The 144,179-nt window shown below is 43.7% G+C and overlaps 3 protein-coding genes across 9 annotated transcripts; all 3 read left to right on the forward strand.

The window, feature by feature from the left end:
* Positions 1-716: 716 nt before the first annotated feature.
* Positions 717-10,055, forward strand: LOC124035758 (alpha-parvin). Its single transcript, XM_046349416.1, has 13 exons — positions 717-996; positions 3,468-3,557; positions 3,793-3,863; positions 3,985-4,087; positions 4,237-4,377; positions 5,332-5,447; positions 5,547-5,605; positions 6,587-6,606; positions 6,754-6,815; positions 6,903-6,971; positions 7,055-7,156; positions 7,262-7,334; positions 8,226-10,055. The coding sequence occupies exons 1-13, from the start codon at positions 861-863 to the stop codon at positions 8,300-8,302; spliced, it is 1,119 nt and encodes a 372-aa protein (XP_046205372.1). The 5' UTR covers positions 717-860; the 3' UTR covers positions 8,303-10,055.
* An 8,384-nt stretch (positions 10,056-18,439) lies between these two features.
* Positions 18,440-84,352, forward strand: LOC124035759 (transcriptional enhancer factor TEF-1). Of its 7 annotated transcripts, XM_046349417.1 has the most exons (16): positions 18,440-18,612; positions 19,031-19,157; positions 41,583-41,674; positions 42,127-42,379; positions 65,598-65,662; positions 67,411-67,473; positions 67,564-67,626; positions 71,883-71,894; positions 74,761-74,895; positions 75,167-75,213; positions 75,539-75,600; positions 75,774-75,898; positions 77,154-77,327; positions 78,499-78,639; positions 80,438-80,590; positions 81,228-84,352. In XM_046349417.1, exons 4-16 carry the CDS (start codon positions 42,178-42,180, stop codon positions 81,339-81,341), a joined length of 1,356 nt encoding a protein of 451 aa, XP_046205373.1. In that variant the 5' UTR covers positions 18,440-18,612; positions 19,031-19,157; positions 41,583-41,674; positions 42,127-42,177; the 3' UTR covers positions 81,342-84,352. The 7 variants fall into 7 exon arrangements, with proteins under 7 accessions (XP_046205373.1, XP_046205375.1, XP_046205376.1 ...); XM_046349419.1 differs by lacking the exon at positions 71,883-71,894; XM_046349420.1 differs by lacking the exon at positions 67,564-67,626.
* A 1,822-nt stretch (positions 84,353-86,174) lies between these two features.
* LOC124035058 (ras association domain-containing protein 10-like) lies at positions 86,175-88,495 on the forward strand. The gene has a single exon (XM_046348476.1). It carries the CDS (start codon positions 86,630-86,632, stop codon positions 88,022-88,024), a length of 1,395 nt encoding a protein of 464 aa, XP_046204432.1. The 5' UTR covers positions 86,175-86,629; the 3' UTR covers positions 88,025-88,495.
* The last annotated feature ends 55,684 nt before the right edge of the window (positions 88,496-144,179 follow it).

The raw sequence follows: 144,179 nt of genomic DNA on the forward strand, positions 1-144,179 counted from the left end.
GCACTGACAAATAATCACACAAGCCCTATCACAGATCTCTCTCATTAATTGTGTCTAGTCTCAAGTTACATTTGACACCTCTGCATGTGATCAACACAACAGAAGCTGCAGGGACATGTTGAATGAGATTTCAGAAATGTATCTCTAACAGCAGAGCAAAGACCGATATGAGGTTTCAGTCACACAAAACATATGTGAAGTGGCCCTGCTCTTACCCCTCGCTGTCTTTCACAGAACTGAGTATGGCAGAGCAAGTGGCATTGGTAGAATGCTGGTGTAAAATGGAATCCACTGCAGAGGTCATTGTTCATTGTTGTATCTGCCTGTCTGCTCTGCTCATCCCCATCAAGTATGTTACACTCCTTGTTAGGACTGCAGAACAAGTATGCTGTATATCATTGGTGTTATGTTCTATATTGGCCTTGTTTTAGCCCCATGAAAACGCATGTTTAGCATAAGTAAAAGAAAACGGATGGATAATTATATTGCTGGAAGTAAATACATCTGGGTAGCAGAAAAACAAAGGAAAAATACGTTTGATAATTTCGCTGTACTTAATTTTCCTATGACTAGAATCGAAACCCCTCTGATTATTTTACATTATCGGCTCTTGCTTTACTATACTTATTCCCAATAGCTGGACATTGGCTACCTTATTTTTCCCATATCCCATGAAAAGTGGGTGGGAAAGGGATGGGTACGGGAATCAAATAACAGGGAGACGTCAGATGGCTGCGCAAATACTTGGAATTCCGGTTCCGTCGTTGGCTAATTCCGTAAACTTTGACAAGCAGAAAGTTGTATTTATATGATAGGCTACAACAGTTTCAATAGCTTGAATACCCAGTAATAAACTGGAAATGGCTTCTTCGCCACAGAAATCACCTTCTTCTCCCAAATCCCCGACTCCAAAATCACCACCTTCAAGAAAAAAAGATGATTCTTTCCTCGGAAAACTTGGGGGAACTTTGGCCAGAAGAAAAAAGGCAAAAGAAGGTTCGTGCATTGGGCTATATTTCGATTATTATTAAGGCATCTATATAAAACGATTGACATAACGAAAGCTAAAAAAAAAGGATTAGAACTAAAATACGATTCCTGTTGAACAGTAGGCTACATTATGCTATAAATAGTCACATTCCAACGTTTTTTTCCTCAGAATTAAACAATTTGTTGAATAGATTAATGACAGTTTTTGCTTGAAAACAAGCTAAGAAACTTTGCTATATGCTGCTTTCAAGATAAATGGGAACTCGGAGAAAAAAATCATGACGTCTGTGATCTTCATGTCGGAAAGTCGGGGCTCTAGAAAGATGCACGAGTTCCCGACTTTAAATTCGAGTTGGATGACCGTTCAAAAAACATTCTCAGTTGGAGCTCGTTTTTTCCGGAGTTCGCAGTTGTCTTGAAAGCACTGAAGAGTGAAATCAGAGATGTCCGAGTTCCCAGTTGTTTTGAATGCGGTAATTAGTATAGGCCCGCTAGTAATTGCTAGGTGTGTCTATTTCCATGACGTCATTTAGTTATACGTCAACGGGAATGGTAATATAATAATAATAATATATGCCATTTAGCAGACGCTTTTATCCAAAGCGACTTACAGTCATGTGTGCATACATTCTACGTATGGGTGGTCCCGGGGATCGAACCCACTACCCTGGCGTTACAAGCGCCATGCTCTACCAACTGAGCTACAGAAGGACCGGTGACTGAAAGACCCTCTTCATGTTTGATGTCTGCATCTATCATCAAATAACTGTGATAACAATTTGGATGATTTTATTTTTGGTGAGGGGGGACAGCATCTGTTTGAGTTGTATTACGGTGTGTCTGTCCAAGCCATAGCGGGAGAAGGCTGTGTGTCTGTGTTTACAGTACACATGGCTGAGCTACTGCCATGTAAGGATAAGAGACTGCTGATATTCCATTACAGATGTGTTCACCAAGGAATGAGGAAAAAATCCCATTCTCTCTCCAGCACAACCACTGCCTGAGTTCAGACCAGAGGCTGCTAGGGCTTTCATAGTTTCACATTTGATTTAAATCATAATTAAGTATTAATTAGACAAGCACTTGAGTTTTCGTTGCATCTTTTTGGTAAATGAGCAAGCATCAAGTATGATTAAAAGTCTGAAGCACTATTATTGTTTATATTGTTTCTTGGAGACATTTTGACCCATTTTCATTCATTACATTTGAAGCGTATCTTTTGATACAGACATGCCTTAAATATATTCCTGAAGGGCATGTAAAAGTGAGTCTGCAGCTGAACCCCATTCACCAAATTCCTGAATAAATACCATCCAACCTGGTCCTGTAGGGGTCTGTTCCATGGAGGGCCTCTCCACTGCCATAGCAGCAACATACAGTATTTCAATCATAAGAGCGTTATTGTAAACCATGTTGTGTCTCTGCCTGTGAACTGAGGAGCAGTCCTTTCAGACCAGAGAGACAGAGACAGACAGAGAGGTTTACATTATCCAGATGATGCTGTTGCGTTGGTTCAACAATCTGTTGAAGAACCAAATGGATGCAGCTCTTTTAGTGTGAGGAAGGAGGAAGGTGATCTCTGTCTCTGTGGGTTAGGCTGAACAGCAGAGGGAGATATTGGTGTTGATTACTAACAGGATGTTGACATCTCCAGGGGGCGCCTTCTCTGTTTGGGAGGAAACTGAAAAAAAACCTAGCGTAGTTTGTTCTGCAGGCCTTTATCACGTTATGTTATGCAGCTCTGCATCAGTGCTATAGTGATCTTACTGAAATATCAACTGGTCCGGACAGGAACCAGACAGTGTGGTCAGGTTGTCACATCACCTGTGTGAATTCCCCACATGTGCCAATTTGCACGATGCCAGGCGAGGTAAGTGAAATGATCAGGGAAGGAGGCGGATGCTCAGGACAGCAGCGTGAGACCGAGCCTAGATCTATGAATGCCTAGCAACTGGATGGAGAGGATGGCCTTGTCCTGTGTGGGGCGATGTGTCTCAGAGAGAAAGGTTTTTTTCAAAGAGGGCATGGTCTGAGCTATCAGAGGAACTGACCTTGACTGCTTAGTGAATAGACAATCACTCTCTCACATCTCCTCCAATTTACGGTACTAGTGTGATTTGCTCGTTCTGGGAGTCTCCCATGTAGTATTATCACTGGCTACAATGAGGCACTTCATCTTATTAATCAAAGCTAGACTGAGCTCTCTCTCTCCTGGCTAACCCGAACGTGACCAAAGACTAGGTTATAATTAGAGACATGCGTTGTGAGCCAACTCTTTCTGGTAAGATCAACGTGCCATGATACTAACAACCTGGCATGAAGAGCAGAGCGTAACCTGAAGAAAGGAGCCCTAAATTGGGTGGACATGTTTTTTCATGACTATTAACTCAATGGAGGTGTCAGTACAGTTGTATAATAATTAGCCTGTCACACATTGAGTCAGGCCACTAAAGGTCTCCGCTTCCCTGCTTCTGCAGTGTCTGAGCTCCAGGAGGAGGGGATGAATGCCATCAACCTGCCACTCAGCCCCATCCCCTTTGAGCTGGACCCAGAGGACACCATGCTGGGTAAGGCCTCCATCTCCACTCCTGTAGTGTATCGCATGCACACACACACACACACACACACACACACACACACACACACACACACACACACACACACACACACACACACACACACACACACACACACACACACACACACACACACACACACACACACACACACACACACACTCACTTTCTCACTCTCTTGTACTCTCTCTCATTGTCTATATTCTAAACGTGTGTGTGGTTCTAGAGGAGAATGAGGTCCGCACCATGGTTGACCCTAACTCCAGGAATGACCCCAAACTGCAAGAACTGATGAAGGTGTGAGATATAAAATGACTGCCGTATGTCACAATCAAAGCAATGGAAAGCGATATTATGGGCCTTATGAACGTACAGTTTGTATGTGCCTGTCAAATTCCATATAATGTTTTGTATGCAGGTACTCATAGACTGGATCAATGATGTGCTGGTGGGGGAGAGAATCATTGTCAAAGACCTGGCTGAAGACCTCTACGATGGGCAGGTTCTGCAGAAACTATTTGGTACAAATCCCTCCAAAACATCCCTTCTATGCTTGCAATGCAGCTCATTATTCTCTGGAATGTGTCTGATTCCAATTGGATTTGATGGTCCTCCCTGTGCTCTCGTTGTATTTGACAATAAAACATGTTTATTTATCTTTGTATTACAGAGAAGCTGGAGGGTGAGCGGCTGAATGTGGCTGAGGTGACCCAGTCTGAGATAGCCCAGAAGCAGAAGCTGCAGACAGTTCTGGAGAAGATCAACGACACTCTGAAGGTCTCAATCAGAAACATCAAATGGACCATTGACTGTAGGTGACATGTTTCACAGAGCGCTGTTTCATTTGAATTCCTGCTATTCTATGAATGTGTTCATGTTTTTTTGGAATGTGTTGATCACAATTATTATTATGCCATCGGTGTGCATAAAGGTGATGTAATAAGATGTTATTTTTTTACCGTGCTTGTTTGGTCATTTTGTTGGGTGACAGAGAGGCACAGAGAATGTTCACATTGGACTAATCTGCACCCTGCTGACCCTCTGACATTATGACCATAGAAGTAATCCCTGTCTCAAGTGGTGGGAGGTCACGGTACTCAGTCTTGTTTCCTTTTTCAATTAGATTTTTTCCAATATTTTTAAGGGTATGCTGAAGCCATGTTTCTTTTCACATTGGTTTATTATTCTTTGGTGAATTGTATCCATCTAATTCTCTTAAATTACAGTTGAATTTTCTTTTTATCCTTTGTAGATGATCTAAAAGCCCTTGAGGAAATCAATAGGATTGTTTTTGACTGTGATCAAAGGACAGCTAGTCCCTTTGTTTTTCACTCATATCCTCCCATACAGGTTCTCTAAATAGTAAATGTAATGTTTTTTTGTGGTAAATTATCATATTTCACATTTATTTTGGAATTCTATCTTTCAAGAAGTTGTCATTTGCAGCTCGTTGTATCAGTCACTTGAATCGCTTTGACATTACAGACAACAAGATTGGAATTGGTTGTAACAGTTTTCTAACAGTCACATTACTTCTACCCCAAAGACACAAGTTCAGTTTGTACAGGACACTGAATTCATCGTTTTGTTTTTGACCTTTGTTTAACCTATCTTGATAATTGTGAAAATAAATGGCATTTCTTCTTATCTTAAGCCTGCTCCAGTGCACCAGTGTGTGCATCATCTGTTAAATGACAATGCCGGTGGATGTACTAAAACATTCCTCTCATTCCTTCCCTCTTTCCCTTCCTATGTTCTCCCCTAGCTGTCCATGCTAAAAGCATCGTGGCCATTCTCCATTTACTGGTGGCGCTGTCTCAGCACTGCCGCGCCCCCATCCGCCTACCTGATCATGTGTCCATTCAAGTTGTGGTTGTACAGGTATAGTCCTTTCCTGATACATTTTGTACTATGAAAAGGGAAATCCTGAAAAAACTAAAATTTCTGTCAAATGTCATAATTGTCTGTTTTTCCCCACAGAAACGGGAGGGAATCTTGCAGTCTCGCCAGGTTCAGGAAGAGATCACAGGGAACACGGAGTATGTCTTCACTGTCATCCCTTTTTAGCCAACTATGTACAGATGTCTGGATGAAACTACCCAACTTGTCCTGTCTTCCACAAGGCCTTTATCAGACCCTCTAGGGTATGAAGAAAACATTTCTGAAACTGAATGCCAATGTTTAAGGAAAGAAGGCCTTAGAAACTTGGCCGTGAAGATTTCTGTTAATTAATGGAGGTATAAGTATGAGGGACGAAAACCTAACACAATCATGTACTCTGCCTTGGAAAGGTCATTCAAAACATGGTGATTATAGGGCAAATCACATGTCTGTAAATATCTGTTCACAAATCGGTCAGCAAATAAGTCCACTGGGCATTGAAGCTGTTGGAACAATTGAGGGACTGATTAGGGGAATGGAACGGCCTCTCTTGGTCTCGCGTTAAAGCAGAAAGACAATGCGGACACGCCAACCCCTTGGGGGGCTGATATGGACAGTTGGAGCCCCATGCTGATGGGAACATTTAGTGTGTGTGTGTGTGGGGGGGGGGGGGATTTGGGGGTTCTGCTCCTGCCAGCCACACCACTACTTTATGGAGCTGCAGCTGATTAATAGTGGTCCAACGGGTGCAAATCAGCTCTGGAGATAAGAGGGAGGGGGCCCTGGGCTGTTGTCCTGCGAGGGGCAGCAGCTGCTGAAGCAGGTCTCTGCCGGGGAAAATTGGACCGTGAAGACAAGCCACTGCCTCCCGGGCACATGTCCACCAGGAAGGCCCACCACACAGCGTTTGATCGGACCGCTCCTGGGATAGAACCACAACGCAAATATTTTTGTCTTCCTGCCTGGCCGTCTTGATTAGACCATCTGCATTCAGTTAATATTTTTTCCAGTTCAAACAAAGTCCTAGTTTATTTTTTCTTCTCATTTGAACTTGTCTGTTTCGTCTAATGTCTTTCTACAGGGCTGTGATTACACAGTACGATACCAGTGCTGAAATACTTTGTTCTCTTCTCTTGCAGGGCTCTATCAGGAAGGCATGGTCAGCATTTTCACTTTGTTCTAATAAAATAAAACGGGTCATATTACCATACAGTCATTTTAGTTTGTTTGCCATTACATTACTACTATTTTATTACTAAAATGAACATTCTGTTATTGTAATCATTTAACATCTATTCAATTTCAGAACGAGATGCGTTTGACACCTTGTTTGACCATGCACCAGACAAGCTGAATGTGGTGAAAAAGGCAAGTCTCCATCCTAATTTTGAAAAATAGAAGTTATTTGTTGTTTGTGTAACATTTAAATTGACTGAATACCTGCCATTTTTGCAGACTCTGATCACCTTTGTGAACAAGCACTTGAACAAGTTGAACCTGGAGGTGTCTGAATTGGACACACAGGTTTGTTTCCCTTTTAATATACCTGCTTATGATTTGATGATGAACATGGTCATTATTAGTATGTCGTTCTACCTGTCATGCAGTTTGCTGATGGTGTGTACCTGGTGTTGCTGATGGGACTGCTTGAGGGCTACTTTGTTCCTCTCTTCAACTTCTTCCTAACGCCAGAGCATTTTGACCAAAAGGTAGGCTACAATGTAAATAGGACTCATTTTAATCTCTTACAAATAGTTTACAGTGAGCTGCTTACTGGACTGGCATGGCTGATGCTGGTCTCTTTTCCCATATAGGTGCACAATGTGGCGTTCTCCTTTGAGCTGATGCAAGATGGAGGCCTGGAGAAACCCAAGCCACGGGCAGAGGGTGAGTGCCTTCATTTTGTACACATACATTGTTTCTGAAAGAAAGATAGGTGACAGCGGAATTTCAACATTTTGTCTTTCGGGATTAAACCAAAACAAAATGTGTCAATGTTTTTCCCTTGGAGCAGTATTCCCTCAACACTATATATAGTCAGAGCATGCCTTCTAATAATAACAACAGAGAGAGATTGCATATATTTCCATTTTAGTCATTCAGCAGACACTCTTATCCAAAGCGAATTACAAGCACTGCTTTGCTCAATTGCAAATCAAAAGATTTTTCACCTAATCAGCTTAGGGATTCGAACCAGCAACCTTTCAGTTACTGCCCCAACGCTTTTAACTGCTAGGCTACCTGCCATCCTATTTGACGTGGGATGACTTTTATCCCCCTGGGTATAAGCATGTGACCGTTATGTTAATTGAACTGAGGCCTGTAATATTTATAATGGTACGGTCAAGCACCAGTGAGTGGCCCATGATGACTGCATTGGGCTGTAACATTTAAGTGTTCCCCTTTAGTGATTTAAAGGTGGTTGCATGCCAAATTATAGCAATAGGCCTACTTAAAGCTCACTGCAATCATAACAGCTTCATTGAGGCATGGGGCTCAGGCAACATCTGTTTTTATAATGCATCATTCCTCATAGCATAGATGAATGAGGCCCGTTTTGCCTCACTGGATGTAATGGGCTAATGTAGATCTTATAGGTGGTGTGTCTTAAGTATGCAGTAGCTAGCAACAGGAGCTGGTTCCAATTACAGGAGATGTTTGAAGAAGGTTTCATACAGCGTGCACATCGCAGCTCTAAATCTGGGTCATTTAGATGTTTTTCTTGTAAATGTTTCTCAGACTAAAGTCTGCCTTTTGGTTTTTCTGATCTTTTGGCAGATATTGTGAACTGTGACCTGAAGTCTACTCTGAGGGTACTCTACAACCTCTTCACCAAATACAGAAATGTGGAATAACGACTGGTACTTCACCGTTCATTCAGTTATATTGACGTATCTATCAAGCAAATGCCCTGTTTAGATGTATATTTCAGGGCAAACACGATGCATCTAATAGGGAGAGCCCACCTGTGTTAGCTTTGTCCTGCTGAAGGCTCACTAAAACACAAGTACAGCACAGTATGTTGTAAAGTACTTGGATATGAAAAGACAGATATATTTCAGTATTATTGAAGGTTAACTTAATGAGTTATTGATTATGCCGTCCTATTGTTGAGTCATTGCCATGTTGAATTGTTCTTGCCCAAGTCATTCCGGCCCGAAACCGTTTGAAGTCTACTTGGATTCACTTCCGACTACATGAAGGATCAGAATATAGATGTATTGAATGTATGACAGCTGGGTTTGTGCTCATCAAAGTATTGACTTCCATCTTTTGAAAGAAATCAGAAGTTTTGAATTGGCTCAGAAGGTTTTTGGTTGTTGTGCTTAAAGCAGTGGGACCACATACAGTGCACACTATTCATTTATATACTGCCACCCTGCATATGTTTACCTTTGTTTTCTTTGTCTAATTGTATATATTTTAATACTGGTCATTGTACTTTAAATATAGTCTACCTGTAGTGGCATTTTGGCTTATCATTTACCAAAGATAGTATTTGAAATACATTATTTGAAGCTGTTAGATTCTTTAAAATATTTTCTACTTATGCAAAGCATGATTTGTGGCTAATTTTGACTATTTGTTTATAATCTATTCATAAAAAAATGTTTGCAAAGTAATATTCCAGTGCAGTGTTTACTACAACTACAGAAAAGCAAGTCCCCAGTACAGTGCCAGTTTCAAGAGTGGAGTATGAATTCAAACGATAAAACACTATATTCAACATAACTCGCTAGTAGTGCTGAGAATGTAGTGTGGGAGTTTGACCAAAATTGATTCCGTTGTGTACTTTAATTTGAAGGTCGTAATCATTTCTGGCACAGCGGTCTAAGGCACTGCATCTCAGGGCTAGAAGCGTCACTACAGACACCCTGGTTTGAATCCCGGCTGTATCACAACCAGCCGTGATTGGCAGTCCCGTAGGGCGGTGCACAATTGGCCCAGCGGCGTCCAGGTTTGGCCAGTGTTAATAAGAATTTGTTGACTTGACTTGCCTAGTTAAATAAAGGTTCAATAAAACATGTTTACATGAAAATACTATCAGGATTTGGTGGTTTTAACATAGATTGATTTTAGTCAACTTTTGTTACACCTGGCATTGTACCATTTCATAAACAAATAATACTGTATGGGACTGTGGATGTTGGTGGAAGTGGCTGCTTTACAACGAGAACTTAGCTTACAGTGTTCCAAAGAAGTAGAGGTACTCTACATGCAATTCATGAATGAATTTGCTAACCACACACAGACTGAATGGCTTTGCTAAGTGCTTAGCTGCAAATAGGAAGGTCACATTTTCCCTTTGAGTAACAGCACTACTGTACAGTGAAGCACAGCACATAATGCATGACAAGGTTACAATAGAAGTTTCAGGGGAATTTCTTTGTGCCTGATTTGAACTATATAGCATGTTTCTTTTATTTAATTGCTTCTTTTTAGGAGTTGGAATTCATTTCTTTCAATTTACAGACACTTAAGATTAGTTAAGATGCTTTTAGTGTGTCATGTCAACTGACTTAATTGAGCACAGAAATGAGTGAGAGGAGAAATGAGTGAGTTATCTTGTTTGAGTCTTTGAATAAAGTGGAAAATACTCATAGCTCAGTTCTTTGTTTTCTTGATATTTCTGTTTTTACTCTTGGTCATATCTCTTGTGAACTGAGTTGCTATCTTTCTATACATCATACTGTATAACCTCTGACCCTCTGTTGTCTTCATCTTGCTTTTTGTGGTGCGTTTAACAAGTACCGCTATTTCCATGAATTGAAGCCCAGAACTGAAGGCTTGGATCTTCAGGGGAGGATGTGACAATGTATTTCAGTACTTCATTGTTCTGACACATTTCTGGTCATGCTATTATCAGTCAAGCCCAGGGACTAAGAGCTCTGCGTGTTCATCAGAAAGCTGAAATGACCATCCATAATCAACCATCTGTCACGTTCTGACCTTTATTTCCTTTGTTTTGTCATTATTTAGTATGGTTAGGGCGTGAGTTGGGTGGGCAGTCTATGTTTGTTTTTCTATGTTTTGGGGTATTTCTATGTTTCGGCCTAGTATGGTTCTCAATCAGAGGCAGGTGTCATTAGTAGTCTCTGATTGAGAATCATACTTAGGTAGCCTGGGTTTCACTGTGTGTTTGTGGGTGATTGTTCCTGTCTCTGTCTTTGCACCAGATAGGACTGTTTAGGTTTTCCATGTTTATTGTTTTGTAGTGTTCATGTGCACATTTACGTATTAAAAGAACCATGGACACTTACCACGCCGCATATTGGTCCTCTGATCCTTTTCAGCTCTCCTCTTCGGAAGAAGAGGAGGAAATCCCTGATAGAATCACCCACCAACCAAGGACCAAGCGGCGTGGTAAAAGACAGCGACGACAGCAGCAGCAGCAGCATCAACAACAGCGGCCAGCATCACAGGACTCCTGGACATGGGAGGAGATACTGAACGGAGAGGGACCCTGGGCACAGGCTGGCGAATATCGCCGCCCCAAAGCAGAGCTGGAGGCAGCAAAAGCTGAGCGGCGGCGATATGAGGAGGCAGTGCGACAGGTACGAGAGGCAGCCCCCAAAAAAAATTTGGGGGCAGACGAGGTGTGGTACTAAGCCAGGTAGCAGACCTGAGCTCACTCCTCGTGCTTATTATAAGCAGCGCATTACTGGTCAGGCACCGTGTTATGCGGTTAAGCACACGGTGTCGCCAGTACGTGCCCATAGCCCGGTGCGCTATAGGGCAGCCCCCCGAAAGTGCCATGCAAGTGTGGGCATCGAGCCAGGGCGTATGTATCCTGCGCCGGCTCTGCGTGCTGTGTCTCCGGGGCGTTGGGAGGGTGCAGTGTGTCCTCTGCCTGCGCTCCGCTCGTGCCGGGCAAATGTGGGAGTGGAGCCTAAGGGAGAGGTGCGTGTAGTAAGCACTAGATCTCCCGTGCTTACCCACAGCCCTGTTCAACCTGTGCCTGCACTCTGGAGGGTCCGGGCTAGAGTAGTTGTCCAGCCTGGGGAAGTGGTGCCAAGGTTGCGCTCCAGTGCTCCCCCACAGCCCGGACCTTCAGGTGCCTCCTAACACCAAGCCTCCTGATGGTCTCCCCAGCCTGGTGGTTCCTGTGGCAGCCCCACGCACCAGGCTGTCTCTGTCTCCTCCCTGCAGGTGGTTCCGCCTGTCCGGCGCTGCTGCTGGAGTCTCCCGCCTGTCCGGCGCTGCTGCCGGAGTCTCCCGCCTGTCCGGCGCTGCTGCCGGAGTCTCCCGCCTGTCCGGCGCTGCTGCCGGAGTCTCCCGCCTGCCGGCGCTGCTGCCGTCCGTCCGCGCTGCTGCCGGAGTCTCCCGCCTGTCCGGCGCTGCTGCCGGAGTCTCCCGCCTGGTCCGGCGCTGCTGCCGGAGTCTCCCGCCTGGTCCGGCGCTGCTGCCGGAGTCTGAGGCGCCAGAGCCCCTGCAACTCTGTCCCGAGCTTCTGCCCCTCTGTCCCGAGCTGCCCCTCTGTCCAGTGGGGTCATTGAGAGGGGTGGCCATGGACAATAAAGCGGACTAAGACAATGGTGAAGTGGGGTCCGCGTCCCGCGCCAGAGCCTCCACCGAGGACAGACGCCCACCCAGACCCTCCCCTATAGGTTAAGATTTTGCAGCCGGAGTCCGCACCTTTGGGGGGGGGGCGTACTGTCACGTTCTGACCTTTATTTCCTTTGTTTTGTCATTATTTAGTATGGGCAAATGTGGGAGTTGGGTGGGCAGTCTGTTTGTTTTTCTATGTTTTGGGATATTTCTATGTTTCGGCCTAGTATGGTTCTCAATCAGAGGCAGGTGTCATAAGTTGTCTGATTGAGAATCATACTTAGGTAGCCTGGGTTTCACTGTGTTTGGGGGTGATTGTTCCGGTCTCTGTGTTTTGCACCAGATAGGGCTGTTTTTGGTTTTCCACGTTTATTGTTTTGTAGTGTTCATGTTTATCTGTTTTTATTAAACATGAATCAATATAACCACGCTGCGTTTTGGTCCTCCTCTACTTCACCACAGGAAAACCCTTACACCATCGTGCGCGAAAGTGTTTTGAACAGGAGCTTTTGCAACCATTAAAGTAATTACCCTCCCATCGCATCTTCTACATCCCTCCCTCCATTCATTATATCAAATAAGCCTCTACGCATGACTAACAGACATGATACTCTCTTGCCTCCGTAGTGTACGATGCTAAGAAGTCACACACACACACAAGGTGAGGCAAGAAGTGAGTAATACGATTGATAAGTGGTTCATAGTTATTACAGGGTTGGCACTTTATGTTGGCATCTATTGATTGGCACCAAGGATTATGATCTGAAAGAGTGAATTGGTCCTTCATTGAAGTTCCTTTTTTCTATGTAGTATATGGTTGTAAAGGCTTAACCTTGTACTCTTTTTGTATAGATGGTTTGTTACATTTCTTGCTGAAGATTGCTTACGCCATTTTCCCTGTGTGCAATCAGTTTTTTCCTTATAGATTGTAAATATTGATTTGTGTGGTAAGAGTTTTGGGGTTTTCTGTAATTAAATCAGGTCAAGGGATTGGCAGATATGCAGCAATACATATCTCGTTTAGAGACATATCATTCCTGTTTGTTGCTAAAGAGATGTGCAGCACTAAAGTTCTATCTTTTTTTAAATGGTAGGACATTAAACAGCTTTAAAAACATACATTTGTGTGATACAGTAAAACCCTCTGCCTCATACAATCTGCACTCCCATCTGGTTTTAATCACATTTTAGAAATCGGTTATGCCATAATCTTTCTCTCTAATGGTTGTGGTTTACTGGCAGATACCTTTTGCTGAATAGACAGTGAAGTTTGTTGATGGAATGTCCTGCTCGGTTTAGATTAATCTATCTGTGTCATGTTTTGTCATTGATTATCATGTCTTGTCTCTGTGCTTCCCTTCTATTCGTTTCCCTCTGCTGGTCTTATTAGGTTCTTTCCCTCTTTCTATCCCTCTCTCTCCCCCTCCCTCTCTCCCTCTCTCGCTCTCTCTCTCTATCGTTCCGTTCCTGCTCCCAGCTGTTCCTCATTCTCCTAACTACCTCATTTACTCTTTTCACACCTGTCCCCTATTTTGCCCTCTGATTAGAGTCCCTATTTCTCCCTCTGTTTTCCGCTTCTGTCCTTGTCGGATCCTTGTTTGATGTTCGCTGTTCTGTGTCCTTGTTCCGCCCTGTCGTGTTTTACCTTCTTCAGATGCTGCGTGTGAGCAGGTGTCAATGTCAGCTACGGCCGGTGCCTTCCCGAAGCGACCTGCAGTCTGTGGTCGCGTCTCCAGTCATTCCTCTCTACTGATGAGTGGATTTCAGTTTTCCTGTTTTTGCTTTTACCTAGATAATATCCAGGAGTATCGCTTTTGTTTAAGACTGGAATAAAGACTCTGTTTCCGTTAAGTCGCTTTTGGGTCCTCATTCACCTGCATAACAATCTGTTTTACATGCGATGCTGTGAAAGAAAAACACTATTTCAATGAACAATGTTTTGACCAGGATGTAGGTGTCTTATTTAATGATTACCTGTTACCTCTTCAAGAACTTACCTCTTCAAGAAGTTCCTATCCTTTGTGGGGGGGTAATCAAATTCAAAGACAACCCTATAGCTGTAGCTGTTCTTCATTCTATTTACATTGTGTCAGGTTACTACAAAACAGACAATTGATTAACTCATCCATCATCCTCATCCTCTCCCTTGCTATTTGTATTGATCTGGCAGAAAACTATTTTATTTTACTAGGCAAGTCAGTTAAGAACAAATTCTTATTTTCAATGACAGCCTAGGAACAGTGAGTTAACTGCCTGTTCAGGGGCAGAACAACAGATTTGTACCTTGTCAGCCTAGGGATTTGAACTTGCAACCTTTCGGTTACTAGTCCAACGCTCTAACCACTAGGCTACCTTGCCGCCCCAGGGCAGCCTAGTAAATATGTAATTATGAAGAGATAAAATCTGTGAATAAAGATAGGGCCTTATCTATTATTCTCTTAATGCAGGCTGTGCAGGGTAGGGTTGATAGGATTCATGCTTACTGTATAATGGTCTTCCAGTACCTTAGGAGTTGTACTCAAAGAAGAAAATGTTCTCCACATGGTTGCACACTTATCCTTCATGTGATGTGATTCAGAAATAGCACATAGTCCTCTATGATGAGACAACAATGAAAGGATCTGCATGGCCACGTTGGCTGCATCATGTGATGGGGTCCTTGTTGTTCTCTGTAGTGCAGGATTGGTACAATGACATGCCTCTGAGTACCAGGATGACCATCAAAGGCAGCAGGCATTGATCCGTATCTTCAAACACTGCATTACAGAATTGAATTAAAGAGACATTTAGTGCACAAACATTTAGACATCAAAACCTCAGCTGTTGCCTGGAGACTAGCGAAACCGGCTAAGTGTCTGCACAGAGAGAGAGAGAGAGAGAGAGAGAGAGAGAGAGAGAGAGAACGGATGGATGGGCAGACTGAACTGACATACATACATACAGACAGAGGGTAAGAATGCACAAGGACTGAAATTGCCCCTCCTTGTAAGAGGCCCAGGTGTACCCTGTTATCCACTGTCTGTAATTCAATCTGCCTGCTGAATTCACTGGTGGAGTATGCCGTAATTCATATTTGGCCTTTTGTCAAGGCACTTTTTGAGGTCAATTACTATTGAAAGTTCATTTATATACACAGATAAATATATTTTCCAACTTTAAAAAATGACATCCTCACACTTCATTGTTTTCAATTGTCTTCAATTGAAATATAGCTCAATATAGCACAATGATTGGTCATGGAAAGTTAATTTGAAGTGGGGGCTGTGTACAGTGTTTTACGTTTTAAGGTCATATGCAGTTAGACCATAGAGTGAAAACATTTTGCAATGATGTGTAAGTCATTGACTGAGCTCTGGCTCTACTATGGCATGTTCATACTGTAGTAGTCGATATACACAGCTTGCTCAATGTTCCTTAGTATGTTCACAAAGCACTGTTTCTAAGTGACCACAAGATGGCATCTGCTAACACATTTGGTTTGTTTGCGTGATACACTTGAATGTCTATACTTCCCAAACAAACTCTAACCATGTTCAATTTTGGCCAATGTCAACACCAAAATGGCCACACACTATGATATACAGTTTTGTTATAATAATTTAACCTTCAGGTGTTAAGGAATTGTTCTGGTATTTCATTTTCAGAAAAACATTTTACTTTATGCAAGATAAATTGATTTCAAATGAAGTGTAAGTGACCATATTAATCGAATTAACCCAGAGCCACCTTGGGTAATAGCAATTTCTCTAAACAGTTTGATTGAAATGATGTGGGCTTTTTCCACCAGAGAGAATGGTCCTCAGCTCCTTGCTTATCCCTCTCCTATCTTCTAATAAAGCCAATCAGTGCACCGTCAGAGCAGAAAGCCAGTGACGATCTGCACCTGGCCTCCCAGGGTCGTCTGATTATTAGAGGTCGGAGGGCAGGGCAGCCGGTTCACCTCTCCCCCCAACATCTCCCCATCCTCCTCAACCAGCAGCACCCCAGGCCTCCCCTGGAGCAGAGGCTCCAGAAGGCTCCAGTTCAAAGCCCTGCCACACCAGACCTTTAGGGCCTTATCTGCCCAGGTGTCAGGCAGCAGGCAGCTATCCCTGGATGCTTCTGTAGTGACAAATGGTACTGTAGAACGCAAATCCATATCTGGGGTAAAACCTATGTAATTAACACTGAATGAGAAACGTGTAATTTAAAAAAGTGTCCTGTTAAAGTTTATATTTTAAGATGTCATTGTTAAAAACAATGATCTGTGAACAAATACATATTTATTACAAATTAGGGCTAAATAGAATCTAACAGGATAATGATGTCCACTGCTCAAATACCAATAGATTTCTGTTGATACAATTACAATTATATTAGGCATATCTGTTTGGTTCCATCAATTGTCCCTGAATTATGGGATTGCCCTCCCCACTAAAATCATCGCTGTGAGGTTTCTGTCCTCCCTTATTCTACCCCACTCCTATTGCTCTGTGGCCACACCCAGTCATAAAAGAGTTTGAAGGACGTGTGTGGATAGAGGGGTGGGGACAGAAACCTGCAATGTCTGTTTTGGGGTAAACAGTTCAGCCGTGTTGAGCACTGTCTTCTCCCCTCACCACATGCAGTGATCCTTTGCAAAGATCCACACAGATTCAATGATTAGTCTTGGTATAATTTGCCAGCGGAGAGGCACAAGAATTTCAGATGTTACGTTTTCACACGCGCACATGGGTTCCCATGCTGTCAGATAACACTTTTATGGCTTCATTATGACATGTAATATCTATTAAAATGCATACTATTAACTCAGTTTAACTTGTTCATCTACACATAGGAGGAATAACAACACATTCTACACTGAAATGAGTGTTGGTTCAATATTGTACCTTGTCAAATACATTCCCAACTGGGTACACACACATACACACACATTTTCTTATGGCCACATTTCCTGGATGCAATCTGCCTGGAGACTCATGTGCCCGATAAGGCAATGAGAACTGGCTCTGATGTAAGGCTATGAACCATTTTACAGTTTGCCATTATGCTGGGATCCATCGGTGGGCTTCCTGGATATGCAGGGCTAATATTTAACAAGGAGCTTGTGAAACACTGTCGACAGATGACCCCACGGCTGTGAATGAATCACCGCTGTGACTGTACTCAGGTGTTGGTGTGGTGTCACATGTGCTGTGCTAGCAGAGTTTGTTCCTCCAGGGCTTGCTGCATTTGCATAGATAAAACTCCCTTTTGATGGTTAATAGGTTGGTATTGAGGGAACAGACACCACCCTGGAGAAGAGAGAAGCTGATAAGATAAGGAAGGGGCCCTTGGAAAGCAGGCATGCAGCCGGTGGTTAAGAATCACAGCTTAAAGTAGAGCTCCGCCAAGATGATGCAATTGAGACTGCCTGATATAAGGAATATGAAAGTGAACCACAATTTAAATGGAACTGCAATAGAGGATGTTGTTGACTGGCAATCCATGTGTGTGTGATACTATGTATAGTTCAAGAACAAAACCCCACCTCTCTCCATCTTCAACCCCACCCCCTCCTCTCGCTCGCTCTCTTCCTCTGTCTCTCTTTTCTAAACATGCACAGACATGTGTTACAAATGTTGATGGATGTCTTCAACAGGCCAGCCGTTCATCTTCATAGATCCCTCTTTATAAGAATTGGTGTCAAAACATAGCCTCCTAATGGATGGCTTGCACAGACACGATCAGACATATGAGCCCAAACCTGCTCTATGGTGTTTGACATGTCTTATGATTGTCTGCTCTCCCATATGACCAGGTTGTACTTCATAAGTACCGCTGATTGTACCGCTCATTGTGGTCTAGCCCACAGTTTTATCCTGCTTGTGTCTCAGATGATACTGTATTGAATATATAGTTCTGAAGATATAAATAATATAAATAAATAAATAATATGCTTTAGAAGATATACCCTGGCGTTACAAGCGCCATGTGAGCTACAGAAGGCAGACGTACAAAGTCATCATGTGTGCTACTGATGTTACATTTACAACACATGCAGCTTCCGAAGTCTGAGAGGCGGGTGACAGATGTTCAACCTGATAAATGTTTCTAAATGTGCTCCATTTCATGTCCCAGCTGTGGAAGTGTCAAATAAAAATGCCAGTGTTGTATTCACATGTGATATTTATCAAGCAACAACATTTCAAATGACTGATATGGTTGTGATGAAGGTATCATACCATGTACTTTTATTCAGCTTGGTTGAGGTAGATGATTACAATATAATGAACTTACTCCACAAAGAAATTCCCTCTTCTTTCTCCCACCAATTTGAATTCGACGTGTCCTGTGAGATCATTCTGCTTGTTTTTTTCCGCCTTGTCCCTCCTATCTAGGCCTGTTAGGATCGGGATGACGCCACCTTTGCTCCGCCCCAAAGCAAACTCGCTCTTCGCGTTCATTTCATTCCTGTTCTCATTCCGAGCATTCTTCGCATCTCTGTCCGTGCGCTGTCGATTCACGTACACATATCCGGCTGGCCCAGAAACACAACAATAACTTTACACAGTTTACAAAAAAATGTAATATCCCACATTAGACAAACAAAGGGGGACGAATTGTATTACAAATAACAATAACGGAGGTGTTTGAGGTAAGTTTCAATGTAGTTAATGATATGCAAAATGGTTGCAGACTAACACTGTTATGATGAAGTTGCGCCTTTCATTAGAAATAAGAAGTAATGTATGGTATTAGAATGAGTGGGCATATTTTTATATTACAATAAAAGTGTGTCGGTGAGATTTTAGGTTGCCGTTTCTTGTCGCTGTTGCAACAGGGTGCTTTCACTTTGTCCACTCAGTGTTGTATTGACTGACACGAAAATCTTTGACATTTTTCAAATTTTTGTAAAGAAGCTCGACCATACGCCCTATTATATCGCAGTAAGTCCAGTGCATGAGCCTCAAACTCCTAACAGGATTCCGGATACGATTGGACGTACATTATTTTATGAATGACAATTTTGGACAAGATGACGGATCAAAATGTTGCTGTTTTCTTCTCCTTAGTTGGCTCACCCGGGAGTTGGAGATTTCAGTGGAACATTTTCGGAGCAGTGCAAAAACATTCTGCTGAAAGACTTGTTGCTCCAACACCTTTGGTCGTGTATTTTATCCATCGTCCCTTGAAGTCACTGTAAGTATATTTTTTTGTTATTTTATCAGGTTTAGGCTACAAAAATTCCATCAAATTCTTCGCATTCCATTTTCCATATGCGGGATTGATTCAACCGATCATAGGCAAGATCCATCAATGTTGCCGAATTGATTAGATGTGTTTTTTAAGACAGTTTTTGATCATCTTTGACAGTAGAATATTGTGGCCTACATTTAAACACATATTAGCCTACATTTAAACACATATTAGCCTACATTTAAACACATATTGCCCATGTGCCATCACAGTGTAGGATAGTGGGCCGGGCAACATACTTTTAGAGAATATAATTGATAAAGCACAATCTGTTACATTTACAAAATAATCTGAAAATATTCTTACATAATTTTGGTGTTCTAGAGATAGTAGATGAAAACATTTGATATCTGTTTGGATTCAAAGCTAGGTTTTACTTGGCTTTCGGGCACTGTTGAAACGTTGCAAAAACGAAAAAGACCATTGCTACCCAGTTCTTATTTGCAACTCCCTTTGTCTGTTTAGTTTTTAAACAATTGGTAATTCAATATAGATTTGAACTATTTCAAAAATACATTCTTACAAGTAGGTTATTGTGGGCTTTGAGCTATGTTTGTTTATGTCTGCTTCATTTCTCTGTTCGATCCTTGTTTTCCATATCCGCCTTTTTTCGGCATACATTGTTTCCTGCTCAGCTAAAATCTGAATAAGTCCCAGGGACTGGGGTTGCATTATGTAGCCAAGGCCACTGCTATGTGTTACAAAGTTTCATCGCATCCGAAGAAACCGTGTGATCCGATGCCTATTAAATATAGACCTACAACGTTAGTCCCTTAATCCCAGGAAAGTCTTGATCAAGGTTAAAGGAGATTATGGAGCTTTCTATTCCTTTAGAATTTCGTAATATACATGAATTACCTATAGGTTACACAGATGCGCAGCTGTTGCTATTTTAAGGATGAATTTGTTGCGGGAAACTTTGCACTGCCTTTTATTGTAGGCCATGCGGATGTAGGGGTTTGCTCTGATGCTATTGCAGAGCTATGAAACATATGAATATTAATAGGTTATGTAGCCTGACTGCCCTCACTTGCACCAAATTCTAAACGTCATCAAGGTCACCACATCAGATACAATTCCAATATAGTTTGTCTGATATTTAAGCAAATATATTTTATAGAGTAGGCCTATGTAATCATTGTGTAATTAACTTATAGTGTTGTTTATAGTATCTCAAAGAATGTAAACCTTTCAATTATAACTGTATATGCTTGTTGGTGTATATAGAAGGTGAAATGTCTTGGTTATTTCTATGCATGGTGATATACACTTCATTCGTGACTAAACAAACCTAACTGCATGAGGGTATTCTTTGGCTGTGCAAGTTCTCTGCTATGGAGTGGAATTCAGCTCTTAATACAAGTTAGGGTTAACCCTAACCCTATTGTGTGATTGGGGGAAAACATTTTTCTTGCAGTTAATTACCATCTTATATTTCAGTTTGTCTCCCTTGAAAATAGGGGCCAGCAAGATACAATGTGTTATTGGTTGATTCCTGCAACTATACTATTATAATTTACTACATTAAATAGGTTGACTTCTATCAGACTTAACCCCTGACATGTCATGATGTTGAGAAGTAAAGCTGCTTGCTGTAGGGGGGAAATCGGGAACAGCAATAGATGCTTTGTTTTCTGCTTATGCAACAAGTTTACCTGTTGGACATTAGCCCGCATGGCATTTTCAAGTGCAAGAATTGTACATTGTCTTTGCTTGACTCCATGTGTTTTTGCTTTTGAAATTGGGCTGATGAATTCCCATGTTACCAGATGATATCAGTTGAACCCCAAGTGTGTGTGTGAAGATAAGAATTATTATATTTATCTGGAAATTCTCTTTTTCAAAAGTAATACCATATGTATGTTGAAACCCAATCACATAAACATATAAGATTAATAAATAATAACAAGTCAATGTACATTATGGAAATATGCTACAGAGGCATTCAATAATGTATATCAGATGTATTGCAGGTATTTTGAACTTGGCATTTAACACAGATAGACTGTAGCCTACTAAGTCCGTCCTCCCCCATTTCTGAACATAAGCGTTGCATAGTTCTTTGTTATAACGTTCATTTAGCCCCAATGACTCATCGGACAGGTACAGTTGAAGTCGGAGGTTTACATATACTTTAGCCAAATACATTTAAATTCAGTTTTTCACAATTCCTGACATTTAATTCCCTGTCTTGGGTCAGTTAGGATAACCACTTTATTTTAAGAATGTGAAATGTCAGAATAATAGTAGAGATATGATATATTTCAGCTTTTATTTATTTCATCGCATTCCCAGTGGGTCAGAAGTTTACATTCACTGAATTAGTATTTGGTATCATTGCTTTTAAATTGTTTAACTTGGGTCAAACGTTTTGGGTAGCCTTCCACAAGCTTCCCACAATAACTTGGGTGAATTTTGGCCCATTCCTCCTGACAGAGTTGGTGTAACTGAGTCAGGTTTGTTGGCCTCCTTGCTCGCACACGCTATTTCAGTTCTGCCCACACATTTTCTATAGGATTGATGTCAGGGCTTTGTGATGGCCATTCCAATACCTTGACTTTGTTGTCCTTGAGCCATTTTGCCACAACTTTGGAAGTATGCTTGGGGTCATTGTCCACTTGACATGTTGCTTCAATATATCCACGTCATTTTCCTGCCTCACGATGCCATCTATTTTTGTGAAGTGAACCAGTCCCTCCTGCAGCTAAGCATCCCCACAACATGATGCTGCCACCCCCGTGCTTCACGGTTGGGATGGTGTTCTTCGGCTTGCATGCCGTCCCCTTTTTCCTCCAAACACAACGATGGTCATTATGGCCAAAAAGTTCCATTTTTGTTTCATCAGACCAGAGGACATTTCTCCAAAAAGTACGATCTCTGTCCCCATGTGCAGTTGCAAACTGGAGTCTGGCTTTTTTTATGGTGGTTTTGGAGCAGTGGCTTCTTCTTTGTTTAGGGGCCTTTCAGGTTATGTCGATATAGGACTCGTTTTACTGTGGATATAGATACTTTTGTGCCGGTTTCCTCCAGCATCTTCACGAGGTCCTTTGCTGTTGTTCTGGGATTGATTTTCACTTTTCGCACCAAAGTACGTTCATCTCTAGGAGACTAAATGCCTCTCATTCCTGAGCGGTATGGCGGCTGCGTGGTCCCATGGTGATTATACTTGCGTACCATTGTTTGTTACAGATGAGCGTGGTACCTTCAGTTTGTTAACAAGAAATTTGTGGCGTGGTTTAAAAATGAGTTTTAATGACTCCAATGTAAGTGTATGTAAACTTCCGACTTCAACTGTATTTGTTAGCACTCAATTTGACATGTGCAGTTGCTATGTGGTGGAAGTGAGCTTCACAAATGAACTACATCATACAAAAACACATTTAAGCTTAAAGCTAGAATCCTTATTAAAACAATATTAAAGCCTTTTCCCCATCCCTGTTTGGGGCTGGATAAATGTAACCACTCTCAAATTCATAGACAGAGCTATGGATGTAAGGACTGACCACCAATGGTATGAAATGTGTAGTTTAACCATGTTTTGAGGCTATAGAATGTTTGTTTACATTTGCATCGTCTACAAACATTGGAGTAAATCAAGCTTATATTCTGGGTTCTGATGGGGTACGACAGTTTAACTAATCTCATGACATATAGTTGATGTCGGAAGTTTGCATACACTTAGGTTGGAGTCATTAAAACACGTTTTTCAACCACTCCACAAATTTCTTGTCAACAAACCACAGTTTTGGCAAGTCAGTTAGGACATCTACTTTGTGCATGACACAAGTAATTTTTTCAACTATTCTTTACAGACAGATAATTTCACTTAGAATTCACTGTATCACAATTCCAGTGGGTCAGAAAATTATGTCATAGCTTTAGAAGCTTCTGATAGGCTAATTGACATCATTTGAGTCAATTGAAGGTGTACCTGTGGGTGTATTACAAGGCCTCCCTTCAAACCTCAGAAAATAAATTGTAGGCCTCCACAAGTCTGGTTCATCTTTGGGAGCAATTTCCAATCGACTGAAGGTACCACGTTCATCTGTACAAACAATAGTATGCAAGTATAAACACCATGGGACCACGCAGCCGTCATACCGCTCAGGAAGGAGACTCATTCTATCTCCAAGAGATGAACGTACTTTGGTGCGAAAAGTGCAAATCAGTCTCAGAAAAACAGCAAAGACCCTTGTGTAGACGCTGGAGGAAACAGGCACAAAAGTATCTATATCCACAGTAAAATGAGTCCTATATTGGCATAACCTGAAAGGACACTCAGCAAGGCAGAGGCCACTGATCCAAAACCTCTATAAAAAAGCCAGATTATGGTTAGTAACTGCACATGGGGACAAAGAGCGTACTTTTTGGAGAAATGCCCTCTGGTCTGATGAAACAAAAACGCCCTGGATTTGCAGCATCATGTTGTGGGGGTGCTTTGCTGCAGGAGGGACTGGTGCACTTCACAAAATAGATAACATCATGAGGAGGAAAATTATGTAGATATATTGAAGCAACATCTCAAGACATCAGTCAGGAAGTTAAAGCTTGGTCGCAAATGGGTCTTCCAAATGGACAATGAGCCCAAGCATACTTCCAAAGTTGTGGCAAAATGGCTTAAGGACAACAAAGTCAAGGTATTGGAGTGGCCATCACAAAGCCCTGACCTCGATCCCATAGAACATTTGTGGGCAGAACTGAAAAAGTGTGTGCGAGCAAGGAGGCCTACAGTTACACCAGCTCTGTCAGGAGGAATGTGCCCAAAATTCACCCAATTTATTGTGGGAAGCTTTTGGAAGGCTACCCGAAACAGTTTGACCCAAGTTAAACAATTTAAAGGCAATGGTACCAAATACTAATTGAATGTATGTAATCTTCTGACCCACTGGGAATGTGATGAAATAAATAAAAGCTGAAATAAATCATTCTATCGACTATTATTCTGACATTTCATATTCTTAAAATGAAGTGGTGATCCTAAGTGACCTAAGACAGGGAATTTTACGAGAATTAAATGTCAGGAATTGTGAAAAACTGAGTTTAAATGTATTTGGCTAAGGTGTATGTAAACTTCCGACTTCAACTGTGAGTTATATTCTTCAAGAATCAATGGGTATACAGCGCCTTCGGGAAGTTTTCTGACCCCTTGACTTTTTCCACATTTTGTTAGATTACAGCCTTGTTCTAAATTTGATTAATTTTTTTTTCTCAGCAATCTACACACAATACCCAATAATGACAAAGTATTCCGACCCTTTGCAATGAGACTAGAAATTGAGCTCCGGTGCATCCTCTTTCCATTGATCATTCTTGAGATGTTTCTACAACTTGATTTGAGTCCACCTGTGGAAAATTCAATTGATTGAACATGATTTGGAAAAGCGCACACCTGTGTATATAAGGTCCCACAGTTGACAGTGTATGTCAGATCAAAAACCAAGGGTACCAAAACATTTCTGCTGTATTGAAGGTCCCCAAGAACACAGTGGCCTCCATCATTCTTAAATGGAACATGTTTGGATCAACCAAGTCTCTTCCTAGAGCTGGCCGCCCGGCCGAACTGAGCAATCGGGGGAGAAGGGCCTTGGTCAGGGAGGTAACCAAGAAACTGTTGGTCACTCTGACAGAGCTCTAGAGTTCCTCAGTGGAGATGGGAGAACCTTCCAGAAGAACAACCATCTCTGTAGCACTCCACCGATCAGGCCTTTATGGTAGTGTGACCAGGCGGAAGCCACTCCTCAGTAAAAGGCACGTGACAGCCTTCTTGGAGTTTGCCGAAAGACACCCAAAGACTCTCAGACCATGAGAAACAAGATTTTTTAGTCTGATGAAACCAAAATGAAACTCTTTGGCCTGAATGCCAAATGTCACGTCTGGAGGAAACCTGACACCATCCCTACGGTGAAGCATGGTGGTGGCAGCATAATATTGTGGGGATGTTTATCAGCGGCAGGGACTGGGAGACTAGTCAGGATCGAGGCAAAGATTAACGGAGCAAAGTACAGAGAGATCCTTGATGAAAACCTGCTCCAGAGCGCTCAGGACCTCAGACCGGGTGGAAGGTTCACCTTCAAACAGGACAATGACCCTAAGCACACAGCCAAGACAATGCAGGAGTGGCTTCATTTGCACACACTGTATACAGATTTTCTATTGTGTTATTGACTTTACGTTTGTTTATCCCATGTGTAACTCTGTGTTGTAGTTTTTTTTTGTCGCACTGCTTTGCTTTATCTTGACCAGGTCGCAGTTGTAAATGAGAACTTGTTCTCAGTTGGCCTACCTGGTTAAATAAAGGTGAAATACATGTTTAAATTTTTTTATTCTCTGAATGTCCTTGAGTGGCCCAGACAGAACTCGGACATGAACCTGATCGAACATCTCTGGAGAGATCTGAAAATAGCAATGCTCCCTGTCCAACCTGACAGAGCTTGAGAGGATCTGCAGAGAATGGGAGAAACTCCCCAAATACAGGTATGCCAAGCTTGTAGCATCATACGTAAGAAGACTCGAGGCTGTAATCGCTGCCAAAGGTGCTTCAACAAAGTACAGAGTAAATGGTCTGAATACTTATGTAAATTTGATATTTCAGTTTTTTGTTTCAATAAATAAAACCTGTTTTTGCTTTGTCATTATGGGGTATTGTGTGTAGATTGATGAGGGGGAAAACAATTTAATACATTTTAGAATAAGGCTGTAATGTAACAAAATGTGGAAGTCGTCAAGAGATCTGAATACTATCCGAATGCATGGTATATCATGAATTTATCATTTAAAAAAATGAATGTAGCAACTACTGATTCTAGCTTTAAGACATGCTCCAAAATGTGCGTTTTTGAACCTCAACATGCAGTAGTTGTACGCAGACCACCTCTCTCTGAATACACATGCCTTTTTATAGATCCCACCACTGTACTGTTTTGGCTAAGAATGTGGAAGTCTCAGGGCCGGGAAAAGAAGAATATAGTCTTTCACTTGTGAAATGTGGGGAGAATATGTGCCTTGCTGAGGCATTGAGTGGATTGGATTTCTTCTGGGAGCAGAGAGAGACCCATTGTCTTTCCTGTTGTCAAGACTGAATGTGTGCGAGGCTGTTGAGCTGCTGAGTGCAAACAAGCCCGTTCTCATTGACATCTGCTTGGGTCATTTTCTGCACCTGTATGAAAAAAAATGCAAATATCAACATTTGCTCTAGCTTGTACTGCTCTGAGATTTCATGCCAACGACCATTAGTCAACTTGTGGTTCTATGTCCTGGCCAGGCCATTGTTATGTCAAAAACAGGCTGTACTGGCTTTGGCACCATATGGCTCTTGTATGCTTCTGATAAGCTATCTGTTCCCTTGCTATATCATTTAATATGCTTCATATTTTATTCACCAGCTGTTGTAGGACAGTGTGTGTGTGAGTTATTGTAGGTGATGTGCACATACGTGACTTCGTCTTACCATGAAATTCCTGGCCTAGAATTGTACTTCAATGTTTACTAAGCATAAATGTTGAAGCGAACCACAAATACATTCATAGTTATTGTAAACAAGTTCACCTAGTCAAGGCATCAGTAGGTATGACTGAACCACACATGGGCATTACCACATCATTTACAATTAGCAAGCTTCTTTTTCCCTCTGTGGTCATGGGCCATTGTGAAGATGTAAACTGTAGTGGGATTACAGCCCAAAGCAAACAGGCACGTCCTGTCGTTTTAATGTTCCACTAAGTCATAATTTCCTATTAAAATCCATCTGCGGTCAAAACTAATTCAGAGTTATCACAGGCAAAAGAATGCCATGGAAACTGTTGGATCTTTGAGTGTGTTGGTTTTGTGCAGGGGGATTGTACTTGAGCTGGTGCCACATGTCAAGTTTTCCTTCACAATGCCATTTTATGTATTTATTTATTAGTAAAGGTTGGCATGGAAGAAATGTTATTTTCTTCAGAAAATCTATTCTTGTTCGATCCTCTTACATTTGCGGCATTCTTTAAGAAATTAAACAGCTGTATAGGAATAAATGCCTGAACATATCAAAAGCACAATTAGGAATACTCAACAAATATTTTATATTCCTGTATGATAACAGTCTGAGAAATGCCTTGAGGGAATCTGAATGGCACAAAGCATTCCTTTATCTAATCAAGGGAAGAATTGATGAAATGAAAGGATGCTGCTTTTGTTATAGCTACACAAAACAGGAGGAGTAGGGCGAGCAAAAGAGATGTGATCTGTAATTTAATCTGGACACAGGGTCGTTAATTGTGTAATTACATCCAGACATTTAGCAGGGGAGGGACTCCTCGCCACATCATTGTGTCTGTGTTCGGATAGCATGCTTCACTAAAACACACTACCGTACTGCTGGGTTCCAGTCACTCAGTCCCCTGAGGTAAACTCTGTTGTAGAAAGAGAATTTTGCAGTATGGTCTGCTGCTCAACAGTTTCAGTAAGGCCTCAGAGACGCCGGTGTAGAGTGCCACCAAAAAGGAAAAGCTGGCTCAAAGCCACAGACGTCATCTAAGTAAATCTGCTTCAGGACTCCAGTCATAAAATGACTGCCAGCTAGAGTGCACTTTGGTCTTGTCAACCACCTTTGCGAGTGTAATTCACTTTTTCTCCATATGTATAATTATGGCAAACAGCTTTTGTATTAATTTGTTTGTCCCACTTTGTCTGTTGGTATATTGACCTTTACCTCATCGTATGTTAATTTTCAAAAGGTCCAAAGCACTTTCTCTCTAGATAAGTCAAAGAGTCAATGAAACCTTGAAAAACAAAGTTGTAGAGCATTATACTGCCATACAGTTGCAGGAAATCTGGTGGAAATAAGAAGGAAAGAGAAACATAAAATGTAAGAGCTTTCCTCATCTTTAGAAGTCATACAGTAAAGAAACCACTGTTTCAGCACTGTACAATTATAGTCTCATAATTCGTACCATATGTCAGCCTCAGTCAGTTTCTCAGGAAAGCAAATAATGTTGATACAAATTCTGTCTTAATCACGTCTTATTAAACTAATGATTTGGAAGTTGGGATTGGGAAATTGTTATAAGTACCTTCCTTGCTTTCACATTCTCCTAACTCTTCTTTTTTGCATGGGGGAAAAAGTCATTTAAACGAGCTACCACATGACCAGACAGACATGAGAAGCAATATCTAATCCATGAATCATTAGATGAGTCAGTTCCTGAAACCACTATAAACCTTCAAGCTGTTGGCCACAGCCGAAATCAGGAAATCCAGGCTTCAATAACTTCCTTTCCCAGTGCAGGCTATGCTAGTGGTTTAGTGCCCACTAGCAATAGGAAGATGTACGCCCGTAGAACAAAGGCCCTCAGTCACTTCATTTACTGAAACTGTTTATAATTTGTGGTCTGTATTCAAATGTGGGCTGTCCAGGCTCTCTGGCACCGTATTCCCCAGTCCTCTCCTGTAATAAATCCCTACAAGGCCTTTCATTAATGGCTGCTGTATTGTTATCATGGCCGACAGAGATCAGGCAGGCTCGCTCTGCCCTGAAGCTGTCCTGGATTCAGCCGAGGCACAGATAGACTTTGGGTGAGCTCCCAACATTAGTATGCACTCTGTGCCCAGTGAATGAGTTTGAACTCTAGCCCGAAGCACAGCTTTCGTAGGTTTCTTTACGGCTTAGATCAATGTGTATGTAAATACTTCTGTAAGCATGTTTGGCTGGGATTCATTGGCCTAATATGATTGCACCTCATAAACAGTTGAATTGCTCTGTCTGAGGACCATACAGTACATATTGCTTTGATCCATTTTTGCGTTGATGCTGGATGTGGCTATGGACTACAGCATGTTGAGACATTCCTTGCATTTATTGAAGATGTTGTCTCAAAATGTTCTGACAAAGTTGTGTTTTGGTGTTGTTTTGCCCTGACAAATAAATTATTTTACAAGGTAAGCACTTCAATAGAGTTCTCCGTCTTACATTTTGGGCTTCAAAATACGGAAATGATCATTGTCAATGTGAAACTTAGTTTCTTTCAATAGTTCAATGGTTTTTTGTTTGTGTACACTGCTTGCTTAATTGGAAAAGCTCATGAAATGAATTAAAGCTTTGTGCTGAAGTTGGATAAAAAAATCAGTTGAGTAAATCAGAGTTTGAGAAAACCTTGAGTGAGGTTTGAGCTTTTGTTTGACACTGGCAGATTTATATGGTATTTGTTTCGTACAGTGACTCAACATGTACTTAACTAAGTCGGGTCAACAAGGAATTCTCTCCATCAAATTACCTTGGAGCTTCATGGGGACAATGTGGCACATCTGGCCAAGCCTTCCTTTAAGTACCAATAAACTGGACACAATGAACAGCAAACAAAATAGTTTCTAGAAAATTCCATTTGACCTTTCTGCCGGTAGCACCTTGGTAGTAGGGGCTGGTTTATGGCAGATGGAGGCCCAAACAGATATCCTTTCTGAGATGGAGGGCTCTGTGATGGTGAGTGTGGTGTGGAAGAGCTGGATGCAGATGGTGGTCTTCATGCTCATCACTGATTTGGTTTTTCATGCCAATCCACAGTGTCCTGACTGAGCCCACGCCCAGCCTGAAGCCCCCAGACTGCTCTGCTCTCATAACTGTCAGGGGATCCTTTATCTGCTGGACGTTTATTTACAGCTTTCATTTCCTGCGCTTTATGCGCTCCCCCTTCTCTCCTCACTAGTGTGACGCGACCATGTGCAGACGTTGGAATGCCCTGCATATTTTAGACAAACAGAAGTTTATTGCGTCAAATGCATTGATTTCCAACATCATTGTTGCGGTTGGATGGCATGGATTTGTAGTTCATCATTTCTGACGTGAAGAATATATCATGGGCACATTTTTTAGCAGATTTTTGCTAAGAGTTTTGCTAATTTTCTGAATAGACATCTACAGTAAAAGACTGGTCTCCTGCACTCCCACTGTATCTGATGTGATGCCCAGGTCTAGAAAGTGCTACTTGATTCTGATGCGTCGTGAGGCAGGTGGGGACTGGGAGAGCTTCTTTGACAGCGCCTGTAAATCAATCCCATTCTCTACCGAGTAGAGATTGATCCCCGAGTGGCTGGCCCGTTGGTCGGGCGCTGGGCGGCGGGCTCCAGACCTCACATTTGAGTGGGATATTATCAGACAGATTCACTGCACCCAAGCCTGCTGGTTTAAAGAGGCATGAAATAAACGCTTGGCCGTTGCCAATAACAGAGGGAGCATTACCGAGCTACTCTACTGAACCTTTTGCTCTCTGCATTGGGAGATTGGTATTGAAAACCTTGTTCATTCATTTATCAGCACTCCATACCCAGCAGATTTATTCATGAAACCTGGAGGAAAATCCAATACTACGTAGATCAATCGGTTTGTCCCTGTGTACGGCAAGACATTCTTGTGTTCCCCTGCCCACCTTGTCATTTTCCTCTCCTTAAAGAGGCTACAACAGAACAAATATTGTGCCTGTTTCAGAAAGAATTACATGTCTAACAGAAGAAGCCTCTTATTTCTATGTTGCTGGGTGTGTTCATCTAAGAAATGTAAAGACAAGCTTTCTGAATGTTTGAATTATTTCATGAATGTTCTATTACTTTATATCTCAAGGTCCATACCGTACTACAGAAAGGGTTTCTGCTCGTCATTCTTGATACATGCCATTCCAGTTACAATGAACATGTTTTGATGAAGCAAACTGTAAATGGAATCTCAGTAATGTCCCATCATGGTAATAATATGCATAATTGGATATGTTTTGTTCCAAACATGAGGGCTTTGGCATACATTCAACATTACTGAAATAATTATCCAAAGCCCATGGTACGCCTTTAAAACTCACAGCGACCATTGAGTTTTGTAATCACATGGTAATTATAGTTCTCCACGGTGCAGGCTTAACTACTAGGGGTCATTATGGGGTGCGCAAAAGCCATTCACAGGATCATTATTGCACCCTCTGAGATAACAGCACAAAAGGACTCCACATGGAAAATTACATTTGAGACCTCTCATCTGCTATTTCATTACCCAGGTCTGTATGATCGGTGAAATGGGTTCTTTTAATTTAAGGAGCTGGATTCCAACTTAGCGTGAACGAGAGTGGTTTATGTAATCTGCCGATAAGTGTCATCTCCCATAATGCCATGTCACAACTATGGCCCAACCCTTGCCAATGCATTCACTTGTTGCCCGCTTTTGTCCTTATCTCGCTAATAAGACCATTTCCATGGTTCCCACCTTGGTGTGATAGGAGTATGCAATTATCTGTTAAGACCCCAAGTGTTTCTACAGGTGACATTCCTACCTCTCTCTTTGGCCGGGATAATTAGTGTTCAGATTCTCAGACACTAGGAGACCAGCTCAATAGGAAACCTCACAGTCCCCATGGACCTCTCACATCTCAGGACAGTAATGGCTCTAGAGTACCTCTGTGGAGATGGGAGAACCTTCAACCATCTGATTGATGCCACATGGTGTTGAAGACCAGGCATCTGGGGACAGAGATGGAGAGATGGAATCTGGGCATATGTATGGATTCTGTGGTGTAGTCACTCAGTCCATGTTTCAGAAGTATTTAAAACGGAAATAATGTATTTACTTATTCCTAACATCTTTTAGTTCTCTATTTATCACATTATTACCTTCAAATCAAATTTGAATGGTCACATGTGCCAAATACAACAGGTGTAGTAGACTTTACAGTGAAAAGCTTACTTACGAGCCCATTCCCAACGACAGCATCAGTAATGACTGTTCTAACTTGTGGGCCTGGTGGCTACTGGAGGTTTTGTGATAAACAAGGTGTAACATGGTGTCCTGGGGATATGTGGAGTCTATGAACACCAGTAACAGGAATACACAAGGAGATGGGTCTGTTCCATGACAGCCTATGTGATGAGGTGATAACGATTCACACTACCACAGAGTCTTCTGCAGGAATAAAAGATCCCGGACCCACTCAGCAGAGAGTGATCAGACGCAACAAAATATGCACACTCTCACACAGATGTATAAATGATAGATATATAAATGTGAAGGGTCGGTGGAGGTTGAAAAGGGGCTCTTTTTTAGGTTAGCTTAATTGAATAGACATTTTATGATTGTAGTTTGTAGAAATCCTTTTTGAATTGATACAAGAACCTTAATCATATTCCTTGGCAATAACCTTATTCACAAGAAGCTTGTTTTAAAACATATGGGTTGGAATGTACTCAACATAGTTGTATCGTAAATGAAATGTCAAACCAAGCCATATAGGGTTTGGATTGGGAGTTTACAAGGGTTACAAAGACATTGGAATCAGAGTGTATAAAATATTAGGAACACCTTTTTCCATGACATAAACTGACCAGGTGAATCCAGGTGAAAGCTATGATCCCTTATTGATGTCACTTGTTAAATCCACTTGAATCAGTGTAGATGAAGGGGAGGAGACAGGTTAAATCATTATTTTAAAGTCTTGAGACAATTGAGACATGGATTGTGTATGTGTGCCAATCAGAGGGTGAATGGGCAGACAAAATAATTAAGTTCCTTTGTATGTGGTATGGTAGAAGTGCCAGGCGCATCGGTTTGTGTCAAGAACTGCAACGCTGCTGGGTTTTTCACGCTCAACAGTTTCCCGTGTGTATCAAGAATGGTCCACCACCCAAAGGACATCCAATCGACTTTACACAACTGTGGGAAGCATTGGAGTCAACATGCCCTGACATGTTTTGTATACTCAGTGTAGATGTTTATTATCTGTCTAAAAGTAATAGTGTTGTAGTTCTATTGTCATTCCTAAGGGAAAGCAGGACACATGAAAACTTTCAATTATGCGAAGAATGTCTCCCTCTTCTGAATGTTGTACATTTGACAATCTCAAACTTTGTTCTGTAGTGGTTTCCTTTGTTTAGGGAAATCTCTTTCCTCCATCTTTTCCAATGACCTTGAGAGAGCGTGACACGTAAAAAGTGAAATTCAATGATTGTCAACATCTTTTGAGTTGTCCATCCTATATTAATAGTGCAGTGAGCCGAGTCTTTGTATCTTTGGATAGCACTATCGCCTCTGGAGTTCCAGTAAGTTCATTTTTGGTAAGCACTCAAATTAGACAGTTCACTTCTCTAGGGACTAAACATATCAATCATGATATAGTTTGTGTCATGTTTTATTACAGAATAGGGTTTACAAAACCCGGTATTTCCCATCAAAACCAGAAGTGTCATTCAAAAGCATTATAAAGCATGTCTGGATTTGATTGGAGCTTTGGTCAGCATGAAAATTCAAACCTGATACTACCTGAGCCTGATGAGACATATATTAACCACATTTAATGAGCCCAAGCCCCCCAAAAAAACAAATGCCGTTATCTAAGCACACAGTGCCTTCGGAAAGTATTCAGACTCCTTGACTTTTACCACATTTTGTTACCTTACAGCCTTATTCTAAAATTGATATTTTTTAAAATCCTCATCAATCTTCACACAATACCCTATAATGACAAAGCAAAAACAGGTTTTTAGAAATGTTTGCACATCTATTACAAATAAAAAACAGAAATGCCTTATTTACTTAAGTATTCAGACTCTTTGCTATGAGACTCGAAATCGAGCTTTGGTGCATCCTGTTTCAATGGATCACTCTTGAGATGTTTCTACAACTTGATTATAGTCCACCTGTGGTAAATTCAATTGATTGGACATGATTTGGAAAGGCACACATCTGTCTATATAAGGTCCCACATTTGACAGTGCAAAAACCAAGCCATGAGATCAAAGGAATTGTCCGCAGAGCGCCAAGACAGGATTGTATAGAGGCACAGGTCTGGGGAAGGGTACCAAAACATTTCTGCAGCATTGAAGGTCCCCAAGAACACAGTGGCCTCCATCATTCTTAAATGGAAGACATTTGGAACCACCAAGACTCTTCCTAGAGCTGGCCGCTCGCCCAAACTGAGCAATCGGGAGAGAAGGGTCTTGTTCAGGGAGGTGACCAAGAACCCGATGGTCACTCTGACAGAGCTCTAGAGTACCTCTGTGGAGATGGGAGAATCTTCCAGAATCTCTGCAGCACTCCACCAATCAGGCCTTTATGGTAGAGTGGCCAGACGGAAGCCACTCCTCAGTAAAAGGCACATGACAGCCCGCTTGGAGTTTGCCAAAAGGCACTTAAAGACTTTCATACCATGAGAAACAAGATTCTCTGGTTTGATGAAACCCAGATCGAACTCCTTTGGTCTGAATGCCAAACATCACGTCTGTTGGAAACCTGGCACGGTCCCTACGGTGAAGCATGCTGGTGGCAGAATCATGCTGTGGGGATGTTTTTCAGCGGCAGGGACTGGGAGACTAGTTAGGATCGAGGCAAAGATGAACGGAGCTAAGTACAGAGAGCTCTTTGATGAAAACCAGCTCCAGAGCTCTCAGGACCTCAGACTGAGGCGAAGGTTCACCTTCCAACAGGACAACGACCCTAAGCACACAGCCAAGCCAACGCAGGAGTTGAATGTCTCTGAATGTCCTTGAGTGTTACAACCAGAGCCGGAATTAAACTTGATCGAACCTGACCGATCACTGGAGAGACCTGAAAATAGCTGTGCACCAACGGTCCCCATCCAACCTGACAGAGCTTGAGAGGATCTGCAGAGAAGAATGGGAGAAACTCCCCAAATATTGGCGTGCCAAGCTTGTAGTGCCATACCCAAGAGGACTCGATGCTGTAATCGCTGCCAAAGGTGCTTCAACAAAGTACTGACTAAAGGGTCTGAAAACTTATGTACATTTATATTTCAGTTTTCTATTTTTTTATAAATCAGCAACATTTCTAAAAACCTGTTTTTGCTTTGTCATTATGAGGTATTGTGTGTAGATTGATGAGGGGAAAACGATTTTATCAATTTTAGAATAAGGCTGTAACCTAACAAAATGGGGGAAAACGTCAAGTGATCTGAATACTTTCCGAAGGCACTTTATATGACATAAGCTACTGCACATTACTCAAGACAGAAAATCATAAAAGCCCATAGATATAGCTAGCTATATGCTCTCTTGGGTAAATAAATTAAACTAGCTCCAGTAGGCTAATATTTTTTATTGTGAACTGTATTACTGTACTGTATTGTTCTATACTGTTTTATATGGATTGGAATTAGGCACATCGTTCAAACTATGATAAAGCAGGGGAGAACATATGATTCTGGTGCAGCACATGCGGTCTACAAAGTTACAAGTATAGGCTACCGAATTTGATTTGAATTTTGAAAGATAATAGGGTCTATTTTTCAAATTAGTAGGCTGACGCATATATACAGTGGGGCAAAAAAGTATTTAGTCAGCCACCAATTGTGCAAGTTCTCCCACTTAAAAAGATGAGAGAGGCCTGTGATTTTCATTATAGGTACACTTCAACTATGACAGACAAAATGAGAAAAAAAATCCAGAAAATCACATTGTAGGATTTTTTATGTATTTATCTGCAAATTATGGTGGAAAATAAGTATTTGGTCAATAACAAAAGTTTATCTCAATACTTTGTTATATGTATTTGGTCACCTACAAACAAGCAAGATTTCTGGCTCTCACAGACCTTCTTTAAGAGGCTCCTCTGTCCTCCACTCGTTACCTGTATTAATGGCACCTATTTGAACTTGTTATCAGTATAAAAGACACCTGTCCAGAACCTCAAACAGTCACACTTTTTTTCTCACCTATGATGAAAATTACAGGCCTCTCTCATCTTTTTAAGTGGGAGAACTTGCACAATTGGTGGCTGACTAAATACATTTTTGCCCCACTGTATAGGGTTATATATCAATCTAGAACACAATTATATATTTTGGATGCAATTTGAATGGAATATATGGAGAGAGACAGAATGCGAGAGAGTGCATGCGTGTGCACTGATTTAAGCAACGATATTCAAGTGATAGGCTTTTTTCAAACTCAGCTTTAAAACTCCGCTTAATTTGCAGCTCCAATTAAAAAAATGATAATCTTTACAATTGAAAAAGCATGCTGACCCACGAAAGCCAGGTGGAGATGGGTAAATTAGACGTGCATTTGGTCTTTATATTACTGTAACATAGACTAAGCTGCAGCAAATGTAGGCCTACCTGTTACCATGATGAGATGATAGGTCTACCTGCATTTTGAACTGTGCTCCATATTGAGATGGGCTGTCTGTCCCCACCCTGAGCGTTGATTCATCATGCTGAGGCCGTAGAGAAGACAGATTTAGACATCACATATCATTTAACAGTTCCATTTCACGCCATGCTGTTCATAGAAATAATTTATTATAATTTACAGCTTTCTCTTAGTTATTTATCCCGGGAAAAGGGAGTGGTTTTGGCGGTAAATCCCGGTAAATCTCAGTATCCGGGTTCCCACCATTCAACCATATCACTGAACTCTCTGAGGTATAAGTTGTCATTTTCTTTGTTTATGCATGTTGATAAATTGATTTTAGTCCTGATTCGCTCTGTCACTCTCTTGCTTTCTCACTTTAATTTTTCTATCATTCTCTCTCTCTCTCTCTCTCTCTCTCTCTCTCTCTCTCTCTCTCTCTCTCTCTCTCTCTCTCTCTCTCTCTCTCTCTCTCTCTCTCTCTCTCTCTCTCTCGCTCTCTGTCTCCCTCCTTCTGTCTCCCTCCTTTCTCGCTCTCGCTCTCTCTTTCTCTCTCCCTCTGTCTCCCTTCTTTCTTTCTCTCTCTCTCTCCCTCTTTATCTCCCTTGTGTAATAATGGATGAGACACATCAGTGCCTTATCATCCAACCAGAACAGATACCAGAAATCCTGCCATCAAACAACAGCCACGTGGTGTATCCTGTTAAGCTTCCATCGTTTTTTTTACAGTTCCAAATCCCCAATCCTGGAACTGTTTGTGCGTGTGTGTGTGTGTGTGTGTGTGTGTGTGTGTGTGTGTGTGTGTGTGTGTGTGTGTGTGTGTGTGTGTGTGTGTGTGTGTGTGTGTGTGTGTGTGTGTGTGTGTGTGTGTGTGTGTGTGTGTGTGTGTGTGTGTGTGTGTGTGTGTGTGTGTGTGTGTGTGTGTGTGTGTGTGTGTGAGTTGTGAAAGAGGCGTGTAGGGGCACATCCTGGCTGAATTGATTGGGGAGACTTTTCAGAGAGGGCTACAGCCTCAGGAGAACCTGTGAACACACACACAGATACAATGAACACAACCTTTTGGTGAGGAAAGCTATTGAACTCCACTATGATATTATAAGCACATTAATAAAAAATGATATAAACATGGGCCTGGCTTATGACCGTGCCACTGAGATTTAAAAGCATAGAATTTGCCATCCACAGTGTTAGGTTCTTAGAGAAGGGAAATCCTCATTTCCAATTTTATGTTAGAGTAGACACGATGCAAGAAATCATCCATTGTATGTGAAGAGGGTTACAGGAATATGTGTGAGGAGAAAAGTACACACTTTGGGTACACGCTGTTGTTTCATCATTGATTCGATTTTTGGAAATTCAATTTATCAAATTAATTTAAAGTGGTCGCATTATAGTCATCACATACTTTTCATGTGGGGTTTTGTTGATGTCTTGTTCTTGTCCATTAGTCTTGTCATTATGATGACTGGAACAGTTGGGTTTAGTTGAGTTGGGAATTTGATTAGAGTTTTACAGAAACATTTCCAGACATTCAATTAACTGTAATGACTCACAAAAGCCACAATGCTCTTTACCTGCTGAAGGTTGCAGGTGTTCGTATTGTTTCATCATTCTTGTACTATTACGCAGAAATATATGAATGGAGCCAGATTGAGAAGCTCCCATCTACCATACAGTTCCGTTATTACAGCCAAATGCATTTATATTAAGCCTCTTTCTGCTTTGTAGGCAGCTAATGCAATGTTGCTCTGCAAGTCTAGCTCCATAATTGTATTGAAAAGTGTGCAGCAAACACCTGTTTTATAGTCCATCATTAGTGCACACCAGATGAAATGATCATGTTTGTTGGTGGGCTATTTTGTTTTGAATGATGTACGATCGTGAGAAAGCGCCTCTCCCTGGGTGGGAATGGGATTTGTCTGTAGCCTATGGTGTCCTTGTTCTGGGTATGTCTGAAATGCTTTCCCTGCTTTGAGAGCGAGGTGTAGCGACAGCAGCCCAGCCACAGTATATTGTTGCATGACTAATCTCTGTCTCCCATCTGCCACTGGGGCCTGGACAAACATCACCACTACAGCATCATCTGGAGACATATTGCACTAATCGCAACACTCGTCTCTCTCCCGGTCCAAACACACAGCCAGCTCAGCATAGCATACCTGTTATGGCTAAAGCACCCAGGCACATTCTCCTCTGTGCGTATTTATACGTAAGGCTGTGTAACATAGACTAAATATTAGAGACACACTCGTTTGATTGCTGTAGAAAAGTTCTTAACAGCACAGTAAGTCTGATAGGTTACTATGCTCTTGGCATGGTGTGCATTTGGTTTTGGCTCAGTTCAGCTGCATCATGTTGTATGGATTCAGTTCTTTCCTTTGCCTTTCATTACTCAAGTCTATAGGGGACAGCAAGGATTTATGTTCGTCATGTAAATGTTTTAGGGACGAAAAGCCGAAGTCTTGGGGAGTCAGCAAATCCTCTTCTCTCCTATCAAGAAAGAAAAGTGTTTTATTTTCTGTTTGCAAACATCCCATGCGTTTGTTTCTCCACTAAGACAGCTGAGTGTCCATAGTTTAGAGGACGTTCATTAGAAGAATGGCCAAGGTGTTCTATGATATTCGTCTTGTGTTTCATAGCAAACTTTCAGCAAACAATGTCTACTGCTCTAATGATGACCTCACTCTGTTCAAAACAGCAAGAACGACTCACTTGTCAATGTCGAGAGATCAACAAAACACGGGGTAATTAGTAATTGAAACATAAAGAAATATACATCAAACTCTGGCTAATTGACCTCATATTTCCTCAGAAGGAGGTGATCACCCGCTTGGACACAGAATTTGTCTGTTTGTTGAGGTGTATCCTGAGAGATGCTCCTTATGAAATAGTGACAGAGGTCAATTATTTAGGGTGATATATCAATGAGCCAAATGACTGCAGAGTGACTTCAGCCATGCCCAGTGATTAAGCTGTTTTAACTCAATAGATTTATCTGCTGTTCTCTAACACTTGTTCAGGTTAATAGACTACAGCGTGCTAATGACAGTGTTAGGGTAAAGTCATTCATTTGGGGGACATACTGTAGAGTGCTTCTGGCTGTGGTGTCTTGGTGGGAAATAACACCCTTGACAATGTACTATTCTATTGAATTTACTTTGGCGAATGGTGGCAATTAACGTACCAGTAACAAGAGAAATGTGTGGTTATCACCAAAGAATTATGCGGACATTGATTATATCACATTGTAACTGCCACTAAGTAAATGCATTTGTAAATAGCATTGACTTACTGTAGATCTGCCAGCTGTACGATGTGGGTGCTTCTACTGGCCAAGAGAGGTACTCTTGAGCCCTTTTGCCGCCTCAGTCTTTTAAACTCTTTGTGATTACATGGCAGGGAGTACCGCTGTTTCCCCCCTCAGAGTAAAATCCTGCAGCAGCTGCGGCGGCACACCATCCTCAGCAATGGATGGACGAGACAGAAAATACTTATTTATATTGGTTATATTAACTCAATTAATTAAGAGTACCACTTAAAAGGAATTCATTAGCCTACCAGGTTCTATTATAACATTTCAATGTTATATATTACCCCTCCACCCCTACCCCCTCCATCTTTATACCCCAAATATTTTCTGCTCTAATCTTTTCATGTAGCAATATTATAGGCCAAGGATTTCTGCTGCCCTTCCCTAGTGGTAAATGCTAGTCGTGTTTGAGAGCTCAGTTTTTGTTTTGCTGTTGGACGTGGGTGGGGTGGTGGATTCAATAATTCATTGCACGCTTCAGTGTAACAGTATTCATTTCCTGGTGTGGCGCGTCAGGGGAAACCACCTGTAGAAGAACGGGGAAACATCATCCCATTGTGGGATGAACATGGCCATGAGCTCACTAAACACCCCTCCAAATGTCAGTGTTGTTTCCCTCTTTTTGTCCAGACACTCACGTTAGCTCTCGCTTTCTCTCGCTCTCACTTTTCTCTCTCGCTCTCTCTTTTCTCTCTCTTTTCTCTCTCTTTTCTCTCTCTTTTCTCTCTCTTTTCTCTCTCGCTCTCTCTTTTCTCTCTCGCTCTCTCTTTTCTCTCTCTCTTTTCTCTCTCTCTCTAAATATTGTTTCTCTCTCTCTCTCTCTGAATGGTGAGCCCCTGGAAAGAGCATTCACAGCCATTTAACTTGTTGAAGAAGTAAAGAAGAAATCTTGCTTGAGATCAAGTATTAAAATCATGACCGTGCTGGAAGTGATTACCGGTGTAGTTTATTATTCGGTCTGGGTGGGGGGAGCAAGGCTGGAGAAAAAGCACAAGCCATTTAGTGGTCGAAATGGGCGGTTTTTCCCCTCCCTCATCAGTCTGTGAGTAAGTTCTGCAGTGTCAGCAGTCAGCTCACAAAAACGGAATTCAGTAAATGCTCCCTCCGCTCTCTGGGAGTTTTTTTTCTCCCAAACAGCTTGCTCCCATCCCCCCTCTCCCCCCTCACAAACCGACATTCTAGAAGAAACATATGCTGCTAGTCCCACTTCACAACAGCTTGTGCTGCTTGAATAGAATCTTGCCGAGAGAGGGAGTGGTCGTCTGGAAGGGGAGAGGAGGATAAGGCTAAAGACGGTGGACCGAGAGGGGAGGATAAGGGAGGGAGACTGGGTAGTGGGATGGGGGTTGGGGGGTGCTAGAGTGAAGGGCTACAAAAACATCCACCGAATGAACTCCCCAGTTGTGATTTTCACCGTTAAAATTCAACTCAGCATGATTGTCTACAGCAATACATTAGAACCTACATTGCTTTTATGAGTCACTTTGTGGACAATAGTTTTGATTAAGGAGAGATGGACACTTTCAGTTTAGGTACATTTCTGCCTCTAATTCAATCAAATTTCAATCAAATGTATTTATAAAGCCCTTCTTATATCAGCTGATGTCACAAAGTGCTGTACAGAAACCCAGCCTAAAACCCCAAACAGCAAGCAATGCAGGTGTAGAAGCACTTAATGTTAAATGTTAAATGTGATTTCCTCCTTCTGCGCTTACAATCCAGCCGTTTGAATGAGTTTTTAATGGGGATCTAATTCAGAGCATGTTGCTTACACAGCATAAATGCAATGAAAATTGAGGAACCTCACAATGGAATGTTCTATGTCAAGGGAATTCACAATGTGGAAAACAGACTCTTTCCTGGAAGAAAGAGGACAGGGGATATTTCTTCCGTTTGAAATTTAAAGTGGTACAGATATGGTTGCATCCTTTCTTGAGTGGGCTTCTCTGTTGCTTTTTTTTTTACAGTTCTCCTACATGAATTTCATCCAGATTTAAGAGTCTATTTGACAGTCCTGACAGCTGGTATAAAAAGGCTTCAACTGTTCCTGAAATACCAGGTGCGCTGGGTGTGTTTTATGGTTATGTTCTCATTATATATTTTATATCTGCAGTCTTGTATTTTTATTTTCCTGCTTATCTATTTTGGAAAGTAAAGGAGGTGAATCTACTACAAGGTAAAAATGTATCCTGTGATGAAGTAGCTACATGTGACCTCCATCACATATATTTGTTTCAAATGGGAGCTAACATGAAGTATTTTCAAAAGTACCATTTCACATGTTGTACAAAAACTAGCATAAAGCAAAGTTTCAGTCCCTTCCATGGCAACTAGTAAAACTGTACCACAGTCATCCTCACATCATAGGTAGATCGCAAGGCCAAGAATCCTCTCCTGTTTGGCTCACCACAATATTGACCAGTGGCCATGAGCAGTGTGTCGTCTTGGAGGCAGATGCCTGTGCTGTGGAGAGTAACGGACGGCTTGTGTTTGTTTATTTGGGAATTCCAGATCTCTCCCTACTGTGCTCCAGGCTTCGGCTTGGAGATACCAAGCACCACCATGGACCCCAGCAGCTGGAGCGGCAGCGAGAGTCCTGCCGAGGACATGGAGAGGATGAGCGACTCGGCAGACAAGCCCCTGGACAATGACGCCGAGGGGGTGTGGAGCCCCGACATCGAGCAGAGCTTTCAGGAGGCGCTGGCCATCTATCCCCCCTGTGGGCGCAGGAAGATCATCCTATCTGACGAGGGAAAGATGTACGGTGAGTACATGGGGTCAGGGATGTGGGTTGGAACATGGCAGGAAAGGCGAGGATACCCTCCTTTGTAATTATACATGTCTATTTTTTACATACATTTTTTTAGGATGAAGGTCACAACATTTCACTTTTAAAACCAATTGCATATCATCATTACACACTCAAATAATATTGGTATGGGACCTTAAAAAGTGCCCAAAGTGACTGAGGAATATTTTCAGAGAGATTCCGTGTTGATAAAAGGGACCGCACAAGTGAAACAATAGACTGGGAGTGAAAATGTCAATCAGGAATTCATTTTTGGGACTTGCAGGCCTCCCTGGCTGTGGCCATACATTAATATCCCTTCTCTGCAGAAGTATGAGTCTATAAGTAAAGCAGCATTAACTATTAGTCAGGGGCAGATGGTACTGCGGCTGCCACCAGCTGTGTCCCCCCTCCCCCATCACTGGCTGGGTGATGTCATGGAAAGAGGGAATATTTTCTTTCTGCAGTGTTGGACTCTCTCACAGCCTGTCAGTGTCAAGTGAAAGCAGAAAGCCCCTCGGGGTGTTAGTTTGCAGCTGTCATGTGACCCCTCCGGCCAAACCAAATGTAAAGTCTAGGAGTCGCAGCGAAGCCCCCTCAGCTGCCGGTACAAAGAGGCTTCAGACCACATGACCAAGCAGCTCACCACCCCAGCACCACCTCCTCTCTCCTACAAGCCGAATGGGAGTGCCAAAGAAACTCACCCACACTCTCCCTGCTCATGATTAGAGCATAACAAATAGGTTTGCCTAGCAAGTTTGAAATGATTAGCGCTAAGGACAAGACTCACTAGTGCAGACTGGACACGCCAGTCTCGTTTTTGGTTGGACGCATTCTTCTCTCCGATAAGAGATCAAATTAGGTGAAATAAAAGTTACATTTGGAGGAGAGATGTAACACCTTACTGAATGCAGTTTGTTTAATGTCCACCATCAGACATATTTTAGCTCAGGTACTTCTACCATTTCAAATTCCACAAAACAGCATTTAACATAATACAGCATGCTTTGTGTCAAATGCAAGCCTTGGGAGAATTGATAGGTCTTTGCTGATGCATAAAGAATATGATAATAGCTGATTCAAGGTTATTCATTTACATGAAAATCCATTGTCTGGAGCTCTGTTTGTTTCCAGTGCTGTGTAAAGGGAAGTGCTATGCAGAGTGGTGTTTACAGCTATTCCGTCAGTGCTTGTGTTATTGGGGGTATTGAATGTACTTTGACCTGCCTGAGATCGGGGGGGGGGGGGGATTGAGCAAAGGTCAACCATGCCAGATGTGCTGGGTATCCGGTTTCATATATACTCACCAGCACACAATCCACTGTCCCCCCATACTGGCCTTTTACTGTGCCCTGAACCAGAGCTGTCAGCCACCCACAGTGAAATATATCTACGGAAATATACACTCAGTTGCCAGTCTATTAGGTACTCAACTTTATTCACAGAAATGGTTCGCTCCTACAGACAGTGAGTCACTTGGCCGTGGCTTGCAAAATAAAGCAGGCAGACAGGCATCAAGGCATTCAGTTACTGTTTGATTGAATGTTGGAATGGGCAAAAAAACTAGTGACCTAAACGACTTTGCCTGGTGTCAACAGTACATGCTGGTGGTAGTGGTGTTCTGGTTTGGGGAATGTTTTCCTGGCACACGTTAGGTCCCTTGATACCAATTGAGCAACGATTGAACACCACAGCATGTCATACCCCAAAGAAGTCAGGCTGTTCTGGAGGCAACCTGCGTAGGTGTGTAGATCTAGTGGGATGATCCCTCTTGTATTGAAGTAATGCTTCAAGTACCACAGAAGTTTATCAAGGGATGTGTTAATGGACAATGTATTATGTGAGTAACACTCTTCATTTTCATGCTGCATAATTCAATTGCTTTTCTGCAGCACAATGGCCAATGGATCCAAAGATGTGAAGACAACAAGCTTACATGCTGCACATGAAAGCTCTATACAAGGTTGTTTGTTGTGCCTTGGAAACAGACTGGGTCGAGTGCCAGTATTCAGCTGTGTGAAAGAGCTTTTGAAAGACAGTGTGTAGAGGAAGATTTGTTTTTGTTTTTTTCAGGTGGCTAGGGAGGAGGGGGGACGTGGTCTTTCAGTGCCTAACTAACACAAAGTTTGGTGGGACTGTGAGGCGGCGGGAAGGGGAGCAGATTGGAACTGGTCTCAGTGTGTTAGTGGGCTTTTTCTGGGGGCAAGGCTAGCTGTTCTGTTCAGCCCGGCAGCTGCTGCCGGGTCCTAGTGCCAAACCCATCATAGTGTGAACTGTGACCCCACTCATACTCACTGAGCCATTAAGAGGATTGTAGCACTACCCAGTATGGAAAATAGGCTGCCTTTTTACTGGGACTGTTTTGATTTTTTAAACCTGGGTATAGTGTTTGTTTACATATAATAACTGTGTAATTAAGGAAATAGTAAGAAACATCAAAACATCTCACCTTCAATCCATTTTACCACAATCATTTCACTCAAATGTTATTGTTTTATTAAGAAATAATATTTGCACAAAAATGGTAAATAATGATCAAATATTGAAATTGTATTATTATTATTAGAAGAATGCCAACTAGAGGGTAGTTGTGTTGTATACTGTGGAGAGATGCAGCTCTCAATGAGGCAATGTTGTCTCACAGGAGACACTGAGTCTGGCTGGAGAGCCAAGAGGAATCTCACAACCCAGCCTCTTCATCTCCCTCAGGAATCTCACACCTTCCTTTCTCACCAATCATGGATTGTTGGGATATCTGTATGATGCCATGTCATTCTTTAAAAAACAGAGAACAAAGGGGATATCTCTAGAGGTAGCGCCCGTCAAAACAGATTTACCAGCAAGAGCCTCATCTTTAGACATACCGACCTGTTGCATTCCCAGAGAAAAACTGAAGCGTTTTGTTTACGATGTTAGATATGTGTCTGTTTCTCCCTGCATGCTACAGATTTCCATTAGTGAGGTGCTCTAGCTCACAGGGCATCACTTCAGAATGCCACCAGAGATGATGAGAAAGCCATGAAGTGGTCTTCAGTGCTGATGGAGGGCATTGATTGGTCTGAAACGCCACAGTGATTTGTGTTTTAAGAGGGCAAGCCGGGCCCTGCTAACCATAGAACATCTCCCCTCACACAGCCTTTTAATCCTGGTCCACAGAGTTGTGCCCTGATGGACAGACAGACAGACAGACAGACAGACAGACAGACAGACAGACAGACAGACAGACAGACAGACAGACAGACAGACAGACAGACAGACAGACAGACAGACAGACAGACAGACAGACAGACAGACAGACAGACAGACAGACAGACAGACAGACAGACAGACAGACAGACAGACAGACAGACAGACAGACAGACAGACAGACAGACAGACAGACAGACAGACAGACCACCGCCCCTCTCATGGCATTTGTGACAGGTGGGGAGTGGAGACAGGTATTTTGGTGATGAGAGACCCTGGGGATAGTACTTGGGTACCGTGCATAAAGCTCATCACAAGAGGAACTGTCCTGAGTGCCCTTAAGCCCTTTGGTACCCCCGGGCCGAGTGTAGTTAATTAGCAACAGTCTCTATAGCAACTGCCTCTTGGTACAAAACAATGTCTAATTTCGGCTTCTTAGACTATCGTGGCGGTGTTTACCTGAAGAGCTTTCTGGTGCCCTGAGTCTCATCGGGGCTGGTGCCATGCCCAGTCTCAGAGGTTAATTGTGACTGGGGTGAACAACAGCACAGCTGCATGGTAGGCAGAGCCTGGCCCTGGGCTGGCTGATGAGAGGATCATGAAAAGTCCAGTGAGAAAGTGGCTGTGGTCCCAAGCCCCTAACACTGCTGCTTACATAATTCACCTGCTGTGCAAACCTCTATTTAACTCAGCCCAGAAATAAGGTTGACGCATGAAATGTCATGCCCCACATTATGAATGTATTCACTGTATATTTGCATTTACGCGCTTGCCTTGCATTACAAGTGAGTGAATATTTCCCATTTTACTGTTTACTGCTGGCAAAGAGAATCTGAATTCATTCATTTTCCCCAGGTGTTGCCTATAGTCCCATTTCTTGTATTTTACACCCATCACTTTAAGAGGATGGCTGTATCTAATTCTAGTGTACCATAGCAGAGCTGTTTAACTCCTCTGGTGTGTGTTACATACCACAGCACATGATTCCACTTTACATCAATGTAGACAAAGCACTGGCACAGCTATCATAAACCAGTCTAAATATCACAATATGTTTGTGTTGGAGCAGTGATGCCGTGGAAACAGTAATGATTATGATGTGTGAAACGACCATCTGTCTGGGGAACTCAGAGGTGCTCTGCTCTTGGAGGCTGTCGTCTGATTGGGCCCAATCTGACCCTGGTCAGTCACCACACTGCATCTGTTGAGTTTAGAGGTGGAAAATGTTACGGCTTTCTGTCATTTCAGCTTGATGACTAAGGTACAGGTAAGACAGGGCTTTACATACGATTCTGGAGATTGGTGGCACTATCAGTCCACATACAGTCCACGTATGTCTTGGTCCTTCTTGTCTTTTGAAACAAAGCTTTCCCATTACTGCTATGCTGTGTGCTCTGTCATCTCATCAGTGGGCCGACCCATGTCCCTCCTATGGGCACTAAGTGGCACTTGGTTTGCAGGGATGCCAAGCATGAGTTAGGCATAATGAGCAGACCTGGCTCACCCCCGATGGCCCAGCTCTGTGCTCCTCTGGGGCCTGCCTCGCCGGCCCTGCTGTGCTTCCAGAGACAGCGAGCGGACCTGAGATCCCCACTGGGCGGATAATGAGGAATTCTGGGATCAGCTCAGGCTCCCTGAGTCACCTGCATTCACACAGATTGGAGTGTGCGGAACTTCAGGACGGAGAGGCATCAGACACCTCCACAATAATCCCCTCTTTGTTCCTGAGTCATTGTGGCAATGGAGCACTGCTGTGTTTTTACACACATGAAGGAAAAATTCCAATTATATTATATTTTTTCTCCTGATAAGAGGAACTCTTGAAGTGTAATCTGAGTTTAGTCTGGACGGACTGGATGTTGGCATTGTGAGACTAGCAGGGGGTTGTGTTGAATCAATGTAAAGGATGTAAAGGTCATGAGTTCATAGGTTGACACACCAAGTTATGTAGTCATTCTGGGTCAGTCAGTGAAGATGTTTCTGCTTCTATCTGCCCGTCTTTCTGTTTGTTTGTCGTCCGCCCTGCCCCACTCACTACAGTATATTTAGTTTACTCTCAGGGACAATGCTTCCAATTGTCTGCTCCTTAAAATTCTGTCGGATTTTCAAAGGGAGATTGTTGCAGTATAACGAGAGTCAAAGGCACATGACATTTCAGCCTCTAAAATTCAAGGAGGGTACCTTTTATATGTGCTCTTTGTGCTGTCACTTTAAACCAAGCTCAACGCTGACAATCCTGCTGCTGCTTGCCTGCACCTGTTGTTTTGTGCCCGTGGCAATGAAGAGAGAGACGTGTTTGTGTGTGTGTGTGTTCGTTCAATACGCCAGCTCGAAGAGTATGAGGACAGGTGATAGAAACAGGTCGGGTTATATTTACAACTGGATTTCATATCGCTTATGTAATCGTAATGTAATCAATTTACATTCGAATGGATTTTCACCGAGATTCTCCGCTTTTTTGATGATCAGTACTGTTATTTTTAGTAGGGGTCTCCCCAGCATGTAGACCCCAGTGTTAACCTGTGTTGTTATTGAAGTGACCCTGTGTGTGAGGTGTGACCAGGCATGGCATGTTGGCACTTGTCGTAGATTCCTGTCTCCTGCCTGCCTGCCTGCTGCGTTAACCAGCCGTAGGCTGTTGGGGGATTGCACCACGCTTGGCTGCTCAGCCAGAACAATGGGCCCTGGACTCTTGTTGCTGTTATTTGTTGACCAGTGGGTGACGGGATGCTATTGGCAGGAGCTTAAATAGTGCTAAAGAGGCGGCTTGCTCGCAGACACAGAAATAGGAACGGAGATTTGATTTTGATTTGATTTGAGATCGCGTGCAACGTTTATGAATATTGAGGATGCTTTTGGTGTATCCATATGTCAGGGTTAGACGAAGGAAAATCCTTGTAAATCTCTTTCCGCAGGATTTGTTTCGTGACATTTAGGGACTTTTCGGTATATTACGTAAATCCATCAGCATACAGTAGCTGGTATGTCTGTTATGAACAGCAGTCTCAGTTTGCCTTTTGTAGGTCAGGACCTCAGTTGGTTTATCAATGTTCAGACACAGGCTCCTCATCAGAATGGAATGTACCATGGAATCTCAGATGGCTTTCTTAGAGACATTTACATTTACATTTACATTTAAGTCATTTAGCAGTGAGAACCCAGACACATTTATACACAGACAAAGCAGACACACATACATACATGTAGGCTAAACACACACACACACACACACACACACACACACACACACACACACACACACACACACACACACACACACACACACACACACACACACACACACACACACACACACACACACACACACACACACACACACACACACACACACACACACACACATAAGCGCAGACCTCTGTGTCCTAAAATGATCAACACTGAGGCTGTTTTTATCATTACATGATTGTACAAAATACAATGTTTGTTTTTCCCATATAAAGGACACAATCAGGTTTTCAAGTCCCATCCTGGTCTAACAAGAGAAGAAAGAGCGCTTTCTAGAGGTGCCATGTAACTCCTGTCCTGCAGGGAAGAGAGACTACAGAGGGTTACAGTGTGCTCAGTTGTGATTTGACCAGAGTGAGGTTTGCTCAACGCTTTTTTCAGGAAAGGTTTGCATGTGAGAGCAGGGTTAGGTTAGTAGGGAATATTCTGCTGCCTGTGTGTGTCAGGGACTTTATGGGGTGTGTCCCAGCAGGGAAGCCTGTGTGAGTCTCTTTAGAGCTGGGCTGGTTTCAGGTTGCACGCTCCCAATTGGCTGCTTTTGTTTGAGTAAAATGCTGAAACTCTGGGTTTCTTAAAGTTGCAGTGTCTTGTGCTCTCCATTCATGTAGAGCATCAGTTTAACACGGATGATGGCACCATTTTATATTTATGAAACACTTTCTACTGATGAGACCAACCATTCTACACTGACGAAACCATTCTGTGTAATCAATGTAAGAATGGAATCTGTACTGTTACTCTATATTTTTCAACCAGTGCTCCTAAAGCCTGTCATTTAACGTTGGCAGCAGATGTTGAAGCCTGTGATTGTATGTCCAATGTAAAGCATATAGGATTCTAAACTGTGGAAACTGTAAGTATGTTCATGAAGAGGATCATGAAGAACAGGTAGGAGATGTGCTACCTTGCAATCTACTGCAAAGATAGCCTGCAGAGTTCTGTCCTACTATCCAGGTCTGTACCCAAACAATTTGAACTTCTACTTCTAAAAATCCACCTCTCTAAAAACAAGTCTCTCACCGTTGCCGCCTGCTATAGACCACCCTCTGCCCCCAGCTGTGCTCTGGACACCATATGTGAACTGATTGCCCCCCATCTATCTTCAGAGCTCGTGCTGCTAGGCGACCTAAACTGGAACATGCTTAACACCCCAACCATCCCACAATCTAAACTTGATGCCCTCAATCTCACTCAAATTATCAATGAACCTACCAGGTACCCCCCAAAGCCTTAAACACGGGCACCCTCATAGATATCATCCTAACCAACTTCCCCTCTAAATATACCTCTGCTGTCTTCAACCAAGATCTCAGCGATCACTGCCTCATTGCCTGTATCCGTAATGGGTCAGCGGTCAAACGACCTCCACTCATCACTGTAAAACGCTCCCTGAAACACTTCAGCGAGCAGGCCTTTCTAATCGACCTGGCCGGGGTATCCTGGAAGGATATTGATCTCATCCCGTCAGTAGAGGATGCCTGGATATTTTTTTTAAAATGCCTTCCTAACCATCTTAAATAAACATGCCCCATTCAAGAAATTTAGAACCAGGAACAGATATAGCCCTTGGTTCTCCCCAGACCTGACTGCCCTTAACCAACACAAAAACATCCTATGGCGTTCTGCATTAGCATCGAACAGCCCCGTGATATGCAGCTATTCAGGGAAGCTAGAAACCGTTATACACAGGCAGTTAGAAAAGCCAAGGCTAGCTTTTTCAAGCAGAAATTTGCTTCCTGCAACACTAACTCAAAAAGTTCTGGGACACTGTAAAGTCCATGGAGAATAAGAACACCTCCTCCCAGCTGCCCACTGCACTGAAGATAGGAAACACTGTCACCACTGATAAATCCACCATAATTGAGAATTTCAATAAGCATTTTTCTACGGCTGGCCATGCTTTCCACCTGGCTACTCCTACCCCGGTCAACAGCACTGCACCCCCAACAGCAACTCGCCCAAGCCTTCCCCATTTCTCCTTCTCCCAAATCCATTCAGCTGATGTTCTGAAAGAGCTGAAAAATCTGGACCCCTACAAATCAGCCGGGCTAGACAATCTGGACCCTTTCTTTCTAAAATTATCTGCCGAAATTGTTGCCACCCCTATTACTAGCCTGTTCAACCTCTCTTTCGTGTCGTCTGAGATTCCCAAAGATTGGAAAGCAGCTGCGGTCATCCCCCTCTTCAAAGGGGGACACTCTTGACCCAAACTGCTACAGACCTATATCTATCCTACCATGCCTTTCTAAGGTCTTCGAAAGCCAAGTCAACAAACAGATTACCGACCATTTCGAATCTAACCATACCTTCTCTGCTATGCAATCTGGTTTCAGAGCTGGTCATGGGTGCACCTCAGCCACGCTCAAGGTCCTAAACGATATCTTAACCGCCATCGATAAGAAACATTACTGTGCAGCCGTATTCATTGATCTGGCCAAGGCTTTCGATTCTGTCAACCACCACATCCTCATCGGCAGACTCGACAGCCTTGGTTTCTCAAATGATTGCCTCGCCTGGTTCACCAACTACTTCTCTGATAGAGTTCAGTGTGTCAAATCGGAGGGTCTGCTGTCCGGACCTCTGGCAGTCTCTATGGGGGTGCCACAGGGTTCAATTCTTGGACCGACTCTCTTCTTTGTATACATCAATAAGGTCGCTCTTGCTGGTGGTGAGTCCCTGATCCACCTCTACGCAGACGACACCATTCTGTAGACTTCCGGCCCTTCTTTGGACACTGTGTTAACAACCCTCCAGGCTAGCTTCAATGCCATACAACTCTCCTTCCGTGGCCTCCAATTGCTCTTAAATACAAGTAAAACTAAATCCATGCTCTTCAACCGATCGCTACCTGCACCTACCCGCCTGTCCAACATCACTACTCTGGACGGCTCTGACTTAGAATACGTGGACAACTACAAATACTTAGGTGTCTGGTTAGACTGTAAACTCTCCTTCCAGACCCATATCAAACATCTCCAATCCAAAGTTAAATCTAGAATTGGCTTCCTATTTCGCAACAAAGCATCTTTCACTCATGCTGCCAAACATACCCTTGTAAAACTGACCATCCTACCAATCCTCGACTTTGGCGATGTCATTTACAAAATAGCCTCCAATACCCTACTCAACAAATTGGATGCAGTCTATCACAGTGCAATCCGTTTTGTCACCAAAGCCCCATATACTACCCACCATTGCGACCTGTACGCTCTCGTTGGCTGGCCCTCGCTTCATACTCGTCGCCAAACCCACTGGCTCCATGTCATCTACAAGACCCTGCTAGGTAAAGTCCCCCCTTATCTCAGCTCGCTGGTCACCATAGCATCTCCCACCTGTAACACACGCTCCAGCAGGTATATCTCTCTGGTTACCCCCAAAACCAATTCTTTCTTTGGCCGCCTCTCCTTCCAGTTCTCTGCTGCCAGTGACTGGAACGAACTGCAAAAATCTCTGAAACTGGAAACACTTATCTCCCTCACTAGCTTTAAGCACCAACTGTCAGAGCATCTTACAGATTACTGCACCTGTACATAGCCCACCTATAATTTAGCCCAAACAACTACCTCTTTCCCAACTGTATTTAATTAATTTATTTATTTTGCTCCTTTGCACCCCATTATTTTTATGTCTACTTTGCACATTCTTCCATTGCAAAACTACCATTCCAGTGTTTTACTTGCTATATTTTATTTACTTTGCCACCATGGCCTTTTTTGCCTTTACCTCCCTTCTCACCTCATTTGCTCACATTGTATATAGACTTGTTTATACTGTATTATTGACTGTATGTTTGTTTTACTCCATGTGTAACTCTGTGTCGTTGTATCTGTCGAACTGCTTTGCTTTATCTTGGCCAGGTCGCAATTGTAAATGAGAACTTGTTCTCAACTTGCCTACCTGGTTAAATAAAGGTGAAATAAAATAAATAAATAAAAACCTTGCCAATACTGCACAGTGTTTTTTACAGAGAAGCAGACAAAGAGCTGCTCTTAGAAGACTTCTATACTCATATCTCAACAGCAGAGAAATGATCACATTGGGCATGTTTACTATCATTTACTATCGTGTTTGGTCTGTATCACGGGCAGCTATCTCTTCTAGACTGATTGGAGCTGTCAGATTGTTACAGCCTTGACAGAGAGGATTGTGTGCGATTTCTCTGTTGGAAAATGATAGCATTCCCTCACAACTTTGAGAGATAAGGTTTTTACTTTCAGCCTGTGTGAGTGAAAGAGAAGTAAACAGGGAGAAGGAGAGGCAGACCACATCAGGGCCACAAAGTTGGGCTTTTCATTTACACATATTGGTCGCCGCTAACAGGTTTTCTTTGTGTTCAGATGCCGGATTGATCCTGAGAGATTGAAAATATTGATTTAACCCTGTGAGGGGGCGGTTGGGGGTGCCTCCCTGCCTGCCAGCCAGCGTCATGTTCACACATCGCCCGCGCTCCGCTACGAGTTCCACAGGGGACTCCTAATTACCGCCGCCCTCACAGATTAGTCCAGCAGCCAGTCCGACTGTAGCCTGACTCCCTGGTTGTTTATTTCATCCCTCCGTCCTTCTCTCTCTTCTCCTCCCTCACTACTCCTGAAAGACACACCCCGACCCAACGGCCAGGCCTGCCTCTGCAGTAATGTATGTGATGATATACTCAGTGGCTTCTAATTGATAGAGTGATTCAGACGAGTGCTGGTTTGCGTTAATTGGTCCCCGGTGAGCACATGTATTGCTCTGAGAGGGGGGAGTAGGCCTCAGCCGCAGGCTCGCCTAAGCAGTACAGGCCAGGGAGAGAGGACGTAGAGCCGGCCAGGGCCACTGAGTGATGGGTGGCGCCCCTAACTCCTCGCCCCTGTCCAAAACACAGTCGCCATTTAGCAGAGGTTAGCTGGTGTAATCCTCTCTGTGTCTCCATGAAGACCCAGGTCAGTAACCTGTTGATATCTGATGTCCTGTTAGCTGGATATAAAATACCCCACCTTTAACCTCTCACGATTAACCTGACTCATTACCTCAACCACTCACTGGGCTTTTACCCCACTTTAAGGTCAGTTAAAGTTATGTATTGATTTCTTTTTGGTGTTGGCAGATATAAATAGATTTTTAAAGAGGTATTAATTACATACAAAGACATTATAAGGAGATATTAATTGATCAGCAGTCAGATTTCCAGCCACCGAATGAGACTCTTTATCCATTAATCAGGCCTGAAGACTAAACACAGTGCCTTTGAGTGTCTGTGAGCACCGACCTCCACTAGGTTGAATTATGGATGTGTATCAGGAGTCGCGAGAACTTGGCGAAGCCTATTCAGCTGGCCACTTTCTGCGGGTGAAAGTGATGGTCTATTACCACTGAATGCTTGTAGATCCTGGTTGCATACCATGCTGTTACTCACTGTGGAACAACAGTTATATCACATGACAATGATTAAGTAGCGGATATTGTTGGATGTCTCGATGACTGAATGAGAAACATTACTCAGGTTTGGGGTCTGCTGCTCTGTTTGTTCTTTGTTTTCTTAAGACCACAAATATAGCCTAGCCGTTCCATAGAAGAGCTCACTCTTTGTAGCCCTAATCATCAGAAGGAAATGCTTCTATTTTCTCAGCCAATCAGCAAAGGCCTCACATTAGAAACCACAAATGAACAAACTGCAGAAATGGGATAGATGAATCACTTGAAATCATAGTGTATCTAAGAGAAAATTTGATTATACTTCAGCAAATATAAGATCTTCTCATAGATAAATACATTTTAGGCAGAAGTCTATGTCTTTGAAAGTGGACTGGATTTTGCCTTTTTGTTTGTGGAGCTCATTTTATATGGCGTTTTTTATGTTAAACATGATATTATGTAAACATCATCTTAAAAACATCATCTGTTCGTGTAAAACCATATTTGAGTTTAGTGAGTTATTCGAGGGCATTCATGTTTTGTAAATGGGTGATATGAATCTCTGTGGTTTCTGTCTGCCCCACCGGCCTGTTTGAGAAGTCCTGAAGAGGGGACACATTACTTAATGACTTTTCAAACCAACCACATTTCTTCTTCAGTTTTACATTAGTGCCCTCATGGGTTGGTTTCATTATTTTATTTTTTTCTGTTTCTAATTAGCTCTGAATTGTTGTGATCTGTGGCTGTATGAATGAGAAATACCTATGTTGAGTGTTGGGACCGAGGTCAGAGCCGAAAGCAAACAGCCACTGATGTTCCATTTCTTTCTCCCAGACATATTAAGGAGCCTGCCCTACATTTACACAGGCACACAGCAGGCTCTACAAATCAAATAGTCAAATCATGGATTGTGGAATTTTGGGTGAAGGCTACAATGAATGTACAGATTGCAGATGACAAATCAGAATCCCTTACTATGTTTCACTTATAATAATTCAGAAAAACATTCTTGAAAACTTTTTGTGCAAAAAAACGAACATATGGTCTTTATTAATCCTTTTTTCCTCTAACTCAGCAGCATGGCACCATGCGATGGATTATTAAAGCAAGCTGAGTGAGTAGAATGTAGAGGACGTGTATACGTGTGTTTGCGTGTGACCTTGCCCTCTCAGCAGGAGGCAGATGGACGCACGCAGACGGCCTCTCTGGAAGATATGTAGGCTTAAACTTTCAGTTTGTAAAAGCCAGGAGGGATGGGTGGGACGTGTGTGTCTGGCATCGTGGGGGATGGGCTAAACTATTGTGACCCTAAGAATGGCCTGAGTGTGTGTGAACGTCGACGTGCCAACTTTGGCCTTGTAGTCTTTCTTAGGGCCCCACACTTTAAATATGGGTGGAGGGGGGGGGGGGGGTTAAGCCACCCTAATAAGTAGCTGGTTGGCTGGAGTCAGATGTTGGGATCAACAGACGTTATCCTCTTTCTAAATGGATTTCCCTGGCATAAGGGGCTGAGCCCCCTCTCCATCTGACCCTAATTATTACTGATGAGAGAGCTGAGATTTGAAGAAAAGGGGGAGGAGGAAGAGGGGAGGGAGTTTCTTTGAGCCACACCTTCATGAGGAAACACCTGCAGGATCTTAGCAACTTCCAACCTTTATTGTTAGAAGCACTGGAATTGTTTCAGCTAGCTTCTGTTTCTCAAAGTGCAGACCTATTGTTTTGTTCAGCTTGGCAGCTCAGCAAGAATTGTTTTTGTACAATTAACACCAATACAAACAACATACTTTTGCAGTGTGATTATGTTTAATGATTATACAACTCGGCTATTGTTGCGTCATTTAAAAAATATATTTTGTACATATTAAAATGTAGGTTACTTGAAATGGAAAGCCAAACGTAGGACACCATTGTCTGTCACCTGTTCATTTTCCAGGCCACAAGTCTCCTTTATTGTTAGTGACAGGTTCTCCTCTTGGCAAGCGCCGTTTCCCAGTGTGTCGCTGTTCTTGTCAAGTAAAAGGCTTTCTGCCTCCTCTACCCACACTCTGACCCAGCCAAGGACCCACCCTCCTGCTGAATGCCTCCTCTACCCACACTCTGACCCAGCCAGGGACCCTCCTGCTGAATGCCTCCTCTACCCACACTCTGACCCAGCCAGGGACCCTCCTGCTGAATGCCTCCTCTACCCACACTCTGACCCAGCCAGGGACCCTCCTGCTGAATGCCTCCTCTACCCACACTCTGACCCAGCCAGGGACCCTCCTGCTGAATGCCTCCTCTACCCACACTCTGACCCAGCCAGGGACCCTCCTGCTGAATGCCTCCTCTACCCACACTCTGACCCAGCCAGGGACCCTCCTGCTGAATGCCTCCTCTACCCACACTCTGACCCAGCCAGGGACCCTCCTGCTGAATGCCTCCTCTACCCACACTCTGACCCAGCCAGGGACCCTCCTGCTGAATGCCTCCTCTACCCACACTCTGACCCAGCCAGGGACCCTCCTGCTGAATGCCTCCTCTACCCACACCCTCTGAATGCCCAGCCAGGGACCCTCCTGCTGAATGCCTCCTCTACCCACACCCTGACCCAGCCAAGGACCCTCCTGCTGAATGCCTCCACTACCCACACCCTGACCCAGCCATGGACCCTCCGGCTGAATGCCTCCTCTACCCACACCCTGACCCAGCCAGGGACCCTCCTGCTGAATGCCTCCTCTACCCACACCCTGACCCAGCCAGGGACCCTCCTGCTGAATGCCTCCTCTACCCACACCCTGACCCAGCCAGGGACCCTCCTGCTGAATGCCTCCTTTACCCACACCCTGACCCAGCCAAGGACCCTCCTGCTGAATGCCTCCTCTACCCACACTCTGACCCAGCCAAGGACCCTCCTGCTGAATGCCTCCTCTACCCACACTCTGACCCAGCAAGGACCCTCCTCTGCTGAATGCCTCCTCTACCCACACTCTGACCCAGCCAAGGACCCTCCTGCTGAATGCCTCCTCTACCCACACTCTGACCCAGCCAAGGACACTCCTGCTGAATGCCTCCTCTACCCAAACTCTGACCCAGCAAGGACCCTCCTCTGCTGAATGCCTCCTCTACCCACACTCTGACCCAGCCAAGGACCCTCCTGCTGAATGCCTCCTCTACCCACACCCTGACCCAGCCAAGGACCCTCCTGCTGAATGCCTTCTCTACCCACACCCTGATCCCAGCCAAGGACCCTCCTGCTGAATGCCTCCTCTACCCACACCCTGACCCAGCCAAGGACCCTCCTGCTGAATGCCTCCTCTCCCCTCACCCTGACCCAGCCAAGGACCCTCCTGCTGAATGCATCCTCTACCCACACCCTGACCCAGCCAAGGACCGTCCTGCTGAATGCCTCCTCTACCCACACCCTGACCCAGCCAAGGACCCTCCTGCTGAATGCCTCCTCTACCCACACCCTGACCCAGCCAAGGACACTCCTGCTGAATACCTCCTCTACCCACACCCTGACCCAGCCAGGGACCCTCCTGCTGAATGCCTCCTCTACCCACACCCTGACCCAGCCAAGGACCCTCCTGCTGAATGCCTCCTCTACCCACACCCTGACCCAGCCATGGACCCTCCTGCTGAATGCCTCCTCTACCCACACCCTGACCCAGCCAAGGACCCTCCTGCTGAATGCCTCCTCTACCCACACCCTGACCCAGCCAAGGACCCTCCTGCTGAATGCCTCTTCTACCCACACCCTGACCCAGCCAGGGACCCTCCTGCTGAATGCCTCCTCTACCCACACCCTGACCCAGCCAAGGACCCTCCTGCTGAATGCCTCCTCTACCCACACCCTGACCCAGCCAGGGACCCTCCTGCTGAATGCCTCCTCTACCCACACCCTGACCCAGCCAAGGACCCTCCTGCTGAATGCCTCCTCTACCCACACCCTGACCCAGCCAAGGACCCTCCTGCTGAATGCCTCCTTTACCCACACCCTGACCCAGCCAGGGACCCTCCTGCTGAATGCCTCCTCTACCCACACACACCCTGACCCAGCCAGGGACCCTCCTGCTGAATGCCTCCTCTACCCACACCCTGACCCAGCCAAGGACTCTCCTGCTGAATGCCTCCTCTACCCACACCCTGACCCAGCCAGGGACCCTCCTGCTGAATGCCCCCTCTACCCACACCCTGACCCAGCCAAGGACCCTCCTGCTGAATGCCTCCTCTACCCACACCCTGACCCAGCCAAGGACCCTCCTGCTGAATGCCTCCTCTACCCACACCCTGACCCAGCCAAGGACCCTCCTGCTGAATGCCTCCTCTACCCACACCCTGACCCAGCCAAGGACCCTCCTGCTGAATGCCTCCTCTACCCACACCCTGACCCAGCCAGGGACCCTCCTGCTGAATGCCTCCAGATTGTTGCTTTAGTCTATTGTAATGCTAATGTTAGCCTGAGACCCCTGAGTAATCTATCAGGGATGACAAGGAAGTCAGGCCTATTGTCTGAACCTGCTACTCCATCCACATAGAGAGAGAGGCTGGCCTCTGGCCCACACTGCATTCGGGGACAGGAAACCCAATGGAAAAGGATCAATGCTGCTCTTACTCTGCCCAAACAGGAAAACTGTCAAGCCATTTACATTGACAAGCATTCATGTAATCGATACTTACATAGATGCCTGTGTCCTGGTCCTTCTGTAGCTCAGTTGGTAGAGCATGGCGCTTGTAACGCCAGGGTAGTGGGTTCAGATTCCATTGGACCACCCATATGTAGAATGTATGCACGCATGACTGTAAGTCGCTTTGGATAAAAGCGTCTGCTAAATGGCATATATTATATTATTATTATCTTTAGGAGGGGGGGGGGAAGACAAGGAAGCACTTCCTCTGGTTTGAGAAAGTCCTCTGTAGTGCTCCTTGACTTACGAATGAATGTTTAGAGACTAGAGAATGTGTAATAGGTGCTTTACCCAGTAGTTTCCTACAACACAATGTTCTAAATATTGGGTTGAGATAATGACTGAGCAGTGCCCGAACATCTTACAGCGTGTTAAGCTTTCACAGGTCTAATTCAGATTAAGCCTGGGCGAAATCACATTGGCGGTTCCTTTTGGGCCTTGACAAGTGACACTTGAGAAAATAACATTGTAATGACAACGAATGATAGATATGTTTGGTGGGGGCAGGGCGTGTGGGTGAGAGGTTGCCCCCTGTGCTGTTCAAGGCGTGTCCCGTTGTCCTACTAAGAGGAGAGAGTTAAAACCACATGAGCGGCTGACATGGAGCCAGGCCCAGCACGGTCTCAACATCCCTTGACATCATCGCCCACCGCCGGACCAGATGTGACTGTGGTTGTGCCTGCATTAAACAAAAGTGCTGCTACAGGAAATGAGCGCCTTGAAAAGGAGGAGGGAAAAAAAACCTTCAGCAAAGCGTTGTTATTACCACTCAAAGGACGTAACCAAGGCAGTTAAAACGTTTAATACGCCATAACCTAAATGATTCCAATGTTTATCATATGCGGGTGCATTGCTTTGGGCCTTTTCAGATTGAATGATCTTTTCATTGATATGCCAGTGGAGATGCTTCGTTTGCAATGGCCCCTGGGTGTGTGATCAGTGGCAAATTTATGCACATCAAGCTCACTTATACTTATATAATTGACCAGCTCACCCTCTGGAGAAATGTATCTCATCACTGACATGGATGAGAACATGTATGTCTGGGCTGAGTTCAAGTTCTGGAGGGTCAGCACCATTTTCGACCTAAATGAATATCTCATACCATATATATTCAGTGGATATTATGGCCACATGACCCAGGCTATTGGTCTATCTCATTCCCTTCTTCAGATGAGGCTCTAGCACTGCTGTTCTCCTGGCAGGTGACAATAGTCAGACCACAGCACCACCTGTCTTTCCCCGGTGTCACTCACCACTCATACGTAGCGAGATACTTTAGAATATGGGCTGAAGCAGAAGGACATGTGGTCTACACATGTGGGATGAACTAACTTCAACTCAAACATCAATATACTGTATCTCCTGCAAGACTCAGCTTCTCTGCTTTTCATGGAGCAGCTAATGATGGACGTTTTGTTAGCATTGATTAGTTTAAATATAGAGACAGTAATGTGATGAGGAGAGAGAGAGTCAGGACATATAAATGATGAGAAGGGCTTACCGAGAAACATTTCCAAAAGGACTCATTCAAGGTAGAAAGGAGTTGGAGCGCTCAACAAAAAATTATACAGTGGGGATTTTTGAAACATTGAGAAAATTATTCCTAAAGAGGGAGTTCAACTTGGAGTAATGCTAATTAATGTTACTCAAAGTGTGATTGAACATGGTCAGAATATGCCTCGGGAAAGTGGAGGAGTTGTAAATAAGCTGGGAGTCTGTTATTTTTAGGGGGAAGCAGGCTCCAGCAACACCAGAGGGGGGATGAGTGGGGTGGGGTAGAGACAGTGTGGGGGCTGGCTGTACGGGGGTGTTGGATGGGAGCTAGGAGCAAGCAGACACAGCAGCTGTGTAAACCCCAATAGTTCAGGGAGGGATAGAGCGGGGGACTTTCCAGCTAGGCCAGTTAACCTCATAGACTACTGCAGTCTCACTCAAAAACATTTTTACAGTTTAATGGTGGAACGTGTTATGTGCTACAATAACTACATACCTTATATGTTTCAAACCATGAAATAAGTGGTGCTGCTGTGTGAACCATGACAGCTAATAGGCCAAAGCAGCAGGTCATCCATCACATGTTGAATTGAAACATTATCCTATTAAAAGTGTGTTTGTGCACCCTTACCGTCCAGCAAACTTTACCGGAGCAACAGGACCAACAGGCTCCGAGACAGATTCTACCCCCAAGCCTGCTAAATAGCCATAAGACTGCTAAATAGTTCATTAATGATTACCCGGACTATCTGCACTGGCCCTATCTTGCACTGACTCTATGCACTCTCACACAAAACCCACAAGCATTCACACGCACACACACACACACACACACACACACACACACACACACACACACACACACACACACACACACACACACACACACACACACACACACACACACACACACACACACACACACACACACACACACACACACACACACACACACACACACACACACACACTATTTTACTTTTATTATTATCTATCCTGATGCCTAGTCACTTTACCCTGCCTTCATGTACATATCTACCTCAAATACCTCATCTGGTACTGGTACTCCCTGTATATACCTCCACATTGATCTGGTACTGGTACTCCCTGTACATAGATCCATTCTTGTGTATTTTATTCCACTTTTCCCCCCATTTTTTTCATGATAATTTTTAAAACTCTGCATCGTTGGGGAGGGCTCTTAAGCAAGTATTTCATGGTTAAGTCTACACCCGTTGTATTCGACTCATGTAACAAATAAAATTTGATTTGATTTTTGATTGCAGGGGCAGAAAAAGTGCATTCCTGTGGTCAGGCTTGAGTGGACTGTGACTATATTCACTACTACTATTGTAACACCCAGCAGGGCTAGGGACCAGGGTGAGGCTGTTCCAGGATCCTCCCAGGGAGGAAGGATGCTCAGGGCCAAATTAGATTTCTGACTGAATGAAGAATCAGCCCTGGGGGACAATCCCAGGAAGAGTGGACCGACTGGCTCTTTGTGGTGCTGGGGTTTGAGTGCCATTGATATGGCCCAGGACCTTCAGGGTCATTGAGATTCAGAGGAGACCATTCTTACCAGGGGGAAGTAATCCACAGAGCAACTCTACTCTGGGGATCACACCATAAATATCTAATCCTTTTCCTGCTGCTTTGAGTGACAACAAGAACCCTCCTTCAAGAGTTAACTCACCTCTTTAAGGAATACCTAGGATAGGATAAGTAATCCCTCTCACCCCCCCCCCTTTAAGATTTAGATGCACTATTGTAAAGTGACTGTTCCACTGGATGTCATAAGGTGAATGCACCAATTTGTAAGTCGCTCTGGATAAGAGCGTCTGCTAAATGACTTAAATGTAATGTAAATGTTAACTCCCTCAGTTAACCCCCATCCCCTCGCCATGACTTTCCCTATTTTCCTCCAGTGGGGCACAACTATCCACCCATCAACCTGAGTGAAAATGAAATCGTGGTCTCAACTCCCAAAGATTGAGAGCTTCCCCCTCAGCAATTCCCTTCCAGCGCTCTGTAACGCAGGCGGATGCCCAGGGCATCATCAGTTACGATGCAGGGTTACTTTTGCCCAGCGGGAAACCTCTGGAGGAGAGATGCAGAGGAGCCAGGCCAACGTAAAAGTCTGGTCTTGCGTTGGGAGAAGGTGTTAGCCAACATGTTGACAGATAGTGGAGTAAAACAGGCTGCTGCAGTGTCTTTAGGGGTGATAATTCATCCCAGTCGTATACCTCACTAAATAAGATGAACAGCTCATGTCAGCTCTGACTCTTACCTCCCACAGAGTGGAAATAAGCATGTGGGATGAAGCAGAGCTGGGACCCTGATGCTCATGTGGAGAAAAGGGTCTATCTTGATTCACAACAACTTTCAACTCCCTAAATGCTATTGGTTCTCACTGTTTAGGGCATAGTAATCTGTTGATTCTCATTGAAATAATCTGCTAATCTGTTTTGAATTGATTGTTCTCATTTGTATGAATTGAATTACTTCTTTCACTTTAGTTAAGTAAAAACGTTCATGGCATCGAAAAGCTTGTTTGATCCAATGCCAATTGTTTCCAATTATGTTATGTGCTTTTAAAAGAGGAAATTAAAGACACAACTGTACTTGAAAAGTGTGAATGAAAAGGAAAGAGAGAGAGGGAGAAAGAAAGAAAGTCATCTGGCACTGCTTAGGTTCTAGTGAAATGAAAAGGCCGGACTTTAAAGCGTTGAATTAGAACTCTCAACAGGGGTAACATCTCTACCGCGCGACTCCAGGCACTGCACCACATCTCCCAGAGTAAAACACAAGTGTTGATTAGTTTACGGGAGACACAGTATTGCCCCTCAGAAACATTTTGAGTAGGTCGGAGAGCGGTTGAATAAAGTGGATTCAGAGTGCTGAATGTGGCCAGTTGCTGTTTTAGCAAATGTTGTTTTGCTGTGGAAACACAGGAAAGAAAGCAGGCTTGCCAAGACCCGCTGAGCAGTCTTTTTTCAGCCTGGTCAAGAAAAAAAAGAAAATTCAGCAGTAAGCATTTGTGTGCTTTGATCTAGGAATCAGGCGTCTGCATGAATGCCCTTATTGTCATGTTATGTGTACACAGTGTGTGAATTATTGAAAACAGCGTAGCCCCTAGGTTCATCTGGGAGAGATTACTGTGCAGGCACGCTGGGAGGCCCGGGCAGGGATTGAAATCCCCCAGATGCTGTTTATTTTTCCAGGGGAAGGAGACCTGATTCAGTCACCCTGGCCTTGTCTAAATGCTCCTTGTAAGGAGGCGAGACTTGGGTCACGACTCTCGCCACACCCCTACCTCCTGGTGCCTCGCCCACAACAATCCCCAGCCCCCGTCACACTGCAGAGCAACACCTGTCTGGGTGTGCCAGACACATGGAGCAAGGTGTTGTGCTACACAACATGTGTTTACTTAACCTCTTCACTTTTATCAGTGCGTTGATTTAAATGTGCCATTTTGAAAAGGCACTGGTAAATCTGCTACATCCGGGTGTCTTCTTTCAAAAGAAACGGAACATTTGACATGCTTCTATATAGAGCCAGTGGTGAATCTAGGGGCATTTGATAAAATGAGAGAGAGAGAGAGAGAGAGAGAGAGAGAGAGAGAGAGAGAGAGAGAGAGAGAGAGAGAGAGAGAGAGAGAGAGAGAGAGAGAGAGAGAGAGAGAGAGAGAGAGTTAGAGAGAGAGAGAGAGAGAGAGAGAGAGAGAGAGAGAGGAGAGAGAGAGAGTCAGCCCGAGAGAGAGACAGCAGAGAGAGGGAGAGAGAGAGAGAGAGAGAGAGAGAGAGAGAGAGTCAGCCTGAGAGAGAGAGAGAGAGAGAGAGAGAGAGAGTCAGCCTGAGAGAGAGAGAGAGAGAGAGAGAGAGAGAGAGAGAGAGAGAGAGAGAGAGAGAGAGAGAGAGAGAGAGAGAGAGAGAGAGAGAGAGAGAGAGAGAGAGAGAGAGAGAGAGAGAGAGAGAGAGACAGCCAGAGAGAGAGAGGGAGAGTCAGCCCGAGAGAGAGACAGCCAGAGAGAGGGAGGGAGAGAGAGAGAGAGAGAGAGTCAGCCCGAGAGTGAGAGAGAGAGAGAGAGAGAGAGAGAGAGAGAGAGAGAGAGAGAGAGAAAGACCCTCTCCGTTGACAGGTGTTGTTAATGGCAGTAACTCGAGGGGCAATACCCAGACTGAACGTCCTTTCATCTGGCACACCTGAACAGAGCGTGCTCCCTGGGTTCACAGCAGGTGGAGGCTTTTGCCTGGCTGCCTCGGTGTGACATTACACAAACAACAGGCAGCACATACAGCCCCAGCCTAACAACCCAGACCTGCCTGCCACCACCTCCACTACGCTTGTTCTATACTTCACTTTAGTCACCATCCCCATGTGCAGCATCTGCATTAGGCCATCCACTACCTTTCACAGGAAATGTTGTAGCTTTTCCATTCTGAGAACACAGTCACTGCTCCGTAGCCAATGTACCGTTGTATATTGATGATGCTAAGTGAAATATCAAGACAATGCCTTTCATAGAGCTGGATAAAAAAAGCCTGTTTGGTTGTTTAAAGGACGTGTTGCATTACATGGGAGGGAGAAGTAGGTCCGTGGCATTGGTTGCCTTCAGCTGGACACATAATTAGAGTGGCTCCTTACCTATAATTTGCGTAATAGTTTTGGGGTGGCGGTATGTTATTACCATATGAAAAGGCTAAGCAGGGGTCATTGTGCATCGCTGCAGCAATTAGAGGCGAGCTGAGGGCAGAAGAATGTTTGGAGCTGCCATTAATTGGAAATCACTACAAAGCCCATGCTTTAATAATCATTTAGTGAGAACAGCACTGCTTAAATTAATATATTTCCAGTGCCATTATTTACAGTAACAGTACGGATGTCTGGATCAGTTACTTTTCATAGTGTGAGGCTTTGAAGAGAATGGGATTCAATTAGATGAATTTGAAAGGCTGTATGCTTGTTGTAGGGCTTTCGCATGCTAATGCAACATGCCACTTTTACATTTAAATGGGATTATTGTTTGTTTGTCGGGATGTATATTGTGAGATGTAAATGTCTGATGATTATACAGTATGATGCATATTTGACTACTGTGTGCTTCATTTGTGTCATTGTAAATGAAAAAGACACAAAGTCCAGGATCTCAATGATGGCTTATTGTGTGCTAACCTTTCACTCTCCTTGCTGTGTGCTTTCTGCAGGTCGCAATGAGCTGATAGCCCGATACATCAAGCTCCGGACTGGAAAGACGAGGACGAGGAAGCAGGTAAGAAGAGAGCGGAAAAGTTTGCATGGCATGTTAAAACTGAAGAAGACCTGAATGTACCCGCTGTCTGTGTTTCTGCTGGAGAGAACACAGGGCACACACACACACACACACACACATAGAGCTTTGCTGCATGCTTGTTCTGAGGGGAGGCTGTCTTACCAGACCCTGGATGTGTTTCGTCTTCTTACAGTTATCCTGCATGAGAAGATGCCTCTGCAAATGCTCTCTCTCTCTCTATCTCTCTTTCTATCTCTCACACACACACACACACACACACACACACACACACACACACACACACACACACACACACACACACACACACACACACACACACACACACACACACACACACACACACACACACACACACACACACACACACACACACACACACACACTGACTTGGACACCATCACATTACAGTAACTCAACTATAATTCACTTGTTCCGTTATAAGATGGATACATTACTCAATATTTGTTGTGAAAAATGTATTTGTTGTTTTACAATAATCACAACAGAAACTGGATTAGGACATAGATGATAGGACATGGATTAATAACAACATTATTGTTGTCTGTTATAAGTTTCCAGTTGATGTAAGCGACAGACTAGATATAAATAGATGTTACCCATACGCTTCCATAATATCAGTTGGTGGTAAGGTGTCTGGCCATGAGGTCCATCAGTCTGGTTGAGCAGGAAGTCATGCTCGTATGTCCATGATAAACATCCCCGTGTCCAGACTGACACTCTATAGCTGGGTGGGAATTGATCAGCCAGCTAGAGGAAGTCATGTGTGCTATGTCTCTGTAATTCACTCTCTCAATGGGGAATCACACAAGGCAGAAGGTTGTTTGCCTGCTGTAATATAATTTATGATACAACCAAAAAACACAAATATTTCATATTTAATTATTGAAGTGTTGAGATGTTAAGAAATCAGTCTCAATCAGAAATAATGGTAATTTATTTGAGTTAATTAACATAATTTGAAATATTATGATTACTTCCACATTCACTGTACTAACTAAAGAGCCTTGTTCTGTATGAGACTAGAGGAAACAATATCAGGACATAGGTTGATTAAAATAAGGAATGTCAGATTGAATTGTAATCTTACTTTGGCGAGCTGGAACGGAGTACTTCCCCATTACCCTGCTCCCCCTATTAACAGACATGCTTTTAGGCTTTGATCATTCCCGGGTGACCTGCCTCAACAGCCACTTGTGTGTGATTGGCCTGATTAAGACCGAGAGGAGAGGAAGGAAATCCCCCTCAGACCAAGTGTTCGTCCCTCCCCCGTCAGAAATGCAGACTGACCACACATTATCTTACTATAGCCAACCATTTACACAACTGAATATTTTATACAAAAGCATGACATATTTCCAAGTCTCTGTGAATGTTGAAGCAGCATGGGCCTCTGAAACACCTTATCCGGCTCCCTTAAGGATACAAGACTGGCCGATTCTCAGTCAGTACACAGTCGATCACATCTGCGCCCTGTTAATGTGTGCTAAAGAGGCCTGCATCCTTCTTAATCAGCTCACTTAAGTGACAACAACAGGCAACACAATGCTTTGTGGCTGTGAGCTTGGTGTGTGGCTTGGAGATGCTTCTATTATCCTATTGGGCAGCTCAAATCCCCCTGAAGTGTTCTCAACAAAGAGATGTGTAATCCTTTTTGTATTTTTGGTTTTCTTGTTTTTTTCTCTCTTCTTTTGTTTTAAAAAATGGAGGTGTCTAGTCACATACAGGTCTTAGCAAGAAAGAAAGTTCGAGAAATCTCAGCTGCCATCAAGGTACGTCTGGCTTTGCCCAGTTGCAGGGGGGCTTTTCATCGCCATGGTTACAGGCTGTTCCTTTGTTTTCCTCCCCTCCCTACCCCGCAGGTGTCTAGTCACATTCAGGTTCTTGCCAGAAGGAAATCTCGTGAGTTTCATTCCAAGCTAAAGGTATGCGCTTTTCTGCTTTTGGGCTTGTGGTTGCTGTGCGTCGTCTTACTTCCTGTTTCCCGTGGTGACAGAGTGAATGCCTGACGCTCTGATTCCCGTAGCCTAGATCCCCTGCTTATGATTAGAATTCATAATATAACCACACACACACACACACACACACACACACACACACACACACACACACACCTCTCCATAAGTGTTTTATTTCTATTTTCTTTATTGTCATTGAACAATACGTGAATTTGCTTTGAAAACAATTGTAAGGATCCGTTTAAAAACTTAAGAACTATATTTTAGGTTTGTGAACAATATAAGTTATAGTATTACTTAAGTGTCCATAATGCAAGTCTGAAAATAGATAGCATTTTAAAATGTATTTATTTATTTAACTATTCAAGTCAGTTAAAAACTCATTCTTATTTACAATGATGGCCTACACTGACCAAACCCGGATGATGTGTTGGAGAAGAAAGTAAAAGTGCAATATGAGCCATGTAAAAAAGCTAACGTTTAAGTTCCTTGTTCAGAACATGAGAACATATGAAAGCTGGTGGTTCCTTTTAACATGAGTCTTCAATATTCCCAGGTAAGAAGTTTTAGGTTGTAGTTATTATAGGACTATTTCTCTCTATACCATTTGTATTTCATATACCTTTGACTATTGGATGTTCTTATAGGCACTTTAGTATTGCCAGTGTAACAGTATAGCTTTCGTCCCTCTCCTTGCCCCTACCTGGGCTCGAACCAGGAACACATCGACAACAGCCACCCTTGAAGCATCGTTACCCATCGCTCCACAAAAGCCGCATCCCTTGCAGAGCAAGGGGAACAACTACTTCAAGGTCTCAGAGCGAGTGACGTCACCGATTGAAACGTTAATAGCGCGCACCACGCTAATTAGCTAGCCATTTCACATCGGTTACACCAGCCTAATCTTGGGAGTTGATACACTTGAAGTCATAAACAGCGCAATGCTTGAAGCACAGCGAAGAACTGCTGGCAAACGCACAAAAGTGCTGTTTGAATGAATGCTTACGAGCCTGCTGCTGCCTACCACCGCTCACTCAGACTGTTCTATCAAATCATAGACTTAATTATAACATAATAACACAGAGAAATACGAGCCTTAGGTCAATAATATGGTAAAATCCATAAAACTATCATTTTGAAAACAAAACGTTTATTTTTTCAGTGAAATACGAACCGTTACGTATTTTATCTAACGAGTAAAATACGTAGTCTAAATATTGCTGTTACATTGCACAACCTTCAAATTTATGTCATAATTACGTAAAATTCTGGCAAATTAGTTCGCAACGAGCCAGGCGGTCCAAACTGTTGCATATACCCTGACTCTGCGTGTAATGAACGCAAGAGAAGTGACACAATTTCCCTAGTTTAATATGGCCTGCTAACCCGGATTTCTTTTAACTAAATATGCAGGTTTAAGAAAATATACTTCTGTGTATTGATTTTAAGAAAGGCATTGATGTTTATGGTCAGGTACATTCGTGCAACGATTGTGCTATTTTCGCAAATGCGCTTTTGTTAAATCATCCCCCGTTTGGTGAAGTTGGCTGTCTTTGTTAGGAACAAATAGTCTTCACACAGTTTGCAACGAGCCAGGCAGCCCAAACTACTGCATGTACCCTGACTCTGTTGCACAGAACACAAGAGAAGTGACACAATTTCCCTAGTTAAAATAAATTCATGTTAGCAGGCAATATTAAATAAAAATGCAGGTTTAAAAATATATACTTGTGTATTGATTTTAATATATACTTGTGTATTGATTTTAAGAAAGGCGTTGCTTTTTTCGCGAATGCGCTTGTTTAATCACCCGTTTGGCGAAGTAGGCTATGATTCAATGATAAATTAACAGGCACCGCATCTATTATATGCAACGCAGGACAAGCTAGATAAACTAGTAATATCATCAACCAGGTGTAGTTAACCTGTGATTATGTTAAGATTGATTGTTTTTTATAAGATACGTTTAATGCTAGCTAGCACCTTACTGTGGCTCCTTGCTGCACTCTCATAATGGGTAGTCAGCCTGCCACGCAGTCTCCTCGTGGAGTGCAATGTAATCGGCCATGACCGGTGTCCAAAAATGCCGATTACCGATTGTTACGAAAACTTGAAATCGGCCCTAACTAATCGGCCATTCCGATTAATGAGTCGACCTCTAGTCTGTAGTGACACCTCTAGCACTGAGATGCAGTGCCTTAGACCGCTACGCCACTCGGGAGAATATATAGATACAATGTGAATGAGAAATTCAATATTCTCATGAGAGGAAGGCTTGCTAAATATTCTAAATCTGTTCCACATAGCTCAGAGTGGGCACTCTTAAAAAGAGCTTAAAGAATTTCACTTTCTTCTGTATTTTTTGCCAAGAAAAACATTGTCATGTTAGTCCAGATATCCAAAAGGCAATGTCATCATTTTCTACAGTTAAATTAAAATGAGCCCAACTGCGTCGGATCCTTATAAAACCCTCAAAGCAAATGGCGCTCACAGTTTGTAGACTTTGTTGCTTCTTTCTTTCTGTTTGGCATGACAATGTGAACCCAGAATCAGAGGTTGGTACTGGTGTTATCTGTACTGTATGTGGGAAAGCATGTTGGCAAGATGCATTGGCTGTTGGTGAGTGGCTGAGAGCTGGAGTTCAGAGGTCATCAGCAGAACTCCGTTTACATGTCATAAGCAGACACACTATCAGCCACTGATGTGCTGCATGTATAAAGGGTTTAGGTTCACAGACTAAGGGTGGTCTATGAAAAAACCTTTGCCTCGTTTTCGTTGTTGCTGTTTTAACCTAATCATCTTCCCCTGTCAATGCTGAGTTAAGACCATGAGGAAGCAGCATCTCACCTGCCCTCTCTGCTGTTGTGCCAACCCTCCATATTGATAACTCTAGGCTATTACATTGACATTGCTATCAGTTGCCTTCTTTTCTCTGTGTACATGTGTAGCTGTCCTATTACATTCTTCCTCTGTGACTCATTTTACCAATATCAATGTGTTGAAAATCATGGGCTAACACCAAATATACCTTTTCAAAACTGTCTTGTGAAAAACATATATATTGTGAAAGATGTAATCTTGTCATACATGTACCTGTAATTCAAAACATTTTTACAAGGGTCATTTGGTAATGTATGTGTGTTTAAGGACCAGATTTCTTTCTCTCTCGTCTTTGAGGGGATGACTACATCTTTTGACTTTCCCCTGTTCCCAGTGTTCAGATGGATTAATGACCCCTCATTAGTGTGTGTGTGTGTGTGTGTGTGTGTGTGTGTGTGTGTGTGTGTGTGTGTGTGTGTGTGTGTGTGTGTGTGTGTGTGTGTGTGTGTGTGTGTGTGTGTGTGTGTGTGTGTGTGTGTGTGTGTGTGTGTGTGTGTGTGTGTGTGTGTGTGTCAGCCAGCTGTGAATGCCTGGTCTTTCAGGCACAGTGCCTCTGTCTGAGTTAAAACAGCCATCTTTTGTACGGGTCTCTGTCTACTCTCATCTAAAGCAAATTAGAGATCAGCAGCAAAAAGAAAGGCACGCGTCCCCCTCCATTTTTACAGGGAACATCTCTGTAAATCTGCTCTGTCTCGTTTTTTATCTGAGACATGTTGAGTGAAATGACAGTCATTATGGTGCCATTCTTTGTGCTACTTCTCTCGAGCCATGGCTGACCACAGTGATCAAATCCTCAGACATTCCAAGTCCACCACATTCTCCAAAATGTTCCACCCCACATTATTACTATCCAAGTTTCAGTGTGACAGCAGTGCTAGTTGATTAATGAGTCTGAGGTTCCTGTACCGATACATTATTTCAGTGTAATGTTTTGACAGAGGACATGGCATGAATACTTCAAAGTACAGTTTGCTTTGAATACACATTTTTATATTTTATACCATTTAAAAATGGTATTTTGTCAGTCTAGGTTTTCTTACATTTTTGTTATGACCAAAGGGTATAATGTCCTAAAATATGATTCAATAGAATTCATATAATTTTGCAAGCATATTTTAAAAAATCTAATCTGATTAACTGAAATCTGATTAATTGAATGAAATCATAGAACTTTCACCTACATTGTCAAATTGATTAAAGTGATTCCTAGAAATGCTCGTTGTTATCATCATTGAAATCACAATGCTGTTTGATAAAACATACATTTTTACATCTTGCTAAAGCAGGATTGTTGTCCAGATAGATTGTAAAATTACAATAAAACCTTGTTTGTTTGCATTCAGGTTACAAGCATGGTAAGTATCAATTATCCGTCCAAGGTCCTGGCTCTGCTCTTGCCAGACCTGTCAGACCTTGAGTATCTTTGCTTCTGCTATTGTACCATAGCTGCTGCTGCAGCCCAGTGACTGTCTAGTCTGTGGGCCTCCGTCATAGTTTCACACCCCTCCATCTACAGATACTGTACAGCTCTTGCCAGCATGCTTAACATCAGCTTCTGCATGTGTTCACATGGGGACCCTAGTTCTGTAGGGATGGGTCAGAAGACATACTGTATAATGCTTTACCTGTGTTAAGATAAGAAACTACATTTCTGTTTGTTTGTGCTGCTGTGTTAACACAGTAGAAACGGAATGCCATAGATAGGGTTTAGCTGGATGGTATACTGCAGACTACTGAGTGGAACTGATGCTAGCGAGTATTTCTCCGTCGTTCCCTCAGCCACTAACTCCCTAACTCACTACTCCTGCTATCGATTAAATAACCTTGCTTAATATCAACATTAAATTAAATGTGATTACATTTTTCTGATACACAAAGGCTGATTGTAGTCCTCATGTACTGTATTGAGCTGAAGCCTTTCATTTTTTTTTTTTTCCAGATAGGCCAGTTGAGAACTGCGACCTGGCCAAGATAAAGCAAAGCAGTGTGACACAAACACCACTGAGTTACACATGGATAAACAAACGTATAGTCAATAACACAATAGAAAAATCTATAAACAGTGTGTGTAAATATATTAAGATTAGGGAGGTAAGGCAAAAAATAGGCCATAGTGGCAAAATAATTACAATTTAGCAATTAAACACCGGAGTGATAGATGTGCAGAAGACGAAAGTGCAAGTAGAGATACTGGGTTGCAAAGGAGCAAAAATATAAATAACATTATGGGGATGAGGTAGTTGGGTGGTCTATTTACAGATGAGCTGTGTACAGGTGCAAGGATCTGTAAGCTACTCTGAAAGCTGATGCTTAAAGTTAGTGAGGGAGATATAAGACTCCAGCTTCAGTGATTTTTGCAATTCGTTCCAGTCATTGGCAGCAGAAAACTGGAAGGAAAGGTGGCCAAAGGAGGAGTTTGCTTTGGGGATGACCAGTAAAATATACATGCTGGAGCACGTGCTACAGGTGGAGCTTGTAACGCCAGGGTAGTGGGTTCGATCCCCGGGACCACCCATACGTAGAATGTATGCACACATGACTGTAAGTCGCTTTGGATAAAAGCGTCTGCTAAATGGCATATATTATTATTATTATATTGGTGCTATGGTGACCAGTGAGCTGAGATAAGACTTATAGATGACCTGGAGCCAGTGGGTTTGGCGACGAATATGAAGCGAGGGCCAGCCAACGAGAGCATACAGGTCGCAGTGGTGGGTAGAATATGGGGCTTTGGTGACAAAACGGATGGCACTGTGATAGACTACATCCAATTTGCTGAGTAGAGTTTTGGAGGCTATTTTGTAAATGACGTCGCCAAAGTCAAGGATCGGTAGGATAGTCGGTTTTACGAGGGTATGTTTGGCAGCATGAGTGAAGGATGCTTTGTTGCGAAATAGGAAGCCAATTCTAGATTTAATTTAGGATTGGAGATGCTTAATGTGAGTCTGTAAGGAGAGCAGACACCTAGGTATTTGTAGATGCCCACATACAGTGAGGGAAAAATGTATTTGATCCCCTGCTGATTTTGAATGTTTGCCCACTGACAAAGAATTGATCAGTCTATAATTTTGATGGTAGGTTTATTTCAGACAGAATAACAACAACAAAAATCCAGAAAATGCATGTCAAAAATGTTATGAATTGATTTGTATTAATGAGGGAAATATGTAGAAATGTGTATATTGCTTCCTAACTTCCCTGAAAAGTTGCATATCGTGGGGGCTATTCGATGCTAATGCAGTTCGCCACAGGATGTTTTTGTACTGGTCAAGGGCAGTCAACTCTGGAGTGAACCAAGGGCAATATCTGTTTAGTTCTACATTTTTTGAATGTGGCATACCAATTTAAGATGGTGAGGAAAGCACATTTAAAGAATAACCAGGCATCCTCTACTGACGGAATGAGGTCAATATCCTTCCAGGATACCCAGGCACGGTCGATTAGAAAGGCCTGCTCTCTGAAGTGTTTTATTAGGGGTGGTCGTTTCACTGCCGACCCATTACGGTCGCAGGCAATGAGGCAGTGATCACTGAGATCCTGGTGGAAGACAGCAGAGGTGTATTTAGAGGGCAGGTTGGTCAGGATGATATCTATGAGGGTGCCCGTGTTTACGGATTTAGTGTTGTACCTGGTAGGTTCCTTGGTAATTTGTGTGAGATTGAGGGCATCTATCTTAGATTGTAGGACAGCCGGGGTGTTAAGCATATCCCAGTTTAGGTCATCAGGAGAAGAGTGGGGGGACTTGGTGACAGGAGCCATGAAAGGAACTCTTAACCAAAGCTTTCGTCCTTCAGACTTAATTTAGTCATTCTATTTGTATGGTTAACTGTGTTCTGTCAGGCAGACAAATCCAACCTTGACATAAGAACTATTGAATTAAGGAATAACGGAGAAAGGAGTTATTATTAATCACTCTATTACCTATTCTATATGGTTGGAAGTGTGTTAGTGATAGATTTGTCAACAAGGAAGCATTATTAAGTGCATACCTAGACTTACCATGTTCAGGAATTCAATTTACTCTGTGGCACATTCCTTTGAAACAATCCACTTCTTTAATGGCTGCCGCAATATGTTTGCTTTTAACGTGCCTGTTGTCCGTTGTTGTTGGAGGCGAGTGCGTGTGCTTGTGTGTTTAGAAGTGTGGCTGTTGTTATCACTGTTCTATGTCCCCCATCTTGCCCTCTGTGAGTGCTAAGCCTTTTGTGATGGCTGTTGAAGGATCAGACCGTGAAGGACAAAGCCCTCCAAAGCATGGCCTCCATGTCCTCGGCTCAGATCGTCTCTGCTACCGCCATCCACAACAAGCTGGGCCTGCCAGGCATCCCGCGCCCAGCCTTCCCCGGAGCGGCAGGGGTAAGAGGCCCGCCGGCAACCCACTATCGGTCCACTCAGACCAACACACCACAGAGGGTGGTGGCCCTGCTCCCCAGCCAACACAGCTGACGTTCCATCCAAATCACGTTACACACACCAGGGCTTTATGGAAACCGACCACATCTGATAAGCACACAATCAAAACGAATGCTAGTCGAGATAACTACATGTGTTAATTGTGCTGCTTGGAAGTATTTTTCGGTGATGTGTTTGGATGTTTTGTCTTGTATTGATATATCTAATTCTCTAGTTTTGGCAGGGCATGATATCGACAGCCCAACCTGGATCATCACAAGAGTGAGTATCCTGTTCTATTCTCAGAACACATGCAACGTGACTGTTTTCCATTTCTCTCCCTCTCTCTGTTTCTCTCTGTCACCCTCTTGCTGTTCCGCTCACTCTCTCGCTCTGTATGTCACGTACTCGCCAATATTTTCTTTGTGGGTGCTGCGGTTGAAGGGCCTATATGTTCCAGAGATAGAAATGAATGGGCTCTCGTACAAATACTTCAGTCAGCCTTCTTTCTTCCTCGCTGCTTGTCAGTAGTGATATATTCAATATGTTGCTCTGTAGATGTTCCAGACCATTGCATTTTTCTAATGGGATCCTCCCTCTGTTTTAGCATCAAGCCGTTCACCCAACAAGCATATCCCATCCAGCCAGGAGTAACAACAACGATTTCCAGTAAGGCTTTCACTCATGCTTACAACCAATTTCCTTTTTTTCTTAATACGTAGACCTGTGGCGTTGTTTAAAATCTGACATTATAATGAGTTATGGAGATACAATTCAGTTTGATGATATGTCAGAGAGAGAGTTGTGTTATCTGAGTGTTGCTCATGGTGGTTGTGATGCAGGTTATGAGCCCACGTCAGCCCCAGCCCCCACAGTCCCAGCATGGCATGGCCGCTCCATCGGGACATCCAAGCTCCGGCTAGTGGAGTTCTCTGCCTTCCTGGAGCAGCAGAGAGACCAAGACTCAGTGAGTATCAGGGCCCCATACTCATTTATCAGACACTTTTATCCAGAGTGATTTACAGGAGGAATCAGGTTTAAGTGCCTTGCCCAAGGGAACATCAATAGATTTTTCACCTAGTCAGCTCGGGGATTGGAACCAGCAACCTTTTGGTTACTGGCACCAACGCTCTTAACCACTAGGCTACCTGCCGCTACTCATCACCACTGCATATGTATCTTGCATGTACCACTCTACCAGGCTACTCATCACCACTCTACACCACTACACACTGCCACTGACCTATTCACTGTATCCAGACTGGCACTACCTCATGGTTATTTATGGGGTTTTAATGTTGAGGGAAAAAATACCCGCTCGCTCTTATAGCTCTTCTTTTTCATGAAAGCATGTAAAAGCATGTCAAGATAGGGAGGGTATTGTCTGTATTCATGGCCGCTCTCATGAGACAGAGCTGTCAGTCATTTCCAGCTCTTATCAGCCAGTTCTGGCCCCCTCTCACCACACAGAGAGTCTAGCTGCACACTGTCGAGGATCAAAGAGACGAGAATGAATGCACACTTGATTGAATTCCCTTCGCTAGTTCTGACCGACCATACACACACACACACAGAACACTGGGATTAGGGAAAGTAAGATGGACCGCAGACCCATGTCACGTCATGTGAAAAGGCACACAGGCCAGCAGCCCTAAGCTCATGCCTCACATTCTTTATTGTTTGGTTTGGACGTGAGCGATCTGTCTTGGTTTGTCTGCATTCCCCCGAGAATTGTATTTTGTTATTGATATTGCATGACAACAGCCATTAATCTTGTATTTAGCTGAATATTTGAGATGGTTACATGGCCTTAAGGCTAGGCTGGAGAGGCCATGCAGCACTCTGGTACTGAAGTAAAGGGCAACAGTGACTTTGAAATAACCCTCATGATAAGATTTGACTCTCTCACAACCAGAGCATTAGGACAATAGTACAGATTTAATTGTGAAGGTATTCCCAGATTTGCTGGCATTCCTCCTTTTTGTCTTATGACTATGTATCTTATTTATAGTTTTATGTATCATACACATGGAGAACAGACTGACTGGTACTGTAAATTAGAATTTGGCTGAGGATCTCAGTCAGCCAGATGTTCTACAGTTATTGAAACCAGAACAGCAATAAGCTGAGAGATCAATACCCAAAAGCATTTTTTAAATGATTTACATATGTGTCTTTTTTTATATTAGCTCTGTAAGATTCTCATGTTTACTGTCTTTCAGTACAACAAGCACCTCTTTGTGCACATCGGACAGACGAACCACTCCTATAGCGATGCCTTGCTGGAGTCAGTGGACATTCGTCAGATTTATGACAAATTCCCTGAAAAGAAAGGAGGACTGAAGGAGCTCTTTGGCAAGGGTCCCCAGAATTCCTTCTTCCTCATAAAATTTTGGGTGAGTGTCATTTTGCAAAGTATCTGCACTGGTCTGGTGACTGAATAGCACTTGAGTGTGTACAGTAGGCCAGTGTGTTTGTATGAAGAAAGAGAAGAAAAATAAACTCAAACAGATATTTAAACAAATATGTTCACAGAACTACTTACTATTAATTAGCTTGTGAAATGAAACGGGTGAGATTTAATGCATTTTGGTCTACATTAGTATCTCCATAAAGATATATTGTATATCATTTCTCATGTCGTTTCTGTGGTAAAAAGCATTTCCTTTTTACAACCCAGAGAAAACTGAATTTGTTTGGTTTCATCTCTAGTGAATGGGTTTAAGCAGAGGCTAAACACTGAAGATGGCTGCAGAATGCATATTGCTATATTTGGCCTCGCATAGCAGGAGAACTTGTGATCAAAGCGCTCGCTAATTCAGTGTAATATCTCAAAACAATGGAGTGACCCGGTTGCACTCTTAATGGCTGTTTAAACATTGCATGTATTTTAGCCCAATGGAAAATGCTAACTAGCGGCAGCCAACAAAGTGGGGCTCGCCGTCGCAGCCAGAACAGCCCGCTCAAATCCCTTTTGAAGTGACCGGCCAATCTGAATTTCAAATGAAAGGCACAATCTGCACAATAATTAAAGTGTAACTGCTTTGACTAATGAAGGAGGAGGATGCTATAGAAGGAGATGTGCTCTTTTTGTCCCCATAATGAACATGATGTCCTGGACCTGGAGAGATGCCCTCAGAGCACTGCTCCTTTTCACTAGCATGAATCAGCCTCTAAACATAACTTCATTTAATCTCCCTTAACATCTAGTTCCAAATATGGATGACATTTACATAGTCACTCAGAGGTGGCTAAGAAGTGTTTCATTTATTTAAGAGTATCCATTCACTTGATCACTGATGCCCCACTAGATGGTCATACATTCACCGGTGTAGGTCATTATTTATTTGAGATAAATGACTACTTTCAATCTACACTAACATTTTTCCATTGCATGGTGCATATCCATACGACATTCTGCATTCCATTAAATTGTCATCTCATTGCCCTCTCACTGGAGGGGCAGTATTGTGATGATGGCCATTTTTGGGCTAAAACACATTTCTCTCCCCTGGAACACATTTCTCTCTTACCAACGACTAATATTGTGTTATTTGTGGTTCCCAGGCTGACTTGAACTGCAACATTCAGGATGAAGCGGGGGCTTTCTATGGAGTGACCAGTCAGTATGAGAGCTCCGAGAACATGACAATCACCTGCTCAACTAAGGTGTGCTCCTTTGGCAAGCAGGTGGTTGAGAAGGTGGAGGTGGGTACTCAATCTGTCTTATTGTTTAAAAAAAAGATCATATTCTGTAAATGACATATTCAGTCATCAGTATATGTGGAGGTGGAAAGAGGCGCACACCTGGTCAGGTGAGGTTCTCAGGTGAGGTTCTCACGTGAGCCGCACACTCTAAATCAAATCAAATTTTATTTGTCACATACACATGGTTAACAGATGTTAATGCGAGTGTAGCGAAATGCTTGTGCTTCTAGTTCCGACAATGCAGTAATAACCAACAAGTAATCTAACTAACAATTCCAAAACTACTGTCTTATACACAGTGTAAGGGGATAAAGAATATGTACATAAGGATATATGAATGAGTGATGGTACAGGGCAGCATACAGTATATACATATGAGATGAGTATGTAGACAAAGTAAACAAAGTGGCATAGTTAAAGTGGCTAGTGATACATGTATTACATAAGGATGCAGTCGATGATATAGAGTACAGTATATACGTATGCATATGAGATGAATAATGTAGGGTAAGTAACATTATATAAGGTAGCATTGTTTAAAGTGGCTAGTGATATATTTACATAATTTCCCATCAATTCCCATTATTAAAGTGGCTGGAGTTGGGTCAGTGTCAATGTCAGTGTGTTGGCAGCAGCCACTCAATGTTAGTGGTGGCTGTTTAACAGTCTGATGGCCTTGAGATAGAAACTGTTTTTCAGTCTCTCGGTCCCAGCTTTGATGCACCTGTACTGACCTCGCCTTCTGGATGATAGCGGGGTGAAAAGGCAGTGGCTCAGGTGGTTGATGTCCTTGATGATCTTTATGGCCTTCCTGTAACATCGGGTGGTGTAGGTGTCCTGGAGGGCAGGTAGTTTGCCCCCGGTGATGCGTTGCGCAGACCTCACTACCCTCTGGAGAGCCTTACGGTTGAGGGTGGAGCAGTTGCCGTACCAGGCAATGATACAGCCCGCCAGGATGCTCTCGATTGTGCATCTGTAGAAGTTTGTGAGTGCTTTTGGTGACAAGCCAAATTTCTTCAGCCTCCTGAGGTTGAAGAGGCGCTGCTGCGCCTTCTTCACGACGCTGTCTGTGTGAGTGGACCAATTCAGTGTATCTGTGATGTGTATGCCGAGGAACTTAAAACTTGCTACCCTCTCCACTACTGTTCCATCGATGTGGATAGGGGGATGTTCCCTCTGCTGTTTCCTGAAGTCCACAATCATCTCCTTAGTTTTGTTGACTCATAGTTTCCTAGGAACGCGAAGCGAGGCGGCCATCTCTGTCGGCGCCGGCTGTGTTCAGGAGGAGTTCAGATGAAATAATTTATTACCAACGTTTCGACAGACACGCCGTCTTCATCGGGTTTAATGACAAACATTGCGGGTCACTAGTTTATGTAGTTTGGAAGGACACACTCAGGTGTCTGTAATCCTGGCCAGCTGTGGCATGATTTCATTGGTCGATTTACAAATATCAATAGAACATGTAAAAAAGCATGAATGGATAACATACGATCATAGATACAATTAGGCTACATCTTATAGGCCTACAATCACTTTATTTACAATGGATAACAAAAACACAATCATCACAGGAATGACTTCAGATCAAACTCTACGATGAGACCGAAGGGACAGAGGGTCTTTAATTTAAAGATCCAGGCGGTCTCTTGTTTTAACAATAAATTGTCAAGGTCACCTCCTCTCCTAGGGATGGTGACGTGTTCGATGCAGATATAGTGATGGTATACGGTATGTGTGACATAGCTATCAGTATATGCGGCACACATTTCTGGATGTTGGTTCTCTCTCTCCCCAGACGGAGTATGCCCGGTTTGAGAACGGACGCTTTGTGTACAGGATAAGCCGGTCTCCCATGTGTGAATACATGATCAACTTTATCCACAAGCTCAAACACCTGCCTGAAAAATACATGATGAACAGTGTCCTGGAGAACTTCACCATTCTATTGGTAAGGATTACTTCCTGTCCTGTCCGTCCTACTACTGCTTCCTTAAGCAGGCAATTACAAAAGCCAGGCTCCCACTACTCTAACCTGTGGCTAGGACCCTCCCCTTCCTTTATCCTAGCTTTCTGCTGGGCGCCTTTGGCTCCAGCGAACCTGAAAAGAGGAGCTCTGACTGGGGCCTGAGATGAGCCTCACTCCCTGCTCCTGCATTCCTAACATTCCACAGGGGATGGAATGCAGTGTGAGGAGCCTTATCATCTGCAGGGGAGAGGAAAGGAGGAGGGGAGGGGAGCGATCAGAGGGGGTGGGGACCCCTGTTATTAGCCATCACATGGGGGCTTAAAGTCCTATTCTCCACTGCAGAGAGCTCTTTTTAATGCATGTGTGGGTGTGCACTCTCAACCCTGCCCCGGTTTTGTTTGTTTCATTTTTTTCACCCACTCCTTTAAATTCCTTAGATTTACAAATGGACTTGTTTTTGTCACACTGTTTGCTGATTGACATCTGTCCGTGGGCCTTTTAACATCGGAAAGTCCTTTTCCCGAGACCCATATTCCTCTCCAGAGACAGCTCATCGCATTACATGGAGTGGGATTGCGTTTGGTCCGAATGACTAACATGACATTTCCGTCTCTTCCAGGTGGTGACGAACAGGGACACACAGGAGACTCTGCTGTGTATGGCGTGTGTGTTTGAGGTGTCGAACAGCGAGCACGGTGCCCAGCATCATATCTACCGACTGGTGAAGGAATGAGACTCCTGAACCCCCTGAATCCTCCCTTTACATAGACTAAAGAACCTCAAAACAAAGTGACAGTGCCTCTAGCTGAAAATCACACATGCACTGCTTTTCGGTCACATTTTGGGCGAGGCCTATTGTTATTCGTTTCTTTGTATATTAATGTATGTATTTGATGTTTGACTGCAGCTGTGAATTGCGGTACAGTTGTTCTATGTTTTGATGCAGGATAAGTTCTTCATTTTAAGGATGGCAAGTCAATCTTTGTTTGTAGGATGTACATATAAAAGAGGCCGTATATAAGGAATCTGTTGGTTGGGTTTAATTTGGTCAACAGACATTATGTGTATGTTGTCTTCTTCCTCTTTGATCTTGTATTGTACACTTAGAAAACACTAGAAAGATGTTGTCTGTTCCCCATGGGTTCTGTAAACTATGTGTATATCTGTAGTTGATTTGTGAGCGTATAGGTCACAGGAGGTTGGTGGCACCTTAATTGGGGAGGATGGGCTCGTGGTAACGACTGGAGTGGAATCAGTGGAATGGTATTAAACACATTGTTTCCAGGTGCTGGATGCCATTCCATCTGCTCCGTTCCGGCCATTATTATCAGCAGTCTTCCCTTCAGCAGCCTCCTGTGGTATAGATATACAAACCGTACATACACACTTGACCAATTGGTTTTCCAAAGAAAAGCTTTTTTTTTTAAAAACATTTGGGGGATAATAAAATTGCTACACGAAAGTTAGTCGAAGGCAGGTGATTGTGGGCACCATAATAGTGAAGTTATTGCTTTACAAAAACATCTGTTTCTTTCAGGGAAATAAGATACCGATCCCTGTGGACAATCCACGCTCTTAGACACTAACAGCAGAATGAATGCACTGTGATTACACTACAGACGCCTAGTTCAACCTGTGTCTCTGCCTCAGACAGGGCTCACACGTCTTACATTGCAATAAGGAAACCATACATCTGTCCTGTTCCAGTGTCCGACTGAGTCATTCAAATGGATTTGATTCTAAAAACATGAAAGCACTACTTCAGCTACTCTGAGTGGACTGCCACCTTGTCCTAAGCACTTGGTTCCCCTTCTAGGACATGCCAATTTTAACTTGTACCTTTTTCCTTTAGATGTGTGATTTAAGGTTTTAGGATATCCTGAAATAACCATGAGAAAATGGATCACTTCTTAGACAGCGGGCTGTGTTCAGTATGCAGTTTCATTGCCTCTAAACAGATGATGCATTTTTTTTTCTGGCCATTGCAGTGTAATTTCTACTAAGTTCTAGCCAATGTCGCTGCCTTTACGTTCACACCACCCCATGAATCTGTGGCCTACACCAATTCCGAGCCTTAAACATGTTACGGACGTGTGAATTCCAAAAGATGCCACTAAAGCTGTGATCTCTTTCCTAAGCTGGGTGACTAATTTTCACATTTTGTAGGAATTCACCTACAGTACAATCTGCCAAAGTGTAACAGTGTACAGTGCCTTATTGTATGGTGTCAAACTGGCCTTGGTTCACTTTTAAGAATGTATTTTGTTTTTAACACGCACAAAAAATATATAAAATCACTCACCAATATACATATTGGTACAAAATTTTACCACAAACATGCGAGTTGAACTGAGTTACTTTTGAACATAAATAAGAGCTGACTTTGCCTTTCCTGTTCTGAAAGACCAAAAATACAGAGATACATACGATCTCTAGTCATGTCCTGCACTGTAGCATGGAAGTGCCTTTGGTTTAAAATCTCCAGCAATGAAAATAGTAAATAATTATCAATTAAGTGTTGCTAAACCAAAAAGAGATGTAATGACACCAATCACCACATTGCCTTGCTGAAGGTTTGTACTAGATGACAAGGGACAGTGAGTGAGTCGATCCATGGTGAAATAAATGATATATTAATATAATTTGGTTTTAAGAAATGACCTGTTAAGAAGAGTACCTGTACTATTCATGTGTGTAAATGTATAGTCTGTGAAAGACCTGTTTGACCAGACAGCAACTGATAGAATGGAGGATGGTGACTCGTTCCAGCAGCTGTGAAGTCACATAGGCTTACAACTTAACCTTAAGAAGAGATACATGTTTCCTGAGTCTTACTCAATTATTTATGGGAACGTCTCATTCTGAATCATTGCAGAAAATGTTTCTGGTGGATACAGACAATGTTGGTTCAATTGCTCAGTATTTTTGCTACAGCCCTATGGAGACTGGAGTTCAGTAGGCATATGTGTTTTTCCTTTGTTAACTGTTTTCTCTCCCTTTTTGCCCTGTGTACTAGTTCACGTTTATGAATGACTTACTGAGGTGTTCCTGTTTTATTGTTCTACATGTATATGATGGTTTGTGATTACATGTTGGGTATATTCCAAGCCCCAAGAGGGTGGTGATGATGTTACTGCTACACTGCTGGCACATTTGACATGTCAGTTCCAAGCTGGAACAGCTGACTGTACCTCCCACGTCTCTGGGGACCAGAAGACTGTTGCCTTTGATCAGATGAATTGTCTAGAGGACACTCTGAATAAAATGGACACAAAGCATAATAACAGAATCTCGACACAGACATATCAGCAGTTTAGCTCTTGTTGTTATTTGTTTGTAATTTTGTCTAAATGTAGGTACTGGTACCTTTTGTTGGTTATTACCATTTTAAGATGTTGGTTTTAAAGTGAACTTTTCCATAGTTCAGACAGTATCATAAAAACAACTATTGGGTTTGTGTGCAGACATTTTCTTTGTAAAAAAGGTGCTTTGTATAAAATGATATATCCTGGCTTTTCTTGGTACAGAAGTGTGATAACTTTTCATATCCACGACAGTAACGCGTTGGAGCAAGGGACAGAAAATAAAACCTGCTATGTGTACGTGTTCTCTACTGCATATGGTCTTGTCTTTGCTCCGTAACATTTTGATGCCTTCTTGATAAAGTGGTCGATATTTTGTAGCTTTCTAGATACTTTGTATGTATACAATATTGAAGTTAAATAAATCAGGAAAAATATGGTCTCCCTTTTTATTCTGTGATCAATTGACAATTTTTGGGGGGAGCATCTCCAAATGAATACTTAAAATCTAACCTAACCTTTAGATTACAAAACATAATATGTAAGAACACATCAGCTGTACTAACCACAATTACACACCAGAGGGAGCCATTCCCTGGCTTTTGTATTGGTGCCAGCCTTGTTACAGTGTCTCCATGTGGCAGTATTTTCAATTATGAAACAAGATTTCATAATCTGGGACAACAATTTACAAAAGAAGTCTATAACAGCAACAATGAAGCCACTTAGAAAGGCTGCACTCTTCGATAAAGATTGTTTACATTTAACAGACACTCTTATCTAGAGCGACTTGCAGGAGGAATTAGGGGTAAGTGCCTTGCTCAAGGGCACATCAACAGATGGTTATAGAATCCCCCAGCCGACTACATGAACAAACACCCTTTCAGTTACTGGGCCAAAGCTCTTAAGGTTCTGCTAGGCTAGCTGCCGCCCAATGTTATTATCCCTAGAGCAAAGCCCTCTCACAGCTAAAGTTCTGTGCTTCGTTCATTTTGAATAAGATCTAGCATGACTATTGCACTTAATTATATATATTTTTGTGAATAACTTGTGAAGCATTAGTGTCATTGTAAAATGTATCACTTTCCTTTTTGAATAACAGTTATCATGGGTAACACTGAATGCTATAACACCAGATGGAGCTATTAGCTCAAATGAAAAGACTTGTCCATTGGACCAACCTAGAATAGACTGATGGCCACGGTGCTGCTGTTTGGCTGTTGCACTGACATGCTCATTCTGTAACACTGGTGTAAAAAGTGATAGCAAATTTCAACCTGGAGCCTAGGTATGTCTATTGCTCTCTCATTCACTCACTCACACATCGATTATATCGTGTAATGGTTTTACGTTGTAATGACTGTAACATCAGTAGTTTTGTGTGCTTAAATAATCAGAGACAGAACAACTCACCCGTCTACAGAATGCCCGCTCCCTATCCTCTCTCTCCGCTGTCCACATAATATCTAACAGATGTGTGTCTGTCTGTCTGGCTCATGTGTGTGAGAGGATCTGATTATGGAGACATGTTTAAATCCATGCACAGTGCACCAGTGTAATCTTCCCAGGGGTCAGAGCCCTGCCAGATTTGGACTACTACACTTCCTGTTTCCAGGGAGGCTTTTACGCAGCTGTATCTGAGTACAAGAGGAATAATACTGTACACTCATAATGGGTGTGAAATGTGTAGCTGTGTAGCTGTCCTCACTTGACAGCTACCAGCAGGGGGACAGAATGTCTCCCGAATTCCAGATAAATCCTTGAGATCAAGTTTAGAACGCTGCCTTCTGAATGAACCAGGAAGTGATCATCCCATTCGGGCACAGGCGTCATTTCAACGTCTAGTTTTGGTTTACATTTGGTTGAGTCGTCATGTAATGAGAATTCAACGTAAAATCAACAAAGAATGTCAGCATGTCATTGGATTTAGGTGAAAAAATATGACATTCCCTTACGTTTCCCACGTTGATTCAACATCATCACCATGTATTGTTTTGTTGAAATGACGTGGAAACAACGTTGATTCAACCTGGCTATATACTGTGGAACCAGGAAGCTGGCTCAATACAGTTATTTTTCTTTTACCATCTGTTTGTTGGGGTGTTTGTCAGTCAAGTGGCATATGTGTGTCACCGAGAGAAGATACATGGTGCAATCTATTAGGCTACAGCCTCCTATGCAGATGTGTGTAAATTAGTCTTATTTTGTACACTGCATGCTAATGTCTTTGGTTTAAAAAAGTATAGATGCTCAGCAGTAAGATAACATCTTCTGATTTAGGGATGTCAGTACCTTAACTGACTTGCTAGTTAAATACACATTGTTATCACGTTTTAACAAAATACGCAAACAGGTTCTCTGGGAGAGTAACAAACTGTATGGGCGGTGTTACTTGTCGAGTTTTGAAACTGTACAGTTGTCATGTGATCAAAGTCTCCGGTTGTAAGCACAGCGCGCAAAGAGCGCAGTTGAGTGTGCTTACTTGGACACAGAGCAAACAGCGACAGCAAGGACTTCCCATACGCTACCAACTACTTGAGGGAACGCGTAAAATGAACAATTTATCTCAGAATGTTGGATGTTGCTTTTTATTCTAACGTATGCGGATGTACAATTAATTTAGCACTTAAATGACAAAACTCTTTTCCAATCCGTTTCCATCCTCAAAAAACGTAATTTGAATAGTTATCTAAAGGGGAAAAAGGTTTAGTTTTAGTTTATGATGGAGTCCAAGGAAAGTAAGATATCTGTGTGGGTTTGCCGAGAGGAGAAGCTTGTCTCCGGACTGTCAAAGCGCACCACCTGTGCAGATGTGGTCAATGTGCTCCTAGAGGATCAAAACTTGCAACAATGTGTCTCTGTAGCCATGCTCTCGGGATCACCCCAGTCCTATTGCATCGTAGAAAAATGGAGAGGATCTGAGAGAATTTTGCCCAATAAAACGAAGATCCTTCGACTTTGGGGCGCGTGGGGAGAGGAGCAGGAGAACGTGCGGTTTGTGTTGGTTAAAAATGAGGCTTCTTTGGCTAACCATGGACCCCGGAGCGCAGAGGCCCGTGTGGTGCTCAGCAAGGAGAGCCCGTGCATTTACAAGGGGACAGCAAGAGCCACCATGGGCTTCTCACCCGAGAAACAACGTCGGATTGTTAGGAAAGCTTTCAGAAAGTTGGATAAAATAAATAAAAAGAAGGCGCAAACCGTGTCCAAGGATGCGCCCACTGGGGAGAAAATTGAAACTTTGGTTCACCTGGTCATATCCCAGGACCACACAATCCGCCAACAGATCCAGAGAATTAAAGAACTGGACAGAGAGATAGAAATGTATGAAGCTAAAGTTCATTTTGACAGGATGAAAATGCATGGGATCAATTACGTGCAGGACACATACTTAGTGGGCGCGCATTCTGACGGGCTCTCCAAGCAGGAGGGTGAGAAGCCGTGCTCGGCGGAGGCTGTTGCCCAGTTCGAGGAGTATGCCCAACGGTGTGAGGAGGTGATTCGACTTCAGGATGAATTGGCTGAGCACGAAGCGCTCATGGACAGCATTACTGTGGAGATCCAAGAGGAACTGAATCAGAGGTGGATGAAGCGAAGGCAAGAGGAGCTGTCAAGTAAAGAGGTGAAACCCAGTGCGGGAGAGACCGCTATGTGGGTATCAGCAGCCCATGCGACACACACAGACACTTTAGCCCTCGAGGCTGACACATCATCCGATAACGATTTGCTTCTGGAGGAGGAGAGGATCAAAACGCAGCTGGATACTAGTTTATACATTGGACTGCGCTTGAACACGGATTTGGAGGCTATTAGGAATGATTTGAATGTAACCCAGGATATTTGGGGGGCGAAAGAAAAGGAGATACGGGATTTGCTGGAGAAAGTGAACTCATTGTATATAGAGGATGACGAGAAACCAAGCGAGGACAATGACTGCAACTCTGTGGTTACTGAGGCAGCAATGATGCGTCCCCTGGAGACGAAAAGCGAGTGGGTGGAGCAAGCCAGGGGGCTTTCAAAGACATGCGATGCCAACGATGACGACTCAGACACTGGCCTGAGCTCCATGCACAGTCAGGACTCGGATAACCCGCCTGTGTGCGAGTCATTGGTATAAATTGCCAGGATGCTTCAAATTCTATTGACAATTATGGGACCTAATTACTGTCTGTCTAAAAACTCAGGGATCTGACATAGAGTATATCCCCACAATGAACAACACAATACAATGTATTAAAAAATGTCCCAAAATGTATTGACTAATATGTAGCTTACAGAATCAAAATACTCGGTCACTTATATATATAAGCACTTATAGCTATTCACATATTTTGCTGCCTTTTCTCTATAAAAAACAACAACTTTGACATGTGTCAGGATAAGACACAACTCAGTGTTATTGGTCAGATTATTATTGGTTAATTAATAAGGGATGGAAGTCTTTGTGGTTTGCAAGACTTAACAGACTTAAAATAGACCATGCTAAATGTAACACTGCACACGTGCTAATTCTGGTTGGAATGTGATTTTGTGGACACACTGATGAGTCTTAAATATGAAGGGTGTATGATATACTAAAATAAACATAATTTACAAAGTTTATGTGCAATTGCTTCATTGAAATGTGCAGAAAAGGACTTTGCCTTTCCTAATCAATACTAAGTCTGCAAATTGTATGCATCAGGAAAGAGTTTGGGAAGAGTGTATACCATGTGTGTGTGTGTGTGTGTGTGTGTGTGTGTGTGTGTGTGTGTGTGTGTGTGTGTGTGTGTGTGTGTGTGTGTGTGTGTGTGTGTGTGTGTGTGTGTGTGTGTGTGTGTGTGTGTGTGTGTGTGTGTGTGTGTGTGTGTGTGTGTGTGTGTTCATGCCCTTGCCTGCATGTGTGCTTGAGAGAGACGGTAGGTAGGGTAAGGGGTGGCATGCAGCGTTACGCAATGGGATGAAAACTCCAAGCAGATGCTGGGCTCACACAGAGTAAACCAGAGCCTGTACAGTACATAACGGATCAGGGATACATACAGGACGTTTGTGCCCCAGTGTGAGTGGGAAAGGCCAGGGAGGGCATGAAGGATTTGGGCTCATATCCATGGGCTTCAGGAGATTCCAGGGGTGAAAACTTCCTCTGACATAAACCACACAGGGAGAAGCAGCAGAGATGCCTTTGACAGAGAGACACAGTAGTATGGCATTGCATTGCATTTCCCCACAATAGCGAGTGTGAGGCTTGCTGTCTGGCCCAGGTGGGGTATCGCATGATGCTCCTGTATTTCACTGTTGACTGGTCTTCAGTCTGGCTTCAGATCCAGTCCCTCTCAGCCAGGGTCTCATAAAAGGATCACCCCCCTTCTCCTCCCCCCTGCCCACCCCTACTGTACCCCTGCTATAGTGCACTCTTAACACATCCCTGAACACTAGATCAAACCAGCATCAGCTGTAATCAGAGGCTGGGTGTTGTCTGTTGAGCAGTGTGCGGATTTTAGCTATAAAACCAGAGCTGCAGATGCATTCAGACTGTCACAAATAACATCATCAGGTTTGTTTGCTAATGTCAGAGCATTACCTCTGGCTCTATTTCACATTTACCACTGTAGCAACATAGTTTATTTATGCGGAACACTTAACAGATATTAACATTTTAATCATTCAGATAATATTGTTATTACATATGTATAAGCTACAGAATTTCATAACAGGGTGTAATATGCTCCAATGGCCCAAATAGTATCTGTCTGTCTATCACAGCCAGTAAACATCTGGACTAAAGTATTACCTCACCTCGGATTGGGCAGGGTAATCATGGATTAAAGCAACATACTGTACGTTTGGCCAATAGCCTTTCCAGATGACAAAATTATAAAAGATTATAATAAGGCTGGATTATAATGTGGGTCGAAGACCAGTCATAATGAAAACCTCCAGTCTCAATGGTAGGGTTACTTTACTCTATAACCATGCTATTTCAGAAATGATTTTAGAATTCCAGTCACTCTCAATTATATTAAATCTGTTCAGAAATTGATGTTAGAATGCCACCAGCACACCACTGAATGAACTAGTATGTGATCTGGATGCATTAGTGGATGTACTCAGAGGTCACAACAGATAGAGAATGCTAATCCCTTTTTAATGTCAGTCCAGAAACACTTGCTAGAGTTTATGGGAACCTCTCGTACCCTCCTCAGTAATAAAGTCAAGGATCCGTGACGCACCAGCGAGGAGGAATGCTGTAAAACTCCCTTCCTGGCTTTGCAGGCTCAAGAACACATAGTGTATGTCTTCCACTGATATACACTATAGGAGCTAGGTTAGATGTTCACTCACACAAGAATGGCCACCCAACTAGTATGACATTTTACTGTTGTTGTAACTTATGTCACTATTTTCATGAGGCTCTCTTCACACACACACACACACACACACACACACACACACACACACACACACACACACACACACACACACACACACACACACACACACACACACACACACACACACACACACACACACACACACACACACACACACACACACACACACACACACACACACACACACACACACACACACACACACACAATCATTTTTATATGAATTCTACAAGCCCTTCCAAGGAGTGTGGGAAAGTGAGTAACACAGTGGTGACTGAGCTGTAGCTTTGGGGAGGAGGTGTATTTAGAAGAGGAGGTTCTCAGGGGGCTCCTTCATCTCTCAAACAGCAAACAGGACGCAATTATTGCCATGTCTTTGATCCTTCATCAATCTCTTCCACTCCCCTGCACCGAGCACTGAGCCCCCACCCCCTCTAATGAAGCCCTGCCCCACTGACTCCCTGCAACTCCTTCCCCTGTCCTGAACGAGGCAGGTATCTATCAATAGGTGATAATGACAGGTACTCTAACTCCACCCCTCCCATAAATACTTCATTAGGAGGAGAGGACAGGGCTATTATTGTTGACCCAGGTGGTCCAGGTTTCAGACTGAACCATAACCTTCTCTTTACACAGGGACAGAACCAGACCAGATAAAACACTTGATTTTCTCCCGCTTTATTACTTGCTCTCACTCTCTTGCCCACGCGCGCACGCACAGAGAGAGGGAGAGAGAGAGGGAGAGAGAACTACCACACTATCAAAACTCTAATATTTGAAGGTTCAATGACTCCAGAGTAGATAAACCCAAAATAGGGCGCAGGTGTCAATCAAGTCATGGTCATGGGACACTGCCTTGCTCGGGGGGATGTTTGTTTGTGTTTTAAACAAGAGGGAGAAAAAAATGTCAGCGCCAAACTGACTTTCCAGACCAATAAACAAGGCTCCAGCATCCTGACACTCACTACAATCATCCATTTCCCTGATTTGGCTGCTTTACAGTAGGATATCATTTATATTTGGTACTCAGAGCCATAGAACATTGTATACAGGAGCCATGACAACAACATACAAGCCAAGCACAGCATGCATGCAGCCACGAAAGCACCCGCATCCATAAGCATACACAGCATACTGAGCACACTAACTCAAAAGGAGAAACTACTTGGGGTGTTTCCACATTTTCTTTTGTTTCTAACATCCTGGAGTAGGAGTCTACTGTTGGCTTAAATATTGACCAGATTGACCAGGTTCTTATGACGCTCTGATTTTCCACCATATACAGTCGGCTACTTTGGTGGTTCCAGCAGTTTTCCTACAAAGACGGATTATAGCTAAACTAAACTCCTTACTGTATGGATTCCTAGATACCACACACACTGTAAACCAACCAGTGTTTAGTATACAGACTGGACCTGTATACAGTAGGTATCCATTGTCAGGTGTTGGATCTGAGACATAGCAGCAGTAGACTTTACTGCCTTCATCCTGGAAGCCTGGCAGGAGGTTCTCTGTTTTACGTGTTTGATTATGATTGGATAAAACAAAACCAGAGGACTAACAAATGGCTATTCAATATTTTCAATGTATTGTATAAATGCACAGAGATGCTATGAGAAAGTTCTGTAATTATTTATTATTTATTATCTTATTTTCTAATGAGAACATCAAGGTTATAATGCAGACAAAGCCTATTATGGCACAATGCACTTCTTCCGTAGTCTCCAACTGCTCTTAAACGCTAGTAAAACCAAATGCATGCTTTTCAACCGATCGCTGCCCACACCCGCCCGCCCGACTAGCATCACTACTCTGGACGGTTCTAACTTAGAATATGTGGACAACTACAAATACCTAGGTGTCTGGTTAGACTGTAAACTCTCCTTACAGACTCATATTAAACATCTCCAATCCAAAATAAAAATCTAGAATCGGCTTCCTATTTTGTAACAAAGCCTCCTTCACTCATGCTGCCAAACATACCCTGGTAAAACTGACTGTCCTACCGATCCTCGACTTCGGCGATGTCATTTACAAAATAGCTTCCAATACTCTTCTCAGCAAACTGGATGCAGTCTATCACAGTGCCATCCGTTCGTCACCAAATGCCCCATATACCAACCACCACTGCGACCTGTATGCTCTAGTCGGCTGGCCCTCGCTACATATTCGTCGCCAGACCCACTGGCTCCAGTTCATCTACAAGTTGATGCTAGGTAAAGCTCCACCTTATCTCAGCTCACTGGTTATGATAACAACACCCACCCGTAGCATGCGCTCCAGCAGGTATATTTCACTGGCAATCCCCAAAGCCAACACGTCCTTTGGCCGCCTTTCCTTACAGTTCTCTGCTGCCAATCACTGGAACGAATTGCAAAAATCGCTGAAGCTGGAGACATATTTCCCTCACTAACTTTAAACATCAGCTATCTGAGCAGCTAACTGATCGCTGCCGCTGTACATAGCCCATCAGTAAATAGCCCACCCAATCTCATCCCCATTTTGCACACCACATCACCACATGCACATCATCATCTGCTCATCTATCACTCCAGTGTTAATTTGCTAAATTGTAACAACCTTGCTACTATGGCCTATTTATTGCCTTACCTCCTCACGCCATTTGCACACACTGTATATAGACTTTCTTTTTTTCTATTGTGTTATTGACTGTATGCTTGTTTATTCCATGTGTAACTCTGTGTTGTTGTTTGTGTCGCACTGTTTTGCTCTATCTTGGCCAGGACGCAGTTGTAAATGAGAACTTGTTCTCAACTAGCTTACCTGGTTAAATTAAGGTGAAATAAAATAAAAATTCAATATTGGATGAAAAGTGTACGAGAGCATTAAAAGTATTCTTTCTAAGTTGACTAAATAAGTCACACAAGCATGTTGTTATGGTGTAGAACATAAGACCAGAGGGGTGTTATGTTCAGCTCATGCACAATACTTCCATTGAGTTTTAGCTTCTATCTCAAGGCCATCAGACTGTTAAACAGCCACCACTAACATTGAGTGGCTGCTGCCAACACACAGACTCAACTCCAGCCACTTTAATCATGGGAATTGATGGAAATGGATATAAAATATATCACTAGCCACATGAAACAATGCTACTTAATATAATGTTTACAACACCCTACATTATTCATCTCATATGTATATACCCTACTCTATATCATCTACTGCATCTTTATGTAATACATGTATCACTAGCCACTTTAAACTATGCCACTTTGTTTACATACCCTACATTACTCATCTCATATGTATATACTGTACTCGATACCATCTACTGCATCTTGCCTATGCCGTTCTGTACCATCACTCATTCATATCTTCATGTACATGTTCTTTATCCCTTTACACTGTGTGTATAAGGTAGTAGTTTTGGAATTGTTAGGTTAGATTACTCGTTGGTTATTACTGCATTGTCGGAACTAGAAGCACAAGCATTTCGCTACACTCGCATTAACATCTGCAAACCATGTGTATGTGACCAATAACATTTGATTTGATTGGAGTTTTTTTATCCAACACAATACTTCCATTGAGTTTTAGTTAGAAAACTTTTATCCAACATCAAAGATACATGATAACCATAAAATGGGATCTGATACTTTGACAGCAATTAGCGTTGAGACCAGACACTATCCATAAGGAACCTACTCATGTGTGTTATTCACCCACAGGTACATCACCCATCCACCTCTCTATTGTAACCTTCTCTGATATCTCTCACCTTACACTAATAGTACAGACCTGGGATGGAGTGGTGGTACTGTAACAAACTGCCCAGACAACCAGAGAGAGAACAGACATCTATCTGTAAGATCTAGACAGCCACCCTAACGTTCCCAGTCTAAACAAATGTATTGGAAAATACTATGTTTCATAGTTTGATTCCTTTGTGTTTGCATATTTGACAAATGCAGACACTCCAGCGGACTTATGAACATGTCAGAGGGCCTCCTGAGTGGTGCAGTGGTCTAAGGCACTGCATCGCTATCTGTGCCACCAGAGATTCTGTGTTTGAGTCCAGGCTCTGTCGCAACCGGCCGTGACTGGGAGACCCATGGGGCGGTACATAATTGGTCCAGCGTCGTCCGGGTTAGGGGAGGGTTTGGCCGGCAGGGATGTCCTTGTCCCATTGCGCACTAGTGACTCCTGTGGCGGACCGGGTGCAGTGCACAGTGTTTCCTCTGACATATTGGTGTGGCAGGCTTCCGGGTTACCAAGCAGTGCGGCTTGGTTGTGTTTTGGATGACACAAAGCTCTCAACCTTTGCCTCTCCCGAGTCTTTATGGCAGTTGCAGCGATGAGACAAGACTGTAACTACAAATTGGATACCACAAAATTGGGGAGAAAAATCATTTTAAAAATTGAACATGTCAGATGGGGATTAGTCTGAAGCCAAAACTCTAAACAGAACAATGACCCCTCTTCCCTTGTTATACAATCGGTATCTTTCACAGTTCTCTGCTCATCTGCCATTACGCATAACTTACTATGCTGTATGGCTTTTGCATTTTGAAAGAACACACAGGCCCTGAGGTAATTGTTATGCAGGTGAATGAGGACCCAAAAGCGACTTGGCGAAAACAGAGTTTTTAATCCAGTAAGATACTTAACAAAACAAAAGGCATAATACTACTCGTAAAGACGAGAACAGACTGGAGACTTGATCAAGAACTGCAGGTTGCCTCGGGAAGGCACTTGAACCTAGCAGACTCAGACACCTGCTCACCACGCAGCATCTGAGGGAAACACGACACGACAGGGCAAAACATAGACACAGCACGGTGAATATAGACAAGGATCCGACAGGGCAGGTACGGAAAACAAGGAGAGAAATAGGGACTCTAATCAGGGAAAAGGATCGGGAACAGGTGTGGGAAGACTAAATGATTGATTAGGGGAATAGGAACAGCTGGGAGCAGGAACGGAACGATAGAGAGAAGAGAGAGCGAGAGAGTGAGAGAGGGAGGGGGAGAGAGAGGGATAGAAAGAGGGAAAGAACCTAATAAGACCAGCAGAGGGAAACGAATAGAAGGGGAAGCACAGGGACAAGACATGATAATTAATGACAAAACATGACAGTACCCCCCACTCACCGAGCGCCTCCTGGCGCACTCGAGGAGGAACCCTGGCGGCAACGGAGGAAATCATCAATAAGCGAACGGTCCAGCACGTCCCGAGACGGAACCCAACTCCTCTCCTCAGGACCGTAACCCTCCCAATCCACTAAGTATTGGTGACCCCGTCCCCGAGAACGCATGTCCATGATCTTACGTACCTTGTAAATAGGTGCGCTCTCGACAAGGACGGGAGGGGGGAGGGAAGACGAACGGGGGTGCGAAGAAAGGGCTTGACACAGGAGACATGGAAGACAGGATGGACGCGACGAAGATGTCGCGGAAGAAGCAGTCGCACAGCGACAGGATTGACGACCTGGGAGACACGGAACGGACCAATGAACCGCGGAGTCAACTTACGAGAAGCTGTCGTAAGAGGAAGGTTGCGAGTGGAAAGCCACACTCTCTGGCCGCAACAATACCTTGGACTCTTAATCCTGCGTTTATTGGCGGCTCTCACAGTCTGTGCCCTGTAACGGCAAAGTGCAGACCTCACCCTCCTCCAGGTGCGCTCACAACGTTGGACAAACGCTTGAGCGGAGGGAACGCTGGACTCGGCAAGCTGGGATGAGAACAGAGGAGGCTGGTAACCCAGACTACTCTGAAACGGAGATAACCCGGTAGCAGACGAAGGAAGCGAGTTGTGAGCGTATTCTGCCCAGGGGAGCTGTTCTGCCCAAGACGCAGGGTTTCTGAAAGAAAGGCTGCGTAGTATGCGACCAATCGTCTGATTGGCCCTCTCTGCTTGACCGTTAGACTGGGGATGAAACCCGGAAGAGAGACTGACGGACGCACCAATCAAACGACAGAACTCCCTCCAAAACTGTGACGTGAATTGCGGACCTCTGTCTGAAACGGCGTCTAACGGGAGGCCATGAATTCTGAACACATTCTCGATGATGATTTGTGCCGTCTCCTTAGCGGAAGGAAGTTTAGCGAGGGAATGAAATGTGCCGCCTTAGAGAACCTATCGACAACCGTAAGAATCACAGTCTTCCCCGCAGACAAAGGCAGACCGGTAATGAAGTCTAGGGCGATGTGAGACCATGGTCGAGAAGGAATGGGGAGCGGTCTGAGACGACCGGCAGGAGGAGAGTTACCCGACTTAGTCTGCGCGCAGTCCGAACAAGCAGCCACGAAACGGCGCGTGTCACGCTCCTGAGTCGGCCACCAAAAGCGCTGGCGAATAGACGCAAGAGTGCCTCGAACACCGGGATGACCAGCTAACTTGGCAGAGTGAGCCCACTGAAGAACAGCCAGACGAGTGGAAACAGGAACGAAAAGGAGGTTACTAGGACAAGCGCGCGGCGACGCAGTGTGCGTGAGTGCTTGCTTAACCTGTCTTTCAATTCCCCAGACTGTTAACCCGACAACACGCCCATAAGGAAGAATCCCCTCGGGATCAGTAGAAGCCACAGAAGAACTAAACAGACGGGATAAGGCATCAGGCTTGGTGTTTTTGCTACCCGGACGGTAAGAAATCACAAACTCGAAACGAGCAAAAAACAACGCCCAACGAGCTTGACGGGCATTAAGTCGTTTGGCAGAACGGATGTACTCAAGGTTCTTATGGTCTGTCCAAACGACAAAAGGAACGGTCGCCCCCTCCAACCACTGTCGCCATTCGCCTAGGGCTAAGCGGATGGCGAGCAGTTCACGGTTACCCACATCATAGTTGCGCTCAGATGGCGACAGGCGATGAGAAAAATAAGCGCAAGGATGAACCTTATCGTCAGACTGGAAGCGCTGGGAAAGAATGGCTCCCACGCCTACCTCTGAAGCGTCAACCTCGACAATGAATTGTCTAGTGACGTCAGGAGTAACGAGGATAGGAGCGGACGTAAAACGTTCTTTTAGAAGATCAAAAGCTCCCTGGGCGGAACCGGACCACTTAAAACACGTCTTGACAGAAGTAAGAGCTGTGAGAGGGGCAGCAACTTGACCGAAATTACGAATGAAACGCCGATAGAAATTAGCAAAACCTAAAAAGCGCTGCAACTCGACACGTGACCTTGGAACGGGCCAATCACTGACAGCTTGGACCTTAGCGGAATCCATCTGAATGCCTTCAGCGGAAATAACGGAACCGAGAAAAGTAACGGAGGAGACATGAAAAGAGCACTTCTCAGCCTTTACGTAGAGACAATTCTCTAAAAGGCGCTGTAGAACACGTCGAACGTGCTGAACATGAATCTCGAGTGACGGTGAAAAAATCAGGATATCGTCAAGATAGACAAAAACAAAGATGTTCAGCATGTCTCTCAGAACATCATTAACTAATGCCTGAAAAACAGCTGGCGCATTGGCGAGACCAAACGGCAGAACCCGGTACTCAAAATGCCCTAACGGAGTGTTAAACGCCGTTTTCCACTCGTCCCCCTCTCTGATGCGCACGAGATGGTAAGCGTTACGAAGGTCCAACTTAGTAAAGCACCTGGCTCCCTGCAGAATCTCGAAGGCTGATGACATAAGGGGAAGCGGATAACGATTCTTAACCGTTATGTCATTCAGCCCTCGATAATCCACGCAGGGGCGCAGAGTACCGTCCTTCTTCTTAACAAAAAGAACCCCGCCCCGGCCGGAGAGGAAGAAGGCACTATGGTACCGGCGTCAAGAGACACAGATAAATAATCCTCGAGAGCCTTACGTTCGGGAGCCGACAGAGAGTATAGTCTACCCCGAGGAGGAGTGGTCCCCGGAAGGAGATCAATACTACAATCATACGACCGGTGAGGAGGAAGGGAGTTGGCTCGGGACCGACTGAAGACCGTGCGCAGATCATGATATTCCTCCGGCACTCCTGTCAAATCGCCAGGTTCCTCCTGAGAAGTGGGGACAGAAGAAATGGGAGGGATGGCAGACATTAAGCACTTCACATGACAAGATATGTTCCAGGATAGGATAGAATTACAAGACCAATTAATAGAAGGATTATGACATACTAGCCAGGGATGACCCAAAACAACAGGTGTAAAAGGTGAACGAAAAATCAAAAAAGAAATAGTCTCACTGTGGTTACCAGATACTGTGAGAGTTAAAGGTAGTGTCTCAAATCTGATACTGGGAAGATGACTACCATCTAAGGCAAACATGGGCGTAGGCTTGTCTAACTGTCTGAAAGGAATGTTATGTTTCCGAACCCATGCTTCGTCCATGAAACAACCCTTAGCCCCAGAGTCAATCAAGGCACTGCATGTAGCACCCGAACCGGTCCAGCGTAGATGGACCGACATAGTAGTACAGGATCTAGATGAAGAGACCTGAGTAGTAGCGCTCACCAGTAGCCCTCCGCTTACTGATGAGCTCTGGCCTTTACTGGACATGAATTGACAAAATGTCCATCAAATCCGCAATAGAGGCACAGGCGGTTGGTGATCCTCCGTTCCCTCTCCTTGGTCGAGATGCGAATACCTCCCAGCTGCATGGGCTCAGTCTCTGAGCCAGAGGAGGGAGATGGTTGCGATGCGGAGCAGGGAAACACCGTTGACGCGAGCTCTCTTCCACGAGCTTGGTGACGAAGATCTACCCGTCGTTCTATGCGGATGGCGAGAGCAATCAAAGAGTCCACACTGGAAGGAACCTCCCGAGAGAGAATCTCATCTTTGACCACTGTGTGGAGTCCCTCCAGAAAACGAGCGAGCAGCGCCGGCTCGTTCCAGTCACTAGAGGCAGCAAGAGTACGAAACTCTATAGAGTAATCCGTTATGGATCGATCACCTTGGCATAGGGAAGCCAGGGCCCTAGAAGCCTCCCCACCAAAAACTGAACGGTCAAAAACCCGAATCATCTCCTCTTTAAAGTTCTGGTAATTGTTAGAACAATCAGCCCTTGCCTCCCAGATAGCTGTGCCCCACTCTCGGGCCCGGCCAGTAAGGAGTGAAATGACGTAAGCAACCCGAGCTCTCTCGCTAGAGTATGTGTTGGGTTGGAGAGAGAACACAATATCACACTGGGTGAGAAAGGAGCGGCACTCCGTGGGCTGCCCGGAGTAGCAAGGTGGGTTATTAACCCTAGGTTCCGGAGGCTCGGCAGGCCAGGAAGTAACAGGTGGCACGAGACGAAGACTCTGGAACTGTCCAGAGAGGTCGGAAACCTGAGCGGCCAGGTTCTCCACGGCATGGCGAGCAGCAGACAATTCCTGCTCGTGTCTGCCGAGCATGGCTCCTTGGATCTTGACGGCAGTGTTACGAGCCTCTGTAGTCGCTGGGTCCATTCCTTGGTCGGATCCTTCTGTTATGCAGGTGAATGAGGACCCAAAAGCGACTTGGCGAAAACAGAGTTTTTAATCCAGTAAGATACTTAACAAAACAAAAGGCATAATACTACTCGTAAAGACGAGAACAGACTGGAGACTTGATCAAGAACTGCAGGTTGCCTCGGGAAGGCACTTGAACCTAGCAGACTCAGACACCTGCTCACCACGCAGCATCTGAGGGAAACACGACACGACAGGGCAAAACATAGACACAGCACGGTGAATATAGACAAGGATCCGACAGGGCAGGTACGGAAAACAAGGAGAGAAATAGGGACTCTAATCAGGGAAAAGGATCGGGAACAGGTGTGGGAAGACTAAATGATTGATTAGGGGAATAGGAACAGCTGGGAGCAGGAACGGAACGATAGAGAGAAGAGAGAGCGAGAGAGTGAGAGAGGGAGGGGGAGAGAGAGGGATAGAAAGAGGGAAAGAACCTAATAAGACCAGCAGAGGGAAACGAATAGAAGGGGAAGCACAGGGACAAGACATGATAATTAATGACAAAACATGACAGTAATGTTGACATTTTAATACTTTTGGCTCAGAAAACAATGAATCAGCTTCAGAGTGGTCCAACGGACTGGGACACACCTCAAACAGGTTGAACGTTTTTATGCTCAGTATATGGGCTGTATTAGAAGAGAAGACAACCATCCACTGTCCTTATCAAATCCACCAAATGCAATATTTCCCCAAACCCATGAAGCCAGAACTCATGCACCAGACAATAGAACCTCCTCGGCCAATCGAGCCACGGCCTGCTCTCCCCGCTTCCATCACTCAGACGAAGGCTGTAAAGGAGAATCATGGCAAAAACTGTCAGACACGCCAATAGCTTCTACCCCCAGACCATCAGGCTGCTGAATAGCCACTAGGCAGCTATCTGATATCCCTGTCTCCCTTATTATTGTCTCATCCACTTCTCATTTCCCCCCTGCTGCCACCCCCCCGAATGGACACTTATAGTGCCACCACCCCCCAATGGACACTTATAGTGCCACCACCCCCAATGGACACTTATAGTGCCACCACCCCCAATGGACACTTATAGTGCCACCACCCCCAATGGACACTTATAGTGCCACCACCCCCCAATGGACACTTATAGTGCCACCACCCCCCAATGGAAACTTATAGTGCCACCACCCCCCAATGGACACTTATCCTGCCCCCACCCCCCAATGGACACTTATAGTGCCACCACCCCCAATGGACATGTATCCTCGCCCCACCCTCCAATGGACACTTATAGTGCCACCACCCCCCCCAATAGACACTTATCCTGCCCCCACCCCCAATGGACACTTATAGTGCCACCACCCCCCAATGGACATGTATCCTCGCCCCACCCTCCAATGGACACTTATAGTGCCACCCCCCACCCAATGGACATGTATCCTCGCCCCACCCTCCAATGGACACTTATAGTGCCACCCCCCACCCCCCAATGGGCATGTATCCTCACCCCACCCTCCAATGGACACTTATCATTGCTACAGTTGTAGTAGTAAATGTGTATATATATTTGTATTGTTTTTTTTTATTTTATTGTCTCATTCACTTCTCTTCTTAAACATTTTTATTTTTATTTTTTTACCCCCTTTTTTCTCCCCAATTTCATGGTATCCAATTGGTAGTAGTTACAGTGTTGTCTCATCGTTGCAACTCCCGTACGGACTCGGGAGAGGTGAAGGTCGAGAGCCATGTGTCCTCCGAAACACAACCCAACCAATCCGCACAGTTTCTTCACATAACACACATCCAACCCGTACACCTGGCGACCTGGTCAGCGATGCAGTGCCTTAGACCACTGCGCCACCCGGGAGGCCCACTTCTCTTTTTTTAACCTGCACCGCTGGAGCATAAGAATTTCACTGTACCCTGCGATTACATCTGTGACTCTGTGAATAATAAACAAATTTGATCCATCTAATCCTATCAGTGGTTTACACAAACAATCTACAGGAATTCCCCTCCAGATCCCACATAAAGGGTTACAAAGTCATGGCATAACATCCATTCCACCTGGCTTCCATGTTAAGGATCTTCTGACATGGCTACAGTGGGTGTCTTTCCACACAGAAACAACAACCAGAAACCCTATGGACCTGACCAGGCATGGGAGGGGCCCCTCACTTTATGGAGCTCACTAGGACCTGAGTGTAAGGAGCTGCCAGAGGTGCCATACACCATGAGGTCCACTGAGAGAAACACATGAGGCGGTGCAGGGTTCATCTCCCCTCTTTTCATCACGTCTCTGCACCATTTATCAGTGTATGAAAACACCCGGGCCTGGCCCCTCAGTCAGTTGTGTAAATAGCTGGCTGGCTGAATGGGAGGTTTACAGTGTTCACACGGCATGTCATGAGGCCTGGTAGGCCTATCACTCTGAAGAAGTTTGGAGCTGTATGGGTGACAACAACATCTCTTGTTTATATTGGTATTGGAATGTTAACTGCAGTAAATGATTGGTATATTGATCTTAATCACTCTGTGACAGAATAGAATGTGATATTATGTCCCATACTACATTCTATGGCAAACATTCCAATACCGTAACATTATATACTGTTTACATGTGCTATTATCAATAATCATATTACCACAATTCCAGGCAATGTACTAGAATATGTTTTTTCTTCCCATAATGACAACTGTGAGGCATAGGCAGTGAATTTGAAGAGTATAGGACCTGTTTTGTGTCTTGACTTAAATGGTAAAAGTAAGGTTTCTTGCCACACAAACCACAAGAACACCATCACAGCTAGCCATCTTCAGAAAAAGAATGGAGCGAGCAGGATTGAGAATAGGCCTGATTTGCATTTTGATTTAGGGGGATTACATTACTGGCCCCTCACAACGCAGCTTCACCGTGTGGTATAATTGAAGTTAGTTTGGGGAGTGTGCAATGGTCAGCTCATACTGAACAATGTGTCTTGAACCCCTCACGTCTCAGAGGCTGTGACTTCTGGGATGTGTTGTTTGTCTCGCTTAGCAGTTGACATCTCGGTGACAGCTCCGTATAAAAGGGGCAAAAAAGGAAGTGATTGCAGTGCATGCAAACAGGCTCTTTCGAAATGTGTGCTAAAGGCAGAGCAAGTAGGAGAAGGGCGACAGGCAAACATGCATGAAACAATGTGGCTTTCAGGGGCGCCAGCGAGATACTGTGTGTGCCTCTCAGTGTAAAAAAAAGAAGGGGAATGCACATGAAGCATGGCTGAGTCAGAGTTTAGGATCCCACACTGGCAGAGCCAATACCAGAGCAAAGTTAAAACAATAAATGAATGTTAGGCAACAGGTGCATCCACCTTACGCAATTAATGAATTCATTCAATTTCCTTTTCTATTCTAAGTGGTTCTAAGTACACACAATATAATCAAATTACATGTTGGACTATCATGGATCTTTTGTACTTCTTGGTAGTGAAGGCACCTGATGGTTGAAGTAAACAGTTATTGCAGTTCAGAGATAAAGACAATTCAAAGTCTCAGTGTTGTTTGAAATAAAGGGTTGCATTACCACCCTGAATAATAGAAGATGAATTGCACATAGAACTGAAGTCCCGAGGTGTCCTATCCCTTCAGGCACTAACAGCACTTCAGCATAATGCAGAATGCAGTTGAAAGACCCTGAATATGAAATGCAGCTCAGAAATACAAATCAAATCAAATCAAATTTATTTATATAGCCCTTCGTACATCAGCTGATATCTCAAAGTGCTGTACAGAAACCCAGCCTAAAACCCCAAACAGCAAACAATGCAGGTGTAAAAGCACGGTGGCTAGGAAAAACTCCCTAGAAAGGCCAAAACCTAGGAAGAAACCTAGAGAGGAACCGGGCTATGTGGGGTGGCCAGTCCTCTTCTGGCTGTGCCGGGTAGAGATTATAACAGAACATGACCAAGATGTTCAAATGTTCATAAATGACCAGCAAGGTCAAATAATAATAAGGCAGAACAGTTGAAACTGGAGCAGCAGCACAGTCAGGTGGACTGGGGACAGCAAGGAGCCATCATGTCAGGTAGTCCTGGGGCACGGTCCTAGGGCTCAGGTCCTCCGAGAGAGAGAAAGAAAGAGAGAATTAGAGAGAGCATATGTGGGGTGGCCAGTCCTCTTCTGGCTGTGCCGGGTGGAGATTATAACAGAACGTGGCCAAGATGTTCAAATGTTCATAAATGACCAGCATGGTTGAATAATAGTAAGGCAGAACAGTTGAAACTGGAGCAGGAGCATGGCCAGGTGGACTGGGGACAGCAAGGAGTCCTCATATCAGGTAGTCCTGGGACATGGTCCTAGGGCCCAGGCCAGTTGAAACTGGAGCAGCAGCATGGCCAGGTGGACTGGGGACAGCAAGGAGTCATCATGTCAGGTAGTCCTGGGGCATGGTCCTAGGGCTCAGGTCCTCCGAGAGAGAGAAAGAAAGAGAGAAGGAGAGAATTAGAGAACGCACACTTAGATTCACACAGGACACCGAATAGGACAGGAGAAGTACTCCAGATAAACAAACTGACCCTAGCCCCCCGACACATAAACTACTGCAGCATAAATACTGGAGGCTGAGACAGGAGGGGTCAGGAGACACTGTGGCCCCATCCGAGGACACCCCGGACAGGGCCAAACAGGAAGGATATAACCCCACCCACTTTGCCAAAGCACAGCCCCCACACCACTAGAGGGAAGTCTTCAACCACCAACTTACCATCCTGAGACAAGGCTGAGTATAGCCCACAAAGATCTCCGACACGGTACAACCCAAGGGGGGACCCAGACAGGCCGACCACAACAGTGAATCAACCCACCCAGGTGACGCACCCCCCCAGGGACGGCACGAGAGAGCGCCAGCAAGCCAGTGACTCAGCCCCCGTAACAGGGTTAGAGGCAGAGAATCCCAGTGGAAAGAGGGGAACCGGCCAGGCAGAGACAGCAAGGGCGTTTCGTTGCTCCAGAGCCTTTCCGTTCACCTTCCCATTCCTGGGCCAGACTACACTCAATCATATGACCCACTGAAGAGATGAGTCTTCAGTAAAGACTTAAAGGTTGAGACCGAGTTTGCGTCTCTGACATGGGTAGGCAGACCGTTCCATAAAAATGGAGCTCTATAGGAGAAAGCCCTGCCTCCAGCTGTTTGCTTAGAAATTCTAGGGACAATTAGGAGGCCTGCGTCTTGTGACCGTAGCGTACGTGTAGGTATGTACGGCAGGACCAAATCAGAGAGGTAGGTAGGAGCAAGCCCATGTAATGCTTTGTAGGTTAGCAGTAAAACCTTGAAATCAGCCCTTGCTTTGACAGGAAGCCAGTGTAGAGAGGCTAGCACTGGAGTAATATGATCAAATGTTTTTTGGTTCTAGTCAGGATTCTAGCAGCCGTATTTAGCACTAACTGAAGTTTATTTAGTGCTTTATCCGGGTAGCCGGAAAATAGAGCATTGCAGTAGTCTAACCTAGAAGTGACAAAAGCATGGATTAATTTTTCTGCATCATTTTTGGACAGAAAGTTTCTGATTTTTGCAATGTTACGTAGAATACAACAGGAAAGAGCTTTTATTCAGGGAGGCAACAGGAAATAAAGAACCAAATGAGGATTTCATCATGTGTGGTTTATTTGGGGATATGGGGTTCACTCCACTACTCCTCTTAGTTCTTAGATTAGTCATAATAATACTGCCTATATCTAGAATCTAGATGAACATGGGATGTTTTTCACCTTATTTCTACTTGTGTAATAATAATCAATACAATTTGCTCTAATGTCTGTGAGGGTGTTGAGAGAGCAAGACGGTGGAACTTGACATTATATACATCTTATATACCAACTGTCCTGTTTAGTATAACCCGTTTCAACAGTTCACAGTTACAGTAGGCTATCTATGTTCTCCCTCATTTATGGCTCTGTGTTATGAATGAACTCGTTTGGTGACATACAGGACACGCACATAAAAGCTGGGTTAAAAACAACCCATGTGCAGTGGAAACCGGTCACAGGCACTGCACTCAGTTTGTCTACGTTTTCCAATATCCCCTCAGCCTGCTTCCTCTGCTGCATCTCATGAATAATTGGCCTCGGAGGAAAAACACTCTTTTGCCACAACTCTCTGACTTGATACTGTGTTGTGTTAACCAGTTGCTGCAGCCTCGTGTCATGTTAAGCAGCTGCTGCAGCCTGCCTGCCCTTTTGTCTGGCAGTCCACGGTATGTGAAGAGAAATGACCATGCAGACCTGAGCTGCTCTTCAGCTGCAAGCTGTGCAGGCCCACTGTGGGTAGATAAGCAGGACAGGTCATTGGCCAAGCAAATGGACCATACACACAGCCTCTAATACCACTACAAACTCTAAGCCCCAGACACACCTCAGCCTGATGCTGATGGAATGAGTGTGAAGCTCCACATCTGCTCTTGTGAATGGACCACAGGAGCTCAGCTCAACTTGCTAGCCAATCCAATGGTTCAGTGAAGAGAGAAATGGAAAGGGAATTAGAATACGAAAAGTAAAAGGTGGAAATGAGAGAACGAAATGCCTTTTGACAGCCCAAAAAACATATTTAGTCACAGAGACAGACCTGGTCCTACCGCCAACTAGGAAGAGGGGAGAGAAGCCAGTCCTACTCTACCCAAACACATTGCCCCGGCCATATGGGATCTGACTGGGACAGACAGTGCATACAGGGTGGGCTGTCTGTTTGGACCTTCATGTCCCAGATAATTATAACCCTGTAAATAAACCAATATACTTTGTGCAAACTCACGTCACAAAATTTTGAATCTGGCAGTTAAACCGGGGCAGTAGAGGAACATTACCGCCATCTTTGTTGACCGTCGATGGACCAGACCAGAGAGAGGAGTAACTTAAATAATGATCCTGTTGGATTACAAGAAATGCCTCAATCCATTAATCATCATGATCTTTATAGTCGTTTCTGTTTTGCTTTGTGATCAGGACAGACTTCATCTTGAAAAGAAGCTGCATGTATTTAAGTTCAGTCAAGGTTGCAACCTGTGGATAAGGAGACGTAGTCATAAGATGTTCATTTCCAATGCCTCAAACATCCTACAGCCAGGTAGGCATGCAGTCTACAAGACTAAACCTAGAGAACAAGGACTACGCGTCTTTATAGAGAAAACATCTCAGCTCGGTGGTAACAGGGAAGCTTTTATGATGACTGTGGGGAAAATGTTCACCCTAAAAGTGTAGGGCTGGGCGATATGGCTAAAATATAATATGACAATCTTTTCCCCCCCATTTTTGACAGTACGGCGGTATTTGACAGTATTTTATGCTCCTAAATAATACAGGTTACAAATATGTTTGAGGAGTAGTGCATGACCCTACAATAGCAACACATTCATTCTAAGTGATGTTCATAGGCTTTCTCCATTCTGGTGGTTTTATTCTCAACCAATCTAGGCCAAAACTGACAGTGAAGTAGTCCAATTTGTTGAACGTTCATAGACGGTATTGTGAAAAGCCATACCGGTATACCAGTATTCACAATATATTTCCCAGCCCTGTGAGAGTGTTACCCTGGCCTGAAGAGGGAATGTGGTAAAACATTAACGACAGGCCCAGAGTGGAACTTATAACTCCTCTTATAGAATAGAAAGATAGAATATGATCATAAATACAGTACCAGTCAAAAGATTGGACACACCTACTCTTTCAAGGGTTTTTCTTTATTTGTACTATTTTCTACATTGTAGAATAATAGTGAAAATGTCAAAACTATGAAATAAGACATATGGAATCATGTCGTAACCAATAAAAGTGTTAAACAAATCAAAATATATTTTATGTTTGAGATTCTTCAAAGTAGCCTCCCATTGCCCTGATGTCAGCTTTGCACACTCTTGGCATTCTCTCAACCAGATTCATGAGGTAGTCTACCTGGAATGCATTTTCAATTAACAGGTGTGCCTTGTTAAAAGTTAATGTGGAATTTCTTTCCTTCTTAATGCATTCGAGCCAATCAGTTGTGCTGTGACAAAGTAGGGGTGGTATACAGAAGATAGCCCTAAGTCCATGTTATGGCAAGAACAGATCAAATAAGCAAAGATAAACAACAGTCCATCATTACTTTAATCATGAAGGTCAGTCAATAAGAAATACTTTCAAGAACTTTGAAAGTTTCTTCAAGTGCAGTCGCAAAAACCATCAAGCGCTATGATGAAACTGGCTCTTATGAGGACTGCCACAGGAAAGGAATACCCAGAATTACCTCTGCTGCAGAGGATAAGTTCATTAGAGTTTATTGCACCTCGAATTGCAGCCCAAATAAATGCTTCACAGAGTTCAAGTAACAGACACATATCAACATCAACTGTTCAGAGGACATTGCGTGAATCAAGCCTTCATGGTCAAATTTCTGCAAAGAAACCACTACTAAAGGACACCAATAATAAGAAGAGAATTGTTTGGGCCAAGAAACAAGAGCAATGGACCAGTGGAAATCTGTCCAAATTTTAGATTTTTGGTTTCAACAACCATGTCTTTGTGAGACGCAGAGTAGGTGAAAGGATGATCTCCGCATGTGTGGTTCCCACCGTGAACCATGGAGAAGGAGGTGTGATTGTGTGGGGGTGCTTTGCTGATGACACTGTCAGTGATTTTTTTTAGAATTCAAGGCACAAAGCAGCCAATAAGTGCTCAGCATATGTGTAAACTCCTTCAAGACTGTTGGAAAACCATTCCAGGTGAAGCTGGTTTACAGAATGCCAATAGTGTGCAAAGCTGTCAACTTTTTTTCTTTCTTCTTTGGTTACTACATGATTCCATATGTCTTATTTCATTGTTTTGAGGACTTCACTTTCATTCTACAATGTAGAATAAAGAAAAAAAACCTTGAATGAGTAGGTGTCCAAATCTTTGACTGGTACTCTATATATACAAAAGTATGTGGACACCCATTCAAATTTGTGGATTCTTACTGAAGAGCTCAGTGACTTTAAATGTGGCACCGTCATAGGATGCCACATTTCCAACAAGTCAGTTCGTCAAATGTCTGCCCTGCTAGAGCTGCCCAGCTTAACTGTAAGTGCTGTTATTGTGAAGTGGAAAGTCAAGGAGCAACAACGGCTCAGCCACGAAGTGCTATGCCCTAGAAGCTCACAGAACGGGACCAAATAAGGTTCTGGGGCTGTTTTTCATGCTTCGGGCTACACCCTTTTTTCCAGTTAAGGGAAATCGTAACGCTACAGCTTACAAAGACATTCTAGATGATTCCGTGCTTCCAACTTTGTGGCAACAGTTTGGGAAATCCCTTTCCTGTTTCAGCATGACAATGCCCCTGTGCACAAAGCGAGGTCCGTACAGAAATAGTTTTACGAGATCGGTGTGGAAGATCTTGACTGGCCTGCACAGAGCCCTGACCATAACCCCATCGAACACCTTTGAGATTAATTGGAACGCTGACTGCAAGCCAGGCCTAATCGCCCAACATCAGTGCCCAACCTCACTAATGCTCTTGTGGCTGAATGGAAGCAAGTCCCCATAGCAATGTTCCAACATCTAGTGGGAAGCCTTCCCTGAAAGTGGAGGCTATTATAGAAGCAACGGGGGGACCAGCTCCATATTAATGCCCATTATTTTGGAGTGAGATGTGTCCGCTGTGAAAGAAAAATGACATATTTACCTGATTTATTTGATATTATTGGTTAACAATTGAAATGTAACTAATAGTAAGACACTTCTGTCCTGCTAGTGTCTGTATTTTCATGGGCTCCACTCTAGTTCCCTGCAGCTAATCAGTGCACATGGCCACCAGAGATGGCTTGAGCTGACAAATGAGTTAAAGATTGCATTACATAGACAAGAATGTGTTTTACCAGGGATAGCTTAGGAGTAGAACAATCCCTCATCGTCTCAAAATCATCCTTTCGTCTGGGAAACTAAGCCAGGGTGGGGTTAAGACAACAACCCACTTGCAGTTAACGACAGGATGAACCCAGAGTTGCGTATGATTCCCCAATCTGCATGGGATTGGTGGAACCAATCATGACTAAGCATTTTTTTGTGTAAGCTATACGTAAATAGTACTCTGCATTTGTGTAAAGGTTAGGTTACTTGGTCGACCAGCCTCATTATTGCAATAATTAATCGATGTTGGATAAAGGTGATGGTTTGAATAATTGTCCAAGTCTCTCTCAGTACTGAATTTTCCACGACATCACAAACTTTTAGTGCATACTGTATATATACTGCAATGGTTGCAGTTTGATTCTTCTCCCTGGCACTTATAAAGAGAAGAAAGTAAGTACATGTTCCCAGGTTTTTATCTTGAAGAGAACTCCTCGGCCCTGTGAGTTATTGCATTACATAACCAAGACTTCTCATTTCCTTTCTCTGCCTCCTCAGAGAAACCTGAGCCATCTAAAATGCATGGTAATGGTGGAGAATCTGGAGCACCATCATTATCAGACAAGAGGAAGTACTGTATCACATGGCATGTGAACGTTAGTCTTCCTGCTTCTTAAAAAACATATACAAACGCTTTTCACTGTGTAGAACTCTCTCAGGTGGCTCTGTTTCCATTGCACGCATTGGTACACATAGGAACATAATTTTGCCACAGGACTTGACAAGAAAACCTTTTCTGTGTCAAGTCAGATTAGGATGAATTATTTTACCCATGCGAATAATGAGTGTATTATTTTCCTTTTGTTTTACAGGTGTTACATCTTCTGGTGTTTGTTTCCCACGCTACTGGAGAGCGTGGTCCCATCTGGCATGGGTTGAAGACCACTACAGCCACCTGAGAGGCAGTGGTGGAATCTGGAGTGTCCTGGTCCTCTTCTCTCAGACATTCCTCTGTACTGGGCTGCTTTAATGAGGTTAGGGTTCCCAGCAGCCTCCAACTGAAACACATTCAACAGTGTTTCCCCCAGTGGGCTCTCTGATAACCCACTCCACATCCCCTCGTCTGCCGGCATTATATAACTCTACCCACACACAGGCATAAGCTCAGACTTTTGCACTCACGTGCGAACACACATGCACACACTCACCCGAATTTCCACACACACGGACACATGGGAGGCGCACACAATGGCACGGGCCAGGGCTTTGTTCTGGGGTCTGGGTCTGAGAGGCAGAGGTCAGCCCTGAGCCTCTATTTGCTCCAGGATCATTGGGGGTAACAGTTGGGAAATGGGGGTGTATAATGGCAGCATGCTCTGAGGGCCAGGACCCCTCTGACTTTGGCCCTTCAGAGCCAGGCCGTCCACATGGTCACTACTTCATCATGTCAGTTTATCGGCTCTTTAAAAGAGAGACAGGAACTTCTTACGCACCACTCTGTCTCATTAGGATGAGAAAACGTCATAATTCAGTTCCAGAATGCTTTTAAAAAGGCCATTATCTATGGTAATCATTGTGCCAGTCATGGTGCTTGTAGGGTGTCGTCACCTTTGGTCCTAAATTGAGAATCCAAGTCCATTTAGTATCTAATGGAGGTGTAACTTAAAAATAAATCATTGCATGGGAAGATGGATTGATGTCATTTTCCAAGGTTGGTCCCGACCACACCAAACTCCCACAGCTTTCCTGTCCCAGCCACAGGACAGCGATGCTGTTATGCAGGTGAATGAGGACCCAAAAGCGACTTGGCGAAAACAGAGTTTTTAATCCAGTAAGATACTTAACAAAACAAAAGGCATAATACTACTCGTAAAGACGAGAACAGACTGGAGACTTGATCAAGAACTGCAGGTTGCCTCGGGAAGGCACTTGAACCTAGCAGACTCAGACACCTGCTCACCACGCAGCATCTGAGGGAAACACGACACGACAGGGCAAAACATAGACACAGCACGGTGAATATAGACAAGGATCCGACAGGGCAGGTACGGAAAACAAGGAGAGAAATAGGGACTCTAATCAGGGAAAAGGATCGGGAACAGGTGTGGGAAGACTAAATGATTGATTAGGGGAATAGGAACAGCTGGGAGCAGGAACGAACGATAGAGAGAAGAGAGAGCGAGAGAGTGAGAGAGGGAGGGGGAGAGAGAGGGATAGAAAGAGGGAAAGAACCTAATAAGACCAGCAGAGGGAAACGAATAGAAGGGGAAGCACAGGGACAAGACATGATAATTAATGACAAAACATGACAGTACCCCCCACTCACCGAGCGCCTCCTGGCGCACTCGAGGAGGAACCCTGGCGGCAACGGAGGAAATCATCAATAAGCGAACGGTCCAGCACGTCCCGAGACGGAACCCAACTCCTCTCCTCAGGACCGTAACCCTCCCAATCCACTAAGTATTGGTGACCCCGTCCCCGAGAACGCATGTCCATGATCTTACGTACCTTGTAAATAGGTGCGCTCTCGACAAGGACGGGAGGGGGAGGGAAGACGAACGGGGTGCGAAGAAAGGGCTTGACACAGGAGACATGGAAGACAGGATGGACGCGACGAAGATGTCGCGGAAGAAGCAGTCGCACAGCGACAGGATTGACGACCTGGGAGACACGGAACGGACCAATGAACCGCGGAGTCAACTTACGAGAAGCTGTCGTAAGAGGAAGGTTGCGAGTGGAAAGCCACACTCTCTGGCCGCAACAATACCTTGGACTCTTAATCCTGCGTTTATTGGCGGCTCTCACAGTCTGTGCCCTGTAGCGGCAAAGTGCAGACCTCACCCTCCTCCAGGTGCGCTCACAACGTTGGACAAACGCTTGAGCGGAGGGAACGCTGGACTCGGCAAGCTGGGATGAGAACAGAGGAGGCTGGTAACCCAGACTACTCTGAAACGGAGATAACCCGGTAGCAGACGAAGGAAGCGTGTTGTGAGCGTATTCTGCCCAGTGGAGCTGTTCTGCCCAAGACGCAGGGTTTCTGAAAGAAAGGCTGCGTAGTATGCGACCAATCATCTGATTGGCCCTCTCTGCTTGACCGTTAGACTGGGGATGAAACCCGGAAGAGAGACTGACGGACGCACCAATCAAACGACAGAACTCCCTCCAAAACTGTGACGTGAATTGCGGACCTCTGTCTGAAACGGCGTCTAACGGAAGGCCATGAATTCTGAACACATTCTCGATGATGATTTGTGCTGTCTCCTTAGCGGAAGGAAGTTTAGCGAGGGGAATGAAATGTGCCGCCTTAGAGAACCTATCGACAACCTTAAGAATCACAGTCTTCCCCGCAGACAAAGGCAGACCGGTAATGAAGTCTAGGGCGATGTGAGACCATGGTCGAGAAGGAATGGGGAGCGGTCTGAGACGACCGGCAGGAGGAGAGTTACCCGACTTAGTCTGCGCGCAGTCCGAACAAGCAGCCACGAAACGGCGCGTGTCACGCTCCTGAGTCGGCCACCAAAAGCGCTGGCGAATAGACGCAAGAGTGCCTCGAACACCGGGATGACCAGCTAACTTGGCAGAGTGAGCCCACTGAAGAACAGCCAGACGAGTGGAAACAGGAACGAAAAGGAGGTTACTAGGACAAGCGCGCGGCGACGCAGTGTGCGTGAGTGCTTGCTTAACCTGTCTTTCAATTCCCCAGACTGTTAACCCGACAACACGCCCATAAGGAAGAATCCCCTCGGGATCAGTAGAAGCCACAGAAGAACTAAACAGACGGGATAAGGCATCAGGCTTGGTGTTTTTGCTACCCGGACGGTAAGAAATCACAAACTCGAAACGAGCAAAAACAACGCCCAACGAGCTTGACGGGCATTAAGTCGTTTGGCAGAACGGATGTACTCAAGGTTCTTATGGTCTGTCCAAACGACAAAAGGAACGGTCGCCCCCTCCAACCACTGTCGCCATTCGCCTAGGGCTAAGCGGATGGCGAGCAGTTCACGGTTACCCACATCATAGTTGCGCTCAGATGGCGACAGGCGATGAGAAAAATAAGCGCAAGGATGAACCTTATCGTCAGACTGGAAGCGCTGGGAAAGAATGGCTCCCACGCCTACCTCTGAAGCGTCAACCTCGACAATGAATTGTCTAGTGACGTCAGGAGTAACGAGGATAGGAGCGGACGTAAAACGTTCTTTTAGAAGATCAAAAGCTCCCTGGGCGGAACCGGACCACTTAAAACACGTCTTGACAGAAGTAAGAGCTGTGAGAGGGGCAGCAACTTGACCGAAATTACGAATGAAACGCCGATAGAAATTAGCGAAACCTAAAAAGCGCTGCAACTCGACACGTGACCTTGGAACGGGCCAATCACTGACAGCTTGGACCTTAGCGGAATCCATCTGAATGCCTTCAGCGGAAATAACGGAACCGAGAAAAGTAACGGAGGAGACATGAAAAGAGCACTTCTCAGCCTTTACGTAGAGACAATTCTCTAAAAGGCGCTGTAGAACACGTCGAACGTGCTGAACATGAATCTCGAGTGACGGTGAAAAAATCAGGATATCGTCAAGATAGACAAAAACAAAGATGTTCAGCATGTCTCTCAGAACATCATTAACTAATGCCTGAAAAACAGCTGGCGCATTGGCGAGACCAAACGGCAGAACCCGGTACTCAAAATGCCCTAACGGAGTGTTAAACGCCGTTTTCCACTCGTCCCCCTCTCTGATGCGCACGAGATGGTAAGCGTTACGAAGGTCCAACTTAGTAAAGCACCTGGCTCCCTGCAGAATCTCGAAGGCTGATGACATAAGGGGAAGCGGATAACGATTCTTAACCGTTATGTCATTCAGCCCTCGATAATCCACGCAGGGGCGCAGAGTACCGTCCTTCTTCTTAACAAAAAGAACCCCGCCCCGGCCGGAGAGGAAGAAGGCACTATGGTACCGGCGTCAAGAGACACAGATAAATAATCCTCGAGAGCCTTACGTTCGGGAGCCGACAGAGAGTATAGTCTACCCCGAGGAGGAGTGGTCCCCGGAAGGAGATCAATACTACAATCATACGACCGGTGAGGAGGAAGGGAGTTGGCTCGGGACCGACTGAAGACCGTGCGCAGATCATGATATTCCTCTGGCACTCCTGTCAAATCGCCAGGTTCCTCCTGAGAAGTGGGGACAGAAGAAATGGGAGGGATGGCAGACATTAAGCACTTCACATGACAAGATACGTTCCAGGATAGGATAGAATTACAAGACCAATTAATATAAGGATTATGACATACTAGCCAGGGATGACCCAAAACAACAGGTGTAAAAGGTGAACGAAAAATAAAAAAAGAAATAGTCTCACTGTGGTTACCAGATACTGTGAGAGTTAAAGGTAGTGTCTCAAATCTGATACTGGGAAGATGACTACCATCTAAGGCAAACATGGGCGTAGGCTTGTCTAACTGTCTGAAAGGAATGTTATGTTTCCGAACCCATGCTTCGTCCATGAAACAACCCTCAGCCCCAGAGTCAATCAAGGCACTGCATGTAGCACCCGAACCGGTCCAGCGTAGATGGACCGACATAGTAGTACAGGATCTAGATGAAGAGACCTGAGTAGTAGCGCTCACCAGTAGCCCTCCGCTTACTGATGAGCTCTGGCCTTTACTGGACATGAATTGACAAAATGTCCATCAAATCTGCAATAGAGGCACAGGCGGTTGGTGATCCTCCGTTCCCTCTCCTTGGTCGAGATGCGAATACCTCCCAGCTGCATGGGCTCAGTCTCTGAGCCAGAGGAGGGAGATGGTTGCGATGCGGAGCAGGGAAACACCGTTGACGCGAGCTCTCTTCCACGAGCTTGGTGACGAAGATCTACCCGTCGTTCTATGCGGATGGCGAGAGCAATCAAAGAGTCCACACTGGAAGGAACCTCCCGAGAGAGAATCTCATCTTTGACCACTGTGTGGAGTCCCTCCAGAAAACGAGCGAGCAGCGCCGGCTCGTTCCAGTCACTAGAGGCAGCAAGAGTACGAAACTCTATAGAGTAATCCGTTATGGATCGATCACCTTGGCATAGGGAAGCCAGGGCCCTAGAAGCCTCCCCACCAAAAACTGAACGGTCAAAAACCCGAATCATCTCCTCTTTAAAGTTCTGGTAATTGTTAGAACAATCAGCCCTTGCCTCCCAGATAGCTGTGCCCCACTCTCGGGCCCGGCCAGTAAGGAGTGAAATGACGTAAGCAACCCGAGCTCTCTCGCTAGAGTATGTGTTGGGTTGGAGAGAGAACACAATATCACACTGGGTGAGAAAGGAGCGGCACTCCGTGGGCTGCCCGGAGTAGCAAGGTGGGTTATTAACCCTAGGTTCCGGAGGCTCGGCAGGCCAGGAAGTAACAGGTGGCACGAGACGAAGACTCTGGAACTGTCCAGAGAGGTCGGAAACCTGAGCGGCCAGGTTCTCCACGGCATGGCGAGCAGCAGACAATTCCTGCTCGTGTCTGCCGAGCATGGCTCCTTGGATCTTGACGGCAGTGTTACGAGCCTCTGTAGTCGCTGGGTCCATTCCTTGGTCGGATCCTTCTGTTATGCAGGTGAATGAGGACCCAAAAGCGACTTGGCGAAAACAGAGTTTTTAATCCAGTAAGATACTTAACAAAACAAAAGGCATAATACTACTCGTAAAGACGAGAACAGACTGGAGACTTGATCAAGAACTGCAGGTTGCCTCGGGAAGGCACTTGAACCTAGCAGACTCAGACACCTGCTCACCACGCAGCATCTGAGGGAAACACGACACGACAGGGCAAAACATAGACACAGCACGGTGAATATAGACAAGGATCCGACAGGGCAGGTACGGAAAACAAGGAGAGAAATAGGGACTCTAATCAGGGAAAAGGATCGGGAACAGGTGTGGGAAGACTAAATGATTGATTAGGGGAATAGGAACAGCTGGGAGCAGGAACGGAACGATAGAGAGAAGAGAGAGCGAGAGAGTGAGAGAGGGAGGGGGAGAGAGAGGGATAGAAAGAGGGAAAGAACCTAATAAGACCAGCAGAGGGAAACGAATAGAAGGGGAAGCACAGGGACAAGACATGATAATTAATGACAAAACATGACAGATGCAGATACAGGCCTACTGAGACCCAGGTCCCCTACATAATGTCCTATTTTAACTACACTTTAAAGGCTATTCCTGTGTTGAGGCCCATCCAGAGGTAGAAAATAAGCCACAGGGCTATAACAACTCTCTCAGATAGGCTAGAGATGGCGTTCTCCTGCTGCATATACACTAAAAGTATGACCAAAAGTATGTGGACACGTGCTCATCGAACATCTCATTCCAAAATCATGGCCATTAGTATGGAGTTGGTCCCCTCTTTGCTTCCAATGCTTGTCCTTCCACTATAAATGGAAACATTGTGGTGGGGACTTGCTTCCATTTAGCCACAAGAGCATTAGTGTGGTCGGGCACTGATATTGGGCGATTAGGCCTGGCTCGCAGTCAGCGTTCCAGTTCATCCCAAAGGTGTTTCGATGGGGTTGATATCACTTCACAATAACGGCACTTACAGTTGACCGGGGCAGCTACAGCAGCGCAGAAATTTGATGAACTGACTTGTTGAAAAGGTGGCATCCTATGACAGTGCCACGTTGAATCTACGGCCAATGCTTGTCTATGGAGATTGCATGACTGGGTGCTTGATGTTATTCACCTGTCACCAACGGGTGTGGCTGAAATAGCAGAATCCACTAAGTTGAATGGGTGTCCACATACGTTTGTATATATAGTATATATCTTGAAATTACAGTAGATTGGAGAAAAAACAATGTTAGATTGAACAACCTATAAAAAACATTTCTTTCACGTTAGGAAATATTGTGTCTCTTTTAACGGCACAATCTTTTAACGCACAATCTTTCAACCCTGGAATGTGTCACTTTGTGTTGCTAGGTCCCTTTGTTCCCCTGCAGAAAGAGCCCCGTGGTGGAGTCACTAATGAGGGAAGGGACTTGAGAGCCAAGCTTTCCATTAGGGTTCCACCAAACGCCACTCTGCCCCAGCACTCTGGGCTGAGCACTGGTATCAGACTGGGACCAGCAGTACTATGCTCATTAAGACTAGTTATTCCAGCGACAGGTGTGTTAATCCAGCAGGCCTGTAATGTGACCTCTGAACTCTAGCACAGTGTGGTGCTATATGGCCCCTCCTACTCACACCGGGGTTGTCACATCCGTTAGGAGCAGACGTGTCCCAGGCCTGCCACCAACACAGCCAGGCCCACTGGCTCACGCCTCACTGGGTTTTATAGGTATGGCAAGGCAGTATTGAAATCACACACTGTTGAGCTGTTCTGTACTGATTAAAAGTTCTGCAGAAGCTCTCAAGACATGAGAGCCCAGAAATGCTGTTATACGGACTCAGATTTAATTGTTTATGTAAGTAATGTAACTTTTTGTAAATGACTCATCACTTTGAACCGATAAGCAAATAAAGATGGCTTGTGATTCAGGTCTACAAAACTGGAGGGACGAAAACCCTATTGCTTTGACTGACTGACAGCATCACAACCACTGGTTCCACCAGTCATTCATTCTCTGGTCTACAGTAAACAATAGACATCTCAACAAACTCATCAACCAAGGCTATTTATTGTAATCGTAGAGGGGAGAGATGCTGGGGAAATTGTTGCAGTGTGATGCCAGCCATGAAGAGGACAGCTGGAGATTAAAAGCCACGTGTTAGGATGACTTTCACATCTCTAATGTGCTGTTACATATGAATCAACTTCACACAGTCTCTTACCTGGAGCAATTAGCACAGCTCCTATTTAGAACGCAACACTCCCCATTTACAATGACTGAATGTCAACTGCAGCAGATCCCCTTGACTGCCCCGCTGCAGGGAAACTAGCGTCCGAGTGCCAAGTGGTGCTCACCTGATGTAACCTGCACGTACAAGTTTGAACGCTCCCGATTACCACCCCAAAGTCTCTCACTCAATGCTTGATTTAATGAATCAACTGCACAGGCTGCTGACAGATGACAGCTAAAACACAGGCCACGACAAGGTGAGGGTCAACCAAAACACAGACACCGCTTGGTTTCACGGCCGTGATTCATTCTCACCATTGTCTTGACTGACACCCTCCCCTTGCTGCCTCAGGGGTCTCATTGTTGCGCCGTATTTAGTATTGGAGCACTGACTTGGAGCACTGACAATGTAGGGCCCCCGGGGCGGAAGGGAGGAGCAGCACCTGCAACGCTGGAGGTCGTGTCCCAGGCTGTGGCTTCGTTCACTGGGCAGCTCTGGTCAGGGCAGTGGGTGCAGACCCAGAGGTCAGGCTACTGAATTAAATGGAGAATAGTGTTTATGGGGGTATTTTAGAGCTCACTATAAACCAGCCTCCAAGCTTGTGAGCAACCCAGAGTTTACCTCAAATGCTAAACACAGAGGACCTCTTTCAAATGAGCAGCATTGAAGGCAGGTTAAGGAAATAATGTTTTCTTCCACAAACTCTCTCTGTGGTCACTCTCCATTCTCCTGTAAATATAATCTGTGATTAGTACACTAGACCATACTAAGTCACTGTGTGGTCGCCCAGCCTTCCATCGCAGTGGGCAGCATGCTCTGAAGTGGTTAAGACCCTTAAGATTATTAGTGTTTGTGTGACTGTCACTGTGCAGAAAAGCAAATAAGGCTTTACTGCCATGAGCTGAGAGAGGAGCTAAATCTTTGTTTCCCCCAAATGTAATAATCCTGAACATGACCCCTAGTGTCCTGCTCCTCATTTAGGACATTTCCGCCACTCATCAACTCTGGCATGGGAACAAGCGGGAATGTCAGCTATGTGCCCTGTTTCGGAAGAGGCCAGCTCTGGATGTTTTGTCTGTGCTCACAGACGTGTGTCTGCTATGGTGAGAGAGTGTTACTGCCTGTGCCAAAAGAAAAAATACACCTGCATGCATATGTTCAATCATGCAGAAGGAAGGGTAGTACTGATCTCAGTTGAGAAGTATTTGATAATTTCCAACGCCACAAGTCTTTCCTGACCTTGTGACCTAACAAGGAAATACTCCAGGCCCTATTCATGTTTCATCATTATTGTGTTATCCTATTCACTGGGGTTGTCAAACTGCCAAAGTGTTGAATGTTGAGAATATTGCAGACCAGAGTTACAGATCAGATTTAAATACTGGAACACATCCAGTATGTTTTTGTATGCACGCCTGAGGCAGCTTGTAGGCTTTTGCTCTGGCTCACCCAGTGACACTACCTAGTTTCTTTGATGTGTACAACAAGGCTAAAGGGCTCATCTGCTATGGCCATTCTTTGCTAGCAGGATCAAATACTCCAAAAAAGAACAAAAGCTATCCCCGCCTCTTTGGAAAACAAATTCTGTTCCAGAAGCTTCTGTAGAGACTCCCGAGTTCAGTGTTCAGCTGCAACATGGATTCTCTTTGATGGACTGTTGTCTGATTAAATACTTCATACATTGACAGCCCATATGCACTGTCTAAGGAGTCAGAGAGAATAGTGGTGTAAGGAAATGCTCAATAATCAAGGAGGAAGATACATGTGTAACAGACTGGTAACCACACCTATGGGTGAAGAAAGGTTGATTGTAGCCAATTTACAGCTGAGCATTTGGTTGAATTATCTCCTCCAATAACATACAGGTGTACAGTTATCATGCATAACAGAGGATTCCACGGGTGCACTTGGTATAAGTTACAGAAAAACGCATGAACATTTCTGGGTGTTTCTCAACCTCACAGAATGATCTTCCTCTCCATAATAAAAGTGAAGGGACTCTGTCCGGAGGCAAAACTCACAAGATCTTTGCACCTGAACAATTGCTGTGGCCCCCATGTTTATCACTTGATGGGGGAAAGTTTGGTTTCACTCACAATGGCATTGTATCATGTTGCAAAGATTTCTTGTGCAGCACATTCTTTTAGCGTTCAGGCACATTGACAATGTGCAGGCAGGGTTGAAATAGGATCCCAAAATGGTGGATGTGCTACCTTTTTTTACGATGTTAAAGTTAAACACTAATGCGGCAATAAAAATGTCTTTACCTTTGATGATTTCCAGTGAAAATGTCCTTGTTGCTTTTGTATTGTGGTTGCAGATACTGGGGACACTCATCCCCCAAAGGTGTATTTCAGAAAGACGCAAGAGGGACAGGCTTACAATGGATAGGCTGAGAGTTTCAACATTATAAAACACTTTGTATGCACAGTGTACAATAGATGTTAGCTAACACATCACTTCTCACTTCTGAGACTTATGTTTTGCTGTACATTGTCCCTGTTTCAAATAAGGGTAGTAATAAAAAACTAAAAACAGAGTTACTGGGATTTGCTTGAGGCAAGTTTCCACAGATGGGGAAAAGCATAATCAGGCAAAGAAATCCTAGCTGCACTTGGGCGGAAAAACATTTGTTATGACACTCCTTAAGTGTCCTACTTACAGACTAGGGTTGCAAAGTAACCTGTAATTTACCAAAGTTAACAGAATCTTCAGTAATCTATGGTAACTTTGCTCATTTATATAGTATACATTTGTTATATTTGTCCATGGATTTCTAGTGGATAGGCTAATAGAGGAAATAGCCTTATTAATTACAAAACATTTACAACAAAGACATATGGACATAGTAAAATAAATAAAAGTGTGTAAATAAATAAGCAAATATATATTTTATGTCGAAAGCCTTATATTGAACACCAGTGGTATTCACTAAGTTGATGGTTTATGTTTAGGATAATGTTTAACATAGCTTTGCCAATCAATGTTGTATTTTAAAATCATCTTATTCTATTATTGTATATATTGTATGTGATAAGGCCAGACAGAGGGCCAGAAATAATAACGTACACCTGTGATAATCTGAATTACCCAAAAAGTCCAGTAGATGCATTTTTATAAAATTACCCAAAAACCTTGAAAGCTACCAAAATTCTGGTAGTTTACTGGTAAATTTAGAAGGTTTCTGGTAATATACACTCCCATTGCAACCCTATTACACCTGTTTCTCTAATCAGGTGAGAGAACTAAGCCAGGAATAGTTGAACAAATCCTTGCGTGTGTAGGTGATTAGTGTTATTATAGAGAGGTCACAGGTCCAGGTCAAACCCCTGGAGCGACACACACTCTCCTGTACCTTTTCTAACCAGGTGCAGACCTCACCAGGGCTCTGTAGAGGAGCATGGGGACATGGGACATATCAGTCATTAGCATGAACATACCCTCTTATTACAGGAGAAAATCATATCTTTCAGCTGCTTGAAAATATTAGCTATGCATTTTGGATATATTTTCCCCTGACACATGTGTATTGATCGATCATTTTTAGTTTCAGAATGAGGCAGGACTGGCTGGGTATCGTGCATGCAACAATAAAGCAAATGTAAACAAGTGAATATACAGTGGGGCAAAAAAAGTATTTAGTCAGCTACGAATTATGCAAGTTCTCCGACTTAAAAATATGAGAGGCCTGTAATTTTCATCATAGGTACACTTCAACTATGACAGACAAAATGAGAAAAATCCAGAAAATCACATTGTAGGATTTATTTTGGGTTTAGTTGCAAATTATGGTGAAAAATAAACTTTTGTTATTGACCAAATACTTATCTCAATACTTTGTTTTATACCCTTTGTTGGCAATGACAGAGGTCAAACTTTTTCTGTAAGTCTTCACAAGGTTTTCACACACTGTTGCTGGTATTTTGGCCCATTCCTCCATGCAGATCTCCTATAGGGCAGTGATGCTTTAGGGCTGTTGCTGGGCAACACAGATTTTCAACTCCCTCCAAAGATTTTCTATGGGGTTGAGATCTGGAGACTGGCTAGGCCACTCCAGGACCTTGAAATGCTTCTTACGAAGCCACTCCTTCATTGCCCGGGCGGTGTGTTTGGGATTATTGTCATGCTGAAAGACCCAGCCACGTTTCATCTTCAATGCCCTTGTTGATGGAAGGAGGTTTTCACTCAAAATCTCACGATACATGGCCCCATTCTTTCTTTCCTTTACACGGATAAGTCATCCTGGTCCCTTTGCAGAAAAACAGCCCCAAAGCATGATGTTTCCACCCCCATGCTTCACAGTAGGTATGGTATTCTTTGGATGCAACTCAGCACTCTTTGTCCTCCAAACACGACGAGTTGAGTTTTTACCAAAAAGTTATATTTTGGTTTCATCTGACCATATGACATTCTCCCAATCTTCTTCTGGATCATCCAAATGCTCTCTAGAAAACTTCAGACGGGCCTGGACATGTACTGGCTTAAGCAGGGGGACACGTCTGGCACTGCAGGATTTGAGTCCCTGGCGGCGTAGTGTGTTACTGATGGTAGGCTTTGTTACTTTGGTCCCGGCTCTCTGCAGGTCATTCACTAGGCCCCCCCCCCCTCCCCCAGTGTGGTTCTGGGATTTTTGCTCACTATTCTTGTGATCATTTTGACCCCACAGGGTGAGATCTTGAGTGGAGCCCCAGATCGAGGGAGATTATTAGTGGTCTTGTATGTCTTCCATTTCCTAATAATTGCTCCCACAGTTGATTTCTTCAAACCAAGCTGCTTACCTATTGCAGATTCAGTCTTCCCAGCCTGGTGCAGATCTACAATTTTGTTTCTGGTGTCCTTTGACAGCTCTTTGGTCTTGGCCATAGTGGAGTTTGGAGTGTGACTGTTTGAGGTTGTGGACAGGTGTCTTTTATACTGATAACAAGTTCAAACAGGTGCCATTAATACAGGTAACGAGTGGAGGACAGAGGAGCCTCTTAAAGAAGAAGTTACAGGTCTGTGAGAGCCAGAAATCTTGCTTGTTTGTAGGTGACCAAATACTTATGAATTTGCTAAGAAATTCATTAATAATCCTACAATGTGATTTTCTGGATTCTTTTTTTCTTTCTTCATTTTGTCTGTCATAGTTGAAGTGTACCTATGATGAGAGAGGCCTGTATGATGTTTCATCTTTTTAAGTGGGAGAACTTGCACAATTGGTGGCTGACTAAATATTTTTTTGCCCCACTGTAGATACAGAAACAGTTGTTATACAATTCAGATAAGTTGTAAAGCAGTGCGCAGAGAGATAATCATAATCCTGGGTGTTAAGAGACCCACACGGCTGAAGTCCTTAGAGTTGAAGGATGGGTACGGCCAACCAGAGAACACCTGTTATTACTGGAGCTATATGCTAAAGCATCGCAGAACAATAAAGGAATAGCAGAACATAAATACCTTTACAGTAATGGTTATATGACTAAATGCACGCTTCAGTAATGACAGCCAGTACACAGTGCAGCAGTAACACCACCACTGGCTACTGGTCTTCAGTGACTCCTTCATACCCCTTCCTAAGCAGCTCTATGGCCTCTCTCATGGTCCTGTTACTGGTGGCTTAACTGAAGCTCTGCCCTGGTCTGTGGATATTCTTTCAGGATCTTATCTGGTCAAAACAACCATGTCTGTTGGTACGTGGGGAAACCGTGGAGACACAATAAAACGCCCTTGTGGTATCAAACATCCTGAGTCAAATCCACTTGTTGGGACACAGAGTGAGGCTGCAGCTGCCAGTGAGGGACAGACTAAACAGACACATGGTCACCTGAGTCAGTGTTCTCGCTCATATACTAGGGTGTGAGTTCCTCCAGTGTCAGCTACCGCAGCTATGATGGTGGCTAGTTGCATATCCTTCCTGCCAACAGTGCGTGGTGAACGTAGCAGACAGACACATGCATCAGCCCTGACAGATCTGAGATGTGTGATAGTGGTGGAGCACCTCTCCAAGCAGAGCCCACAACGTGTTGTTCACATAAACAACAGAGACATGGCTTCAAACCTGTAGTGAACATTGTAATGTGATTTACTCTGGCATGTTCTCACCTCCTTAACACCACCACCTCATACCCACCTCATACCTGGATCATGTTTCTTCTTCCTCAAACCTGGAGGGAAGATAGAACCAGTAAAGCGGAATGACTTCAACAGCTGACCAATCAGTCTACTCCTGGCTCTTGGCAAACTGTTGGAGCAGCAGATAATGTAATTTCTCTATGGACCAATTAACAACAGACTTTCAGCATGTCTATCGAGAAAGTCAACTGAACATGTACTGCACTGACACAAATGACTGATGACTGGCTGAAAGAAATTGATATTAAAAGAAGATTGTGGGGGCTGTTCGTCTTCAGTGCAGCCTTTGATATTGTTGACCATAATATGTCACAGGAAAAATGTATGTGTTATGGCTTTATACTCTCTGCCATATCGTGGATCGAACGCTACACAGAGAGCTAGAGAGTTAGTTTCAGAATGGGTGGCCAGTAATAAATTAGTCCTGAGACTATATTAGTCCTATACTAGTCCTGAGACTAAGAGCATAGTATTTGAAACAAATCAATTCCTAAGGTCTAGACCTCAGCTGGATCTGATAACAGAAAGTGTGGCTATTAAGTGAGTTGAGGAGACTAAATTACTTGGTGCTACCTTAGATTGTAAACTGTCATGGCCAAAGCATATTCATTCAATGGTTGTAAAGATGGGAAGAGGTCTGTCTGTGATAAAGAGATGCTCAGCATTCTTAAAACCACACTCAGTCAAACAAGTCCTACAGGCTCTAGTTTTATCCTATCTTGACTACTGTAAGACCTTTAAGTTTTTACTGATGACTCATCTCTTCAGTGGGTCATATGATTGAGTGTAGTCTGGCCCAGGAGTGTGAAGGTGAATGGAAAGGCTCTGGAGCAACGAACCGCCCTTGCCGTCTCTGCCTGGCCGGTTCCCCTCTTTCCACTGGGATTCTCTGCCTCTAACCCTATTACAGGGGCTGAGTCACTGGCTTACTAGGGCTCTTTCATACCGTCCCTAGAAGGGGTGCGTCACTTGAGTGGGTTGAGTCACTGATGTGATCTTCCTGTCTGGGTTGGCGCCCACCCTTGGGTTGTGCCGTGGCGGAGATCCTTGTGGGCTATACTTGGCCTTGTCTCAGGATGGTAAGTTGGTGGTTGAAGATATCCCTCTAGTGGTGTGGGGGCTGTGCTTTGGCAAAGTGGGTGGGGTTATATCCTTCCTGTTTGGCCCTGTCCGGGGGTGTCATCGGATGGGGCCACAGCGTCTCCTGACCCCTCCTGTCTCAGCCTCCAGTATTTATGCTGCAGTAGTTTATGTGTCGGGGGGCTAGGGTCAGTTTGTTATATCTGGAGTACTTCTCCTGTTCTATCCGGTGTCCTGTGTGAATTTAAGTATGTTCTCTCTAATTCTCTCTTTCTCTCTCTCTTTCTCTCTCTCGGAGGACCTGAGCCCTAGGACCATGCCTCAGGACCACCTGGCCCCAGTCCACCTGGCCGTGCTGCTGCTCCAGTTTAAATAGTTCTGCCTGTGATTATTATTATTTGACAATGCTGGTCATTTATGAACATTTGAACATCTTGGCCATGTTCTGTTATAATCTCCACCCGGCACAGCCAGAAGAGGACTGGCCACCCCGCATAGCCTGGTTCCTCTCTAGGTTTCTTCCTAGATTTTGGCCTTTCTTGGGAGTTTTTCCTAGCCACCGTGCTTCCACACCTGCATTGCTTGCTGTTTGGGGTTTTAGGCTGGGTTTCTGTACAGCACTTTGAGATATCAGCTGATGTACGAAGGGCTATATAAATTCATTTTATTTTATTTTATTTGATAGGGCCAAGTGCTGCAAAGAAAGACATAATAAAGCTACAGAGGGCCCAAAACAGCACGTCTTGCCCTGCATTGTTCACATAGAGCTAATGTCAACAAAATGCATGTTGATCTTTCCTGGCTCAAAGTAGAGGAGAGATTGTCTGCATCACTTCTCGTTTTGTAAGAAATATTATTGTGTTAAAAATTCCAAACTGCCTATTCAATCAACTAACATACAGCTCTGAAAGACATTCATACTCCGCAAGACATGCAACCGGAATTCTCTTCACAGTCCTTATAGCCAAAACAAATAAAGGCAACGCACAGTAATATATTGAGCCATGATAGCATGGACCCCCCTACCATCTCAAATCACTCAAGCAAGCAGCAAAAGCAGCTTTAAAACTGGAATGAAACAGCACAACGCCTCTGACCTAAATAGCTTGTAGCATCTCCCTCCCGAGCAGATCTGGTGTTTGGGTTAAAATGAAAGATAAGATATGCCCTTGGCATTAGGATATCAGGGCCTGCTTAGAGAAAACATGTAAGCAAAGCCTCAGTAGGGTAAGGACTTCAGTCATGCTCTGTATGATATGATAGTCTGCTCAGCTCACTGACTAAATTCAAGGCCTGGTTATAATGTTCATGCATGTTGCATTTTACTCCAGGAAATCCATTATGGATGGTAACTGTAAAAAGTCTATACTTTACCCCAATGTACCCATTACTGGCACTAACTACGATAGCTATGGAAACAAGGCAGCTTTATTCACGTCAGGGGGATTTATCGAAACAAGGTTGCTGAGTGTATGCCTAATTGCAACGCACCTCCTTGTTATTGCATTTTCATTTTTGTGTGTTGCACTTGTATTCAGTAGCGTCTATGAATAACATGATTATGAAAACATAAATGCATGAAAGTGTGTATACTTTTTTACGTACAGTATGTAGTTCTGTCCTTGTGATGTACCTGTCTATAAAATGTTATGTATCATGTCATGTCTTATGTTTAGTGTGAACCCCATGAAGAGTGGCTGCTGATTTAGCAGTAGCTAATAGGGATTGTAATATAATACTAAAATACTAAAAATACCACTCACACAACACATAAAGTATTTCTCAAATAAATAACATACGGATTATACACAGAGTTATGACATCATTAAAGGTAGACTCAGTGAAATGACGCTGCCACAAGCAGCACCACAGATATTGAGATGAGTGAGATGCAAGACTCACAAAGTCACACACAGTCTGTACGCATGTGCATGGGTTCACTTCACATGTTTTTACAGTGTGGTAGCCAGGGCACAAAAACAGAGGAGAAGTTGATTTTCCTGCTTAAGAGCTCTTGTGGAAATTGACCCTCTATGCTGTTTACTTTCGGCATCTACGTAATATCACTGAGTCAACCTACAGCTTAAACTATAGCTTAAAATTTTACAGCGGCTGAGGCAGATGATCACACCAACCTGCTAATTAGAAAGTAAATACCACAGATTTTCAACATGTTTTGCAAAGAGTGTTGGGGACAAATAACCTTACAAGCCTTAACTGAAAACACATGTTGGACAGAAGTGTATTGCAATCACCAATCACCATTGCTAGACAGCCATTATGGGGTATTGCGTGTAGGCCAATGACACATTTCACTTTCATCCATTTTAAATTCAGGCTGTGACACAACAAAATGTGGAAGTCAAGGGGTGTGAATACTTTTTGAATACTTTCTGAAGGCCCTGCAGATTCCAGATATATGCCTGCAGTTGGCTTAAATAGTTTAGTCAACACAACAGTCTGGTTAACACAAATGGAGACCAGTAAACAACTCTATGTACCACCACAGTGACATGCTTAACCTTTGGAGACTGCTCTGACCTCTAACCCTGGACCATACCACAGGCACCAACAAATAACAATTTCTCTAAAATCACACCTGATTATTACATGAGATTGCATAACAATGTGAAATACTCATAGAAAACAGTTACACTGCCTTTACTTTGTCTGGGGATCTGAGGTCCTCAGTCTCAGAACATGTTTTTTGTGTGCGTTTATGGACCTCACTGGCTCTTCATGGGTGGGGGTTTATAGGACTTGCCCTCTCTTTAAACAGTCAAAGCACATGCTTTTGCAGCTCAAGACACAGATGAACACAAACCTTCCTCTCAGATGAGCCTTGATGTATTTGTCATGTCACAGAGCATAGCGACCCGCAAAACAGCAGTCTCAACATCAACAGTGAAGAGGCGACACCGTTATGCTGACCTTCTAGGCAGAGTTGCAAAGAAAAAGCTATATCTCAGACTGGCCAATAAAAAGAAAAGAATAAGATGGAAAAAATAACACAGACACTGGACAGAGGAACTGCCTAGAAGGCCAGCATCCTGGAGTCGCTTCACTGTTGACGTTGAGACTGGTGTTTTGAGCGGTACTATTTAATGAAGTGGCCAGTTGAGGGCTTGTGAGGTGTCTGTTTCTCGAACTCTAATGTACTTGTCCTCTTGCTCAGTTGTGCACTGGGGTCTCCCTCCCGCTCTCTTTCTATTCTGGTTAGAGCCAGTTTGCAATGTTCTGTGAAGGGAGTAGTGTACAGCATTGTAAGAGATCTTTAGTTTCTTGCCAATTTCCCGCATGGAATAGCTTTCATTTCTCAGAACGAGAATAGACTGATGAGTTTCAGAAGAAAGTTCTTTGATTCTGGCCATTTTTAGCCTGTAATCAAACCCACAAATGATGATGCTCCAGATACTCAACTAATCTAAAGGAGGCCAGTTTTATTGCTTCTTTAATCAGCATAACAGTTTTCAACTGTGCTAACATAATCACAAAAGGGTTTTCTAATGATCAATTAGCCTTTCAAAATGATAAACTTGGATTAGCTAACACAACGAGCCATTGGAACACAGGAGTGATGGTTGCTGATAATGAGCCTCTGTGCGCCTATGTAGATATTCCATAAAAATCTGCCGTTTCTAGCGACAATAGTCATTTACAACATTAAACAATGTCTACACTGTATTTCTGATCAATTTGATGTTAATTTAATGGACAAAAAAAGACCTTCTGCCTCCCACAGATGGACAGGCCCCTGTTTTCTTTAAAAAAACAAGGACATTTCTAAGTGACCCCAAACTTTTGAACGGTAGTGTATGTCACAATGTAATACTCACATTGTACAAGAAGAAACTGACCCACAGCCTTATAACTTATTACGTAACAGCCTGAAAATTAATATTTTTTTTTCTACTTCAATGTATTGAGGCATTTTATTGCAGAAGCCTTCAGAAGATGTTATTTTCAGTATTATGGAATGACACAGTGTGAATGCCTGGTTATTCTTTAAAAGTGCCTTCCTCACCATCTTAAATAAGCATGCCCCATTCAAATAATGTAGAACCAGGAACAGATATAGCCCTTGGTTCTCTCCAAACCTGACTGCCCTTGACCAGCACAAAAACATCCTGTGGCGTTCTGCATTAGCATCGAAGTTTAGGAACCAATATACACAGGCAGTTAGGAAAGCTAAGGCTAGCAGAAAAGCAGAAAGCAGAAAGCAGAAAGCAGAAAATTGCATCATGTAGCACAAACTCCAAAATGTTATGGGACACTGTAAAGTCCATGGAGAATAAGAGCACCTCCTCCCAGCTGCCCACTGCACTGAGGCTAGGAAACACTGTCACCACCGATAAATCCACTATAATTGAGAATTTCAATAACCCTTTTTCTGCAGCTGGCCAGGCTTTCCACCTGGCTACCCCTACCCCGGTCAACAGCCCTGCACCCTCCACAGCAACCCACCCAAGCCTTCCCCATTTCTCCTTCACCCAAATCTAGATAGCTGATGTTCTGAAAGAGCTGCAAAATCTGGACTCTTACAAATCAGCCGGGCTAGACCATCTGGACCCTCTCTAAAATGATCTGCCGAAATTGTTGCAACCCCCATTACTAGCCTGTTCAACCTCTCATTCGTATTGTCTGAGATTCACAAAGATTGGAAAGCAGCTGCGGTCATCCCCCTCTTCAAAGGGAGGGACACTCTAGACCCAAACTGCTACAGACCTATATCTATCCTACCTTGCCTTTCTAAGGTCTTCGAAAGCCAAGTTAACAAACAGATTACCGACCATCTCAAATCCCACCGTACCTTCTCCGCTATGCAATCTGGTTTCAGAGCTGGTCATGGGTGCACCTCAGCCACGCTCAAGGTCCTAAACAATATCATAACCGCCATCGATAAGAGACAATACTGTGCAGCCGTATTCATCGACCTGGCCAAGGCTTTCAACTCTGTCAATCACCACATTCTTATCGGCAGACTCAACAGCCCTGGTTTCTTGAATGACTGCCTCGCCTGGTTCACAAACTACTTCTCAGACAGAGTTCAGTGTGTCAAATCGGAGGGCCTGTTGTCCGGACCTCTGGCAGTCTCTATGTGAGTTCCACAGGGTTCAATTTTCGGGCCGACTCTCTTCTCTGTATACATCAATGATGTCGCTCTTGCTGCTGGTGATTCTCTGATCCACCTCTACGCAGATGACACCATTCTGTATACTTCTGGCCCTTCTTTGGACACTCTGTTAACTAACCTTCAGACAAGCTTCAATGCCTAATACAACTCTCCTTCCGTGGCCTCCAACTTCTCTTAAATGCAAGTAAAACTAAATGCATGTTCTTCAACCGATCGTTGCCCGTACCAGCCTTCCCGCCAGTCTGACTAACATCACTACTCTGGACGGTTCTGACTTAGAATATGTGGACAACTACAAATACCTAGGAGTCTGGTTAGACTGTAAACTCTCCTTCCAGACTCACATTAAACATGTCCAATCCAAAATTAAATCTAGAATTGGCTTCTTATTTCGCAACAAAGCATCCTTCACTCACGCTGCCAAACATACCCTAGTAAAACTGACTATCCTACTGATCCTCGACTTCGGCGATATCATTTACAAATAGCCTCCAACACTCTACTCAACAAATTGGATGCAGTCTATCACAGTGCCATCCGTTTTGTCACCAAGCCCCATATACTACCCACCACTGCGACCTGTACCCTCTCATTTGCTGGCCCTCGCTTCATATTCGTTGCCAAACCCACTGGCTCCAGGTCATCTACAAGTCTTTGCTAGGTAAAGCCCCGCCTCATCTCAGCTCACCATAGCAGCACCCACCCTTAGCATGCGCTCCAGCAGGTATATCTCACTGGTCACCCCCAAAGCCAATTCCTCCTTTGGCCGCCTTTCCTTCCAGTTCTCTGCTGCCAATGACTGGAATGAACTGTAAAAATCACTGAAGCTGGAGACGCATATCTCCCTCACTAGCTTTAAGCACCAGCTATCAGAGCAGCTCACAGATCACTGCACCTGTACATAGCCCATCCAACTATCTCACCCTCATACTGTATTTATTTATTTATCTTGCTGCTTTGCACCCCAGTATCTCTACTTGCAAATTCATCTTCTGCACATCTACCATTCCACTGTTTCATTGCTATATTGTAATTACTTCGCCACCGTGGCCTATTTTGTTGCCTTACCTCCCTTACCTCATTTGCACACAATGTATATAGACTGTTTATTCCATGTGTAATTCTGTGTTGTTGTATGTGTCGAACTGCTTTGCTTTTTCTTGGCCAGGTGGCAGTTGAAAATGAGAGCTTGTTCTCAACTAGGCTACCTGGTTAAATAAAGGTGAAATAACACACATTTAAAAAACTGTGGAATGATGTTGGTGTTCCAAAATCAAATTCATATTGAGCTGTCATCATGGCTGCTCCTTGGAGAAGCTGCCTTTGCTTCAACTCTATTCTCAGTGCAGTGGAATGGCACTTCTGTTCAGTTTCCTCCACGTTGGACCTTCATTTGAATGTTTATTCTGACTAGTCTCTTAAGCCATTCAAATGTGCCCTTTCCTGAAGAGGTTCTCCCCATAGAGGTGTTCCCACGCTTAAAAATAACACAATGCATCTGCAACTGGGTAACAAAGGGGATAAATCAAGACCTTCTGCCTCCCACAGATGGACAGGCCCCTGTTGACAATGCCAAATATTATTTACAGACGACAAATCGGACCCCGCTGCTCCCTCCTAAAGGGCTCTATTTGAGAGTAGGCTGAAAGCTCTTTAGCAGCCATGAGAAAAGATCTGAGTTGAAGTTTGTGTCGCTTGCTAGGGAAGCCAGGAGAGCCAGGAGCCTGGGGCCTTTCAATGGCGGGGGGACACGCTGAGCCTGGGGCCTCAGTGGCAGGAGGACATATCACACACAGTCTCCATCTCTCGCTCTCCGTCTCTCGCTTTCCGTCTCTCTCTATGGCTGTATTGTTGGAGTCTTTCCAATGCCTGCCTGGTGGATTTAAGACCCAGCTGCTCCTGGGTTTGGGGGTGAGGCAGACAGTGCTGTTGGCGTCATAGAGAGGATCTGACATGCATGTCATGCTCAGACCACCAAAATCTCTGGCATGGCTGGTTGGCAAAGGCTACATCTTCCCAAACATTGAGACTGACCACAGAACATAGTCAAGTTTAATAGGTAGGTGTTACATTCTCAGGCATCCTAAGTCTTCTGGTGCGACGCTCCTACAGTAAATACACAGCATAGTTTCCAATAGGCTGAGACAAAGGTAGGCTGCTAGAGAGTCACATGTAGCTAACCCAAGCCCCCAATTCTTCAGTAGCTCTCATAACAGTCTGAAGTTTCATCTGAGCGAGGCTGTTGGGAACAAATAAGGGCTTTGTTCTCTGTAATGGGAACCATGTAGGTGCATTCAAGCACACACACATTCCCAGATACTCACGTTTTCTTACAAACATACTAGTTTCTCATATTTCTCCAAACTATTTCAGATAGTTTACCTTACAAATATGTTTTGATCACACATCACCTATCCATGAAAAGTCTCGCTCTGCGATAGAACACAGGTATGTGGAATTGGACATGCTTCAAATAGAAAGTGACTGATAGGAAACTGTTGGATATCCGATGGGCATGCTCTGAAAGAGGGACATCTAGAACTTGTTTCCTGCGGGCTCGATAAACAGAGAAACCATTGGACTGCACCAAGCAGTCTATGTTGCTGTATCAAAATACATTCTCCCATGACAAAATCTAATTTGACTCGGTTAGACTGTTTGGATATCCATATAAACACATGATAATAAAGCCCAGTTGCTCACAGCTTCACATAACAGATTTGATATAACAACTCTTTATGAATGTGTAAGAGTCTGGTTGTACTGTTTTGATGGATGGTTCAATGAGGGAATCTGCTCGGTCTGTGAGAGAGGAAGGTCCTGCTGGGTAAATGCCCCAGATATGCCTTCACTACGGCAACCAATTCATCCATCTAGTCTACATTGACGCACGGGTGGGCGACTGTTGATAACACCCCAGACACATCCCAGCAGCCCTCACTGGAAAAGAAGGAACTGGATAAGAAAGCTTGGCTAGAGCCAGGATATAAACCACAGTTCCCACTGGTGCCTAATATATGCCTATTGTCAGTTCAGCTAAATGAATGGTGTGTTCACTCAAACTTGTTCTATCTGTAAATTATTGACGTTAGCCATGTAGATTTTAACACTTTTGTTATGAATCCCACTGCATCCCACTGCTGGCTTGCTTCTGAAGCTAAGCAGGGTTGGTCCTGGTCAGTCCCTGGATGGGAGACCAGATGCTGCTGGAAGTGGTGTTGGAGGGCCAGTAGGAGGCAACCTTTCCTATGGTCTAAAAAAAGATCCCAATGCCCCAGGGCAGTGATTGGGGACATTGCCCTGTGTAAGGATGCCTTATTTTTCGGAAGGGACGTTAAACGGGTGTCCTGCCTCTCTGTGGTCACTTAAAGATCCCATGGCACTTATCGTAAGAGTAGGGGTGTTATCCCTGCTGCTCTGGCTAAATTTCCAATCTGGCCTTCATACCATCATGGCCACCTAATTATCCCCAGCTTACAATTGGTTCATCCCCCCCTCTCTCAACTGTAACTATTCCCCACGTTGTTGCTGTAAATGAGAAAGTCTTCTCAGTCAACTTACCTGGTAAAATAAGGATTAAATAAATCAAATCAAATGTGCTGATACATAACAAAAGGTTGGTAAATCATGTCAACGGTCATAACGGGTCAATGAACTGGGTCAAAAGGCACCTGTGGAAGGATTCAGTAGCTCTTAATCTAAATGTGACTGTGGGCTGCCTAAACACAGAACCATAAGCCCAGGCCTAATCGTCCTCCTCTGCTGTCTGTTGACTTATAAAAAAATACATTGATGAAGTTCTAACCTAGAGTGTCCACATCTTCCAGACCCATACTGGTGTTGTTCGTGTATGATTCTGAAGTGAAGAATGAAACAATACATATACACTTGTGAGCTACCTTAAAGGCCCAGTGCAGTTAAAAACGTGACTTTGCTGTGTTTTATATATATTTCCACACTATGAGGCTGGAATATTCACACTCACAGGGCCCCGCACACTCACACACACTGTCATTCCAACGCACACACAAACACTTGCTCCATAATTTGCTCACACACACATAGTATGCACATACATTAATACTGACTGAGGGACACACACACACACACACACACACACACACACACACACACACACACACACACACACACACACACACACACACACACACACACACACACACACACACACACACACACACACACACACACACACACACACACACACACACACACACACACACACACACACACGCTGCTGCTACTCTGTTTATCTTATATCCTGTTGCCTAGTCACCTTACATATCTACCTCTATCACTCTGGTATCCCTTCACATTGTAAATATGGTACTGGAAGTGACCCTGTATATAGTATGTTTGCTTACTTACTTTTTTGTGTTCTTATATCTTATTCTTATTTATTGTGTGTTTTTGTTCTACCTTGCATTTTTTTTGTAGTACATTGTTATTGATCACTGCATTGTTGTTGTTTCTTGAATTTGCAGGAAAGGCATTTCACTGTACACTGCATGTGACAGTAAAACTTGAAAGTTATTGTGAAAATGATGATAATGGCCTTTTAGCGTAAGAACTGTTTGAAAAGACCAACCTGAAATCTCAGCCTGTTTAATTGACCAATAAGAAAGAGAGTTCCAAACTCTTTGCCCATAACAACTAGTTTTCAGTTTTCCCCTCCCCACTCAGACCACTTCCAGACTGTCCTAGCAAAATCCTTGTTTGAGAAATTGCTCTTTGCTAAGAAGCTATGTGTTTCTTTCTGACCATTTTAATTGAAAAACAATCACAGGAAGGTTCTTACTTGTTACCCAGAAAGGATTTGATAGGGAGATAAAAACAGCTGCATTTGACCTTTAAGATATTAACCTGAAAGAAGCTCAAATCTGTGAGAAATATTGGGGTCCAATCTTTGGCTAGTTTTGGTATGCAGTGGATCTCATTTACACAAGAAGCATATATTATCTCAAGCTATCCCAGTCACAAAGAGGGTGACTACCCCACCCAGGCATAAACAAACACATCTGACAAGACAAAGATATCTTTAGAAAGCACAGGCATGACACCTCCGAATATGAATACACAATGGTATCTCATATCTATCTTCCCTTTAAAATCTACTTAAAATGGGTTAGAATAGGGGCTGTGTTGGGCTGTTTTATAGATAGCGCACATATGTCAATGGCAGTAACTGGCTGTTCATGAGGCTGTTTGTTAACTTATTGTTCATAGACAATAGCTTAATGCCTGTTTGGCATGAGATATTTTTCAATTTTAAGCCTCATGTCAAATATGTCTTATGTGGTAAAATGTACAGATGTACAATCTTATTTTGAGCCAGTTTGCCACAACAGGAAATTAATTATTATGTGGATTATAATAATGGACATCTTTGAAGGGATTGATACATTTTTCGTGAAAATCAAGTCTGATATTTTTAAGTGGAAATTACACACTTCAGAAGTCTTTTTAAACCTAAAATTTAGCAAAGGTAAACCTCAAATACACTACAAGTTATTTACAGGGTGATCAAATGACGATCCCACATCTGTATGTGGAAATCTTAATAGTAAATTACACCATTAAGCTTTGCTGGTATAACTAATTATGTAAAGGCAACAGATTTATGAAGTCTTAAGTTGTGTATGACAGACTAAACCTCTGTAAATTCATTATTTGATTTGTGGCTTAACTATGATATACAGTATCTTCATCGAAAGGGAAATCTCAGATGTCCCTTTCCTTGCCTGTGATCTTCTTTAGCATAACTGACCCCATAGCATCCTTTCTGAGATATTTGCCAACGTCAATAGCCCTCTAAGTCCAGTATAATACCTTGTGGGCTGTGTTGTTGACATGCCATTTTCCCCATTGTTAGTTGTGGGATCTTGTCTACGGATAGTTGCCTGTGTGCATCAGTAGCGTCACGGTTCGTTTGTGCGTTTTTGTTTAGTTTAGTTTTGCTGAGTTTCGGTTTATTAAAACTATGTGGAACTCTACTCACACTGCGCCTTGGTCCAATCATTACGACGAGCATGACAGTAGTGTACTACATGTAGTTCAATTAGTTGAACTAAATTCAAATCTTGGCAGTGTTTTCAGTAATTAATTGCCATGTAGCGGTGTAGCTAACTACTGGAAGTACACACTACTTTTTTTGCTAAAATAAAGTATGGGTGAAGTAGGCAAGAATTTCCATAATTTTTCACTATTAATCAAACCTAATTCTCACTTGAAACATATTTTTTTGTGTTTAAACCTCAAGAGTCTAAGCAAACATATGGAATTGTTTTAAGATGGTCATAGCAAGGATCTTTCAGCATTTATATTTATATATGTTTTTAGGTACTGACTGTATAGAAATAAATCATATATATGATAAAACATTGAATTTGGATTTACTGCAATTAGCCCATAGAAACACAGTGAATAACGGATTCATACATGGAAAAACAAATATTTAACATTTAAGATTTAAATATGATAATTTCATGAAGTAGCTTGGATGTTGTGATTTTTTTTAAAGGTAGCTTTATTTAAGTAAACTATGTTTTTATTAAGGGTAGTTTTAGTGTAGCTTTAACTACTTCCAGTGTGAAGTAATTGGTAGTTTGGTAAACTATGATTTCAGAGTAGCTTCCCCAACACTGTCAAATGCTACATATTAGCTTTCTGCCATTTAAATATATATATTTTGACCTAGTCAGCTCGGGATTCAAACCAGCAACCTTTCAGTTACTGGCCCAATGCTCCTTATTGCTAGGCTACCTGCCACTAAGCTAACCTGACCCAGCTGGCAGTGATTATTTCCTGTAACAAATTCCATATAAGCCTATCAAAGATCTTAAACTTTATATCCACCAACCATTTGCATTTCTTAAAATAGGTCAACTTGGCCACCAGAGGGGCTATATTACATTTTCCTGGTGGCACACACAGCTAAAGTGGTTGGTTGACTCATAAATGACAGTGCACATTAACCATGGGTTCAAGCCCCCCTCGCGTCAACCACTTTTTTTAAAGAAAACAGTGTTCATTGCTGGTCCTGGATGCTCAAATCAAATAAAGCATACGTGACAAAGTGGATAATTATAATAGTGCATATTAAACATTATGCATGTAAGTGTAGCCTACACATCTATGTAATATAGCCTATAGCAGTGAATATTTTTTTATGTAGCAGTGTCTGAAACCTGTGTCAGTCTGCAAGAAGAACTCCAACAATTTGAAATCTTTACGTAAAATGTAAGATGTAATGTTTTGGCTGCACTTCTCTTCTCAACACACTAATAATAATTATACATTTCAAAGGGCCACAATCTGTGACAATTCCATGCAGCTAGACACTCTACACAGAGAGCTATTTCACTTTTTCAACAGTCAAACACACGTGATCTAGTTGCTTTCATTTTCAGAACTTGCGGTTGGACAAGGACGCTTTCATGAACAAGTGTTGGATCACGTCCAACTACGTAGACAATTTTAATTGGCCGACACGGAATTTTAAACCAGATATAATCACAGCTGTGTAGGTTAGCATAGGGCTAAATCTGCCAGGTTATCTGATGGGAACAGCTAACATAGCGTTTGATCACATGCAACTACGTCAACGATTTTTTATTAAATCGGCTGATGCGCATTTTGAGACACAATAAAAGTTTAAACTTAAACTTATTCTAATGCTCAAAAGTATGGCCCCCTTATGTTTGCATAGAGAACATTCCAACCAGTTCTGTAAACTCTGATAACATACTTATCATTCTAATGAAAGCAATAGAAAAACATACAATGGAAAAACATACAATACAAAACATAACTTGGTCATGCAATCATAAGAATGATTATAGTAGGCCAGTGAAGTTAAAAAGCCATCACGCCTATCATTAATACTGTTCAGAAGAAGGTGGGGATGACACTGGATTGTTTATACTGTACATGTTCCAGATAGGAGATGGCTGACACTGACACAGTGCTTAGAGAAGGATCCAGGGAGACTGATGACGAATGACCCCTGATCCCCAACTAGGGTATCTTCCATCCCCAGCAGCCTCTCCACACAGCATGGCTCTGGGAGATAGGCAGCAGCAGCCATAGCCACAACACTGCACAGTAGTGGGCTAAAAAAGCACAAGCTGGGCTTCTGAAATAATTGAACCTTAATGTGTTGGGCTCTGTCTGTCCTAATTCTTAGTGGCTGGATGTGTTGGGCTGTGGCTGTTATGTCTGTGTGTGGGAAAACTGTGATCTGTTCTGTGTATGCTATGGGTAATTTTCACCATCCCAAATGTCATCTGGGAGCTGGGCTGGGGGTGGGATGGAGGGGACCTGGCACATCGACAAAACTGGATTAATGCCTGGCAGTTTGTCCTGCCCTGCATTTTCAGAGGAAGAGGGAGTGAGAGGTGGGATAGAGGCAGATAGAAGCAATTTAAACGATTGAGGTGGAGGGAGGGAGAGAGAAAGAGCGAGAGAAATAAATAAATAAGGAGAGAGAAGAGAAAAGAGAAGTCGAAGTAAGGCCCTTTGGCACTTCTCTATATGACTGTAATTTCACACCTGCTCTTTGATGTGTTTAACACAATCCACCTCTGGCTCAATCTGATGTAGGTCTCTGTGTTGAGAAAAAATGAGGCCATTCAGGTGGCAAGTAGCCTAGTGGTGAGAGTGTTGGGCCAGTAACTGAAAAGTCGCTGTTTCAAATACCCAAGCCGACAAGCTAAAAAAATGGTTGATGTGCCCTGTACTACGATCGCTGACCCTGTAAAACAACACATTTCACCGCACCTATCTGGTATATGTCAGAAAGACATTCATCCCAAAAATTGTGTTTCGGTATTTGTTTCATTAGTCCATTGTTGACGTAAACCCAAAATGTTTAGCTTTTCAGCGCTTAAGGTTTCAAGATATGTCACTTTCAAAATACAGAAATCGTCCCCATAGGATGCATTTTGCATCATATGATGCTGTGGCGTTACATATCTTGAAAACTTGAATGCTGACAAGCAAAACATTTTGGGACTATATCAACAATAGACTAATGAAACAAATACCAAAATATAGTTATTTTATATTTTTCTTTAATGTTAAGCTCAATAACTGTAGAAAGGGTGACATTTTGTGACGCATTAATCTTTAGAAACAGGGCATTTTGTATATCTCAGCTGACTGCTGTACTGTACAGTTGAAGTCGGAAGTTTACATACACCTTAGCCAACTACATTTAAACTCCGTTTTTCATCATTCCTGACATGTAATCCAAGTAAAATATTCCCTGTTTTAGGTCACTTAGGATCACCACTTTATTTTAAGAATTTGAAATGTCAGAATAATAGTAGAGAGATTGATTTATTTCAGCTTTTATTTCTTTCATCACATTCCCAGTGGGTCAGAAGTTTACGTACACTCAATTAGTATTTGGTAGCATTGCCTTGAAATTGTTTAACTTGGGTCAAACATTTTGGGTAGCCTTCCACAAGCTTCCCACAATAAGTTAGGTGCATTTTGGCTCATTCCTCCTGACAGAGCTGATGTAACTGAGTCAGGTTCGTAGGCCTCCTTGCTAGCACACGCTTTTTCAGATATTTCCACACATTTTCTATAGGATTGAGGTCAGGGCTTTGTGATAGCCACTCCAATACGTTGATTGTTGTCCTTAAGCCATTTTTCAACAACTTTGGCAGTATGCTTGGGGTCATTGTTCATTTGGAAGACCCATTTGCGACCAAACTTTAATTTCCTAACTGATGTCTTGATATGTTGCTTCAATATATCCACAGAATTTTCCTACCTCATGGTGCCATCTACTTTGTGAAGTGCACCAGTCCCTCCTGCAGCAAAGCACCCCCACAACATGATGCTGCCACCCCCGTGCTTCACGGTTTGGATGGTGTTCTTCGGCTTGCAAGCCATCCCCTTTTTCCTCCAAACACAACAATGTTCATTATGGCTAAACAGTTCTATTTTTGTTTCATCAGACCAGAGGACATTTCTCCAAAAAGTATGATCTTTGTCCCCATGTGCAGTTGCAAACCGGAGTCTGGCTTTTTTAATGGCGGTTTTGGAGCAGTGGCTTCTTCCTTGCTGAGCGGCCTTTCAGGTTATGTCGATATAGGACTCTTTTTACTGTGGTTTCCTCCAGCATCTTCACAAGGTCCTTTGCTGTTGTTCTGGGATTGATTTGCACTTTTTGCACCAAAGTACGTTCATCTCTAAGAGACAGAACGCGTCTCCTTCCTGAGCGGTATGACGGCTGCATGGTCCCATGGTGTTCATACTTGCGTACTATTGTTTGTACAGATGACCTTCAGGCATTTGTAAATTGCTCCCAAGGATGAACCAGACATGTGGAGGTCTGCAATTCATTTTCTGAGGTCTTGGCTGATTTCTTTTGATTTTCCCATGATGTCAAGCAAAGAGGTACTGAGTTTAAAGGTAGGCTTTGAAATACATCCACAGGTACACCTCTAAATGACTCAAATGATATCAATTAGCGTATCAGAAGCTTCTAAAGCTATGACAACATTTTATGGAATTTTCCAAGCTCTTTAAAGGCACAGTCAACTTAGTGTATGTAATCTTCTGGCCCACTAGAATTGTGATACAGTGAATTATAAGTGAAGTTATCTGTCTGTAAACAATTGTTGGAAAAATGACTTGTGTCATGCATAAAGTAGATGTCCTAACCGACTTGCCAAAACTATAGTTTGTTAACAAGAATTTGTGGAGTGGTTGAAAAACTAGTTTTAATGACTCCAACCTAAGTGTATGTAAACTTCCGACTTCAACTGTGCGTACATTGAGGTTCCCACCAACAGTATGTAAAAAACAATCTATCACCTGTTATCAGGTTCCAGCCACAGTGGAAATACAGAATATTGCAGCTAGTCTCAATCATTTCAGCACAACAGTTTTATTAGAGTTTTTTCCCCCGGTGTTGCAATAGAAACAGCAACCAAAAGCAGCACAGGTATAGGAATAAGTCTCCACATCCATGTTCATCACTCATACGGACGGAATGACTGTTGGTTCGTCTGACGTTAGACAAATCTATCACTTGCTCAGCCTTAATCCCAGTCACACAGAAAAGTCCTCAGCCCAGGGCAGAAGAGTGTTTGTTTAGGCGTGCAGACACGTGCATAGAAGCACTCAGTGTCCCAGGTTGGGATGGGTTTCATTTTGTCAGCTTGATACTGCAGCCCCACCTTTACAGCAGTTGATGGATACAACCTAGATGTACAACTCCCTTCTGCACATGTTAAGTTAGTCTTCAAGGAGAATTCATCATATTCCAGTCATTATTTTGAGTCGTCCTCCCCTCAGCAGCCTACACTGGTATAGATGCATTGCTTAGAGAAGGCCAATGATGATCTGATATGATGCATTTATCTGTCTCCTTGAAGACTAACAAAAGTTGTTCTACCATCAACAGCACATTTGCATCCTTGGAACTGATTTTGCAAAACACATCCTCCCCCTAATTTCTTTGGTCTCAATAGTGCAGGAAAGTGAAAATGATATGGTTAAAGATTTAAAGTAGACATGTGGGCTTGACTAAAGAAAAAACAAAACCCTGTTGTGGATAAGATTTCAAAGCCTGCATATTCACTTCAAAGTGACTTCAGATTTCAGGATCCTTGTAGTACCTCCATTCACACGACCCTCAAATAGTGGGTAGTGCAGCCCACATCCCTCACGCTGCTGGACCACTAGTCCCATAAGAAAACTATATGCAGGACACTATTCAACAATGTTCCCTTCAAGTTCCAAAAACATACTGCTGACACTAAAACTCAGTCTCGATAAGGGTGTCTCCTAAACAAATACATGTAATGCAAAAGACTCTCCGACGTTATGGCATTGCATCGTTTTGTTCAGATTTAGTGATGTGCACTCCATAGGTGAACACTAATTGGGGTCCTGAACTCCTCCAGTTCAGAGAAGCCTTCTGACAGATAAACACAAGCCCCTCCTTGAAGAGTCCCTGAGTGCCTGGAGGGCATATCTCCAGCTCTCTTTGAAACTCTAGAGAACCCCACATTCCAAGACAAGCAATCCAATCCCCAGCTATGACACGCTCACAAACACACTGACCTGACCGGGATCAAGTCAACAGAGAGGTTCATAGAACACATGGCAGTGGAATTATTCACCCCCAGCTAGAGGGCCTGCTTGACATTTCACAGATTGAACCAGTCTTGCATTGTGTAAATGAAAATACCAATATTATTTCTGACCTTGACTTGGCAGTCTTACCTGCACACATGGGTACACAGACAGTGGTAGCTTAGCGCTTGGAGGACAAAATGAAAGTGCTGTGCACAGTGCAGACTGTTCCCGTGTGCACTCTCTGGGCCAATGGCTACAGGCCATGCCCTGTCAAACACAATAAATTCTAAGCCAATTCTACAGATGTAGAATCTTAATTTCAGCCAGTTTTCTACAGCAAAAAAAAAAATCATTATGCAGCAACAGGAAATGTGAATAATTATGTGGATTATAATGAATGGACATTTTGGAGAAGTAGATTTTTTTCGTAAGGTAAAATCAAGTCAGATATTTCTAAGTGGAAATTACAAACTTCAGAAGCCTTTTTAAACCTCAAATACACTACAAGTTTTAAGTTCTCCTGCAACAGGGTGATCAAATTAAGATCCTACATATGTACCTTTATTACACCTGATCTAAAGCCCTCAGACATTCTACCATCTAACAGAAACGTGTGCCAAGATATTGATCTAATCTGTGCTCCCTCTCGCTCTCCTTCTCTTTCTCCTTGTCCCCCTCCCTTTAATAAGAGCTGTCAAGAAGACCTGGGAGTTTCCCTATAATTCTCACAATCTTGGTACCACACAGTATTTTATCTCCATTCCTGAGTGCATGTTAATCAGTGGAAGGCAAGGCCAAGGTTAGGGGTATCCGGAGCTGGTTTCTCTGATGATGGAATGAATCATGAAATTAGATGATACTTCAGCAACAGCTCCTGCTCTACTGTTCAACAAAATTCTCAATACTCATCTGACTTATCGCAGTACTTTTCAAAAGTCTGACTTTATCTGTCTCGCAGACACCAATATACTTGAGGAAATACACATCTGTAAAAACAGTGTACCACATGTCAAATCAAATCAATACAATAAATGTAGACCTACCGTGAAATGCTTACTTACAAGCCCTTCACCAACAGTGCAGTTCAAGATCGGGCTCCAGTATACTATAGCTGAGAAATACTTTGAAACTTTGACTCAAGTATGTAGCATTTGTAGCACTACTGAAATTGCAAATATAGAGTGGGAAATGGGACCTTTTGTCAGATCAATGTGCTTGAGTGCATAGCTCCCTGTTGTCATTAAAAGCAGAGGCCTCCTTTGAGGTAAGAAGGTCAATCATGTTGTCCCGGCAACCTGTTGTCTGGGCATCTGTGAGAACTTATAGAAGAGATTAAATAAAATGGTTACTCAATGTGTGTCCGAAGAAGTTCTACATTTGAAAAAAGTAAAATCCTGCACTCACTGAGAAGGTCACCACCCACTTAAATCAGCGTCACTATTGCGGCCGGAGAAATATCCAGAGTA

This window comes from Oncorhynchus gorbuscha, linkage group LG05, assembly GCF_021184085.1.
Source record: "Oncorhynchus gorbuscha isolate QuinsamMale2020 ecotype Even-year linkage group LG05, OgorEven_v1.0, whole genome shotgun sequence".
NCBI lineage: Eukaryota > Metazoa > Chordata > Actinopteri > Salmoniformes > Salmonidae > Oncorhynchus > Oncorhynchus gorbuscha.

Coding starts and splice junctions, on each gene's coding strand:
- LOC124035758 (XM_046349416.1), top strand. CDS start 861: ATGGCTTCTTCGCCACAGAAATCACCTTCTTCTCCCAAATCCCCGACT. Junction 4,088..4,236: donor GGTTCTGCAGAAACTATTTG/GTACAAATCCCT, acceptor TTTGTATTACAG/AGAAGCTGGAGGGTGAGCGG. Junction 6,816..6,902: donor AGCTGAATGTGGTGAAAAAG/GCAAGTCTCCAT, acceptor CCATTTTTGCAG/ACTCTGATCACCTTTGTGAA.
- LOC124035759 (XM_046349417.1), top strand. CDS start 42,178: ATGGACCCCAGCAGCTGGAGCGGCAGCGAGAGTCCTGCCGAGGACATG. Junction 65,663..67,410: donor AGACGAGGACGAGGAAGCAG/GTAAGAAGAGAG, acceptor TAAAAAATGGAG/GTGTCTAGTCACATACAGGT. Junction 80,591..81,227: donor AGAACTTCACCATTCTATTG/GTAAGGATTACT, acceptor CGTCTCTTCCAG/GTGGTGACGAACAGGGACAC.
- LOC124035058 (XM_046348476.1), top strand. CDS start 86,630: ATGATGGAGTCCAAGGAAAGTAAGATATCTGTGTGGGTTTGCCGAGAG.